Source organism: Euwallacea similis, chromosome 19 (genome assembly GCF_039881205.1).
Source record: "Euwallacea similis isolate ESF13 chromosome 19, ESF131.1, whole genome shotgun sequence".
In the NCBI taxonomy this organism is placed as follows: Eukaryota; Metazoa; Arthropoda; class Insecta; order Coleoptera; family Curculionidae; genus Euwallacea; species Euwallacea similis.
The window spans coordinates 1,296,911-1,413,630 of record NC_089627.1 but is presented as its reverse complement, the minus strand read 5'-3'; the positions used below and the strand labels follow the sequence as shown (position 1 = coordinate 1,413,630).

The window sequence follows — 116,720 nt, the reverse complement described above, 5'->3', positions numbered from 1 at the left end:
CAATCAATTGGTTCTTGACACCAGGCCAATCTGGAAGCTTGGTGTTGGGCGGTTAGTAGCAGTCGTAGATTTGGGCGGTATGAATGCAGGCCAAAAGACGAAATTCTTCTGTAAACTATTACCATCGACACCCGACGATTTAGAGCTCCCATCCAATCTACTGCAACAGATATTGTTGTTTGAAATCGATCACCAATGGCCATCCGTCTAAGAAGTCGATCTTCACGTGCGTTGCCGCTACGGGGAGGACGTCCAGCTGGACGATGTCGCTGAACCCTTTCTTCAGACCACGAAGACCATGTTCTTGCAATCGTGGTGTGGTTCCGATTCATTCTTCGGGCAATCTCACGAAAAGAAAGTCCACCCTCCTTCATGTCGATAATTCGCCCTCTATCAAAATCCGAAACGTGGAAAAAATTTCGACGCTGTCTCACTGGAGGCATTTTGAGATGTCTTGTTCACAGTTCAACAACAAAATAAACTGATATTTCCATGTAAATATTATTTTATTTATTTACAATTGAATAAAAAATCTAATAGGTCGATGACAAAAAAACCACTAGCATTCTTTCTTTTTTACTGAAAGTCTGATCATTTGATACTCTATTATGAAGCATTATTTTTCCAAAATTATAAGACTTAATTATTATTGTTACTGGGTGGTGCATTTCATGTGAAAGTGAGTGTATATTGCAGAATTCATAGTCGCGGCTAATTAAATCAGATCAACGGGAAACTCGAAAACCTTTTAGACATGTGTACCGCCTTCGCATCTATATATGACCGAGCAGACTACAGCTCTACCTTCCAAGTACTGAAGTTTAACAATTCATGTAAAATAACAAAGAACCGTGTAGCCAGGCCCGGGATTAATGTGAAGATACTTCACTGTATATAGCACAAGTACCATGTGTCACTTATGTATGATCGACTGGAGATAAACCAAACCGATGAGAGTTTAATACTCGAAACTGATCTTCGAAGAGCTCCGATCGATCATACGTAGATAGTATATTTGTCTCGAGGACTTTCGAGTATCTTGTTGATCTTGTTGATCTCCGAAAGGAGAAATCTCAACTATTATGATTACGTGTCGTTAAATTCTAGAATCATTATTTATAGATGTAACTAAGTGAAAAATATTTAATCTCTTAATTGGTCGAGAAACTTACTTATTGTTTCATTAGAAATTTAGTTCTTTTTATTTTTTCCTACCTTTGCCATGTTCTTTTATTTCATCTAAGAACATTTTCTAGCGATACAGGAAGAGCCCTACAACTTTATATTTAAAGTTTTTTTCCCATATGTAATGCACTCGCCAAAAACAAACTCAATATTGGAAAAATCCTGTACTTACCAAAAATGTTCAAAGTATATCTTCAGAAACGCTTGATATCTGGTCCAAAGCTACTGAATTTAACAAATAAAAATACCTTATAATTGTACTGCATTTTATTCTATTGCCCATTACATCCAATCGAGCCATCTAAACTTGAAATTTCCATTCAATGTTTCTATACTGGGACAGCTCCGCTGGTTCCGCAGACACCATTCTGGCTGCAACTCATCCGCTTTAACTCCCAAACTGACCAGACGCTCTCTGTGCATCAACATTCGTTCTTGAGCCTCCTCCCAGCCAGTCTTAGGGTCAGTCCACAACGTTTCTGCAAAGGCTGCAGCTCTAGGCCAGAGACGAGAATCCAAAGAACTAATTCCAGATTCTTCAGTCCAGAGGGTAGTTTCTCCTCCAAGCACTTGATTTTTCTTGTCACCTTAAGTTAAATTTGAAACTAAAAAATCGTTTTATACAAAAATGAATGCCGTTCCTACCAACAATATCTGTGGGTTTGTTATCATAGATCTGCTGCCACCCCTTGTAAGGAGAGCACCAATTATTGCCATTGGTCACCCAGCCACCAAACCCACAATCCAGATACAGGGCATCGTAATTGCTCAAAATCAGAGAATAATTTTTACTCAAAAGAGTCTGAATTGTTGGATCCGATGATGTGGTCCACACTTGCATGATGTATTTGCTGGGTGGCAAAATATCCGTGACAGTCTCCTGCGAGGTTAGATCGCTTGTCCACAGTATGATGGGCAACTCTTTGCCGGCCTTGTTGTAGAGCCTCTTGGAGGCCTCTGCCTGGAAATAAGCCCACACCTTCGTGTGGAAATCTTCACTGGTTAATCCCCAGCCCTGGGCCGTCATCCATTCCGTTAAGGTTTCAGTATGGTTCCAGCAATTCAGGTTTACTTCGTCTCCTCCCATATGGAAAACTTCGTTGCCGAACTGCTCTAGCATGTCCCCATAGAGGTCTAGAATAAAATATCATAAACCATTCTAATTATCATTAAACTCCTCATAACATCTTTCTACGTCATCAGATTTCAACATATTTGTTTTGTAAGCCGCTGGAGACATCAAAATATGTCATCAATCTTATGACGTCATTCTTTTGTATTTTTAATATATGTTTGTATTTTTTAGGTTTATAAAAAAAATTGTTTGGTTTTTCATTAATTGAAACCTGTTGAACTTCCATATTAAAAACATTGTTTTATACATACCCTCAAGAATATCGTACAGCTCAGGTTTGGAGGGGTCAAACTGCCCACAAGGCGGTTCTTGACAATAGTCTGACCATGGTTGCCAATCAAAACAGGTCACTACCCCACTATCTTGCCACCCTTCTCCGACGTGCGCTGGGGAGTCCAGCTCTGGAACCACCCTAATTCCGCGCACTCTAGCGTACTCCACTATATCCCTGATCATAACATCAGTATACACCTTCTCAGAAGTATAGGCGCCGTTTTCTGACATCTCTGGATGTGTCTTGGACACATACGGGAAGCTGGCAGTGTCTGTGATGTGCCAGTGGAAAGTATTGAGTTTAGAAGCAGCCATTGCCTTCAGCGTTCGCTTGATTGCTTTTGGAGTTATGTAGTTTCTATATAATCAAAAATTATCCTCTCTAGCAGCATACTTTAGAAAACTTCTAAAAACCAACCTGGACGTATCCAATGAAAGACCTCTCCATGAATATACTGGTCCATCCACAATGGAAATAAGATCCGGCAGCAATGTGCGATTACGGAGATCATCGAAAACTACCAACTGAGCCAGAGTCTCAAGGGCATGTCTGGCACCAAAAAATGTGTCTGCAGAGATGTTCAAAGTCAAGGTATTCTCCTCTGCATAGAAAAGAGAAGCCACCTGGTAGCTCTCAGAAGTCCCAAAGGTGAACCTTTCCACCTCTTGATTGGCTATATTGAACTGAACATTAATGCTCGTCTTATTGCCTGATTTGCGCAAAAAAGCTGTTCTGCAAGGGAGAAAGCTCTTGACCTCTTTGACGAAGATTTCAAAGGCTGATTTCACTAGGCTTGTTATAGGGGTGTCTTGAATGGTGGTGAAATTGAATGTAGAGACATCAAGGGGAATCAAACTACCAATAGTAATATTTCCTGTAGGTTTGGGCCATACTCCCGCTGAATCCAAGCAAAGAATATTGCATTCGGCAAAGCTTAATGGGGATGTGGTGTTGGAGGTTGTCCGAGTTTTGGCACAGAAACCTTTTACACACTCATAGTGCCACTTGGAGCTAGAAAGTGACGGACAAAAACTCAAAAATCATTGGCATTAGATTTTATTTTAAAAAGTGCGCTTACCTACTACAAGAGGCAAACTCGAGGTTACTAATGACCAAAAAACCAAATGCGACTATCGCACATATATTCCGCATTATTTATTACAAAATTCTGATTGTTTTACTAGCGACAGACTTGAGGGTACTGATTTCGATTTAAGTTACTATAATAGTCGTTATCTACTTAAACCACTCAATCTTATCGTTATGTTCAGTATAATGTTTTACGCTAATCTCAAACTACATCAACCACACGATCAGACAGTCGAACTAAACTAGTTCAACAATTATTGGTGAACAATAATATTATCGATTATCGTCGATATTAATTGACAATAATTCTCACTTAAAAACAACAAATAATGCTGCATTATTAAAAACATTTATCTAATAGAATTATACTAATCTTATGTATCAAAAAACATTTCACATACGATTAAATCTACTTGAGTTTATGAGATTTCTCTAGGTTTTTTTTTGTAAATTTTCGATGAGGTTTCTGGAGAGTCGAGCACTTGGCGTGAGCTTGAATAATTCATCAACATTAAAAGCTTGAAACTTAAGATAAGTAATCAATTTATCAGTGCACAAACAACATTTAATAATCTCTTATTATTGAAATAACATTTTATTTGCTAACCAAATTACTTATTGGACAGTTTGACCTTAACAGTTAACACTTAAATTGCTTAACCAACTAAAGGTCAATTAGAATGTCGCTTGATATATGAGTCTTAGAAATTACTTTTTAAATGCCTGTGAAAATCAAGATCCTTACACGAAAAATTCATTAGAACATTTGTTAACCAATTATTTTAGTGAAATATTAATCCAGATTAACGCATTTATGACCAACTAAAGGTCTTAACATTACCTCCATTATGATGCTGCTACCTAATATGACAATGCCTTAAATGAAATTTTCTAGTATAATAAAATTCATTCTACAAACCAATCAATCAATTCGCCTAATCGACCTGGGAATAAGCACTATGGTCGACGAATTGATTAAAATTCAATTTTGTTTTATGGACTTCAAACCTCACGAACTACTGCTGCATATGAATTTCATGCATCAAAGTTTTATTATTTTTCATTCCTTTATTAAAGCGTTATGTATAGGCTTCCTAAATAGTATAGAAATTGACTACTTCAGTCCGAGTTAGAGTTAATAATCAACATTCCGGTAATTTTATCCAGAAGACAATTTCCACCGAAATGAAAAAAATCATGGTTTGTATGAAAACTGGCTTGCTGGGAAAGTTACCAGAAGTTTGATATATTGGTTCTTGAAAAAGTAGAAGCTCACGTACTATAATAACTGACGAGTTTGCCCCTTCGGGATCCTGAAAAGATCGTTACTTATTACTCAATTTCATTTTTGCATAACCAAAATCTTGTATAAAACTTGAACTTTCCTCAATAAACCTTAACTGAAATCGAATACTAAACTTTTGATGATTAAGTAAATGTTAAACATAGGTCAATGAATATAGTATACAGCTGGCAATATAGAGTGTGTCTGTGTTAAGGACTTACCACCCTAGTAAAATCTTTATTTTTTGGCCGATTTTGATTTTTTTTTGTTAATTAGGTATTCAAAATGCGCTTTTGTCTAATGGGTTTGATGACTCCTTCACCCATACTCATGGCTAACTGCGTGTATTTTTTTGGGTTTAAATTTCAAAAAGTACTATTAGGGCTTTTTAGGATAAAGATGAAGGAAGATTCTCAATTAGAATGACCTAAAACCTACCTGTACCTATTTTCATTTTTCTGCTATACAAAAAAATCAATAAAACATGTTTTTTATGTCAACAAGTTTTAAAATTGGCAAAAAATGTATTTTAAAAATAAAACTAATTGGCAGTTTTTCAAGAAAAAATGCATATACATCATATACATACAGAACTAGTATTAAAGAATTGTGAACTATTTAAATACTAAACACTGACCCTTTCACAATAAATTAATGTTCATTTCAATTTAACATAGAATAATAAATTATTAACTGGGACAAAACAGTTTTTTGGATTAATATTAGTATTTTCAATTAACCCCCCAAATTCTCTTATACATTGTTCAATACGTCGACGATTATTTCTCGATATGTCATTTGGTTGATGTCGAGTTATGCTCTGACAAGCTTCTCTAAGGCGTGCACAAAGCTCTTCGGGGATCCGGGGTCTTGTGGCATAAACTTTTTTTTATTATTCCCCAAAGGAAAAAGTATATGGGCGTAATATCCGGAGATCGCGGCGAGCAACGAATAAGAGGACTATTTCGTCCGATCCAGCGTTTGGGAAAATTATCATTTAACCAATTTCTCACATTAACCGCATTATGAATGGGCTCACCATCAAGTTGGAAGTGTAAATTGTAGCGATAAACAAGAGGAAGCTCATCAAGTGCGGCACTAATCTCATTTTGTAAAAATCTCAGAAAACAAGCAGCATTCAAACTTTTCGTTGAAAAAATATGGCCCAATAATCTTTTGATTGACCGCGGAAAACGTTTACTCTTGAGGAGTGTTGTCCTTTATATTCGATTATCCAATTCAGGTTATGATCACTCCATATTTTGTTACTTTGTGCCGACACTATGCCGCTTGTCATAAACGTAGCTTCATCGGTTTATAAGATGTTTTTTAAAAAGTTAGGATCTTCTTAATACATACCCGGCAGCCATAAACAGAACTCCATTCTTAGATTTTGATCTCTAGCTCCAAGTGTATGAAGGAATTTTGATTTACCACTTTTTTTTAACATTTCCAGATGTGGGTTTTAGAAGTGTTTAAATTGCTGCTAGCACGCCTCAAACTCGAATGCGGATTAGCATTAAAGTAATCTAAAATTACTTGGTTTACTCGAAGCTCACGATTACGTTGCTGGCACGGTAGTTTTACAGTTGTCCCACAATGATCAAAACATGCGTTAATATTTGCAACCGTTACATGGCTAATATTGCGCTCTGGGTGTCGTTGATTGAATTCTTTTACTACTTCACGAAGAGTACGCGTCCTATCACCAACTAATCTTGTTATTTCAATTTTTCCTTGCAGCGAATACGACATTTTTTCAATTTTTTGTTTCTGTCAAATTGATGTCACGTACTGCAAATCAACAATTAGTACCTGACAGCTGACAGTCATAACAAAATATTTTTTATTTCCACAGCACACTTAATTTATGAATACGGCATTATTACTAATTGTGGATTACAAGGAAAAGGAAAGTAAACTAATGAATTCGAATTATCTGTTTAATATTTAAAACATTTTTGTCATAATTGAAAGAACAAGATTGCAACAAAACCTGTATCCTGGAACAAAAAAATCTTTCAAATCAGTTTTATTGTCAATAAATTTTTTGCCAATTTGAAAACTTGTTTACATAAAAAACATGTTTCATTGATCTCATGATGAAACATGATTCTCGAACATCCTGTAAAGCAGAAAAATGAAAATCGGTACGGGTGAGTTTCAGGTCATTTTAATTGAGAATCTACCTTCATCTTTATCCTAAAAAAAGCCCTAATATTACTTGTGAAAATTTAATCCTATAAAAACGCACGCAACTGGCTATGGGTCCATGATTTAGAGTGATCGTACGCACTAGACAAATGCGCATTTTTGATATCTAATTAACAAAAAAAAACGTCAAAGTCGGCCAAAAAATACAGATTTTACAAGGGTGATAAATCCTTAACACAGGCACACTGTAGATGCAATTTGGAACTAGTAGAATCTCACACGAAAACTGACGAAATTGTTGCTACAGGACTATAAAAACTATAGTATTTGCTGCTTTAGTGAGCTGGTGCTCATCAGAAACTTGTAGAAACATCTGCCGCTTAAAACTTTTCCTAAAAACCCTGAATGGACAATTTAACTTGACATTAACCATGGATTAGATCAGACACTTGTATAAAATTCTGAGGTTCTGAGCTTAAAACATCCTCCATAAAAATCAAAACGTTTATAGTGCGGATTAACATAAATGTGGGAAATGTTGGTGGAAAATCCGCAAAAGGAACAGAGCGTTCAAGTGGAAATGTAAAGACGTTGAGTAACCAACGTTCATGACACCTTCGTACTACAATAAATTCATTTGTAATGCCTTTGCACTTGTAAAATCTTCGCTGTAAACCTTCCCTTTTTAAGCTAAATCAGAAATGAGTTTAGCAAGACTGATAATCCCAGAAGAAGGGCCAGAAATGTGAGTGATGTTGTGGGTTTCCAACTTCTCATAGGGCTAAAACGTATATATCCCTCTCGTAAGACCGAAATAATGTGATTCTGGCTTGAATTACCAAAGTTGATGTATGCATTTTGCGAGCAATACCGTAATCCAGGATTGTACAAAATGGCCACCAAAGCAATTATGGACTGGACAATCACGTTCGGACCACCGTAAGTTCGCAGTCTCAGGGACACTGCTTTGTTCAAAAACAACCCTTCCAACTCTACGTAAGGTTTATTTGAAAAACTGATGATTTAGGTGCTAAACAATATCGATAAAAACGAGCAATAACAAGACAGAGCAAGCAAACTTTACAAGACCAATCGTACTACCTAAGCCTCCCAGAGGGGGAGTCTATTCCCTGAACAACAAATATAATTAATACATAAACCACGTTGAGTTGGACTTCATAAGACGCAGACCTTAATAAAGACCTTCTTCTATCCCGCAAAAACTAATATTTTCTGATAATATGATTTTTTTCTTTAATAAATCCGGATTCAAAAGGTTAAGCGTCCTTCCGTGAAATATAAAATTTGTTGAAAAATTATGGTTGATTTCGTAGTTTCCTTCATATAGAACACCGTGCAAGTCGTTTTGCAATGGAATTCTTAGTACCTACAGATAACGACTCAAGAATTTTAATTAAAGAAATGGAGAGAGATTGAGAGCGATATTAATATAGAATAACGCCCCTTAATGGATCATTCCGTTCCGGGATCGTGGCCATAGCAAAGTGATTATTAGCCGGATCAGAGACAAATTGAAGACCGGTCTAGGTTAGTGTCGGTTTTAATGCCGCTCGAGCCTAATCCCCAACAAATTGTATCTAATATTTAGTATAATCGGCTTAGATGCCACTGCTGCCGTTACCGGGGCTAAGCCCCAAATTGGGTTTTATTTGCTATTCGACCCCCGTCCGCTAAACCTGCAGGCTAAATGTACGATTTCCTGCTGCTGGATGCCGGTCTGCTGTGTATACGCCATGGAGATGAATTTTCCGAATTTATGTTATTTGCACTACTTACCGAACAAAACAAACAACGTAAAGAAATGAGATCAGCGGCATCTAAAATTCCCTGCCACCGGACAATTCTCACGTAATAAAAGACAGAGGCGAAGGCTCCGGGCTCTCCTTCTAGACATAAACAAAGCTCCGGGGGAAGTTTTTCATAAAATATGAACCCGGATACTCCACTCCTATAAAATCCATATGTATATTGAATGTCTGCAGAATGCAAACTTTCGAATTCCTCAGAAAGGATGTCTTTGAGAGATGGCACACATTCAAACACGAAGGTATATGTGGAAATTGGAAATTGAAACTACATGTGCTGAGGATCTGCCTCTGGGCGAAATTAATCTTTTGGCAAGAATACATTCAAACAAGCAACAATAATGTTGTTACATGGCCAGGAATTGGGATTAACGAAAATGAGCACAAAGAAAACCAGGAAAATTGCTCAAAACAAAACATCTTTGTCGCATGGAAAGGGACGTCAAAGCGGAGGAATGATATTATGGCAGTTCTTTTCATTTTCCAAAAGTGTTTTCGTTTGAATATCCGGGCACAGCTTTAAATAATTTTCCAGGGTTTTAGAGGGTCTTTAAACAACGCTCGTTTTCCCAAAGTATTACGGCAAATTCAGAAATCAAACCCACAATAGGGGAAATTTGAAATCCTGCATTTTAATCAGGAACCTTCGTTTTGGGTTTGCCTCGGCGATTTAATCAACTGCGACTGGCCACATCGACAATACTTTAAACTTCCATTTCCATAGCAAATGAAATATGTGTCTTAATGCTGCACCCACATATATTTGACTTGAAAATATATGAGATTTGTTCAAGGCTCTAGCCACTCGGGCCACTCTGGAGAAATACACTGAATTGTCATACAGGCTTTAAGCTCTAAATGTAATTCCCTAAAACTCTAACCCAGTGGCGGAACGCATTCAAACATTCTCCTACAATACCTTGGAGGGTTGGCAGCAAAGCTTCTAAGGATTGATATCACTTGCGAGCTTTTCGAACATACGAAATTCGGTGCTATAAGCGCTTGACAAAATCGGAAAATGCCAGCTTCAGTGAACATCCTTTATACGCCCGCCCCTGGGCTGCACTTGAACATATTTCATGCCAAGCTGGAACACGTCTGTGCCCTAATTGAACCAATTTCGCACCAGCTGACCTAAGCAAATTGATTTTTGAGACGGTGACTAAAAAAGCTCTGCTGAAACTGTAGGTAGGTGTGAGTTTCGGATATATTTTTCTATTTACTTCAGAAATTACGTTACCCCCCGGAACAGGGTGCATGTAGGTAGGTAGTTATTAAAATTTCATACACGTGTCCCATTAAATTTTCCCTCGATAGTAACTTTAAATCCGGGGCAAATGGCGCAAAAAGCTCGCCGGTAGGATTCTTATCAAACCAATAATTTCTATTCGTAAAGCAGTGGAGCTTTACACACGTTCACTCCATTTATCACGTGCTCCAATGTCCCCGCGGCCCCATATTTCACGGCTAAGTATCGTAATACTCTAACAAATATATGTCCTTATAAATTACTATTACAATTTTGCTATTGGCAGTTGGCTATAGTTTGCTTAGAGAACTCTGTAAAGTTTTTTCTATTTAAGAACCTTCTCTAGTGATTATATAATATTGTATGGTAATGGAAGGAATAGAGGTTCTTTCCTGTGATAGAGCTTCTCTCCTCTATAAGCCAAAGAACCTGCTAGATCGTTAATTCCTTCGCAAATTTTATTCGGAGCAATTCAATTATCAACCATCAATCATGAAGCTTTAACTCTTTGTGCGCTTTCTTCTCATGAGTTCTGGAAAAGAGGTGGTCAGTAATTGAAATCAAAACCCACATTCCATCTTACATGTAAGACGGAAATTACTTTCTAGAACCGAACAAAACACTTTTGCATTTTTTCTAAATTCTTTTTCCATTTCTTTCCATTTTCTTCAAACTGTTTTTCGAAAAATCGAAAACCAAATTCAGGGTATTGTGCTTTTATCAAGCCACATGTTTACGAAATTGTGTTTTCTGAAAGTAGCAATATCCTAAATTATGATGCTTTTTAAGATATAAAGCATCTGAAATCGATCCAGGTTTTATCCCTCTTCTTTCCAAAGCCTTTTACTGTTTCATCAAGTTTCAAAGCATTGAAGGCTGGATAAATTCCCTCCTTGATGTCTAGAAGATGGACATAACTACGCTTTTTAAGATGAAAGTCAGATTCTGGATCGATCAAAGCCCTTAGGGTCCCTCATTCCACAAACAGTATTCATTTCTTGAGAACTAAATAAAAGAATACTGCTCATAAGGGATATATGCTATTAATGTCTATAAAGTCTATATAGTGTCCTGAGTTTCTAGAACTTTAACCACTCCAGCAGCAGTCTTCCCTAAGCCATTTTGGGTGAATCGAAATGGATTAAGCTTAAAACTTTTTGGCCTTGTTCCCTAGAGTTTTGAATATACACAGGTTGTCCTAGGTTTTATGATCAGGTCTACAAAACCATTCTTCATAAAGGCATTTTTTTTCGGAATATCCTGTCCATTCCGAAAAAAGGCAACAATGCTTTTATACATCGTTTATTCAAGACAGCGCAAGCGATACAAAGAGGCAGAAATACTTGATGGTTCATGCGCTTTGGAGACAATACAAATCTCGGAGAATTCTATCAAAGTCAAGTATTACATGACCCCTGTGATATGGAATAGTTATTTACCTAACAACTACTCCTATTGCTTCGCAAATGCAGGCGGTAAAGCATAAAATATGTTTCCGCTGTGATGGCATGATGCGACTATAAATTCATGTTTTAATTACGGGCGCCAAAGCGGACACCTGTGTCCTCTGACACGCTCTTATAGGTGGACTGGGCACTCTGACTTACCATTTCTGTCATCTCTGTTTCTGCATTATGGATGATGAACTACCCTTTATATAGATCTCTCTGTCCAAAATTAAGTAAAGCCTCTGAACCAAACTAGCTACGGGAAAGGGAGTTTATGCATTAATAAAAACTCAGATGGAAGTCGAAAAAGTGAAATATGTTCAAAACACGTGTGAAAAAGGACAATGCCATGAAAGACCGACAACACAGTAATAACTGGGATACGAATTACGAAATATTTGCTTCAAAAGAATTACGATAATATATGTACCCGTTTTATGAAACACTTCAAAATACAATACCTACGAAATATTGAATAGATATCGACATATTGCACGCAATTAGAGGTACAAAACATTAAAAAAGTGAATCCACCTCCACAATGACTTGTTGGGTCGTTCTATGACTAAAAAAACTCATTAAAACTCATGTTATCTGAACAATAATCTGTATAAAACTTTCTTGATGCAAAGGTGAATAACATTCTCCTAGTAATATGCATTTTATGATTGATCTAATTGGGATATGAGCTATCTCACAGTGTACATAAATCAAAATACTACACGTAAAGATGTGAATCGAAACTCAAATTGGATTAAATTCAAACCCCTTTAGATAACCAATCAATCGATTTTTGTCTGGTCAATATATTAGAAGTTCCCTTAACTGAAAAATTTGCTATTCCATCTATTTTGATGAACGATTTATCTTTTTATCAACCTCACTAAACGCACAAACGCGAGCAAATCTTTTTAATTGTGCCTTAGATAACAGAAAAAACAACATAACAAATAAAGATGATGTTCTTTTATATCATCATATGTTATATTTCACAACAAGAAACAATCAATTAAATTAACCGCTGCTGGCATCTATCGAAACCATTTAGAAAAATACTTAAGCCACAGGTTTGGGAAGAGGTGGTACCGTCATCGCTTCGTCGGCATCACGCCAGTAATATTGCGCATGAATCCAGGGTCTCAATTCCCATTGGAACTGCTCAATGCCCGTTAAGTTGACTCCCAAATCCTCCAAAGTCGGTAGCTCCGCATTAACTTCATCAGTAACATGATCATTTTCTAACTTTTCCCAATGTAAATGCCCAAGAGGCCAACTGTAGGAGAGCTTCTCAGTTAAAGTGACCTTCAACTGGAAGAAGGGATCCCATCTCATGTCATACCGACTATATCCCCAATCTCCATTGTCTCGTTGAGTCACTTGATAGATATAGTCGACCAAATCAGAAAGCAAGTACCGTTTTGGGCCTACTGCTTGATAGATTTGCCCAGCAGTATCTGGGTCTTTGATGGCAGCAACTACTCCTGCAGCCACATCACTCACATGTACTATTTGTTTAATGGTCTTCTCGCCTTTATACCACAATGGCATGCTATGAACTGTACGCCTCCAATTGTGGAGATAATAACGTAGGAATCTGTCTTCTTGACCATATATATCTGCTGGTCTGAAGATTGTTGCTTCAGGGAATTCTTCTCTAACAGCAATTTCACCTATGAAAATAATAAGTATTTATGTAATCAGTTAGGAAATGCAGTTTTATGTAAGGAGTGGGATTTTATAATATAATATGACAGGAAATACATAAAATAACCTTTTACAAAAGGCATACTCTTATTGCCTTCTACTAAATATTGTGTATATGTGTATTTATTTAAACATATAATTTGAGTTTTGGAATAGACTCAGTTGTCTCCACCTCCTTCCACAGAACTTACCTAAAGCTTTGCTCTTTAGAAATCTTGATCCATTCTTAAGAATAACTCCCTTTGGATCTTCTGAAGCATTTAGGGCAGAAAAATGAATAAATCTTTTCACTCCTGCTTCTTTTGCCAGTCTGGCCAATCTCCTAGCCCCATGCTCATGAACATCAGTGTAAGAATAATTCCTAGTCTCCCACTCTCGTCCCACAAGATTTATCACCACATTTGAATACTTCAGGGCCTTTCTTATGGAATCTTCGTCGTTTAAGTTATACTGGTGAAAGTACACTTGACCCAAGTCGCCTACAACTTTCAAACGCATAGGCTCATAACTGTCCCCTCGGTATGGCAGAATAAGTTGAGTTCCAATCTTGCCCAGTCTGTTACAAACATAGCGACCTACAAAACCGGTGCACCCGAACACTGTGGCTACGATGCCGTTGAAACTAGAGCGACCCCCTGTGCCCCTTTTATACAGAGACAAATTAGTGTAATCGACGTCTTCAGTGGAATGGTTTCGTACAGGGTTGCACGACACCGCCACTAGACCAACTCGAGGTTTCACTGTCCTGAGACTAATTAGGATCGCGGTACTCATTCTCAGTATTGTTTATGTCGGTTAAATTACTAAATTATTGATAAAAGTGAGTAAATTTGTTGTGTAACTCATATTAAAGGGCCATTCTCGGCCCTCTGACACATGAAAGTTGAGCGACAAGCAAGGAACATACTGCGCGACTACATCACAAGCCATGCAGCTGAGAAAGGCAACAGCGCGTTCCACTATATCCGACATTATTGTAAGATTTATACCAGGTCAGTCTTTCGGAGCTGACACAATCTATACAGGGTTATTCACCCAACCCGTTCATTAGAAGTTTACTAGGATCTAAAAGTGATACGAATTTGAAAATTTGGAGTTAAGTTAAGTTCGACATATACTATTTTTTAAAAATATTTTCAACTTGCTGTCACTTCCGGTTTAATCGGAAATAGCTGTAACTTGCTTATTTCAAATGGAACCCTCAGTATATTATTTTATTTTTAGATTCTACATAATATTTTAGGTACATTTTCTGTATAATGTTCTATACTTAGTTCTTACCGTTTTTGAGATATTTGACCTTGAATTAAAAACATGCCTCTGTAATGATCAATTTTAAAATTGCATATTTCTGTAGTTATTAAAGACATAATATCCATATTTTTCAGAATGTCAATACATAGTCTTAGGTTCACTCTTTCACTATTTACATGGCTTAGTATTATACAGGGTGTCCAAAATTCAGCTCCTGACATTTACATTTTTGAAGTTGCAAAAGTCGTTTTTTTTTTTAATGGGACACCCTATAACTTTAAGCAGTATCAAGTAAAAAATGTAATTCTCTATCGAACTGTATTAGGGTTACCTATACCTATTTCAAACCATTTTCGAGATAATTAAGTTTATGTGAAACTAATAGTACATATTCATTCTGGTAAATTTTTATTCTTCGCGTAGTTAGCCATGGAAAAGAAATAATGACAGATATTACTTGCGTTGTACGTTTTTGTTTTTCGGTAGCTGTTAGTAGCATTTTAAAAAAATAGTATATGTCGAACTTAACTGAACTCCAAATTTTCAAATTTGTATCACTTTTAGATCCTAGTAAACTTCTAATGATCGGGTTGGGTGAATAACCCTGTATATGGAAAATTACAAGTTTAATGTATTTTTGAAGTTTGCACTTTTGTTTTATGGAGAAAACCCGACATTTTAAAAATATTTTCAACCTAATACGGCTTCCGCTTACACCGAAAACTGACCCTTACTTCATTTTTTTAAATGGAACATGGCAATTTTTCCAATAGAAATGAATTTGTTATCGAAAATAAACATAAGTGTCATAATACGACAAAGTACCGATTCTCGACTGTTTTTGATTTTTACGACTTTTTCGACACTTGTAGAGGTGTCCTAAAACCTAATCATCTACAAAACTATTTGACATAAATTGATTAAATAAATTTTAATTTGCTGAAAAATTAACACATTTTTATTAACAATTAAAAGATTAAGAAAAACATTTCAATAACTCTTTGAAAAAGAACATTAAAATTAAAAATTTCTGAATTCAAAAAAGTCATTTTTTTCAAATAGCACCTTATAATTATTTTTGCACCTTTAGATTGGTAAAAAAAAATGAACGAATACGATATATATTATAAGTATCAAAAATTAATACTTTTTGGGTAAATCGAAGAAAACTATAAACTATGTACTTTATTTTGCGAAGGTAATAGATACATCATCACACCTGTCCATGAACTCCTTGCGATACAATCTTCCTTGGTTGTTAATGGTGTAGCATAAATAATATTTTTAATTCGACCCCAAAGATAAAAATTACAAGTGCGATGATGTATCTATTACCTACGCAGAATAAAGTAGTTTATAGTTTTTTTCGATTTATTCAAAAAATATTAATTTTTGATACTTATAATGTATATCGCATTTATTCATTTTTTTATTACCAATCTAATGGTGCATAAATAATTATACGGTGATACTTGAAAAATATAACTTTTTTTAATTTTAAAATTTTAAATTTCAGTGTTCTTTTTCAAAGACTTTTTGAAGTATTTTTATTAATCTTTTAATTGTTGATAAAAATGTATTAATTTTCCAGCAAATTAAAATTTATTTCATCAATTTATGTCAAATAGTTTTGTAGCTAATTGGGTTTTAGGAAACCTCTATAAGTATCGAAAACGTAAAAATCAAAATAAATCGAAAACAGTCAAGAATCGGTACTTTGTTGTATGATGACGCTTATGTTTTTTTTTGGACAACAAATCCATTTTCATTGGAAAAATTACCATGCTCCATTTAAAAAAATGAAGGGTCAGTTTTCGGTTTAAACGGAAGTCGTATCAGGTTGAAAATATTTTTTAAATGTCGGGTTTTCTCCATAAAACAAAAGAACAAACTTCAAAAATACATTATACTTGTAATTTTCCACATACGGATGGTGTTAGCCTCCAAAGGTGGACCCTGTATAAATTCACAAAAAATAAGGAGTCATATATTTGTAATATCAGTTTTTTTACTTAGTTTTAAAGTAATATATTATAACGCGATATGGATACACTAAATGAATATATTGCAACCATGTAAACCTTAATGATCTGTTTAGTTTAAATGTCTTAAAATATTGAAAACTTGCTCTTCAAATGACAACCCACGACACAGCCCCTTTATAACATATAATATTTATGATATCGCTATTAACAAGGCAAGAATTCAAAGACCTCGCCAAAGTTACCACGATTTAAAAAACGCACACAAGTTGATGTACAGTAAGTCACGAAAGATTTAGACCAAAACATAAATTAATATAATATTGCCATTTACTTCACGTATGGTAAATTAAATTATTCTATCGAGAATAAAATCTATATAAATAAATAAACACCAAAAAATTATAACAAATGCCATCTTGTTTGTAAGACATTTAAGTTATTATTTATTTTGACCGACAAAAGTATTTGAACCCTAAAAAGAAAAAAATTATATGAACTGTGAATAATATTTTGATCGAAATATACGAACATCTGTAACTTAACGTTTAAAGTTAAAAGATGAATATCGTTTAGCACCATAGATTGTTGTTTATAAAATTGGCAAAGAAAAGAAATGAAACAACAGTTCGTGAAAGAAAATTAATACTAAAGTGGACAACGAAGGAAAAAATATGCAAAAATGTTGGTTTGTTAAACAGAAGTAAAACAACTGTCTCGTACATATTAAAAACAAATAAGACACAGGGAAATATCATCAATAAACATCGATAAGGAAGACCGAAAAATTTACAAAACGTGAAGAGACGGTTGTTTTAAGTGAAAATATAAAAAATCCTTTTATTTCTGTATCAAACTTAGTGGGATACGTCTTAACTCAATTTAGAAAAGAAGTACATCCTGAATTGTGTAATGTTTTGTTAAGAAGTAAGACATACATGGACGAGTTCCTAGAAAGAAGCCTTATATCAGCTAAAAAAAAACAAAAAAAGTGTCTAAATTTTGCAAAACAGTACATACCTAAAGATAATACAATTTGGAATCAAATACTTTTCTCTAGTGGAAGTAAGTACGATGTTTTTGGTAGTGATGGACATTAAAAAGCGTGGAGGAAAAAGAATACCGAACTGGATCCAAGAAACTTACGTGCAACTGTTAAATATGAGAGTGGCTCAGTGATGGTATGAGATTGCGTGACAGCAAGCGGGGTTCGAAATATTTTCTTCGTAGACGAAAAAATGGATAAAATGGAATATTTACAAATAAAAAAAAATACAAAACTTAAAGAAAATGTAAGAAAATTAGATTTCCAGAAAATTATTCGTTTCAATAGGACAATGATCCAGAGCATACAGCCCATGTAGCAAAAACTTTATTGATTTGCAATAATCCTCACTTATTACCAACTCCACCACAAAACCTAGACATGAAACCTGTCAAACATTTGTGGGACAAAGTTGAAAAAAGACTAAGAACTTGCCCCATCACTTTTAAGTAGAGTTTAACCAAATATATTTTGGAGTCCTAGAATTCTATTGATGCCTAAATAATGCAAAATTTAGTTCAGTCGATACCACGTCGTCTACAAGCAGTAATTGATGTAAAAGGGAGCCCCACCAAATATTAAAAATCTATTTACTTTTACTTTGTTTTAATACTTTTTTGCGTTAAATTTCATCTGCACAGAAACATTATAATTTAAATTGGTCGCATCTAATTATTTGAAAAATTATTTTAGTCTCATTTAATGGAAATGAATGTCCTTTTATGTAATATAGCTCGTTTGTTTTTTTACGATGTATAGGAACAATAAAGTATTTTATTTCAAAAACTAAATAACGTTCGAATATTTTTTTGACACAGTGTACAGATTTTTAAAGTGAAATATTATATTTAAATCTTTTTTCGGGTTTTCCTGTTTAAAGCTATATTAAAACTTTGTGATACGCCAATGATGCATGGTATATTCAACACGAGCACAATAAGCAGGTCCAGATCCACATGAATTGACTTATAAAGTAGCCCATTCGATTAAAAAACAATGGACTTGTCCTGCCTATCTCTATTTTGAGCCACCGTGTACAATTAAAGTTGCCATTAAAAATTAGCTTGGCGGCAGCCACAACATTTTTATAGGAACCTTCCTCAGTATTTTTCTGTTTGTTTACGACCTAAAGGAGAGGGAGGTACCTCTCCGATGACTAACCCTATATTATTTGCTGTTGATTTATTAAATGGATCTCATTAGACAAACAGAAGCGAGTCGTTACGTTAAATCGTTAAACATAAAACCCTACTTAAAACCGTTATACATTTACCTCCAATAGCAACAAATCCCGCTCTTTCCTTCGGACACTTCTGCAGCGAATAGAATTTATAACTCACCCAAGGACGGCCACACCTGATGGAGATAGAGGTGTCTATTACCTTCTTTCTTCCTTGCAGCCCTACTCCCGCCTATATCAGCGACTGGCTCGTTTCTTTTAATCTCCTCATTTGAAATTAATTTTTCTAACCGCAAACAAGTGACCTTTTGCTTCGTGAAACTTTTACTTGTATTATTGCACAAAAATGTGCTCGGGTGAGGTAAAATTCAACTGGGAATTCGAAAACAAATCACCGTGCAAGGACCGGAGCCTACAAGGAACTGGTTTGAACAACCGATTACAGGAATTGCTTGACGAGAATGAGGGATACAAAATCGAATCACAAAATGGCCAACGAATCTTCGTGTTTAATCCAGCGCCATCTTGTAAGCTTTCAGATGTTTCACCACCTCCTAGAGGCTGCGAGATTTTTATCGGGAATATTCCGAGACATTTATACGAAGACCAATTGGTTCCTCTTTTCCAGTCGGTAGGCAAGTTGTACAAGTTCAGGTTGATGTTGGATTTCAACCAGAGGAACCGAGGTAAGTGAACGGATTTGCTTGCTTAATACTAAGTTATCGACTTTGTAGTACTCTACTAAATAACTGACTGACATGCGCACATTTTAACAAACATTTCCACTTATCAAATTTGTTACCACTTATTAATTCCTTGTCACAGGAACCTCAATAATAATCTCTATCGACGTATTCATGTCTTTATTATATTTTTAATTTACTTCTAGATAGAATTTTAAAAAAAAATCGTGTTTCAGGGTACGGTTTCGCCACCTATTTCAACACCTTCCACGCAAATCAAGCCATTGCCAAGTTCAACAGATACGAAATCCAGAAGTCCGTCAGACTGGCCATCTGCAAGAGCGTGGACAATCGCAGACTATTCGTTGGCAACGTCCCGAGGACCAAATCATACAACGACATTCTAACGCTTTTTCGAAGCTGCGTTAAGGGGGTGACTAATGTCATTTTGTATTCAACATGGCAGGTGAGCATGGGGCTTATTGAAATTGTATAAGTACATGGGAGATGTTGTCCGTAAATCCCCAAGGAACAAGTCTGACTGTCTGACCATGCCCGAAAAGGCAAAATTTAAGATCGGCTTTTATGTTAACAAAAAACTGATATTTTAAGGTCTCCTAAAAGATACAGCATCTACAGGGTGACCCTGTTGTATATGAATCAAATTTACTTCTCAGCTTCGTCATTTTAATAAAATTATAGTTTTTCTTTAAACAAATTTGTCGAATATTTGGTGCTTCATCTAACAATTTTTTTTTAATCAGCACTTATAATCTGGACACCCTGTATGTTTTAATCTCACGACATTCCTCAAATTTTTAAATTCTCGCTAAATCTTGAAATTTTCCATTGTTGCAGGATCGTAAAATAAATCGCGGATTTGCCTTTGTGGAGTTCGAGAACCACATGTTGGCGTCAACCGCGCGAAAACGTTTCCACCCCCGAAACCTGATTGCTTGGAACCACATCATGTACGTTGATTGGGCCGACCCTATTCCCGACGTCGACCCTATAGAAATGGCTCAGGTTGCCCTTCAGCATTTCCCTCCACATATTCAAATTTTACCCTCACGCTAATTCCAGGTGACTGTCCTCTACGTCAAAAATCTTCCCCACGATTATACCCAAGAGGACATCCATCACATCTTCAAGTCCGTGGTGGGGCCAAACCTAATAACACGTACTCATAAGATTGTGACTTATGCTTTCGTGCATTGCATAAATCGAGCATCTGCCGAATATGTTATGGAAAAGTTAACCGGTAAATAACTAGCTTTTTTCAAGATTGGGTCAGTTTCATAATGGCCCTAATTGCTTATGCAGGATTGATGCTGGAAGGAGCGAAAATTCAACTGGAATGGTCCAGACCACGCCAATACAGCTCCCGATACCGTGCGATGCTTCCACCTCAAAATTTGTGCTTGTAAGTAACAATCAATACTCAGTTATTATTATACCGAGTGTAGATCTAAGAAAAACCGAATCTCGACTACCGTTGATCAGATACTGTGAACATCACAATTCACATTGCGCATGGAGTTGCTAAGATTAAGTCATATTTCATTAACCACCGTTTTAAATTTACTACTGTTTTTAAGTTATTATTTGTTGATTTTATTATGAACCACCAATGTGTTAACAAAGCACATTAAAGAACTGAGATGGGAGAAACTAGGAAGGGATGAAATGGCTTTGATTGGTCAGAAATTGTCCAGGAGTGAGAAGTCTCAATCTACCTCTTCCTGTCATACCTGTTAGTCAATGCATCACAAAGGAAAGTAGATGGGGCCAGATAATTGAGGGAAAGGGTGCCCTCTATCAAGATAAAGAGGAATTATCCTCATAGACATCCCAAATACACATTGATTAAGCAAAATGGCGAACTAAAGGAATAGAATGATTTGAAATTTGCTTTTAAGCAAATGACGATGAGTTTCTGTTCTACATCTAATTGGTTTCAAATTTGAAGTGAAAATTTTATTGTTTACTTATAACCCAATTCCTCATATCAATATTACAAATTGACGACCAAAACTATAGCTCATTAATCGTCTGCAGTATAAACATTTTAAGAAAATCCATAAAATGTCAGTAAACAGGTTTTTTTTACTTGTTTTTCAAGGTAATTGCAAAGTTTCTACAGTAGAACCCCGTAAAGATCCTGAATTTGTCATCATAAAATATACTGCTTTTTATCAGAAGAAAACCTTTAATTAGCACTAAAAAAAATTTTTATATTGATACACATTTCGAAATAAATGAAAAAAACTCTTTTGAATAGTTGAAACATAATCTGTAGATACGCCCCTGGTCTGAAAGATCGAGAAAAACATGGGGTCCGTTTGATTATGACTCGTTATGGCTTCCGTTACGACCATATCTATATTTAGAAGGCAAACTGATGAGATGTGAAGCAAGCAGGTTATTTTAAATGGTTTCGAATGAATTGTAAATTTGTACTTGAAATGGATTTGACTCCGCCCACGAACATAAAAAAGTTTCCAATAAAAGTTTACTATTTCTGAATAAAATGTACTATTTCACGATTAAATGGTGAATTCGAGTATTAAAAAAATGCTCACTGAGTTTTTCAGTATTTCAGCCGTATATAATTTGCGTCAGTTTAAATGTTAGTACAAGTTATAATAAAACAAGGATAATTAAGAATTTACTAAATTTGTGTAAAACGTACTAATTCGAACATTCACGGTGAATTCTAAAATCCAAAAAGAGCGTTGCAATATGTGCTATCTGCTCAGCTCTGTACAGCGCCTCAATTAATTCCATTTCTCATCAGTTTTCATCAAATTTATGCACATATAGAGTATTCGATTAGCAAGAATTCCTAATAGGTCAGCAAAAGAGGCCCTCAGCTTGAAAGATTTCCAGGACCGTAATTAACTTACTTTCTCAAATAAACACACAAAAGACTTTCCAACACGTCGACGATATCTATGCGTTTACGGTTCAGCAAATTAGTGATACTCCTAAAGGAACTACTAATCTATTTCTGATTAGTTTAGGTCTTAACTAAAAGTATCAAAACGACTTTTCAGATCCGTCCCAGTTCGTGCTAGAAGACTCGTAAAACAAGCTGCTGACTCTATGCGCAGGCTTAGTTTGGAACAATCAGACGGGGTAAGTCTAATATTAACACCCCCATTGTAAAATGCGAATAATTGCTTTTATTTTTGGTAGTCTACATAGTATTCTGATGCGTTGCGGAACCTTTTTCCGATTTCTACGAGTCTAAAAACTACTCGAATTATTTTCTTAATTTTTAATAGTTTATTTAATATTATTTTACTTGTATTTTAGCATAATTTTATTCTTGCACCTATAGTTATCATTATTATAGTATGTGGGGCTAATGCAATAATTAATGAATTATGAATAATAGTTGTTCATCAAAGTCGTGACTACCGAAAAGAAAACTTTTTATACTTTTTAATAATGTTGATCGCTAAGTTTTTTTTAAATTTTGCTTATATGGTGTACGTAGTTGCGCCTATGATTGCTTGCGTACTTGCAGCATTTTTTCTAGCTATTGTATTGGAGTTTTTATGTACTCCTATATCGAATTTTTGACCGCCACATCCCACTTAAATCAATATTTTTCAATACAACTTCGCGCCCCTAATAAGATATTTTTACGAGTTATTGATACAATTTTAAAAATTTTACGCAATCGCATAAGGGGAAAATAAAGATAAAAATAATGACTTGTGTAATGCTTTTATTAGTTAAAGTTGAGATTAATCAGTCTTAAATATCAGTCTTTAAATAAAAAACAAAGACGAAACGAAAAACAAACAGTAATAATATACTTAACATTAAAATAAAAAGTAATAATAGCCGTAATACGAGTAATTGCCCGGTACCTATTTTTTTACCATTGTTATGACCCCTGATCATACTATATGATAAGAATGTCGATTTTTAATAATATATTGAAACAACAAATTAACCCATGCAAATCGAGCTTATAACTGAACTTTTAGGAGTATTATCGGGAAACTATTCGAAATATAAGAAATGAGAGGCTTAGATGACGCCTCACTAAGTAGATAAAAAATTATCTACCTGGTACGATTATATAAACATATAATAACAAATATTTTTTGAAACGATAGTGTAAGAATTTTGCTACAAAATTCCAATGATGGTAAAGCCTATTCAACTTATCTGTGTATTACATATGGTAGAATACAATGAACACTTTTTATGAATGATAAACAGTCCTGGAATTATTTAAGCAGTAAAATATAAAATATATGGCGAATTATACGAAGAAAACAAACGTGTTTACATAAATATAAAAATAAACTAATTGGACCTATAAAATAAAGGTATTGTTTCCCTCGTCGTGTAGAACAAACATCTATTAAATTTTTACAAAACAAGATTAATAATATAAGATTTCATGAAACATGTAGGTAAAAAATATTCAATGTCCATAACCGTTTTTGACGTTGTTTAGTCGTGATCGTTTTGAGTAGCTTACTCGTCCAGCAAACGGTTTACCATTCTGGTAACCATGCTCTAAATGAGAAAAATAAGTATCACTTTCCATACTTATGATTATTGTATTAAAATATCCACAAATGTTTGCTTTGTGATGGTCAAAATTGGTCATAATTACGTAACAAATGTATTATAATACACATATATACAATAAATATTACCATTGTCTTACCTCAACGTCATGCTTCAACTCATTTGGGGGTGCCGGTGGTGTATAAGCTCCCTCATAGTACGCCTGTCGCGAAGGGGTAAGAGTCCCTGGAGTCGTGGTAAAAGATCCTGGAGGTAAGAGATAGGGCCCAGGTCCAGAATTTCCCGTAATCATATCACATCTAGGATTCATGTTGAACATGGGGGATACGTTTTGCCTGCTGTTTAAAATCGCCCTTTCTGTGACCTCCAATTGTAGCTGTTGTCGAAGAATTAGGTTTTGTGCAGTTAAATACTCCAACCGGTTTTTCGCCATTTGTTGTCGAGTCTGGGAAAAATTGTAATGGCTCCTCGGGCTTGCCAATGGCGTCAATGGTGAAAGGGTGATTGGTGAGGCCGAGTTCAAGTCCGAATTCATTGGAGAATCGGAGGAAGATCTACCTTCTGAATGGAACGAATAAGGGCTGGTGTTGCTTAGAGGGGTCCAATGTCTGGTGACCAGTTGTGATTTAGGCATGCTGGCAGCACGGCGATAGGCCCTAAACAAGATTCATCGTCGATATACGTACAAAGTGATACACGATGCAATGAACGCAAAACAGGTACGAGTCAAGGACTTCTAAATAACAAAAAGTAACTTACAAGGTTTTGTCTCGGAAAGTCTTATCCGTGAATTTATTGGGAGGTTTGGCAAATTGGATTTCCACCAAGGTGTTCGCGTACACTTCTGAAAAAATTGATTGTGTGATTTAATTTAGGATTATTTAGCAAAAAAAACCATATTTTTTTCTATTGCTCAATAACTGGGTTGTTTATAGTTTTGAGGAAAACGAGAATTACATACAGGTCGAAACATATACAAGATGTTTGCCTAACACAAAGGATTCAGAGTAGATATTTGATACATAATCAATGTTGAAAACAAATAAATTTTAATTGAAAAGGAAAACGGTAAAGCTAATATAAAAAAAAACCGAGCAAAATCTTTTACAGCATTTGGAGACAATTTTATGAGTCTGAAAGCTTGAAGAAGAAAAATTCCTGTAAAAATTCTGTAATTTGTAATCTTTCAAAAATTAAAACATCTCAGACGATTTAAATACGCCCTGAAAAAAATGCAAAAACTCCTGAACCTCAAAATATCACAAATAAAATTAAAATAGTACGAAAATTCTTACTCTGCAATTTTTTTAATAATGCTTCTGCCTGCACACGAGTATTCAAATGGATGTAGGCGTAATCCTTGAATTTGTAGATCTTATCCACGCACGCTCTATTCTCCACCAATTGATGAATTTGATTTGCAAATACGTCTGAGTGCAGGGCCACGTCTAGATTTCTGAGGAAGAGGATCTTTACCTGTAAATGAATAATATAATTTTTAACATTTATGTCATATTGTTCACTTTTTCTCAAAAAATGATGTTACAGTAACACCGGTCGGTCGTGGCCACAGCAAAAATAACGCCTGGTAATTTTTTAACCGCTTTTAATTAAATAATGAGGAGCAATATTATTCTAGTTGCATGTAAAAGAGTAAATTAGGTAAAGAGCGTAAACTTCTTTCAGCCCTGTACGCGTAAATAACTATATAACCCTAGAAAATATTAAAAAAAAAAAAACAAGAGGCAGACATGACAAAAATTCATAAAATCAAATGTTTCTAGCGGTACACCCTGTCTGTATGTTTCTGTATGTATGAGACTGTATGTCTCCAAAAACATATCGGCAAGCACATAATAAAAAAATAAACCAAAGAAATACCTCATCAGTAAATACCTCAGTCAATGCAGACGCATCCACTTCTATAATGGGCACTGACCAGTCAACCAACATGGACAATCCAAATAAAAACAACTTATTATGAAACTTCGCCCGAAAATAAGACGCTTCTTCGTGGGTACGAAATTCCAAAAACACAAAACCTCTGTTGTGGAGCGGATTGGAGTAACTTCGATACGTAATCACATCTACAATATTGTGAAGCCCATAACAACTTTTCAACTCCTGCCAGATTTCATCTTTAGTCTTCTTGACGGGTATCCCACCGACGAAAATCCGACAATTGTCCACCGAAATTTGCAATTGCAGGTACCCGTTCATAAATTTCTTGTGCTGAAGTTCATTTATAGCTTTCTTAGCCAATTCTTTGCTCATATACGTCACGAACCCAAAACCACGGTTTATGTTTTCGTTTCTTCGCACCATCAGTTTTACCTGGAAAATCTCTCCGACCTGCTCGAAAAACTTGGACAAATCATAGATCGAGGCATATTTGGGGATGTCCGTCACGAAAATTTCGGACTCCTTTTCTGGGAGGAAACCCCACCTCTTCATTGAGTTGGACAAAATTTTTTTGTAAGGTACCGTTTCGGTATAAAATTTATTAGACATTTTTTTTCAATTAGTGGTTTACACACAAAGCAGGATTCAATAAAACAATTCAATACACCGACTCACTAAAACAAGAACCAAACCACTAAGACAAAAGTCCAAAGAACACTGAACACCGAATTGCCCAATTTCAACTCCAACCGCAATAGTCATGGTCTGGAGAAATGGAGGGAATAAGGTTTATCGCGGGATAAAGTGAGGTGTGGATAAAAATTAATTCAAAAAGAGCTACCGCAAAATCCAGATTCTGATTGGTCGTCTGCCAAAAAGCCGAAAGGCGGCCTTCTTTAGGCGGTCATATCCAAACAGACGTCTGCACTTTTTTAAACACATTAAAATCCCTTTTATGATGCCGCCAAACTGCGGCCGCTTTGTGTGATCAAAGTTGAATTATAGCGAAAGATTTTTTTTGTGGCATGCTAGCTAGGCAAAAACAATAATAATAAGAAAGGATAGGAAACAACAAATAGAACAAAATGGGAAAGTTGATATGTTGATATATTAAAGAGAAGATTCCAGAATTTTAATTCTTTTCGCTGTGCATTTATTTGATTGTAATATAAGGCAATGGCGTAACAGACGTAATTTTGAGCTAATTTAAATCACCAGAACCAAAATCGAAAGAAGAATAAAGAAGAGAAATAATTTTGAAAAATCGTGGGGTTCTAAAATATTGTTGTTAACCAATGACGTCATATGCAGTACCGGCTTTATGGTGAGCGAGGTTGGGCGACAGAATAAGAAGGCCGGTAGGCTTTTCTCATTGGTGGATTTTCTTGAGGGTAGAGGGAAGTTAATTCAAAATTTCGACCAGGGTGCCAGACTTGTTAAGGCTGGCCCTGGTTCTATGACATATTGGGTCTGCTGGGCTGAACGCTTAAGACCGACAGGAATTATTTTCTTTACACTGAGGCACCCTTATCCCTAGATCTGCCACTGGGTCTCAGGATAATAATGCAAACAACACTTAATAACACCAGAAATTTAAAAAAAAAACTAGTAAATCAAACTCAATTTGAACTAAATACTGCCTTTTATGTGGAAAAATACCTTGAACTTACATTTTCCATCTGCGAATTTTCCGTCTCAAGTACTGGAAGTGCCCAATCCACAACGAGTTTCTTCCCAAACATAAACAACTTATCCCAGTATTTTGCTCGGAAGTAAGACGCCTCTTCATGGGTTTTAAACTCCAAAAAGCAGAATCCTCTGCTTTGATCGGGGTCAGTATAATTTTTAAAGATCAGAACGTCAGCTATATTAGTGACGTTGTAACGATTGATAAAGGTGTGCCATATTTCGTCCTTCGTCTTTTCAGTTGGAATTCCGGAGATGAAAATGCGGCAGTTATCTATGGACATTTGAAAGGACAAAAAGGTTCTCTGGAAGGGCTTGGTTTTCAAAACTTCCATGGCCCGTCGGGCCTGGACTTTATTCATGTACGTCACATATCCGAATCCCCTGTTCAATCGTCCGTCGGGTTTGGTCATCAACTTTACTTCGAATATGGATCCTTGTTCCTCACAAAACGTGGCCAATTCTTGAATAGTTGCCTCTGGTGGGATCCCGGAGACGTACAATTGGGACATTTTCTCTGGAATGAAGCCGCGCTCCTTCAACGGCGAAAACAGTTTTTTCCGGTATACCGAATTTTCGAATACGTAAAATTGGTTCATTGACATTATTTTTTGAAGAAAATGCGGTACAAACTAACGAAACTAAAGACAAAACTAAGAAAAAATACTAATGAGTGTTGAGATAAAAGAACCGAGAAGCGAAACCACAAACGAAGCCAACTTGCTGATGGTCACTTAAGAACTAAATATTGTATCTAAAAACCCGATTGTTCTGAAGAGCCCATAATATTGCGTCGTAAAAAAATCATTTTTATTGGTTTAAAAAATAAAGGAACCCACAAGAATTTCGTGTTCAGTTCAGGGCCGTTTTATCTATTAAGCAAGTACCGAAAACGACAATGTTTGCGGGCAGCCGACAATTCTAATAAATATCACATGATAATAACACAATTAAAAGCAAAAATAAAATTAAAATAAATTTACCTGTATTTATATTAAGAAATAATTAGATTAATAGTTTCCGTTTTAGTGAAAGCAGTAATTTTATTTTTGTCCCTAGCGGAATTTTTTTGATTTTTTATAATTTGGCATATACCGAATATACCATATAATCATAATACACATACAATAATGTGTATTAAGATATTGAGATAGAAATATGTTTTAAAGAGCAACCTAGATAAACGCGGCCCTGCGTCTGTTTATTAATGTTTATCTAGAACTGAGAAATGATTGCAGGTGTGCGACGCGTCGGAGCGTCGTTTCGGTTGGCACCACAAAAGGTTTCATTTAAGTTCCTATATAAGTTTTTACTCGTATATACATGAGCCTGATTCAAGTTTTAAATGTTATGGAAGAAAGCACTATTTTCTATTCACCCTCTTAGATACCATCAAATTCAATTCCCTCGTAGAAGTTAAATTAATTATAGATTTTTGTAAATGTTATTGGGATTGTTTACCCAATATACAGTGTGGAAGTTTTGGATGGAACAATCCATATAATTAAGATGCCGAATATATGCGGCCAAAATCCTCAAACACTTGATTTTTATTTTTTCTTGCGGTTTTTTTAATGGTAATTTCCTATATACAAGGTAGTCCAAAAATTAGGTACGACCAACAACTTTTTTTTTCAACAACAATTTTTTCAAATGGAAACACCTATTTTTTATTTCATTTTTGAATTTTACGCAAAATTCTAAATGTGTTTCATGTACCATGTCTTATACCTAAACGTAACAGGTCTCAAGAAAGTTACGATTGAACATATGAAAAACTAAAACTTTTAATTTCTTTTAAAATTTCTTTGGTCCTGAAAAGGACCGATTTAATACAAAATAAAACATCATGCAACAATTATATTAAATGTTCAAATTGGATCCCATCTACTTTTTAACAGTAAGCAAGACGATGAACTCCTGTTTGACATTATGAAGCATTGCTGAGGTAATTGTTCTTATTTCATTACGGGTTCTTTCTTTTAAAGCTTCGATAGTTGCTGGTTGATTTAAAGTGTACCTTACACTTATTGTAACCCCATAGAAAGTGATCTAAAGGCGTGAGGTCAGGTGATCGCGCTGACCATTCAATTATCTCTCGTCTCTCAATCCAGTGTTCAGGAAAAATGTCATGTAAATAAGCCCTAACGTCAACATGGTAATGAGGTGATGCTATTTTGTATTAAAATCGGTCCTTTTCAGGACTAAAGAAATTTTAAAAGAAATGAAAAGTTTTAGTTTTTAATATATTCAATCATAAATTTCTTAAAATCTGTTGCGTTTAGGTATAGGACATGGTATATGAAACACTTAAAATTTTGCGTAGAATTCAAAAATGAAATAAAAAATAGGTGTTTCCGTTTGAAAAAACAAAGTTGGTGGTCGTACGTGATTTTTGGACTATCTTGTATATATGTATACATGAATTTACCATCAAAAAAACCAAAAGGAAAAATAAAAAACGACGTGTTCGAGAATTTTGGCCGCATATGTTCGGTATCTTATTTATATGAACTGTTTCACAATGAATGTATTATACATACATTCAATATCGATTGAGAACACATTACATAGTATATGAGGCAGTGTAATTATAGGACAAGTGGAATCTGGCATTTAACTTTGCTGTTTAATAATCTAAAAATATTTTTAAAAATTGTATAGTAGACAAGAAATATTAATACGAATGGGTATAGCGTGTACAGGATGTTTAAGATTTTTTAGAATTCTATAAATCAAGAATAGATCTAACAATTTTTGATTTTTCGCTTCAAATAGCTCCTCAAGCGTTTTGGCTACGTTAAATTAATTAAAAAATGTATAATGCAAGCTAATTGATAATTGGTGCCAGCTGTGTCCTACCGAAAAGCAAAAAATCGACCTAAATTTTTTTATCACTGGTGAGAATTCTAATACTTTTAAGCATTCTAATACTCTAAATCCTTCTACACCAAAAAGGTATTCTGCGAAAATCTCTAACCGTTCCCAAGATAATTTCATTCAAGTTTTTGAAGGGAAATAACAAATATGATTTCTATTCATGCACAAAATAATTTTTGCTTAATTCGTCGTAGCGCTGAAAGGTACCTGAGATTTTATCTCAATATTATGCAGCCAGGTCATCAAACCATCAAACGACTTAACGACAAAACACTTATCGATATTTTGTAAAGTATTCGAGATACATCATTTCGGTCCTCAATTTTTAGGATTTTTTGGTATTGAATAGGACGGTTCGAAAAATGTGCTTTTCCATGGCTCCGCGACCTCAGTTGATGTATCCACGGTGAATATAAGACCTATGAGTTCATTGGGCCGCTAGACAGCACATCGAAAACTTCGAAATTTTTGCGAAAAATGTCAAAGGGGGGCAAGTACCCATTTTTTACCACCTTTCAAACTTTAAACCGTGATAACATGGGCAGACATGAGTCAATCGCTTTAAAAGTAGTTCAAATGAATCGTCTCAAGCTCTTTAATATGTCGCTAACCAGTTGTCGATATCTTCTAAAATTTTCAAGATACAACATAATTTTTGTCTTTAATTTTTGCGATTTTTTGATGCCGAGAATGACGGTTCGAAAAAAATGTTTTTTCAAGGCTTCATCACAACGTTTCAAAAACTAACTACATATTTCTGATTTAAATATTTTTATGATTTTTTGAACTTTGGCACTCAGAGAGTGATAGAAATATTTTTTCTTTAATTTATTTATTATTTAATTCTTTTCTTCACCATAACAGTTAAGGGTTAAAACCTTCGGTAAATCGTTTTACCCTTATTTAACAGGTATCTGCATGAAATAACAATCAATTTTAACCAGAGGCCAAATTATTAACCCGTGTTCTTGCGGTTAACTTAACTACAAGTTAACATCCATGGAAACTCTAAAACAAATACAGAGCCTTACAGCCACAGCCTTACGTTGAAATAAAGCTTGTATTTCCACATAGTATACGTATGTTAGTTTAATGTTAAAGTTAACAACACATTAAAATTTGGCCCCAAATTTCGAACGTTTTTGGTTTAACTAATAATAATATCTCTCCATATATCTCCCATATTTATTTCGCATTTATTTAGTATTCATAATTCCCTTCTTTCTGCATGATTCACACAACGCCGTCGAACATTGGCCATTGGTCAATTCGTCCTCCTATTGCACAGGCACCGCCTGATTGAAGAAACGTGGAGAGGGAAATTGAAGTGAATCGAATTTAGAAGGGGTAGGGAAGCCATGGTCATGAGTTTGAACGCTGAATCATGGCCAGACGCGCCATGTTGCCTATGGTTCCGACAATTACTCAGCTGGACGAAATATTTATGACGAGTACTTATTTCAAGTTCAGCTAAATGATGGATATTTGAACCGTTTTAAGGCAATTTGTGCAAATTCCATAGATATATTATAGACCTTATTGTATAGGATGAAATACAGTTGGTAAATATGCGGATTTTTTGATCTTGTGTGTTATTTTGTTTTTGCTTACAAGCAAGTGAAATTATGAAAAAAACTTTATTAGTTAATTTTTTGGAAGTGCCTCCTTAGTGAAATAAAAAAAAAAGAAGAGAAGTACGGACCTTGAAAATACTTTTCTTGAGTTCATTAGGTTCCGAATTCTTAATATTAAATCATGACAACTCGTAGACATTAATAATGAGAAAAGGTACATATTCATCAACAAAAAAACAAGGTTTTAGTCTCGGCATTGGCGTGCCTAGTAGCACATATTTTTTAATTTAAAAACAATATGTTACAGCACTGTTTTTCCTTCAAATCAAATTATCATTTTCAATTTCCTCCTAGAAAAAATCTCCAAAATAAATATCTATAGTTTCCGGGAATTCAATGATTGATAAGCAGCGGGTTTTCAACAAAAAGGATAAAGGACTCAAAAAGAGCCCCTTAAAAAAGAATAACGCTTTCGCACTCCCTTGCTTGCTGAGAGTTTTGCTCACTGTATTGTATATTTTCTCCAGTTTTGAAAAGACACAGCTATGATTTGTTCAGACTTTACTGCAATATATACTCTAAAACAAAAGATAAAAACGCAATTTTCCACTTTTATATTATCTATAACACAGGTTTAAACAATATACTACATAAACAAAGTCAACGGTACAAATGATCCGCATGTATATTGCTCGCAATTTCGGACTCCCATTTGTCACCATTGTTTAGCAACTTTTCTTTATTGTACAACAACTCTTCATGTGTCTCCGTTGAAAATTCGAAATTCGGCCCTTCTACGATAGCGTCAACCGGGCAGGCCTCCTGACAAAACCCGCAATAAATACATTTGGTCATGTCTATGTCATAACGAGTAGTTCTTCGAGAACCGTCTGCCCTTTCTTCAGCTTCAATTGTAATTGCCTGAAAATACGACAACTCTTCTCAATGGTATATTAGGTAAAATTTAAACCATAATGTTATACCTGGGCAGGACATATGGCCTCACATAATTTGCAGGCTATGCATCTTTCCTCCCCTGAAGGGTATCGGCGTAGGGCATGCTCCCCTCGAAACCTCGGACTTAAAGGTCCCTTTTCAAATGGATAGTTTATGGTGGCAGGTTCTTTGAATATATGAGCCAAAGTTATTCCCAAGCCTCGGAAGATTTCAGTTAAAAATATTGTGTGAGCGGCTCTATCTGCAATAGGAGGAAAGCTGGGTTTAAATTTGAATGAATTTGAAATGAACTGACCTTACCAGTAATATCCTTCCAGGACATTGAAGGCTCTTTGTCATTGACATATACATAACCATCTCTACTGCCACTCCCTAACGATCTTTGAGACAATAAGTTGATAGATGGCCTGACACATCGGACACCTGTAAATTTTCAAAATAGAGAGTATGGAAAAATTTCTTTCAAGTCAATTTTCTGTGTCTATCTTTGCACATAAACAAGTTGTTCATATGAGCATGTCATAAAATTGAAGGTCATTTTGAAAAAAATAATGGAAAAATGTTGTAATCGAAATTTATCATTAATTGTTGGAACTGCTGGAACTGTCCATCATAAAATAATTAATTTGTTTTTATCATATCTTTATAATCTGTATTAAAAATTGTATTTTTCTAAAAACCACCGAAGTACCTAGTTTTGGTTACACATTGTTTGTTTTTAATTAATTAATTTAGAAAAAAATTGATTTAAATTTAGACACCTTGTAGTATGGAAGTAAGAAATTTGCGAATATTTTGTTTATTGAATCTGATGCCACAAGCCTATTTATGGATTAAGAGATTTGAACATTGTTGCCTTAAACAATAGACATGGGCTCTAGGAGAACAACATAGATCTATCGTTAACTACATTCGAAAATTATAATTTCCGGACTTTTGGTTCCACCAAGTTTAACAAAAATTTAGTTACTATGAAAAGGAAATTATTATAATGGTTATGACTTTGGCTGCTTATTTTCTATGATTTCAAAACCTCAATTATTGTTTTATCAAATATTATTAATTAAAGTATTTGTCATTTTCTAGTAAGAGATTTTTGCCAGAATTTTTTTTGTTTCTTTTCAAGTTTATATGTATATATTTGCCAAATTAACTTTTCATATTTTGAATAGGTAGAAAAATTAGAATTCAAATATACATATATATTCTTTGTTGTTACGGATGGACCGTTCTTTATGGTACGACCTATGAACTGTATGTTTATAGTAGGCAAGCTTTAGTTTTTTGTATGTTTTTGTATCAATATTGTTTAAGGTGGTGATTCAGAAGTGTGTAAGTAAGATGGTCATCATACGCATAAAATAAAAATCGGAACAATCGGGTGATTTTTTGTTTCAAAAACCCATGAAATACGACACTAGTTTTACTGATGTTCAGTGAATGAAAACGGGTGCCGGGTAACCGTCATTTTATGAGTATTGCCGAAAATGTTTCCTTTTTTTATGGTTAAAATGGAAGTTCAGGTGCTCATAATAGTGGTTGAATAGAAGATGGGGGTAAAATGGGCTTGTGGTTTGATATAAATTGAGAGGTTCTTCTTGGTGTTTCTTTTGTGGCTTACAAGTCAATTTTGGCAGATCTATAAAAATTTAACGAGATTAATAATATCCTTAGTTGAGCCAACAGCCGACTTACCGACATCAACAATATTATAAAAAATTGACCAAAGAAGATTTTTGACATACGGATATTCTATCACGTCTTGAAGTTATCACTAATAAAACAAGCTCTTAGCTAATACAGCCATGACTAATTATCGATATTGTAAACCTGAACTACTTCCCTAGTTCTTAATTCTGGACAGTTAAAAGTTGGGATCTTTCGAGGTTATGCATTAGTAATGAAACTAGAGAGTTAAAGGATTAGTTAAACAGTCATTTAATGATATATTATTGACTTCTTAAAGATTGGCAATTAAGAATTGAGAAATTGGATAAATCCCTCCCGAACAGTTTAGCTTATATTTGCTTTTAGATCGTTCGAAATCCACCTTCTGAGACTTGGTCTCAGCACTTTTTATTTAATGTTTGGTAAATTGTATGAAAATTTTAAAGTGACATGCTGTATTAAATATAGGATAGTGTTTTTGCGTGGTTTTCAGATATACAATACACTAGAGGTAAGAGAAAACCAAAAAAATCAATAAGAATATGAAAAATTAGAGGTAAAAGGGGCTAAAAAGTAGGGTTATGGTATAGATGCAATTTCTATGTCAGCAACTGCAAAAGAGTAGAAATAAATTTCTACATACCTGTTTTTGATAAAGAATAGATCTTAGTTAGAGAACTAGTCATTATTGCTTATATTTTCTAATATTTTTAAGTAAAAAGCAACGATTATATCATCAGCCCAGCAACTCGCTGACGCTGATAATCATCTGATTTTTTGACAATCGGCAGCTCTTTCGTACTGAAAAAAAAATGAAACTGAAAACTCTGAGAGCCCTATGTATATACCTATATCTTTCTTTATTCATGGTCTTTAGTTGAAGAGAGATAAAGCACTCCCCAGATTCTATTTTGTCTATTGAATGTTGTGGACATTTGATTTGACACCACATTAATACTTTTTTCATCATTCTGATAAATTAGAAAATGGCGTTTTGGTTTTGAAATCGTTCTCGATTTGATTTATTTTTTAAGTAAAAATACGGCATTTCTCAATTTATTTTAGTCTGAATGTTACACAATAAGTATTAGGTGTTTTCCTATAGTTAATTCCGAGTAATGTGCAATTGAAAATCGGCGGTTGTACCTGATTTTTTTGCTTCCAAGAAACGCCGGGAACGTTTTTCCTAACCTTTTTATTGCCGAGAGCTTTTGGCGAAAAATGTCTCGGCACGTGCAAAATGCAGACTCCTCCGTTGTGGAGCGCAGACTTCGGCCTATTTATGGTAAATGTTAATCAAAACCTTCCTACTCCATAAATTAACTGAGTGTTTTTTCCCTAGAATGGTTGGATGCAGGAAACAACAAAAAAGCTGTGCAGGAATGTGATAAAGTCTTAAAAAAATCTCCTAATATCCTTTGTGCCAAAGCTCTCAAAGCCCTAGCATTTCTGAGAATGTCTCGAAAGGGTGATTGTGTCTCATTGCTTGACCATCTTCTCACCAAAAAGCCTGTAGATGAATCTACTTTACAAGTAATGAGTCTGTGCTACCGAGAAATGCATCAAAGTATGATTTTTAACTGACAAGTGTCTTCTTTGTAAGTAGCAGTTTTAGTGGAAAAAATCTGCACTTTGTATGATATGGCTGTGAAACTTGATCCAACTAATGAAGATCTTCAAACTCAACTATTTATGAGTTATGTGAAAGTCAATGACTATAAGGCCCAACAGCAGACTGCCATGGCTCTTTACAAGCAAAAACCTAAGAATCCTTATTATTGTTGGAATGTGATGAGTATAATTTTGCAAGCAACAAGGGGAGAGGGTGAGTTTTGTTTTAATTTGTTGGTTTTTACATTGAGCTAGGGCAAAACAATGCCGGGTATGAAAAAAATATCAAGGGACACTTAATCTATTTTTAAATGCTCTTCATCTGGTGATTATTTTCATTTTTCAAAGAGTATTTATTTTTTAAATCACAAATAGGTATCAATTCAACCTTTTTGTGAAAATATTCAAAGTTTCCCTAATTTTAGAGTAAGTTCAGGATGTCTATGGCAATTTTATCATTGATGCCTCCAATTAGTTTTTCAGTTTAACAATCTGTATATGTGAACCTGTATTGTGTAACCTGTTAGATACTACTTTATTCATAGGCTTTAAGTGTTAAACAAGGAATATTTTTCATTGTTAATTTTTCATTCTTGAAGGAAAAACTGATCTGGCCAAACGAAAGTTATTATTAAGCTTAGCAGAGAGGATGATGAAAAAACTTCATGACGATAATAAAATTGACGCAGAGCAAGAAGTATAATTTCATACTGAAAATTTGCTTCCAAAATTTATACACATTAGATCACATTTTTAGGTTCAGTTGTATATTTTGATTTTGAATTTGGAAGAAAAATATGAAGACGTCCTGGAGTTGCTGAACAGCCCTCTTGGGGGGAATTTGCAGGCATTGAACCTATCCCAAGTCAAACTAGAGTTTGTTACTAAATTAAAAGACTGGAGACGAGTCAATAGTCTGTGTAAATTAATTTTACAAGAAAGGTCTGTTATTTTAAAAGTCACATGGACGTAACTGGTAACTGGAAATATTTTTCTCAGTTTCGATCGATGGGAAATTTGGGTTCAATATATTAACTCCGTCTTTGAATTAATTGACTCAAATGAGGACATTAATCCAACAGAAGGCTCCTTTAGTAACGTGGACAATACTGCGGAAAAATGTCATGAGTTTATTTGCAGTATGATTGAAGGTGGAGCAGACAATCGTAAGGCTTGTTACTCTCTTTAGATGATTATCTACACTTTCACTTCTTTACAGAATTTTTACTTCGTGGTCCATATTTAGCTAGATTCGAATTGTGTGCCAAACTTCAAGAAAAAAATATTGAAACCCATGAGATCTTGGGAGATTCTCTAGAGCTGTTCATGGAGTATTTTAGAAAATTCGGACATAAGTCGTGTTGTGTCTCGGATTTAAAGGTTTATCTTAAGTTATTAAATAATGAACAAAAAACTGTCTTTGGGTCAAGGCTTGTGAAGGAAGTGGGTGTCGGAGGCGAAAATATACCTCAAACGGTATATCTGAATCCAATCCTATACCTTTTTAAATTTCTTTTATGTCGTTTTTATTTAGATGGATAAAATGTTGAGCCACATAGGGTCCATTCAATTGGCCAGGTTATGCGGCGCCCATCGAAACTTACCACAAGAGCATCTCCAGACATTAGTGACGGCCTTAATTTTACACTACCGCCATGGTTATCAAGCACATGGTAAAGGATTAACTTCAACAGATTTCGGCCCCTCAGACAACTACTCCATTTTGGCGTGTCATTTAATCTATGATTTGTCAATTTTGGAAGGTGGAGCAAATTTCATTGTAGCAGGATTGGCTGTGTTAGAAACATTACTTACAAAATCTCCCAATAATTTCCATGCAAAGTTGTTGGCACTGAAGTTTTATCATTTGCTTGGTAAGTGATACAGTATTTGATTTGAGGACTTCAACAAATCAATTTAGTTAGTGCTTTTAAAAATATCTCTATGAGTCAATTTTCTTAATAAAATCCTCACAAATATTTGATTTGGTTTATAGATTTTACGATTATCACTTTATTTTTCTGTGTTAAACATCTACCTTTAGTTTGTATTGAGCGATGCTAGTTACAGTGCTCCTATATGTACTAAGTGATGAAATTTTGCCTTTATATAAGGAAAATTTAAATACTTGTCGGTGAAATACCTTGTACAACTATAACATGCTTTTTTTCCTTCTAGGCAATGGTTTAGCAGCGAATAATGTATTCTATTCACTGGACATTAAACATTTACAATTGGATTCGTTGGGGTTTATTCATTGTGCACATTTGGCCACTTCGGGGCTATTTTCTGTATGCGCCCTTCATTACGATACCACATTAAAATTTTTTACGTCCAGTTTTAAGGAAGTAAGTCCTACAATATCAAATGCAAGTCTAGTTTATAATAGATAATTTAATTTTAGTAATAATCTTAGCTGTTTTAGTTTCAAAAAGCCTTTGAGGGACTACTTCCACATAAGTTTTTACCTATCATTTATTATTTTTTGTTTTAGAGCACTGATCATTTTACTCTCTCCTATAAATATGGCTCGTTCATAAAGCTGGACGAGTTTATGGATTTTCGGGAGAGAATGGAATCGAGTTTGCACTACATGACCGTTGTTTTCGATAGGATGGTGTTAAGCTTAATGGATTGCTCTAGTGTAGATACTTTGTACAATATGGAGATATCATTTAAAGCTAAGTTTGTCGATTTTTGTTCTTTAAGGTAGGTTCTTTTTATGGTTATTCACGCTTTTTGACTTAAAACAAGTAAAGCTTTAAGTGTGGATATATAACGAAAACTACAAACTTTTCTAGAAGATAAATTTAGTAAAATTGTAACATTTCTGCAGAAAAAGATATGGGTGAAGTTTGATCAATTAGGTAGGGATCATCTTGAGAATGTGTAAATCGGTTGAAACCTATTTTAGGGATAATCGAGATTTAGACATATATCTGAATTGGGACCCTGAATTTGCTAGTCAAAAACCATCGCAATGTAAAATTGCTCAAGAATCGTTCAAACAAGACATTAATTTCTTGAAGTTGCGTTCTCACATGTTATGGGCAATAGGCGCAGCGATATACGTAAGCAAAGTTGCATTTTTCGTAAATAAATATAGTACATGTTTGTCGAATAGGTAGCTAAAACCGGCGTGAATGAAAAAGAGGCGAACTTAGTCGCACTGCTGCAACTTGTAGAAGAATGGAAGGAAATGGAAGACGAAGTAAAAAGCGAGAATCCGCAACCCACGCAACAGGTAAGTATTTCTTAGTTAAATGGTTCCGTTAAGGGAGTTTATTTGATATTTAGAATCTACTATCGTATCCACCCATATCAAGACTGCACGGCCAATTAGCAACTCCGTATCGGACGTGTTTGACCTCCATCCTTGAGTTTTTCGTCGAGTTGTGTAAGAATAATCTCGAAGAAGCAGAAACCAAATTCAATGTCGCCGAGAAAGAAATCGGATCGTTAGTCAATAAGTTAGAAACCAAATTGCTCATAGGTGTGGAATTGCCTTATTTCCAGCCAAAGAAGAAAGAATTCGAATTGTTCGTGAACACTTTGGAGGTAAGGATGGTCAGTTTGGGCATTTCATGTTTAAATTATTCATATTTGTCACAGAAATGTGATAAACTTAATTGTAGCAGGTGGTGCAATGACAACAGTTGCTGCATGCACATCAAAATCTGTTTTGTTGCTTTGAATTTGAGACACAGTATACAGCTGCCATTAGTGTACCATTCTATACAAATATACCTTAAAAAACAATACATTTGCAGGTGGTATGTCTCGCTTGTGTGATCTGTATGGTGAGTAACGAAGCGGTCAAACCCCCTCAATCAAAAAAAGGCAAAAAGAAACTACAGCCAGCCGACATGAAAACAAAAGAACTTCACATTCGTTTGGTCGAGTGTTTAAAACTTGAAGTGAACAAATTGAGTGAACTGTTAGTGAAATGGTCGAGTACTGATACGAAAAATGATCCGATCGAGACGCTTCGGTCGCTCAATTTGGGAGACGAGAGCTTTAGTTTACAAGATAGTTGTTTGGAAAGCTATAATTTAGCATACAAAGAGATACAGGGTGTTATCAACAATAAAGCGAAAATCCTGAATGGATTGTAGGGGTGGGTGTGTGCCATAGTTTAAAAGAATTGTTCTTGTTTCGAAGCAGTAGTAGGAACAATTTTGGAAAATAGGTTCCATTTGATTGCATTGGTTCGAAAAGTAATTTCATGTTTTAGGAAAATGATAAATAATAATTTCAATAGTTTCCTTTTGCTATGTGGGAAACATTTCTTTGTCTTGATTCCTTAAAGTCTAATTTTATGCTTCTTAATCCAGATTGAACCCGTATGGATTCTACCACTCTAAATAGATTGCTCTAATTATCGGTCTCTTTTGATCATTAAGATGTAGTAATTTCGAGTCTACATCAGACTTTAATATTACCATTTTATATCACTATATTACGAGGTGTGGTGTTTGAAATAATAAATTTTCTGCTACTTTTTAATAAGAGCGGCAATGTCGCAATGATGAAGATATTTTTGATCTTGGACCGATAGTTTAGAGCCGTTTTGAAAACGATCCTATGTCTAGTTTTCCATAAATATCCACCGTAGCACGCCTATGATGACGAGACTGCTGAAAAGTACTTTTCAGGTTCAAGGTTGTTTTATGGTGTCGCCTAAACATTTCCATGGTTGCTATTTTCGCGCAAACAACTAAAAGCATGTTAAAAAATGTGTGCTTAAATTATAGTTCTATCAATTCACGTTCACAATTTGCATTTTAATTTCAAATTGTTTCTCGAATACTTGGTCCCTCCAATGTTTTCGGAACAGTGCTTTTCTTTATAGTGAATTATTTACGAGTAGCTCAACTACACACTTTGTGTAAAATTGGATTTCTAGTAAACGTATTAAAAGATGTGCACCAAAAGACGAAAAATTATTGCTTTTTGTCGATCTTTTTTTAATGCCTGTGCTACGGAATAGGATACATACAGTTTTTTACTTGGTATGTGGCACATGCAAGAAAGTAGAATTTGGTGAAAAAAGAAATGTAATAATTGCTATTTTATTGTGATTTAGCCGAGGAGTTTAAATTCTGAGAGAATCATGTCTGTAAATACGATTTTATAGGAATAAATAAACAATTTTCTCATTTTATAATTTTTGTGGTTTTAGTGTATGTATTTATTTCCAATTCATGTTTTTATGTAGGTTTTATGTAGGTTGCTTAGACAGGGTGTCTCACGTAGGAATGATCTTCATTGGGGCTTTAGAAATAGCAAGCCACGCTAAGGTAATTAAATGGGAACAAATTGTTCATTTTTATTTTTTTTCCAAACTTTAACTACATTTGCATAATGTTCTTACTTTTCCCAAAAACTTTTAAAGGGAATTAAGGAAAAAAACACATCAATACTAAAAACACATTATTTCCACAAAACAATATACTTACAAACTGAAAACCTTTAATAAATAACAACATAAGTCAGAAAATTATATCTAGAAAAAATTCCAAGAACGTTGATTTTCTCGTTAATTACCGTCAGCGTTACGTTGATTACACGTTTTGGATAACTGATAAAATGAACGTTGCCATTAAAGAAATGCCAGGACCAAATGCAAAGTTACATCCTCAAGCTCTTACAACTGCCTGAGGGTGGTTCAGCCAAGCTTCAGAAATATTTTTAATAAATCAAATACACGTGTTGAAAACACGAAACCCTTATTCTCTACTATCCTTATAATTAACACAGTCTTGCAATTTGATCATAACGTGGTATAATAAATTCCATATAATATGCAATTATTACTTCGACTATGTAAGTACGAAATTCAGTATGTATGGGGTTACATTACATTACATAGTCAAATTGTTGGTTTATTTTATGACTATTCATGCTCAATTTCTTCTCAATTGCAACCAATGGGTTTATAGATTTTCATTTTATTACATTGTACCCACTTCGTGTAAACGCTGAATATTCGAAATTTAATTTCTCACAAAAAATAAATCTATTCAATTATTATATTGTCAAAAAAAATGCGATAATATTTAGCGGAAAAACTAGCAAAGTTGTTCGTATACACATTGAGGATAGGCATGTTTTCACGAGTATACACATTACAACGCATTCATGGCGTTCTCTTTTATATGAACTGGAATGACTGGATTATCAGCTTGAATTTCAGCCGAGAATTGTTGTCATAAACGCCACTATCTTTGTGTCAAACGATCATACTGTTGACTAGATTATTATCGGTTGAAAAATAAACATCAATTCAATGTAAAGGCCTTCAAAAACTTCGTACAAATGTTGTAAACCGTTTATGCAAAATAGGGCATATTTATAACGCGCAACAGCTGTCGCTTCATCGTAATTATAAAAGGTCTAAGTTTATAGTTCAGTTATATCACAGCAATAATATGAAAGGCTGAAGAACTTTATACATTATGAGCTGAACTTGAGTCTGCTCTTAGTGCATGTGCTTTTGATCGATTCAACTATATAAGGCAAATCAGACCTCGAAATGCTTGTAGATGGCTGTCACGTACGACATCACTTGCTGCCAATCAGGACGCTCAAGTTGGATCATGTCGTTGATGTTCTGGAGGAGAAATGATCTCGTTAACTCAAAGTTTTAAAATACTGTAATTATCTTACCAAAGTTGTTGGTATGCCCACGCTTTCAGCTGCCGAAAACGCCAAGGAAAAATTCCTTCTTTTCTCTTGAGGGGTGAGCGAATCGTAAGGAATGCGGTCCGGAAGGTAAGTGTGGAGAAGAGCGCACAATGCCAGACCGTCATTCCAGCTGCTGCTGAAATTGGTGATGTCGATATTACGATATCCAACCGTCTTGTTTTGGCACCATTTTAGTAGCGCGTTCCTCTTGGAACCACCGTTTTTTACCAGGCTGTTTAAAGGGTCTTTACGTTCACCTGAAAGTCAAGAAAGCATGCTGGTAAAGAAATATTTCTTTGCTAACATACTATTGCATCTATGCTTTACTAAACAACTTCATAAATGAAACACTTACTCAAATCAGAGTAACTATTCCGCCGAGGGAAATCTATCCCCTTCTGTAAAATGGCATCTCTGTAAGAGTCTTCGGACTTCGTCTTCCCTAAGTCAGATTTTGAAAGGGCATCTACAACGTTGAAGCCTGACTTAATTTCTAACACTAAACGAAACGATTCTCATCAAAACTTACCGTTCAGTCCATTTTTAGTCCAATTGGTAATTTTGTTGGGCTGTTGCTCCTTGAGAGGTGTCTTAATCGGCCCAACACCAGTAGAAATTTCGGACCAATCTGAGGGCGTTCTTAGGGGGCTCCCGGGGGATGGCGTCGGCAATATGGAGGGACTTGAAGGATTTCTGATATCCGAAGCTAAGGAGTTGAGCGACGAGGCTGAGCTGCTTCGACTCAAAGAACCTAAAGCTGAGGGAAAAAAGTAAAAATGAATTTATGAATTACACATGTTCTTTTCAGACTACACTTACAGCTCTTTGATACGGGTTTGCCTTGACTCTCTATGGTTTCAATTAGAGACTTGACGGACTGACGGCTGTTCTGTCTGGTCAAAACTGCGTTCTTTCGTCGCAAATTTAAGTCGTCTGTAGGGAAACTGCTGGGACGTATGGGTAATGGTTCCTGAGATACTGGAAAAAAAAACATCATGTAATCGTGTGATACTGAGAATTTGAGTAAAGCTATGCGTTCTTAATGGGGCGGTGCACCATTAAAACGTTGTCCGTGTATTTTAATCCAAGTTTTTTTTTATGTAACGATAGGGCTAATAGTCCGCAAAGAAAGTAAGCCATCTGCTGCTAGAAGCGTCGAGAATTTAGTTAACTTTTAAATCAGGGAAAACACGGAGGAATCTCGTAAGAACTTGTTGAAAGCGTGGAAATAAATATACGGCGTATTAAGGGGATATTCCAGTCTAAAAATGGGTAAGTTTTTACTTCATTTATTCCATATGTTGAATTTTACTCCTCATATTTCAAAACGAAATTTTACTTTTCGATATTAATTTCTTTAATATTTAGAGTATTCCAGGTGGAGAAAGTTTAAATTATTTTTAAATTATGATGCAGAGTAGGCGTAGTCGGTGTAGTTGGCGACTTTACATAAGGACTCTGCGGGATATTTGTCTATTATTCATTATGTGCCTCCCTATATAGATACTTTAGCCGGATGTAACATGATTTTTAGACTATATCAATTGTCCCCCTTTGTCGAGCTTAAGCTACCGTGAAATAAAACACCCCAAATGAAAATTCTTAACAATAAATATAATTTTATTTAAAAAGACAAATTTAATATTGTATGCAGCCTGCATGTAGTTATAAAGTCTAAAAAATATCATCGCGAATAATACTTTATAAAATGTCTTTAATCCTTTGCAACTTTAATACTTCACTCACTCTTTGCTTCGCTCTTCATATCCTCAAAATTGCTACAATCCCTCATTGGATCTTTAGGAGAAGCTTTACCGACTATACTCTTAGGTCTCCCATCTTTATTGGCCCCCGCTAGAGCTTCGAAGATTTGTTTCGCCTGCGTGAAACTTGTGCTCGTCTGGCTTTTGCTGCTGGCTTTTGAGAAACTTGAAGATTTTCTGGCCAACACTTCCACCGATGAAGGTAAAGCTGTCGATGATTCCTCTTTCTCTTGAATATTGTCTGCGCTTTTGGAACTGCCAATATTGGCTGCTTTCCCCAGTACGTGGAACGTTTTTTCTCGCTCCAGAGTGTCATAGGAGTTGCTGGTTTGGCCTATAGTGAGCATTGCGGTGGTTTTGTTATCCAGTGGGACGAAGTCCACAACCTTGGGCATGGATGGTGTGTTTTCAGGATCGATAGTGGTGGAGTTTTTGACCTGGGTTCTCTGTAAGGGAGGCTGCTGACCAGCCAGCCTTTGAAAATCCTTGCTTTCCTTGCTTTGGAATAACTCCAGGTATGAGTCGCAAGAGCTATGCGAATCCACATAAAAAAGATTCAAATTGGAGTTATCAGGAATATTTTGTTCTCTAGGAATTTCTTCGATATCATCCTCCACAGCACTACCACAGGTGATGTCTGTTTCTGCTATTACGCTTGAATTTTCTCCACAAGATTGCGCCACTTCCGTCTCATCCTTCCGTGTCTCCAGGGTTAGTAAAATGTTGGTTTGAGCCTTGCTCTTCTCTACCGAAATCACTTCCTGGGACTGAGCATTGTTTTCAGCCTCCAATTCACCAAGATCGACTTTGGCCGTCGCATCACCGAGCCTTTGGGGCTGTGAATGGCCTACAGCACTGAAATTTTGAATTGGATCGGTCATAGTGCTTGACTGTGTGCCGTCATTTTTATTGACAGGTCTGACGTATCGAGGCGCCGGTAAAGGCTTTTTCGTACTTTCTGAGCGTTCCTCAAAGTTCTGATCATGACTAGAGTAAACTGGCTCGTAACTTGTGGGGGAATCCAACAGTCCTCTTTTCAGGCTATTAGACCAATGGGAAGGCGTAGTTGTAGGGGAACGTTTATTAAGGTTTATGCTAATCTTTGTGTCTTGTTCGCTAGTGGAAGGAGATTCGTTTCTTAAAGGTACGAAAATGATTTCTTTATTGCCACATGCTGGAGAAGAGATTGAGTTTACACCTGAAGGGGCTTTTACAGGAATCTTAGAAATAGGTACGAAAATGGTTTCATTGAAAATCAAATCAGAAAGGCGCTTGGTCTGGTCTTGGCAAGTTTGTTTTTTGGAATCTTTTTCTCTCAAGGGGGCCTGGAGATATGTTTGAGACACCGGTGTCTGGAGAGGTAGATTTTGAGGGCTGTTAGGGCACAAACTCGGAGATGAGGGCTTACGTATAGGTATCATTGACCCACAAGTTTTGGGGCTTTTCATATCTTGCACAGAAACTCTTGCAATCAAACGCAAGTCGTATTCATTGATTTCAGATAAAGGTCTCGGCTTTTTTACCTTTGGAACCTTAAGACAATCCTGCACATCATTATCCAAGCTCTTATCAGAACTCGAAGAGACTGTGTCAACTGCCGCATATTTTTGCTTCATCTCCTCAATAAACTGTAAATCTTCCATAGAAAGAAACTCTTCTTCTTTTGGCGCAACTGTACATTCAATTGGAGCATCTGCGAGAGTAGCCGTTTGTTCTTCAATTGCTACTGTAGACTGCGCCATTTGCCAATTTCCAGGAGGATCAATAATAATTGTTAAATTCTCTTGCTTATCGTATTTCTTCAATGCGCTATTGTCGACCGATTTGACCAAAAAGGAGGCTCTAGTATGCAGATATCTGTCCATGATGTCCTGCATATCCTGGTCAATTTGGGACATGGAGGCTGATTTGTCCTCATAGAGTATTCGAGATTCATCATCTGGCTGGACATCTGCAATCAGGGCGCTATCATCCACAGTTTCTTCAAAGAATTTGACAGGTTTAAAGAAGTCATCGATGAAGGATTGTTCGTATTCTAAATAGCTTTTGCTGTCGCTCTCAGAATTTGATTTTTGCGTTGTTTCACTTGTTTCTTCGGTGGGGAACTTGGTTTTAAATTCTTTAACAACGCTTCTATAATTGTGTCTAACTTTTTTCGTTCCGATTACCCCGTAGCGGTTTTCTTTAAGCGTATTGCTACTAAAGCTCAATTCACTATCACTGTCGGTTTGAATACCTTCATCATATTCCACAATCACATAATCTTCACTTGTTACAATAGAACTTTGGGGTAGCTCAGGTGAATATTCTGCGTCTACGAAGGTTGCATCTGAAATTTCGTTTGGTGTAATCGAAGGTTCGTGGGCTTCTAGAGAATATTCAGCATTGATTTGTTTGTCACCAACATCTGACAATACCGCGTCGACAACTTCTTCGATTATAATCGAGGCTTCTTGAACGTCTACAATAGCTCGCGATTTTGGACTTAGTGATTTTTCGTCTGCAACAACCGAAGCGTCAGACATATATTCTGTTTTTTCTAGAACCGGGCTTGTCGCATTGACCTTAGAATGTATTCTTTCAGGATCCACCAAAACTGTATTTCTAACTTCATGAACTGTAACAGAAGCCTCATAAACTGGGACGTCCTCCTCTATACTTAGCAACCTTGATGATTTTTGATCTGCAGGAATATTAGCAAAATCTTCTGAATCAATTATAGCCGATTTTGTGGTTTTGACCTCAGTTTGTGCTCTTTCCGACTCGACCAAAGTTGCAGTTCCAACTTTCTCTACTGTAACAGAAGCCTCATGGACTTCTGGAACATGGTCCGTTACAGCCATCGGCCTTAGTGATTTTTGATCTGCAGAAATATTAGAAAAACCTTCCGAATTGGTTAAAACCGGTTTTGCAGTTTCGTTCTCAGACTGTGCTCTTTCCGACTCGGCCAAAGTTGCATATCCAATGTTCTCTATTGTAACAGAAGCCTCATGGACTTCTGGAACATAGTCCGTTACAGCCATCGGCCTTAGTGATTTTTGATCTGCAGAAATATTAGAAAAATCTTCCGAATTGGTTAAAACTGATTTTGCAGTTTCGCCCTCAGACTGTGCCCTTTCCGACTCGATCAAAGTTGCACTTCCAATTTTCTCTATTGTAACAGAAGCCTCATGGACTTCTGGAATATTATCCACTACAGCTATCGGCCTTAGTGATTTTTGATCTGCAGAAATATTAGAAAAACCTTCCGAATTGGTTAAAACAGTATTAACAGCTTCTATTTTAGCACCTGTACTTTCAGGGGCTGCAAAAGTTAAGTTTGCAACTTCTTTTACTTTAATCAAATCTTTTTGGGTTTCTCGAGGATATTCAACCGTTACAGACTGTGTTTTGGTGAGGATTTCTTCAGATTTTGGTAACTTTGTGTCCCCTTCAACAGGCGTCTCAGATAAATTCTTCACACTGGTGTTAATTGTGTCTTCATTGGTGGCATCATTGGCTTCAGCAAATTCTAATGGTGGAGATATAATGTCTAATCCTTCCAGGGTGTTTTTAGATTGTACTTCTGCTTCCTTGTTTACAGTAGCACTGACATATTTAGGTTCCTCTTTATTTGGCTCCCCATCAGCTTGAGACTGTTTCTCAAGTTCCTTACGTTGTCTCCTTATGCTCTCCCTCAATTCATCGTGTTCCAGCCTCTTTAATGCCAGCTGCAATTCCCTTTTATATCGCTCCCGAGCCTGTATTATCTTAGGATGATGAATCTCCTCGTCTTCTTCTTCTTCCTGTTTTGAGAGCTCATTGATGATTTTCTCGATAAGTTGTTTCGACTCGCGTTTCTCTTTGACCTTGGCCTTGTTTATAGTTTCATTATATAGTAAGTCTTCCTTGCTGTCACCAGAAGTTCTAAGTTTCACGTCTGTAACCTCGAACGTCTTAACGATTTTCCCGGTGTCTAAATTGAATTCGGCACTAGTAAATGAGCTCTCCGATTCTTCCTTATCGGCATTCATTTCGAACATGTTTAACAAAGTATTTTCCGGAATAAATGAAAAAGATATATCCTCGTGAGATTTGCTGGTGGCCTTTAAGGAGCTTCTTTTAGAGTTGTGCACCAAGCGTATGGGGCTTCCCAAAGCACTGCTGATGTCGGTGCTATGCTGTTTCCACTCCATTTGGTCCAAATTCTTCTCTTCAGCGATTCTTATCTTAGGGTTTAAAAGTATTTCCTTCAGCTTCCAATTTTTCTCCACAGATTCCTTGGTAGGGTAGCTGATTTCCTGCCCTCTTATCGTAATTTTTTTCTTCGTTGACATATCTTTCACGGCGGACTCTTTTTCGCGTTCATCCAAAGACTGCTTGAGGTTAAGCATGAATCTTTGCTCTTCAATCAACTTGCTTTTCGTGTCCTTTGGAATTTCCTGCATTATTTCGTCCAAGTTCTCGTATTTTACGTAAATGTTTGGCGTAGGTAGTTCTGAAAAACGGGGATTTGAAGCTGAATCTGTAGGTAAAATATCACTGGACATTCTATTATAGGAAACAGTCCTATATGGTCCCTGGGCGCACGAGTCGATTTCAATTGATCTATACTTCAGGGAACCCAATTCTGACTCGGCCCGTTGTTCTTCGAATACGTTTATATTTTCCAGACTCTTGCTTTTGGGAATATTGGTCACGGTTTGAGAGCCAGCCATCGAGCAAACTTCCTCGAGAGCACTTTGCCTGACGTCCCCCTCCACTGAAGGAAGATTTGGGTCCTTAAAGATGCGTTCTAGTTTAGGGTTTTGCACCACCGACTGCAACAGTGGTTTGCTGATGGCTAGCTTTTCCTTCGGCTTATGAGCAATCGGCTTTTCTTTGAGCATCTCATCTTCAAATAGAATTTTCAATTTCCTAACAGCTCGTTCCTCCTGGGTTAACAATTCATCAGGAAGAGTTTCGTCAATGTTGCCATACCACATGTCCAAGGATTTAAGGAGAGTTTCTTCTTCTATGGACATGAATTTCTGGTGAGGAGCGGATTTTAATCGGGCAGTGGGTTTTTTGTCCCGCTTCTTGATAAATTTTGCTAGAAATTCTGATTTTTGATCCGATTTACCGCTGTCAGACAATGAGTCCAGGGTATTCGTCGATTTTTTTTCCTCGAGAGAGTCAGTTTTGAGTTGATCTAAGTTCTCGCGACTCTTATTTCTCTTTAACATTGAGAAAGAATTCTTCTCTTTGGGTGTAGATCCGACTAGCTGCTCCAAATTTTCTTTGCTTTTGTTCCACCTCAAAAAACTTCTACTTCCCTTTTCAATTTCATCACCGCTGCCTGCTAAACTCTCTTTACTCTTGCTTCTTTTATGTCCTTTATTGTAGCGCTCCAAATCTTCGTTGCTGTTATTTTTCTCGATGAGCGTCATGGGCTCACTTTCAACCTTTTCCCAACCCTCGTCCTCCTTACCACCCATTCCAGCCAAATCATCTTTGCTTTTGCTTTTTTTCAGACCAAATTTGAACCTTTCCCCACTCTCCTGCCTTTTGTGCTGCCGTTTGCTGGAACTTTCTGAGGCAGTCTCGGCTAAATTCTCTTTGCTTTTGGCTTTTCTTTCTTTATTCAATGAGGGGAAGAGTTTATCCATGCTGCTGGTGGGCGAGGACGCACGATTCAGCCAGGACAATCTCGCAGGTATACTTGGGTCCAAGTTCTTGGCAAGGGACACTATTTGATGTGTTAGAATGATGTCAGTCTGTGTGGGTGTCGATGTGTGTTCGGTTCCACCTAAGAGCAGAAGTTGCTTAAGTTTCATATGGTGGGGATGTTAATTGGCACGTGGACAAACACAAAGCTAAGCGATTACACTGCTACATTGAGTTGGATCAGACAATCCACGTACTGAATCCTATAACTCACGATAAATTAGGCGCAATATTGTTATAATGTTTGAACATTTATACCGAAATTCGACAAAAAAAGTGAGGAAGATTGGCAAATAAATCACGAAAATGCACTAAATTGATATAGCACAGTTATCTCACACAAGAAGGGTAAAGGGAAATATTCTCAGAGCTTTGAGTGTGTCAATCTGTTCTTCTTCGGCCATACCAAGACTCCAAGAAATGTTTTGTGTGGATAGCAATACAAGGGAGTTGAGTCATCTCCACATCCTCCCCATGTCTCCCCATCCCAGTGTTAATTGATAGGCGAAATTCAGCATTAGGCAATAACACTTCCTCTCAAATACATTCCTGGTTTGGATGAAAACCAAACTCATTGTTATGATTTGGTGCTGTATGATACCTTAGGATGGATAATTACGGGACTTTACTTATATTTAACCCAATAAAATAAATAATCAAATAAAGCTCAGTTTTTCCTCAAATACGATTACTTGCACCTACTAAATCTAATACCAATCAAATCAACATAATATTGTCCTAGACACATATTTTATAGTGAATGAGAACTGCGCACCGATAAACTATCAACAAGACAAACACTTAACGATTTAACCACCACCGTTTGATGTCACTTAAAAGTATGACTAACAAATTAAATTCTTCACTATGAGCATTTGTTTATCAAGATATCGTAAATTTCGAGATAACGCCGGAACAATTTCATAAAGGAACACCATGAAAAACGCCACAGAAGGCTAAAAATAATCGCAATTAAGTAGACAACAATGACTTACCTTTAAGCTTCTCCAACTGACCCTCTAACAGTCTCACTCTCTCCCTGTAAGTCTTGTTCTCCAAAATGATTTTCTGCAATTCTTGCTGCGCCTCTGTTTTGAAATCGTTGGCCACTCGTACTGAAGTCAGGAGATCGTTTTGGAACTTTTCCCACTCATCGTTCTGTAAGCAGATAGATACAGTTTTAAGACCCTCCGTCGAAATAGTTTGACTAATACTGGTATGGGAACACTCCTTGAAAATTCACATAAACATTGGTCTCATCTACTATGAGTAACGGTGTTCTAAATAAGGACAATAAATTAGAACAGATAAAGAAAAAATGTCGTGGATCAAGCAATGATAAAGGCTTATCTCTAGATAACAGAATTAATGCGCATCAGGTAAACAGAGTATATTATACCTCCTCGGAGCGCAGCTTCTTCAATTCCTGTATTTCGCTTTCCAGGGTCAGGTTTTTCCGTTCGGTCTCGCTCAGGTTCCTTTGGGTCTCACTAAGGACTGCCGAGAGTTGACGCTTGTCTTCTATATGGCATTGAGTTTGCACCTGAAACAAATTCTTTAACTCTTAGGCAATTAATGGACGAGCTTCGGGACATACTTGAAGCTCATTCACGGCCTCTTGAAATTGCTGCAGTTGGTCCCCTAAAGAGGTCTTTTCCGAAGCCAATTTCTCGCATTTGTATTCCAAATCGGATTGAGTCGATTTGGCATTGTTTCTGGTCACTTTGCACTCTTCCTGAGGATTAAAAGAAAATTTTAATGGTCCTTGAAATGCAATTTCTGTGGAGATTACTTTCATATACAGGGTGTAACATATCATGGAAATATTTCAGGGGGCGATAGTACTTTGCAAAATAACAAAAATGTGGTAATAGTCCCATGGTCAAAAACGCCCGTTTTCGATAAATGAGGTGGGAAAATTTCCGATCTTTTCTTGTATTTTGCGTTTTTCTCACGTATGCCTCGAATTAAATTTTCGAAATTTCACATACTTTATATTCTTTAAGATCCCTTCTTGACCATGGGTCTATTAGCACTTTTTTATGGGTGTGCAAAGTAGTATCGCTTTCTGAAATACCACCTCCACGTTGATATATTACACCTTATATTGCATTAAGAGTCTCTCGAACCTTGCGGCATTTTAGCATGAGAATTGGTATTAATTGGTCTGCGTAGCTGATAATCGGAAATTTGCAGTAATTCCGCTCGCATTGCCCCCCCCCCCCCCCCCACCCCTTCAACGAAAACCTTTTCAATGCTACCGGATAATCCGCTTTATCCCATGAAAATACTGCGAATTTCTATCTTCGAAGGATTACACCATGTATGCAAAAATTTATGACTTCAAACCATTGGTAAAAATTGATGTCTCGAGTCATCCAATAAATTTCTATTTCATGTTTGTGAAATGTAAAGCATAATTATAAAAGGGTGATAAGGCATACTCCTAATTCCTCCAAATCTGCCTTACCTGCAAAACTAAGACTTGCTCTTTCAGCTTTTCAATCTCATTTTTACTCCTCGCCAACTGCTCTTTTAAATAGCTGACTTCGGATTCGAGTTGATCTTTCTCCTTTCTCGCGTTGTCTAAAAGCTCATCCAATTCGCTTTTGTCGCTAAGGGTTCGGTCTTGTTCCAACTCGTTGATCTAAGCAATCGTCAATGATTACACGCAATTAAGGGATCTCAGTTGGGAAATCGTCACACAATCCTTACCTTAGTTCTGGCATTTTCCAACAAATCCGACAACCTATCGATTTCGATCTGCTTCCCGGAGCACTGGTCCTTGGCCTGTGCCAACTCCTGGTCTAGCTGCTTGTGCTCTGCATGTTTAGCGTCTAACGTGCACTCCAACGTCTTCACTCTCTCCGACAACTGAGAAATCGCATCAGTCTTCTCGATATTGTTGGAACGGGAATCATGAAGCTCCCCCTGCACCTGCTCCAATTTGATCAGCAGCTGCTCCCTTTCCTCTTGGGCGGATCTCAGCAAGTCCACCAGTTTCTCTTCGCGCTCCGCTGCGCTTTCTAACTGTCCCGGTTCATCCGAGCGCTCTCTAAATGGAAACACCAAAATCTCCAGACTCAGAGAAAACAGTTACACTTGCGCACCTGTAAAGTAGCTGTTTCAGACTATCAACCTCCTGCCTGGAATCGTTCAGTCTCTCAGTTTGTCTGCACAAACTGTCAAACATCAGCGTCTTCTCCTCATTCAATCTTTCGTTTTCCTGCTGAAGCTCGGTTAACTGGCGTTGCAGATCTGTCAGCTCTTGAAGTGTAGCCTGAAGTTCCTCGTTTGTACTGAAATATCACGAATGATTAAACTTCCGTGAAGCCCGAAAGAGAATTTAACTGACCTGTAATGGGTCTCCTGCATTTGGTTAATTTTGTCTTGCAAACAGGCCACTGACACCTCGCTAACATTCCCGCTAGATTGCTTGTCCCAGTCAGGGGTGGTGCACGTGGTGGCATCCCCGCCGTTGTCGTCTAAAACCTGCACGAACCGAACCATCAAAATTGTGACTTTAAATCGAGATTAAGACGTACGTTGGTGGCTATGGACGCTGGGGCGCTGCTGTGATGTCTGCTTTCGAACAAGAGCTGCTGCTTCTCGTTATCACTTAACGGAGAATGAGCAACGTCTCTCAACCTGTTTCGCAAGGCAGTATTCTCTTCTGCCAGTTTCTCCATTTCCAAATTGCTGTCCTCTTGAAAAGTCTGAAAGGACAAACATCCAGAAATCTCTCAGGGCTTATTATCCGCACATAAAACAAAATTTGATACATAAGGAATTCTAGACATAGCTGCGTTTCAACATACTTTCAATTTGATAATTTCATTTTGTAAAACATTCAGCTGCCCCCGTTGCTCGCCCAGCTGCAACGCTAATGAACTCTTCTCATCGGCCATATCTTTCAGTTGCTTACGAAGCTGATGTAGCTCGTTCTCCTGTAGAGAGTCCGCGGAATAAGACAGTGGTGGCCCAGATGAGGGAGGTAGAGCTGGTTCTAATTTGTTGTTGTTTTTGGTAACTAAGAAAGGGGAAACATCGGCATTCATGTTTAGTTTGCAAAGGCTTGAGCCTGCCTCAAATTGGAATATTGTATTTGAAAATTTGTTGATTCGTTGATTTTTTTGAAGGCCGCCCCTGGTTTTTGGGTATTTAATTCAAATTGAATTTTCGATAGTTTAAGTATTGAGAAACAATTAAGTGAGGCATTCAGTGGCGTACGAATGCGTAATTTTTTTTGCTAAATTTTTAAAACCTCGAAACAATGAAAATTAATTAGGTTCATTGTTCCATCTCCTTTTGGAGAGACAAGCTTAGGTGCAACAAAGTTGAATTGTGAGCCTCTTAAGCGAGTGTCTTAAGCGCCTAGTAACGATAGAATGGCAAACTTCATTTTCCAGCGGCATGCCAACAAATCAAAATGTTCTTCAAACATAAAAGACACAGAAATATAACAAACATATTACCTTTCTTGGCATCCTGCGCCTGCTTGTCGATCTTTTCCTTCGACGAAGTTTTCTTTGGCTTGGCTCCCTTGACCGTTTGACTTGCAGGAAGATTCGGATCCAGAGAATCTAAATTCGTAATGGAAGACGTCCGGGAAATATTATCCTGGTGGTTTTGTCCCTCCTTGTGCCCTCTACGGAATATCGCTTTGATAGACTTCATTTCGGCTCGGTAAAAAAATATCAGAGGCCCTTATTGACAAGTCCCGATGGGGGTTCGTGAAGCACCAGTATATGTCCGTTGCACTATCGGCTCTAGAGGCTCAAGCAGCCACTAAGAAGCATTCCACCGTTAGCACTCGACTCGAATATTAATAATTGTTTACTGAAACAGCTTTTAGCAATGGCTCGGCATGTGGCAAAACTCCTCCAATTAGCAATCACAATAAAATATTGTTCTGTAACAACCAGTCGTGGATTATTAAATTTGCCGGCTACCAAAGAAGGAAACGCGACCTTTCCAGTAATATGAAAAATGACGGATATAACCGGTGTTTTTGCCAGTCAGTCCGCATTCATCAATCAGCGATTTTATTTTCGACCCAAAAAGGAAATCGAAAAATCAACAAGCCGGATCTATTTATGGAACGCTTTTGTTGTTTATAATTTTGTTGGAGGAAATAAAAATGTGGCGCCTGAGAAATGATATTTCGATGGCATTGACTGCAACGTTTCGTAAACAGCTCAAATTATGCGGTTGCAGATGGAAATTACCGATTTCAATCTGAATGTGGCAGCCTGATGCAAACTTAATGATTCCAGCATATACAGGGTAGTCGCGCAAGACGTCCACTAGCAGTGTCTCTTTCTGAAATGGGGAAACTCGCGAGAAAAAGTGACGCAGAACGTAAAACGTGTCCAAGATACGGACGTTTACCATGAGGATCTCGTAAACGGTAAAAGATGCAAACTTCAATCAAAATTTGAAATTTTCATGGATTTAAGGACTCTCCACCAAAGTTCATGGACATTTCATATCACAATCAGCAGCGAAGTCCACCCCTGTGGAAATTCTGGAAATCCCTCAAGCATTGATTTGAACCACTTTTTATGACGACGCACGATTTCACCAGTTACGCCTCCTGTTTTAGAACCAATTAGGGCAAGCTACCGACGGAAATGTGGTATGCAAATTAGGTAAATATCCTGAAAATGTATGCAAATGTCCAGAAATGCGAGAAAGTATAGCAAACATTCTAAAATGTTAAGGAATGGACGAATATTCAGTGCCGATAGCATAGCGAAACGCGATCTATCCAAGTCTAGGAAGAAACCATTAAAAACCCGTAACTTGTTCATGGAAAACACTAATGCACTCAATGTCATTAAAAAACTTCGAGTTAACTATTGTTCAAATTATTTACCGCATACACGTATGTACTTCACGACCAACGTTTACCGTACCATGCTGATAAATGGTAGAAAATATAAATAAACGCAGAGAGAATTGGTTATTGATTGGTTGGACTCGTCAATAACTCTATTTAAAGTGATGGAAAAATTTTTGATTTTTTTGATTTAGCACATTTTCTTATTTTATTTTTACATCATCAGATGGCCAAACAAAGTCTTGACGTGTCGCTAACATTTTAATGCCTATATACAGGCTGATCTACAAGTTAGGAGTTTATGTCTCTATCAGGGTCTGGAAATTCGATTTTCTCAAATGAAACACCCCATATACTATTATATCTTGAGATAGTCCTAATCTAGATGAATATTTTGTCTATAAATAGTTCTATATCAATCTTTATCGGTTTTCGAGATATTAAATCCTAAAAGAGAAAAGACTAAAATGAACTTGAAAATGAGTTTTCCCCCATTCAAAGCTGGAACCTCGACTTTTTCAAATAAAACACCCTGTATATTATTATGTTTTTAGATTGTGCTAGTCTCGGGTACTATTGCACCTATGGATCGTTATACATCCATCTCCATCGGTTTCCGAAATATTCAATTCTCAAAGAGAAGACTGAAATGAGGTCCAAAAATAATTTTCTCCCGTTGAGAGGCTGGAAGCCCAACTTAAAAAAACACTCTGTATATTATTATTTTGCAGACTGTCCTACTGTAGGGAAATATCTTATTTATGAACAACCCTATACCAACCTTTGTCGGTTCTCGAGATATTCACAAATGCATGAAGATAATTAAAACGAGCGTGTATATAAACCTGCGAGTATAAGAAATCAATGAGTTTTTTGAATCAATCGAATGTGGCTTATGCGTCAAGTTCTAAATCAACCAATTTATTACTGCCTACATAAGGTTCAATGCAATAGATTGATCAAACCTAATGCCCTACCTCATTTGAATGTAAATGAAAACTTCGAGTTGATTGAACTAACCCAATAAGGAACGACGTATTGTTTTCATCAGCGCTTAAATATGTTTACTTTGATGGCAGACTTGATTTTAATCTGTAAAAGTGCTTATTAAAAAACCTCTCATAACGGTCAATCTGATCCAATCTCTTTTTCGCCGTGGACAAAACTAATCACACACGAGTTTCAATTTAAATGGTTCAACGAAATTTTCTTGATGTCGAAGTAGGCAACCCACAGTCGGCTTCCATTTTCGTCAATTACCTAATTGCATTAAGTGGGCTTCTTATTTAATTAGATATAGTTTGCAAGAGATTTGTGTCACCAATTAATTTCAAAAGTTGCTTCTAACTCATAAGGACATCTAAAGCCACTCTTTGGGAAAAGCGGTCCAATTAAATACGTGTAATAACAAGTGCTATTAACTAGCGGGTTGTCCGATTTTTCAGTGACAACTTCCAACTTTGCTTCCATTTATTAGATATTTTGACGGTTCCTGCCTGTTCAGCTTTAATTCATGTGATTACCGAACTTTGGAATTTCAAGTTAAACCCGTTTCAGCTTCACACAACACAATAGATACAGAATAGGTACGTGTAGAAAACCTGTGACAGCTTAAACAGAGATGACTTAAGGGTGAATCACTCTAAAAATTTAATGATTTTTTTAACTCTAAAATTATGTGCTTTATGACTGTTTCAAAAATTGCTGACCAAGAGTTCTATGGAAAAATTGAAAACATGAACTACATGTCATTTTATCACATCGAGGGACATTTGTTTTCTTAACAAAAACCCTTGCTGAGCTACTGAAACATTTGCCATCACAATTCTCCCGTGAAATGTGGTTAATGCACGATAGTGTGCTTCCGCATTTCAATATAGATCTTCGACAATTTTTAAACCATTAGTTTCCAATTGATGCGACTTTCAACACTGGCCATCGCGATCAACAGATTTAAATACATGTAACTTTTTTCTCTCAAAAATTTTTTCATAGGAAAATCAGACATATTTTGTAGTTGTCTGCCCGCACCTGTTCTGTGTCCGTTGCACTGCAAATCACCCTGTACATGCATATAAACATTGGAAGCGTCCAGACTTCTTGACCTTAATGGTTTATGAATAATGAATTATCTAAAACCCAGATATAAAGACCTGATTTCCGTTTTTCAAAATAAGTTCTTTCATTCATATATTCCGTTTTGTTAATTTATGTTATTATTGTCTCTATAGTAAACGGCGAGTGCAAGGTTCATTATTATACAATGAATATTTAGTATTGCAATTATTGATAAAATTTAATTTATGAAAACAAATTATTTTAGTACCAAATAGTTGCTAATTTGTAATGAATGAAGGGTTTTATTGTTTTAAAATAGTTCAATTAGTCAAGTATTACAAAATGAATAGAAAATACTGCTCAGATAAAAGTGGGATTTGCTTATTGGTAATAATGACTGCGATGAAGTGATAAATTACTAAAAGTAACCTTTGAGCGATGAGTACTTACAGTAAGTAATGAAAAATTATTACTTTTAAATTTCCTGTGTAGAAATTAAGTTAAAATGCGTGCGAACGCGCAAATATTTCTATGCCTAAATATCATGTACATACAGAAGAGAGTCATTCTGTAGCTTATGACTAAAAGTTCATATAAACATAGGCCTGTAAACGATTTGTTATCGATCTACTAGGTGTTGAAATTTCAAAAATTTTGCAGTTTTCATATTTCTGACTTTAACTTTTAACAGATAATTCCAAATAAACTTTAAAAATCCTTATAACTATATTCCAAATTGTAGCTAAATATCTCGAAAACTGCAGGGGCTATAAAAAAACTGAAAAATTTCTGAAATTTAACCACTTTGTAAATAGATAACAAAGTGTTTACTGAGCTATGTTTATATGAACTTTTAGTCATGAAACAAGCCCCCCCTCCATATGTACATGATATTTAGGTACACCTTGTATATATTTTTTTAATAAGTATAATACAGTGTGTCCAAGATAGAGTTGGGATATATGAATCTTGGAAATGATAAAACATACACTACAACGTCGAAGAAACTCTGTTATGGCATCTTGTAGAGCACGAAAAGCATTTTTGCGTGTGTTCTGCTTACTGCGCAACGTTTCTGATATCCCCTTACCTTCTATACCTTGGACATACTGTATAAATGACATCTTCCATCCTCATGAGTCTTCCATACCTTAAATAATTACGTTTAGATTTGCGCTTTTAGAAACAGTTATACTAGAGGTTATAATCAATGATGATTGCAGTAATTTAATTTGAGAAGCCAATCTGATTTTAATGTAACAGAAATCTCAGTAAATTTATTACTAATGACATTGATGGAGGAACTGTGCTGGTTTCTAGTAACCACCTAACTTCATTTAAGCCTAATGGAGAATCCCTGATTACTGCTTCCATACTGAATTAGCAGGAATGTTATAAGATCTGCAATTGTTTCATTGAAAAGTTTTATCAGAAAATTTAGAAATAGAATTAAGATTATCACAAATAAGCATGATTTATAAGGTATTAAGAATGTTATCAAAGTTGAAAATAACACTAGAACATGTCCTATTGACATTAAATATTGCTTCATCTTGATTAGAGTATGATTTTAGGAGAGCGGCTGATTTAAGGCGATTTCATTTGTTGGTTGTCTGCATTTATCCATTTGTCCACGCTTTTCCACATTCGTACACGTTTCTTGATATTTTTTTTATATTGTGATGCCTCCATAGAGGTGTCAGGATTACATGGCCGCCCGAGGGCAAAATAAAGTTTGAATTGATTGTATACAGACTTAGGTTTCTTAAGTTTTCACACTGTCACAAAGATGATGATGGCTACTCAGCTGTTTTGAGATAAAATAAAATGAGAGAATAGATTGGCTGAGAATAAGAGCAGAACGGGATACCCACATTTTCTTAATATTTCTCGAGATTTATTTCAAATTAAAGAGGAGAGCAGCTCAATTTCCCAGAAGCATATTCGTTTTTCGTAAGACTTCATCAGTACTGAACTTACGGGGGGGTACTAGTGTGGGCTGCCCAGGGTGCCAGGCTTACTAAAGCCGGCCCTATCTAGGATTGTGCCCAAGTTACTTTAGCATAATTTGGTGCTTTCCTGCCAATTGGCAGATTCAAACTTGCTAAAAATTGTCAGATACCAGATTTTTAGAAAAAAAAAGCATTAATTACATCAAACCCGCTCGCTTCAGTGACTTTCAAACTGAACAGTTTAAGCACTTGCAACAACTAAAAGCGCAATTTCTCTTGCAGAGACCGCGCTGTTCCATTTTCGTTTCAACAACCGAAGCAATTAAGTAGTATACTAAGCTAGAAAAACTCAAACCACCTTAATGGTTATATCAGCCATCTGCAGACCTTGCTGCATTCTCGACATTTGCAGATCGCAGATAAGCTCGTTTCGGTCTTCAAAATGAAATTCGACATGCCAGTACTTCCTTACAACGTCAAAATGCATTTAACAGGGGTAATACAATGGAAATTATTGGTAATTTTTGGAAGCTTTGCATGAACTGTTTTTTTTCTCAGTTTAAGTTGCACGAGAGAGGGAATGTGAAGCTTTGCCGCCCTGCAAAGCGGAAATGATGCGTTTTTGACCATAGACCTATTAGACTTTTTTAATTATTTTGCACAATATTATCGCCCCCTGAAATATCTCCATGATGATGTGTTACACCCATATACTGAGAGTACTGTGGGAACTTAGTTGGGCAAATTTGACCCCAGTACACCTTGCGCGGCACTATTTTCGGTATTAGTGATACAACAGGAAAGTTTCTTTGAAGAATTCAGGTTTTTATGTTCTATCTTTGCCTTTATCTTATCGTTATTATTAATGGATTTCTGCACTTTTCAATTTGCCCCTGTAGACGAAAAAAGCTTATGCAATAAAAAATCGAAGGAATTTTCCATCATGTGTTAAGGGTAAAGAAGGGAATTTCATTAATCACATCCTCGAAGAATACTGCACAAGATGGAAATACTTCTGATTATCGCAACACCGTTAGGATGACCAGGAAAATTGTCGCGAAAATTGCACTTGTGCAAATCGAGAAACCAGTATCGTATTATTGAAATATAAAATTTGATAGATGAATTCCTCAGAGAACGTTTATAACCGTTTTAAAGAATGTTATAGTTCGAGCACTTCGACTGGCCATTTCCTTGGAAGAGATAATATTTAATACATGAGCTGCGTGACACATCGGGGATGCATTTTTTCATAAGTTAAATGCGATAATTAAGTAAACACACCTGTGATTGCAGTCAAGGAAAGGAAAATGTGGTGTTATTTGAAAATTCGCTTCACTTACTAATAAATATCGCAATCCTTGCTATAAGGCTTTAGGCGATACACTCCCATAGTAATTGCCAATAAATAAATGAAGGAAAAAGTTACCTATCGGGGTTTCTATCTATGTTAATATTGCGTTTATCTGCGATAGGAACGTGCATTTACATAGAGGTTGATAAGATAGCAATCAGCAATCATATAATGCTTATGAGGAAATGTAAACATGTAGCAGCTGTTTGGAGAAAAAATGCGTATGAAAGGAGATCTCATGATTTAGATCAAACGTCGCATGGGCGCTACGGTACTCCTCAAGACGACGACACTGGTGCTCGACAATACGCAATTTGCTTTCATGCATATAAATACTTTCCCTTTAAATAAAAGAATTTTTGGAATGTGAATCTCTCACGGACAACAAAATAAAAGACCTGCATGTCTCGGTAGCTGCCAGACAGATCTCATTTTACTTATGAGATTATTGTTAAAGTAAAAAAAAACAACAAAAGGAGCTCACGCACGTAGTTCGATCTCGCTCGCTTTCTACAGTACGTGAACAGACCTTTAGGTATTAAAAGATGAATTTTATTACACGTTACAAGTGTAATTGTTGCGAACGGATAAAGTAGGCCTTATTGGAAATCTGGGTCGGGCCTGAACGGTTTTATTATTAGTTTCCATTAATTGCCGTGCGCCGCTCATTAAAAGGCGATATTCCTCGACTTCTAAGTATTAGCGGGCAGTTTAAAAGTGTTATATGATTTCTTTTTTCAACTGGAATCGTGTCTCCTACTGAGTGCAAACACAGCGAATTAATAAGAAAAGTGCTTGCATCAAAAGTAATTCTATAACCATCATTAAAATGCAAGTCAGTTATCCGGAACCATGCGATATTTTGCAGCCTGTGAAAAGGAATTCTACGAAATCAGTTAACTAAGACTGCATGTACTTGGGTATACGGGGTGTAACGTAGCGCCATGGCGAAATTTCGAGGGGCGATAGTACTCTGCGAAATAATAAAAAAATGCTAATAGGCCCATGGTCAAAAATGCACCATTTTCGATATACAGGAGGGCAAAGTTTCACATTTTTTCTCATATTTTGTAAAATTATAAAAACCATTGAAGATGTCTTCCTCTTACTAAGATGCAGGGCTCCACTCTTTGCCTCATAGACCAGCGGACTGTCTCAAATATTCCAGGAATATTGCGTGAATCCACCATTCTATTTCGCAATTCCTCTTCTGCTTCAATTGGGGTTTAACACACCAATGATTTCGGATGTCCTCCGAAAAAAATTCCAGACTATTCAGGTAGGGGCATTTAAGAGGCCATGACTGAGAAACCTATCGATCTTCTGTAGATCACGAGGTAAAAACTGTCTGTACAGGGAAAGCACAGGAAGTATCCACTAACAAAACTAAACTACCAGTATCTGCCCTATATCAAAAGATCAATTTAATTAAACTACCACTGGGGGTTCCTTGTCCCCCGACTTCAGATATCTTCCATTCCGCGCAAATGAATAATAAAAGAATTGTCAATATGCACAATGAACCGTCAGAATAGCCCACAAGACCGTCAGCTAATTTGATATTCTTTATCAATGATAGTTAGATGGTGTCTCACAAAACTAGTAGAGAATTTTCTGAAAACCATCGAGAAGAACTCGCATCGTCTGAGCTACAAAAGAGAATCCCTCTCGAACCGCTGCTGCGAGAGCCTAAATTGAAAAATGTCGCGCTCATTGCAGAGACAGATGAATTTTTACAGAGGAAATTTCACAAAGAATTCAACCCAAAGGACGTCTACGGACCCTTATGAATTCGACCAACTGAATTGGATCGTCGCTCAGTTAACGTTTGAAGATGTATTTTGAATAACGTAGTCCACTTTTCTACGATAAGAACAATAACAACAGCAGCGAAGGGCGCTCTAAAAAGTATTTCTTAGACAAAATTTAGAAATTCCATCAAGCAACAAGAATAGGAGTCGAAAGGAGGATGCGGTTTTTCCTGATTACAATCTCTCAGAATGCGAGCTCTTCTTTTTCAAAACCCTTGTAAAATTACCTGCAAGTTACCCATATCATCACTTCTACCATTTCACCATTGATGCTTTTTAATACCACCCTCATAGTCATATAATACCAGCGTCCTTTCTTTTGTGGGACGTTTCGGTACTTCGCAATCATCAAGCTTTCACCCCTCATTTCACTCTCTCTCCCCATTTGCATTCTAGAACTTCTGAGTGAATATTTGCCCTCTTTCTAATGACATTACGAAGTGTGAGGGGTATAATGCAACCTTGTCAAAATTGGATATTTTTGCTGGGAAAAATGACAATGTCATGATCAATACTTGATGCCCATTCGCGATCTGACAAAAATAATGCCAGAAAGTGTCATTTTTATTGTTGGATGATTTTGACAACGTCTTGAAGTTTTCCATTGATTGACTAAATATGTGACTGAATAGAACTTCTGTTAAGTTGACACTAAAAAATCTTGAGATACTGAAAGCACTTTTCTTTTCATTTAGGTGAAAGCTTGCTCTTGAAGATGGCGTTCTTCATTTTTCTCTTGACTTAACTTGTATGAGAAAAGATAAATGCATGAACAAGTCCTAAGTTGCATACTTATCAAATTTTCTTTTTTCTACAGGGTGTTAGGGCACAGGCAGATGGCCTCAGCCCTTTGTCTATGCCGCGTTAGGTCCTATTTATATAGTTAGAGCCTAGGTACTTTTATATGTCAGTATGATATAGAAAATATCTCTATAAAAATTAGGTACCAGAACCACATGACGAGCTCATTGCCTGGCAAATGCTATTACCTTTCTAACACCACAAGACAATGTTTTGGTGTTGGTTTCGGAAATTGCTGAAACTGCTCTTCTTTAATTGAAAAATAAACTGCCACAACTGTCTCACTTCTTGGCGATAATCGGACGCGACGCGACGATGCACACTAACCTTAAAAAGCCTCCAGCCGCCATAATAAACCTGAGGAGGCCGAACACGGTAAAGTGGATGAAATTTATGCCAAAAAAAGAAAATACTTTACGACAGTCATTACGAAGAGATTCAAGTTTGTCGTCGGCGACCAGATCTGGACAAAAGCGAGGTGGTTCCACTTGTACCGTACGAAATTGCCCGTTGTTTATTGTTATTCCCTTCGAAACGTCACGTATTATTTTATCAAAACCAGTTCGGTGAACGACGGACGAAGTAAACTGACTGAAATAGTATAAAAGTTTGTGCTGGGGCTGCGGACTGTGGGTTCTCTCTCACTCGGCTCGAGCGACCGCGCGACACACAGAACACGACATGCAACCACCTTGCGGAGCCCCATTGCGGAGATGCCAGATGTTCCGTGTAAAAAACACATACGGTGCATTATATGAAAGCAGATCAGACCTACCTTAACGACAATTATTGCGATCCACCATTAATTTCTCAGACTGGCAAGGAGTCTTCTATTACTATTGCTAGAGCAGAAACCAAAGTACCACCGATTCATGGAGAAGGTCAATATCACAGTACCATCACTCATATCGACGAAAACTATTATGTGAAGAATACCCAATAAACCTCTGTTTGCTTGACCTTAGGATTTCCATTGATCACTATAAGGCCTCTAACAACTTTGAGCCAATGGGAATTTGGATCTCATCCAAAATTGCGAGTAACGTGAAGTTCTTCTTTTCAAAAAAATAATGAACGATTGCACACGGGAAAACTATTAAATGAACAGTTCCACAAGAATGGCTGCTTCAATATGGGTACCAAATAGGCTGGGTCATTCATAGACATGGAGTGGACAAAATTATCTTGAAACATCATAGGATCACGGTAAACCTGCGCCACGTTCATGTTTGAAGCCTTCGTCCTTACTTCGCGATTTTGTTGATCATGTTTACTCAGCGACGACTAAATTCTCAGTCCAAGATAGGAGCGTGCACAATATTGATCTCGTAAACGGTAATCGCACAGTAATAAAAGCAGACTTGGTTAAAAGGGAGAAGTTGCTCACTCATGATGCAAATAACCCTGCAAAAGTATTTTTGGTTTGATCTCTTAGCTGCAGAAGTACTGGTCGATACTTGATACAAAAATAGCTATTTTGAATGTGCAACTTTCGCGCATTTAACTGAGTGTGTACTAAACAGCTTTATCTTATTACAAAAAAAATACCTTAAGTTATAGAGTAAAATTTTTGTACCTAAAAATTAGAAATTTCAAGCGTAACGGCAACGCCGCCTCTTTCAGCGCATATCTCGTCCAATCCCCGATTGGCCGAAAAAACCTCTCGAATCTCGAAGTTAACTGGCATCCAATATGATACAAAACGAGCGCAATCCTACAGAGTACAGAGTGACGGTGCGACTTGCTGCGCACATATGTATATACAGAGTGCTCGCTAAAAAACTGCACCCCACGTTCATGCTATTCGTGTTTCCACTGCACCTCAGTGAGCACCCCCATCGAAACTTGCTATTATATGCAGCTGCTACTCACCTTCTCAGGAAAACGTGGTTGGGAATGGCAACGGTAACAGGCCTCTTTGGTTTGGTTTGGTTTTGGCCGAGTGTTCTGGATGGGGCTCGTAGCAAACTGGACGTTTTCGTCTACATTTATAGGTGGCAAATGTTAAGTGTCAAATTGATGAGAATGGTTTAGATTCAAGAGACAGAAGGACGATTTCTCGTTCACACTCGAACAGCTCGAAGACGTACACACAAAGGGGACTGTTTTAATGTTTATCTAAACAGCCGCAATAATTAATAGGCTCCAACACGGTTTCCATCTTTTATCAGTAATTGTTATTGTTAACTCAACGATAGTGATTTCGGCCTTAATTAAACTTTAATGGATTAAACTGATTAAGGCCGAAAACACACATTCGCTTTAAGTCTCACACACACCAATAAACTAGGCACTAACCTTATCCTTTGAAATATTCGTTCTCCCGACCCTAAAAATGTCTTTATTGTTCCCTACATTCTCCTTGCCTCTGCCGCTTCTCGGATCATCCCTCTCATGGGTGAAATTAGCGTTGTTGTCAACCCTCCGCGATATCTGATTAGCGGGGCTATTTCTGTTCAAATCACTGTAGAAAGTGGAGGGACTTTTAGGGGTCGAAGTGACTGCGCCTGCTTTGAAGCGCCTCAACGAGCCGAAAAGCGGAGCTGAAGAGACCTGAGAGGGTTGGCCATTGGGGTGTTGAGAGGGTGGTGGTTGGGATGGAGGTCGCAACCGACCACTAAAAAAAATCTAAACGTTAGAATTTAAAATATTTTCCTCTTTAGCATGGAGAATTGTCAATTTATTCACTAACGTTAGTTTTTTTTTGTAATCTTTATAGGCTTGCACAGATTCATTAACTTCATTAGCCTTACAGTATTCTCCGACCTACTATTGTTCGACGCCCACATGGATCGCGATGTTGCAGACTCTTAATGAAACGGCTGATAAGTGCGAATTTACATATCACGCCCAAAATGGTAAAGCGAATAGGTCCTCCTACATAGAAGGCGACGTAAAAGCCGAAAGACTAATAAATTTACTGCTAGAGGTGATAAATGAATGTTAGTTATCCGTTATTGTTGTTGCGGATTTGTCAATAATTTGTTTGTTTAGAGATGCGATCCGATGTTGGAGAACCGACATAAAAAAAATACCGCTATTTGGAAGAAAACGTAGAGTACTACATTACCAAAGCACTAGGTAACCACCCTCTAAACTCTAATTATTTCTGAAATATTATAACGTTAACATGCCATTTAATGACTGGGTATGATATGGGGACTTATCCATTTATGGGATATTCTGGTGAAGGCAAAGACGAAGCATCAGGCTACTTTGATATTCTTTAATCCATCGATGTTTAAAGTTTCATTTAAATGAGGTAAGAAATATAGTACATTTACTTGGTATACCGCTTTTATGTATAAGATATGCATCCAAGTAGCTATACTACTGAAAAGTGCATTCACCAAATCATCAGGAAACGCGCAAAAGTTCGTGTAATCGTTTCTTGTTTGCATACATCGACTTAATAGTGCTACATGAAAAGACACGTAATTCACCTGTTGGTATTGGGCAGTGGTCTTCTGCTGCGATCAGGCTTTGTGGTTTTTTCCTTCTGCAACAAGTACATTATTTGTTTACATTCATAGTTGGTTCAGTTTGTTTTGCTGTACCACCACCCTAAACTTAAATACTAGGTTTAATGATACATAATTGTTTATCTGTTAATCCAAACCTAGCATTAACATTGTTTAGCGAAATAATAGTAGTTTAATACAAGGGCCCGCACCTTATTTTTCAATAACAATTCGTCAAAGAAGCCCATAGCTAGTATTTACCAACAACTTAACTATAGGCCTCTCGCGATACTCTTCAAACACTCCACTTCAACGATTAATATGTGTTCAAGACGACGCGATTCATGCGTGAAAACAAAGCAGCTGCTTATAGGAGTTAGAGTCACAAGTTAGACTCAAATATTTATTAGTACGTTAATCAGCTTTATCTTATCAAAGATGTATACATTAATAGGAGTCAAGAAACTATTGCAATGTTTATAGACAGGTTTAGCCTGTTATCAATTAATTATGCGGGTAATGTTCTCATTCCGAAGGTATTCGGGGAAAGCACCATCTTACACTTAAATGCCACTAATTTATTCATATTAATGATAATGGAGAAAACGTTAAATTTGTAAAAAAGGGCTGAAATGGAGCTTAAAGGTTCATTAGAGAAATAGTACTAACTCATTTAAATCAAATTGCAATAAACTTACAACGCTTTTTGACCATAACATTATTTTAATATTCATTTTCACGGAACAATCTTCATTAGCTCGTTAGGTAAATAGTGAGCCATATATGTGTCATTATTAACCTGTTTTGGAAATAAGGCAAGAAACATACTTAGCACTCATTTATCACACCCAAAAATGGTGTCTATTAAAGCTAATACTGGAAATGCTAAATTAAGTCTTTAGAACGGAAAAAATAGAATTCTTGGCAGAATGGTGAAGGAACACTTTTCAAGAATGAGAACATTAAGCAACATCATCATTGTTTTAATAAATTAATCTTAATTAACATTAATTTATTGCAGAAATACCAAGCTCACATGGCATATCAAAATTTAAAAAGGTCCCAGAGTTGCTTCTGAACTGTTTTATAACTGGCACAAACGGCCTATTCAACACCAAAGGAATATTGTACTGTGGAATTGCAAGTAATCGATGCGCTAACGATAATGTCGTTAAAAAGATCGTTAATGCAGTAAATAATAAATAATAACAACTAGATGCCAATCAGTTCCAGATTTTTTTATGGTTTTTCTGAGCCTCGCAAAAGTAACAATCGCCCTTACAATGTCCCAAGTTCCACATAAAAATCTGTGATATTGAAGAATCTGTGAAATTGTACAATTCCTACCAATTCACAAATTCCTATTTGCTCAACGCATCACAAAGGCGCAAATTCTATTAGTGAAAAGTAGATGCCATTTGGCATACGTGCAAGCGCTAAATGCCATCGACAACGCAATTTAGTCTCGATTGTCCTGTTTAACGTCTTTAATTAGCAGACTCATACATTAAGATTCTTCATAGGATAAATCCATTTAATTTCCCATTAGGCATCAGCGTATCTGCCAAACGGCCAGAGTGGTACGTAACGTTCGAATAGGATTGTTGAAAAAAATACTGCCATATGAATATTAGAGTGATGGTCCCGTTAGCCGATTCTCCTTATATAGTTGGGAAAAATTGAATTTTCCGCTATTAGTCGTGGAACGGGAATAGTTCCTCAATAATTAAATTTCACCGAGATAGTTATCGAGGCGCGGAGCGCCCATATTCACAACAATTACAAAGCTAATGGCAGCTATATTAGATGCACCAGCAGAGCGTTTCTTAGCTATGAGAACTGTTACTACTCGTAGTAAATATGATCAATTAAGCAGGCAAATGAGCAATGAAAACGTTTTTTCCATTATTAGTCATTAAAGCAACTATGTGAGTGCGGCATACATTGCAACAGCACGCCTTAAAGTCCGTAATTCGAAAGAGGTACTTAGTGCTGGAATTTTATCGGACTTCGAATTAACTTCGGAACATGCAAATCCCGTTAATTTCTAACACGTTTGGCATTGATAACCTTAGCCCATTGAACACCGTTGGGTTTAATGGGCACTTCAGTGGTAACAAAAACCTCCCAATTTAGTTCTTATGCATAACCGGAATGATCCAAAAAGGATCACCGACTTAATATTCAAAGCAGATGAACTGGTGGCGAATCCTTCCATGCCGATGCATAAATCTGCCACATAACTTGCTCCGAATTTTATTTCTCTTTGAATGTGATACGGAACTAATAGTCGGCGTTACAGCTATTACAGCTATTCAGCCTATTTGCATGCTAAATAGCCATTTGATACTAGCAATCCAAGATATAGATACTTACAAGCCTCAGCCTACAATAGTAGAACTCGCGCGCCTCTACGCCTAATCTAATTTACTAAAGTGGCTTTTTAAACCTAATAAGGATTCGTGTTAAACGGGTAAAGCCGTAACGAAAAAAATCCAATTTGCATCACTAATCTAGTGGCATTAGAGGATTTTCTTAGAAATTGAACATTTCTATATAGCTAAGCTAAAGAAAGTCAAGTTCGACTTTAAAAAATGACCCTCCTCCAAGATCCATAATTCATAACGTGATTTTTCTACAGATAAAATCCACCGATTTGGTTACCAAATGCGTCATTGCCACCCGAAAGAACCAAGATAAATGACATGCACCAGTCACTTAAAAGTCAAGAGCACAACTATTACAAAATCTAGAACGCTAAAAGAATCACTGCACACAATTCGCTAATTAAGAGCGATTAAAAATAGATAATGGCTATTATTATTGCTATTGTTCTATTTAGTTGAATATCAAAGTCTTGGTATGTCTTGTTTAATTGACTAGAACATTAAACTAGGAAGGACTAGACACGTTTTGCACTTTTCCGTGCACTGTATGCAAAGCCATTGCAAACCTCTGAAAGAGTTTTTAAGCGATCGCTCGTATGGCGATGTAAATGCAGCACTTTTTTCTAAAAAACTCCGATGAGTTTAGGAGCGTTTTCCTTCCGCATGTGGTTCTGATTACTGTTGGGTATGTCACATTTTATTAGGTACAACATTTGAAACAGGTAATTAACTACTATCGGCAATGAAGTTTTTGGTTCGGGTTCCCGCTTTGATAGGAAACTTTCTCCTCTTCGAATCTCTTCTCAGAAGAGTCGAATTTTAGCCCCTCTGGGGCAAAGATGCCCCTAGCTTACTACTATCGCCAAGCAGGTACACACCCAAAAATAGTACAATTTTTCTTATCTTGTGGGTATGTTCCATGCGTGTTTCCATTTGGATTTCCAGATAAGTGATAATTTATGGTAAAAATCGGCCTAATCATCTAATAGAATTAAAGAAATCACATAATTTTTCTATGATTCACTATGCATATCAAGAAATCTAAATGAAATGACGCATGACGCATATAACTTCTTGCAGAAAAATCATGTGCAATCCTGCATAGTTTGGCAAATAACTGAAAACCGATGGAAGATAGAGATATGCTATGAGAGCCGGAAAATTTTCCAAAGCAAACAGTGAATTTAAACTCCGCAAAAGAGACGATCAGTGGCGTCCAACAAAAAAGATCGGAGTGGTAAAAGGAAGCTTTACCTTCTGAAAAATTCCACTCTGAGCATTTTAACAACAGTTTGTGGTAAAGAATTGGATAGGCTTTGAAGAGTAGTGTAAGTACCAAATGAGAGTTAAAGAATTTAAAATTTTGACGCCCTGTATTTCGGAAACGAAGCGTCTTTTGAAGATACACTGCTCAATATAATCTAGGTAACAAGGACGGACAATTGTTGACAGATCCTCATATTGAAGAATGGGCCAAAGTGTTATTCATAGATGAGTCTCGGTTTGGATTTCAACCTGATACCCTAAGGCAACGCGTTTGGCGTGACACAGGACAGTTAGTGTGAAAGAGGCATTTTCAGGAAGTCCATAATTATGAAGGAGGTTCCATGATGGTATGGGGCGGTATCATATTACATCATCGAACCGAGCTGGTTTGTTTGCCACAAACGCCGAATTAAGTCCGGTACCAAGACCATGTGCTCGAACCTGTTGTCCTTCCTTTTGCATATGCTTATGGCCCAGAACTCCTCTAAGTACAAAACAATGCTCGTCCACATATTAGCCAGGCTAATACGCGTTTGTTCAGGAACAACAATGTAACTCTTACGAATTGGCCACCATAATCACCCGTCTTGAATTCCATAGAGCACGTATGGGACATGCTGCGAAGGCAACTCAATCCGCTCGTGGCGCGTGTTCATGGCAATTTGACTCTTCAGAATATCTTCAGGGAGCAGTGGCAACTTTTACCACAAGACGTTATAGATAGAGTGATTTTGAGTATGCCAAGACGTTGCCAAGACGTTATTAATGCTCGTGGCGATGACACGAGGTATAGAAGAAATTTTATGTGAATTTCTTGTAAATTAATGTCATTATATAAAGATTACAGCCAAAAATACGCTTGTTCCTTAGATTCTTTTGGGTAGTGTAGTTTTTACATCAAATCGGCACTATTTTTGGGTGTGAGGAGGTGGTGCGTTTGGAGGCGAGGGTGTGGAAATGAGCGCATGAAAGTGGCGGATTTTTAAGGATTTTGTGAACCTGAAGAAACTCATAAAAAATCCCAACTAGGTTCCAAAGCGTTCGAATCGTAGTTAAATCTTGCTCTTCAATCAACTGACTCCACCACCGACAACAAGACAAAAACGGCCCCATTACGGAATGGAATTTATGCAAATCACGTAAAAAACAGTGTCGGTGGTATTGTGTTAAATGTGGTTTCCATCTGGTGGGTATTTCAGTTGATATCATTTACAAAAAGGTTGTTTACTAATTTTTTTCTAAAGCGGTAGCGTGAGCCATTATACGAAATGAAAATGAGATCCGGAGGAAGATAATGAATTGCAATTTAACAATACATAACGCCGGTGAGAGCGTAACCGTCAAAAGGATCAATATTAATATCCACATTCTGCCCACTTTGCAATCGAGACTGTGAAGTCACTAGTTTGGTAAACATGGGGATTAATTGAATCGCTTAAAAAATGCGCTCTACTTTGAGTGTTACAGAAACCCATAAAAGAAACCCTAAACCTGCGGTTACACCGATTCGAAACAATCCACCTGAGTTCCTGCATGACTATGCTTGTCTAATGAAACAGATTTTTCACGGTGTGATATTTCAGACCTCTGGCATAATGCGCAAAACACTGATGCAGGTATTGTTTTACCTTTGACGTAATTCTGAAAAGAAAAGCTCCAGGTAAGAGAATTTCTTTTTAGCGCCGAACGTGCTAACGAGGAGTTTCATGCCTACTACTGGTCACTCAACCGGTGGTCAATTTTTCCCTCCCATTCTTTCTCGGGAGTTAACGGAACCGATTGATGTATTAGCGGAGATCGATTGGATCGATGATGCAACGGAACCGCGTGCAGGAATGGCACGGTCACGTGAACCTCGTGCCGCAGTGCTCTTCCTGTTTCCAATAATGAAGACGATGATGATGAAAATGTTGCGAAGGTATATTAATTAACTCTTCTGGTCAAAACGGAAAATAGGTACAAAAGGTCCTGCGATGCGCGTTGCAATCGCGGTCATTAGCAACGATAACCACTTCATTATATCACAATGATTATGACCTAAAAATCCAATGAAGCAGTCGGCGAAATGGCGCAATCTATTCCGTTTTGCACATCAATGGTTCCGGTCATTATTTCGCCCGAGATACGCTCTGACCGCGAAGGAACAAGTGAACGTTTTTTCGTGGTGATGACTGAGAATGCGGAGGCAAAAACGCTTAAATAGAGAAGTCTGATCAAACAAAAGTCACCCGAAATTAGTGAACAATTTTGAGCGTTTCAGTTATTCCTCTTGGAGGTAATCAATTGCATCAGCAGGATTTTTTCTCACTGATCTTTGCACTGATCACAGAGCAATCAAAATTCCTGTCACCAAACACTCCCAATTTTGATACAAATTTCCTTCGATTTTCTTGGGTTTAGATACCTGACTAAAAAAAGAAACTAAAAATGAAAAAAAAATTTTTGGGCATAACGCCGCACACCCAGTAGGGGTGGAACTGGACACTATTCTCAGTTAATTTTAACTGAGAATTAACTAAACGAGAATAGTGTGCAGTTCCCTAATGGCGTGTGAAGTGTTATGCTCAAAAATTAAAAAAAAAATACTGAGCAATCCGCTTCAAATGCGTAGAACAATTTTTTCTTTAAAAAAAAATGCAACACTTATAATACCTGATTAAACTTGAATAAAATCCACCCCAAAGAAAAAGCTCCGAACAAAGAACTCCACCACACACACCGCGACTAGCGCGAGCCCTTAAAGGGCGCCCTTTGGCCTGTGCGACAACAGGGCTCCCAAATTGCGCCTCGGCTGAAATCGATACCCCAGGACGAAATCTCCAAAGTTGGAAGTCGGAAACCGGAGTTTTAATCGCTGGAAAAGAATTGTTCGGCTCTAAAGGCCTATTTTTGTCGCGTGTTGGGGCATTCGAATCGCGTACCCGGCATAACCCGTACGTGTTTTAGACGCGGACTGCATCGATGTTTTTCAATGGACTATCCGCGGGTACCTATGCAGTGTTGCCTATTGTCCTCTAATGAACAAACTTACTTCCAAAAGAGGCCTTTTCGATGCCCGCAATTTGGACCATTTTGGAGCAGTCAGGAAGCAGTTGTCCACCGAAATGTTTATGCCTTCCATCTTCCTAGAAAGACTTTTGAATTGAATTTTATGTTTATGAATATAGAGATAAAGAGAACTATTTGGCATCCTTGTAGCGCCTAAAATACTTTCAAATATTATGCCCTTTCGGCACGTGGCGCAGGCGCTAGCTCTATTTTGGGGAGCAGACAGAGATTTATGGACCCGGGATAAGAAATCGGAGGCGTAGCGGCCCTTAGCTTAGAAATGAATGATTCAACTTTTAAAAAGAAAATTAATTATTTTCAATTCGGAGCTCAATTTAACGGCCAACAGATCAAGAGGTTCCTCGAAGACGAGATACTTAATTTAAAATTTAGCACCAAGTTAATCCTAACATTAGTCAATATTCAACTTTTACTTCAGTTAAGGTTCTATCATTTCTCTCAGCAATTACCCTCCTCGTAGTCTTCTAGACAGTACCGGCCTTATGAGGAGGCGAAATAGGGCGCCGGCATAGGGCGGCGGACTCTCCCGGCCAGCGATATTTCTTAAGGACAAATTCAGACTTTTGGCATTAAAATATCAAGATGTTCGGTTTCAGGCCTCATTGAGAAAGCTATGTAAACATAGATGTAAAGCACCCCGGCTTACGCATACGTATTATTATATCATATATGTATTAACCTCTTACATTATTTCTTGTACTATTTTCTCATGGAAACCTAAGGACAATATTAGAACTTAATTAGAATGTATGTCTACGTAGAAACACAATTCCTTTGTCTGATATAAGCAACCCATCAAATTGTAATTAGCTGAGACTCAAAGTCTCAGTACTGTTTAAGGTTCAAACTACCCTTATTAATGTACTTTAGCAAAGTCCACGTAGATATCATGTATATAAATAGGGCAGTCAAGCAGTTAAGATATAGTCCAGCAGAAACCTTTAGACTCATCTTCACAAAACACTTACATAAAAAGGGTCTTTACGCCTCGCTCCCGCTCTTGTATTATCGAGAAGTTAATAAAGTGTTATATTTTTGACTCGCGTATAGTTATTCCAACCCGGCACATTACATAGAAACTAGCCTATATATAAGGATATTGAATTCTAAATATGACCGGTGATAACAGAAAATGGGTTAACCCCGTGACTCTTGCAATTTTACATAAAAATTTGAAAAAGGACTACTTATTTAAAGCAACATTAAGATTTTTGTTTGAATGTCCTGTGACTTCCGGCAACTCTGAGTGAAGAAAGAAACCGTTAGATGGTCCTTTGTGCAGGACGGAGCGAAAGGAGCGGAAGATCAAGGTGAGATGGGTTTGTGGTTTAAACCAAAATGGGAAGGTTCTGATTGTTCCAATTGATCCAAAAACTAACAACATTCAAGGGGTTATTTAAAGAGTTTTATTTGAGAAAGGATATTAATGATGAACAAATTTGTAAAAGAAAAATAGGAAACTTCATCAAATATGAAACAATACCCCAAAAGTTATAAAAATGGTGAAAATATATAAAAAACTGAAAAAATGTAACATACTGAAGAATGTATAATATTGCAATGGAATGTACTAACCATAAGGTTTACAGTTTACCCTTGAGTACTAAGTAATTGCCCATCACTCGAATTACCAACTGATATTTAACAGAACTTCAAAAAGATATTGAATAGTCAAGTTAGTTACATAACACTCATTAACACCTTGGATAACACTCAATCATTGGAATTTTAAAACATCTTTCTACTATGACCGACTTATGACTTTTTACCACTAAGACATGAGATCTGACAGTAAGTGTAAAGCAGTTGTAAAATTGAATTTGAGTCTCGTTAATAGTTTGCTTTACGAAATTAATTAAATTAAGACATTTAAATTATTTTTAGCTGCTATGGAACTATAAATTGATAACTGATGACCACTAATAGTAAGTAATCCTTGCAACAAGCCCTCAACAGTAGCCCCTTAGTAATGCCAGATAAAACAATGTTTTCACTATGAAGCTCCTAACACTAAATTGATGTAGTATTTGTTAATAACTTGAATGTTTTCTTCAGTTTTTTATACCACCCATTCATATGACAACAGGTTAGTATATGGGGTCCAGCAGTGACTCCTTTAATTACCCAACAAAACAAAGCCAAACGGAATTAAGTGTTTTAAAAACTAATAGAAAAAAGTTAATACTTAACACTTACATTCATTTTGATGCTTCATAACAGTCTTCAGTTGGGGCGACACACAGAACCAACACCTTGCAAAATGTTTTGCCACAGCACACAAGTGTTCGAGTGCATTTTTCATTCTTCATTATAACCAATTGAAATTGAGAATACATTAATAAATAAATAATAAATACTCCTTTTTGACTCCTACGGATTTTTGCGATAAAAATGATCGAGTTTCGCTATTATGCATGTACCTACACTAGTCTGATTGTGAGAGTATGAGCGAAATGTTGACCTGTTTTCAATGGACCGCTGGTTAATTTCGATGGAAGGCTGCAGCTTCGGGTTTATGTAAGAGAAAAATATTGAGTTTCTGGTTGAAAACCGCGTAAAAACTTTATTTTTTCACTTTAACTTCGATCTGAAATTTGCGAATTTCTGCGTAACTTGTTGACAAATGTCAGTGTTGATATTGCGTAAACAATCATAGCTTCACAGCTAAGACATACGCTCAGTGCTTTCACTTTGTTTCCATTGCGGTGCATAATATTTCTTCCACTAAATACGTAGGTGAAGTTCAAGTTCGTAGTTGACATGTGGTTTTTTCAAAATTTCTTATTTAACGAATTTTAATTACAAATTTTGGATACGACAGTAACGTTATTATACATTGGAATTTTGATGATAAAGTAGTAATAAAATTAGAGCACAAATAAATTAAGCAATAATTTAAGGAGTACTGTAAAAATATAATTTTGGAAGAAGAGGAGAAACGTTAAAAACGAAGATTGATGTATGTGACCAGTTATACAATTTCCTTCCTAACCTAACATGGGTGTAGGTTTTTATTTAAATGAATTTTTTTGGGTTTTCGCAACATAGTTTTGCCTTTCAGTTTGTGTTTTTGTGTGCCTACTGTGAAGTTCAACTTAAACTTTCAGCAATTTCCCTTTATAAGACTTAAGAACTTATTAAAAAACATTACCAACCACAGCAGTACCAATCACACTATTTAGACAATTTCTCTGCACCCCTGCAGCCTCGTCGAGAACTCATAATTCAAATTAAACAGGCACCGTTTCTGATAGTACTAAGAAATTTAAATAATGGCCCTTCAACTGAGGAAATATGTACCTTCAATAACACAAATAAGATATTTCTCTAATACTGTAAAAAGTCCAAATGAGGATATCAGCCCAGAATTTGTTAACAGAAACCCGAGAAATCTGGAAAAAATGAGAATAGGGTATAAGCCTGATGGTTACCATGTAGAGAAACCTGGAAAATATAATTATTGGCACAAGTATGTAGCCTTGCTGAATTAGTACTGCTCTTAATAATAGTCATATTTCAGACTGCAACTCACTATTACTAGCAAATATGTAACAGCAACAATAAACCATTTTGAGAATGGGGAAGTGTTGCGTGCAAGCACGTCAGAATGGGGTATTAAGAACTATTTGTATAGGACTAAAGATACTGCAGCATTTATAAACTTAGGTCGAGTAAGTTATCTAAAGGAAGAATTGCCTCGAAACTTGCATAAGGCTATTCCATATTTCCACTTTATAATTTTTTATGGAACTTTGTTTTGGCCCATTCCAAAAAGTTTAATCACACATTTGAGGGAAGGATAAGAATAAAAGGTTGATGTTTGCCTTTCAGGTCCTTGGTCATCGATGCCTACAGACAGGACTCACTGAAGTAAGCAGTGATATTGAGCCACCAAAGGAAGACGGGAAAGTCGCCCAATTTCTAAAGGCTTTGGAAGAGAGTGGGGTACAGCTGAAAGAGCCTCCACAATATAAACATCCTTATCCCTGGGATTGGAAGCGGCCAGAGAAGCTTTGGGAAGTGATTGAGTAGCTATTGAATCTATTATAATAAAGATGTTTAATGAATTAATAAGTTTATTACCTAATATTGTTTTTGTAGTGTTTATTTATAAATTACAGAACTATGCTACAGTTACATAATAAACTACATTACTGGGAGTAATTGTTCTTAATGTCTTTCCACGATTTCTGGAAAAGTATAAAAGTAAAAAATTCGACTTGGTAATGAATTATGTAATACATACCCCTTTATTAATATTGTCGAAAATGCCATCGCAGGTTAGGTCGAAGCCCCTTTCAAAAATGAAGGCTGCCCCGACGAGAGTCAGAGCAAAGGTGGAAGATCTTTTGAAGATCGAGTTATAAATGGTGCTTCCGAGAGACATATTGCAGTTTCTACTTATTTTTTATTAAATTTAAATCAGTAATACTGAGAACTACGGATAGCAGTGAAAGTGAGGTTATGCTGTTTCTTCTGTCAATGAATATCTTATTTTGACGGACTTTCGCTGCGTCAGCGATATTCAGTCGAATGATTTTCTTTTGCATAATTACTAAAATTGATAGTGCGCAACACGTGCTAATTTGGCAGAATTTTCCATAAGATCTGTATGATTTAAAGTTGATGTTCGGATCATAATAATCTACTTTACTACCTTGGTGTATATTGCACTAATATTGTTGGATATTAAAATTATGCTTTTCTCTCTTAAAAGGGACCAAAAGAAATTAAAACAACTAGAACTTAATTCAATCACTTTAATGTGCTTAATTTACACAAAACTTACCAAATCTATGGTAAATCAACAGTCAATGTGCTAAAAGGCACTCAATAATTGTTAATAACAAAATTTACACTTATGGAATACAAAACGTGAAAAACATCTGATACCTCGTTAACAGTACAATAATTGATATAAGTGCTATATGGATTTTGGTAACTAGATATCTACTAAAAATAGATAATAATAACTTTTATTCTCAAAGAAAAACCTTCTTGATTGCGTTAATTTCCTATTAGTCTATTTAATATTACTGACCAACCGAATATGAACAAATTCAAAGAATAAATTCTCCCCAAAATTGCGTTGCCAACAATAAAACAAACCTTAACCAAGCCAATATAAAACTATGTGTTAGTAAGGACTAGCCTATATCACCCTGTAAAGCAAAGTTTTTCTATGAAAATAAAGCCTGCAACGAACGGCATACGAAGGACGTAAAAGGCAAATTTCAATATATTTTGTATTTTTAAATATATTCATCTCAGTGCAATCTTGAAGCTGTCGATATGGGTAGTGGTAACGGTAATTTAAACAATAAAATCCTCGATTCCAGATACGAGACGCCACGTTGTAAGAGGGAAAGTTGCAAATATGAAGCGTCGAACATTTTGAATCACTTCACCAAATAAACTGAGGAGAAAATATAAACGTTTTTCTAATATTTCATTTTTTTTGACTCATAATTTTTTTTTTAATTTAGAAACGATATATTCTTGAACTGCGTAAATCTTTCCCAGTTTAACCGACCTTGTTTCTTTTATGGCCACAGAGATCCTTATAGTTGTGATTCAGAAAAGGACATTGTATACCTTTTGTATATACTGGGTGTCCGTTGTATTACATCACCAATATATATATATATTACGATATCGCACCTCGTCCGTTGCCGGCTTCAAGCGTTATATAAATATACTCTATAAACCCACAATAATATTATACTAAAATATTTACAAAACAACTAAGATTATTTAGGTACAAAACACTTCTTTGAATCAGCTTTGGAATGCACTTGAATCTTCCCTTATATGTGTATAAAAATCTAAGTCACGTTGTAAATTTCAAGGCATTTCTTTGAGGAGATTTCTTTGAAGGCAATGGGAATGTTCGAGAAAAAGTCTGATATGTCGCGAATCAAATGATAACGAAGTGGGTGCAATGGTGTTCTCACATCGCAATAATGGGTGTTTTGAAAATATTTAGCATTTAGTTTAGGTTTAGCACAACGTGTTACAATAATACTGCAATTTGTTATTATTTGTCACATCCAATATGAATATTTTAAATAAGCAAAAATTCAATATCTTTCACGTAGGTACGTATGGATTGCAACACTCAAAAATATTTATGTATTTTATATTAAAGAATGCACAGAAATTCGTTTTATATTTAATGTTATAATATATGGCTCCGAAGGATGCCTTTTCATAACATGAGTAGACTTCATGGATAGCAATATAAACACTTTTCAGATTTAATGTAAGTATATTTATTAGTAATTGTAATTAATGATATTTTTCTTTATTTTCAGCCAAAATTTAATAAACTTGTTAAAGAGACAGTTGTAGAGAGGTCAAATTAATTAAAATAAAACGATGGTTAAGTTTAGATAAGATAAATTAAGTTGAAGCAAAATTAATAAGATCAAGAAGTCTCAAAATTATTGGCAGAGATTTGAATCGAATAAACTCAAAAAATTAAAACATAAATAGATAAATGATAAATATCGAAACGGTGTGAGAGAACTTATCCCTTATTTTGAGCGTACCAATATTTACCTACCTCTGTAACAACCAGTAGTTTAAAAACGTGTTCAAATCGTTGAAACTACTTTTTCTGGATTAAAAAGTTTTTGAATTTCAATTGAAAATAAACCAATCACAATCACTTTTTGGCGCACCCTGTATCTGACCTAATTAATTTTCGTATAATATGTCGTGACCTGAATAGCCTCCATTTCTTCTGTAATAATGTACTTATAATATACATTTTTAATGAACTACATCCAAAATATATTATTTCCACAACATCTATTTGATGTATAGATGTAACTTGAATCTATAAATATTTTCATTATAATAATATAAAATTTAATTGTACTATTTTCTTTCGGTTCCCCAAGAATACTCTTTGGGAACACATTCAATATAGATTTTTCTACTCGATTAGGAACATAACTTACATGATTATGTGTGGATATATTCTTCCACCCTGTATATAATTGGGACTGATCAGTTTCTTTAGAATGTTACCGCTCAAATTATATATAACATAATGGGTCGACTAGTACTTCTCACATAAAATCAGCTTCAACGTCGTAATTATAGTGAAAAATTACAAGTTCGCTAATTGACAAAAATTCAAGCAACTGAGGACTAGCTTTGCTGCGTCAGCATTTGATGGCGATGCCTTTCGTTCCGAGGGATGGCGAACTTGAGTACAGTCAATATGACAGATTTGAAACCAATTGATGTGGTTAAGATGACCTAATAGGTCAGTTATAAACCAAAAACGTTTTCATTGCAATGCTGACAGTCATAATTAAATTTACTAAGAAACGAATCACTTCTTAATTCACTCCACTTGATGGGAGCATCGGCCGCAGTGGTCATGTTCTCAGTTTTTTAACTATGATTCGCATATTGTAGTCTCAAACTGCGGATTTGGTAGAGGAGGGGCTGCGCGATTGTTCGGCGCACAGATTTGGCTCCCGCGTATTTAGCTGACTTTGGTGGACCGATGGTCCCTGACGTATAGGGCGTTCCATTTACAAGAAAGTGGGTGAAAGTGGATTATCATTGTTCTAAAAAAACGTAAAAATGCAAAGCAAAATGTCTCGAACTTTTCTAGAGACAATTTTCCTGCCAATTCAATGCAATGAAATCTTCTCCGTCACAAGTCAGTAAATGGAGAATTCGAAGTCAAAGTTAGGGTCCCAAAGGTTTAAGAACAGCACAGCTGTATCACGATGTTCCCATTGAACAGGGTGGCAAAGTGATAATGTACGTTGCTGTGTTCTTCTTAAAGCCTTCCGATTCTATTTCTAACCCACTCTGCAATTGAAAATGCGGACGCAATATTAAACTGGCCCTACGTCTTGTCTTGCCTGTATGAACTACCAGATGAACAATCAGAGGCACAATTGTGACGTCCCAATGTATCAATTGCACCGAAGCTCAAGAACTCGTGCCTCCGACATTACCGGCACTATTCGACTATTTAAACCAAGCAATAACAAATAAATAACTCGAACCATCGCGGCGAATGAACAAGAAAAATAAACTATAGACAAAAATCAAATCGACTAAAAACTATGTAAACCGTAATAAAACTATTTGGTCCCTAAATCACATGACCTGCCTCACCGTAACGTTGTACTTTCGCTGAACCGTCTCCAAATTGTCCAAGTCCAGCTTGACCAGTTCGACGACCGGCTGCTGAGCAACTCCGGAAAACTTGTTTCTTTTAAATATGATCTTCGGCTGGCCATCGTCGCCTAAGCGATTGATCACTGAATATCCACAATTCGTCTTAAAACTAGAATAATCGCTTTGGTGTGTAGTCACCGAGCCCGAGTCTCTCTCCTCACTCGTTTTTCTTTTTGCGTTCACTTTGCGCAGGTGCCTGCGCAGGTCGCTCTGCTCTTTCTGCCCTCTCCGCACTTCGTAGGTGGGGGAGCTAATCGGGCTCTTGCTCGGCGATCGGATATTTTTTTTACTCATGGTCTTCTTATAGTAAATTATCCGCTTAATTTCGTCCATCTCGCTCTCGGACAGTTTCTCGCTATTCAGAAACCGCTTCATTAAGCTGCCGTTGCCGGGAGATCTGCTCTTGAATTTCGGGATTTGAATATTGAGCGAGTTCAACTGGGAGTCCACGTGTTCCTTGTATTCTTGCAGCTTTTTATCTCTAACATCTACGGGCACTAACTCGTTAACATCTATCACGGGTTTTTGAGTCTTAATAAGGCCACTAAAGTCCTCTATAAGGCATTGCTCTTGCGCTTGATGAGGCGTGGGCGCGGGTGAATTTGAATCCTCCCAATCGGAGCTGTTTAAAACGAAGGACGTTTTCACGTCACTGATAGTCTTTGGTACAATTTCACTCATCGGCTGTTCCCGAGAATCTGACTTGGGGCGTTTACTTTCATCGCTATCCGTGCTGGTAGCCTTCCTCTTTCTGCTGACGTAGTCGGCCAAAGTGATTTTCTTCTTGTTGGCAGGCCCACCATTTTCTTCTATTAACTCGGAGACGCTGGGTACCATCACATGGTTGGCAAATACTTTGGATTGTCGACGAGGATCTTTGGGATGCATTCCATGAAGTGGAGGAACAATTTTTGGATCTATTGGTGTTGGAAGTGTCGAGCCATATGACGTGGATGAAGGAATGTCGTCGCTAAAACTCACTCGCTTTTGAGGAGCTTTTGTCGGGGTGTCGTATTTGGGCTCAGGGTTTTCAGGTTTCTTGTCTTCTTTGATAAGTTTGGGCTTTTTGAAACTGCTGCTACTGCAACCAATGCAGCAGCTGCCTTCTTGGTTTTCGGATTTCTTAACCGTGTCTGCCGTAGTTGGTTCTTTTTTGCAGCAGTTTTCCTCTTTCTTGGCCTCCATTTCTTGCTGCTTTCTCAATTTTTTTAGTTTTCTCGCTCGCAAGAGTTCTTTGAAATCCACATACTCTTCATCTGCCTCAAGGGCTTTGTCCTCCTCCTGACTTTTATTAACCTTTTCAGGTTTAGACTCCACTTTTTCAGGCTTCCTGTCTATCAATCGCGATTTTTGAGCCAACTCTTTTCTCCGGTTTCTTCTCTCGGCCAGAACTTTCAGCATCTCTTTCTGTTCGCTCTTTATCTGCCCCTTCTCATTCAGCCTTTTGGACCTCTTTAGATTGACCTTCTTGTTCTTTGGACACTCCTCTTTCTTCGAAGAAGACACAGTGTCGTGTTGCACTTGTAAATCGAGCGCGTAGAGCTTCTTGGCTGCTTTTGTAGCGATAGGGGACGTAGATGTGAGATCCGAGGAGTCATTATAAATGTCATACTTTCGGTAACTGTTTATGTAAACATTGTTTGCAGTAGCAGAGCCCTCTTCAATGTTTGTAGAGGTTGGGGACAGTATTTGGACTTCCAATTTTGCCACCTTGGCCTTGATATTTTCCTCTAAAATTGTAGTTTCTGAGCAGGCTTCGTCATGGACTTTTTTCTGAGCTATATCAATGTCCGAGGTAGTTACAGGCTCTAAAGGTATCTCTGAGCTGTTTGAGAAGAGATGGTCTTCTTCAATAACTCCAATGTCTTCCAAAGGATTAGTGACTATAACTTCATGAACAGGGGGCTCCTCGATAAAAACTTCATCTTCCAAGGGATAATCGGTATGAAAGATTTCCTGTTCTTCGTCTTCAAAGGCTGATGCTTCGATTGCTTGAGACAGTTCACCTTCCATGTGAATTTCTTGAATAGCTTCCATGGGGTCTGGTAATTCTGATATGATAACATTAACTGCATCTTCTTCAGCAATTATTTGATATGGTGTATCTTCAGAGTCAAGGAAGTTGTCTTCAATATCTACGTCGGAGGTTATTATGGAGGTTTCTGTTAAAAGTTCTTCATGAACTTCCGTGATATTATCGGTTTCTTCTGAGTGGGAATTTTCAATGTCATCAATTGGCACTATTTCATTTGCTGATTGGGCAATAGACTCCTCGAAAACGCTCCCTGTAATATCTTCAGAAAAGTTCCCACTTATAACCGTTTCTTCCTCCCCATGGTTGTTTGCATTCAAAACTTTATCGTCATCAGCTGCTTCTTTAAGATCTTCAGCTTTTAATTCCTTTACAGCAATTTTACATTCAATTTCATCTGCATTATCGTCTTCAGTTGGAGACACATTTAGATCTTCCTTTATATCTTGTGTCTCTCGTCCATGAATATTTGAAATCCCAGAACATTCTTCTAGATTATTGCTTTCAGAATGAGCATTAGATTCATGTCTTTCAGTCATTGAATTTGTGATCATTTCAGGTTCCCCAACAAACTCAACTGAAGCATCTGTTTCAGGCGCAATATAATTTTTATTGCTTTCCCTGATTATTTCAGACTCAAAATGAGTCAGACATGCTGAATCCATTGACGTTGGCTCAGTAGATACTTTGTTTGTAACATCGGAGGTCACTTCAGCATCTGATAGATGAGACGATGCAGATATTATCGGTGTTATATTTTCAATTGATTCTAGACTTATTACTGTGGAAACCTTCGTAATTTCCTCAACTTCCATGAGTGGCGAATTTTCGGATTTTATAGCTTCTACAGATTCTCTTAATTCTAAAGTTAGTTTCCTTTTCACTGGAGCCTCCTCTACAGATTTGTTTTCAAATTTGGTTAATACTCCTTCACTATTTGCTTGTTTTTCAACTGATGCTATTTCTGAAGAGCCATCTTTAAGCCTACTTTGATCTCCTTCGCCATTTTCAGGCTCCATTTGGAATGATCCTGAAAGCAATGAAGTTTCATTTTCCTTGCTCTTATAGCCTTCTTCAATGATGAGTTGATTAGTAGAATAACTTTCGTCAATTACACTGGATTCTCCTTCAATATCTTCATTAATGTTCTCAAAAGCTTCTTGTTTCGCTGACTTGCTAAATTCATATAATCCATTCTCGGCTTCTTCAGCATTTTCTTCATCTTCACAGATTTCTGAGCCGTCTGGTGAGCTTATCTGGTCATCTTCTTGGAGACATTCCACAGCAATCGTATGATCATATTTAGCGACATTTCCATCTGCAGCAGCTTCTGCGGCTGCGAAACCGCTTTCCTTAACACCTTCCATAGAAACAACTTTTTTAGTAGCATTTTCACAAAAATCATTGAAACTTTCAGCTTCTTCTTTGAATTGTCCCGCTCTATCTTCATTGATACTTCCATTCACATCTTCTCCCTGACAGGAAACCTCGTAATTGTGGTTGCAATCCACCACAGTGTTGGCGTCGGACCCTAAAGTCTTTACATTGATCACCTTCTTGCCGTCTACTATTCTGACAGTGATCTCCATAAGTTCTCCAGCTACTTGAAGAAGCGCTGAAGGCCCTGACACCTTGAGGATGGTCTGAAGAGTATCTGGCTCATCTTTTGTGAATTTTGTGTTTGAAGTGAGCTGCTCCAAAGACGAAAACGAAGCTTCGTTCTCCAAAAATTGTGTCACTACCTCACTGCTGCATATATTCAGGTCTTTTTTGGAACTGCTGCCAATGATGTCGTCCACAGAAAAAATTCTCCTTCGCCGCTCTGCCGGAGGATTTTCGCCGCTTTCAATGCTAAACTCTGAATTTTCCTCACTTATCACTGGGTCACACTTATTCTCCTCTAACGAACTGACATCGGGGAACTGCAGGGAAGTGGCTGGAGGGGTTACAATGACACCGCTTCCCCTCTCTGACGGCTCTACAAACTCTTCGTCAACTACAGCGGTGTCTTCCGCGAAAAAGTCTATTAAAGGCATGCTTTTGGATCCTGGAGATTTGTACTGACTATCGTCAGAGTTTTGGCTGAGATCTTCGTTCAAATTAGCTTTACCTAAGTCTTCGGCCTTACTTTGCCCCAGAGGATTGTAACTCATATTGTGATCGAGTTGTTCCAAATTGATGGGTGAGCAATTTTTATCCACTAACTCCTTAGTAATATTCATGCTATCCAATGCTGAATTATTCAGTTGGTGGTTTGAGCCGTGGGAAGTCTTCTGTAAAGGATTGTCCAATACTGTGTTTTGGTGAATGACTACTTTGGTTCCTTCTTTGAGCTTGTTGGGCATCATACAGTCTGGTTTGGACGTCTCCATGATCTGGAGATTCACCACTCGGTCTTGTGTGGAGCTTGCCTCTGCAGGTACATCTTTGTTGGTCTCAATTATGCGCACCATTGTACCATTCAGGTACTGGTAGTTATCCGAAGACTAAAATTTCTTGATGATTAAGGCCATTCCAAGGGAAAAGGAAAAAGCTTACCAATTGGAAACTACCGTTTTCGGAAGTAACGATGGAAATCCCGTTGTTTTCAAAATATTGCACATCGTTTGGGTTGATCATGTAGAGGGTGCCAGGTGCGTCTTCGCGCAACTTATCCCTTATACCGCCACTCTCCAATGAATTGTTCATTTCCGTTGCCTGATCATCGTCATCCCAGTTCTCGATGAATTTCTTCAGGCTCTCTGAGGGCGACACGGTGTTCTCTGCCAGGTCTTGTAAGTCTTGACCTTTAAATTAAATGTTATTTCGACCTAATAAAACTTCTCGTACTTTTGACTGTATTCACTCAATTTTAAATAATTTCAATTTTTATTCATTTACCTGACAACTGATGATGTCCCTGCATAAACTGCGCGGGTCTGGGTCTGCAGGCTTGCGCCGGATAGCAGTCCTGCGGCATACGCCTGTGCTGATAATGCTGCGCATATTCCGGACCACGGTGTTGCGGATACTGCGCATAATTGGGCGCTGAAGGCATTTTTTGATGTAAAGGATGGTAGGCGTTTACTGGAGGCATATGCATGCTCTCTGGGTAGCCTCTTCTAGTGGGCGAGGCACTTCTCTCCATGTGAGGATACCGGGGACCAACGGGGGCCATTTGCGATGGCCTTGTGTAATTGCACCCCGCCGGAGGGTAATTTGGATAGGGGTGAGTGGGGGTTATGGGGCAATTGGGGTTGGCGGAATAGGGATTAGGCTGGTGAATTGCACCTGTTGAAATTTGATCATAGTAGTGGCGGTACTGATTCGGAAGTAGATAAATTATTATGTCTACGTGAAGGAAATTAGTTGATCGATTTGTTTGAATTAATTTTTTAAATAAAGGCTCAATGCCAATTTCCAACTTTCAATCGACCATATAAAGTATAATTTTTTTCTGATTTCGAGTCTTACCGGGGTAATATCGGGAATTTTGCTGGCTATACATGGCCCTTTGATCCATTACAGGATATGGAGCCTGGGTATCTTGCAAATGGTGATCGTTCATTATGGACCTGGCTATGGACGGCCGCAGCTGACTGAGTTTATTCAAAAAAGCGTTGTCCGTGGGCGTCGGATTGTACTTCCTTATGTTCTGATTTATCATCTGATTGAACTTGGGAGGCATCGAGTGATGTGGCATCTGCTGGAAGTGATGCTGATCCTTTGGGTAGTACTGAGATTCCGGTTTAAACAAGTTCGGGAAGCCATTCTATGGGTAGAAACAGTAAATAACATCAAAGTAACAAGGAATCGGCGAATAACCACCTGCGAAGGGTCTTTATGCAAATACTGGCCATTGTCGGGAGAATATTGCTGGTTGCTTAAATGTTGCTGCTGGATATTGCACATCTCCAAGTAGTCCTTAGTTTTAGGTTTTTGTATCACAGATGTTGATATATGGTTTGGTTGGGGCGCTTCTAAGTCTGAGTATTTCATTTGTGGGCTGCAACATAAAAAATTGCAAATTTCGATTTAAAAAATGGAAAAAGTTTTACTAACCTGTATCCCGAAAACTGAGAGGTTGGATAATGATAAGCGTCGTTCGCTGGTGGATAATGGTTATGTGGGGCCACTCTGGCCACATGGCTCTCAGACATTGGTTTCTGTGGTTGCGACTGGGGCTCGCCATTACCTTTATCTATATCCTTTTTGCGAAACTGCCTAAGCGAGCTGGTAGTCGACCCACCGGTTGGCTGAAAGGTAAATATCAAAATATATGTAGAACAAAATGGCCCAGATTTAAAAAATGCTTGAAAGAGTACGACTTCGAGTTACTTAGAAGGCTATACCTATACTTTATTAAACAAACGCCCTTGTAGGTGGGAATCTGGGTCGAAACTGACCAGATTCATTGGCTAGGAAATGGTTTCTTATTACATACTACATGTAAAACATGTTAAACGGACTTTAAAATAAACCCAATATTAAGGTAATTTATAATTTTTTAAAAATCATACACCGTGGGCTAGACCAAGTTCTCTACGTAACCTAATGTAACCATGTTTAAGTGTCACCCTGGCCAAGCAAGACCCCCATACCTACTTGAAGAGTCAACATGAAATCGTCCTATATTCATGTATCACATAAAGATATTACAATTACTTAAGAGTGTGTATAGTGTAAGATTAAAAAATGAGATAAACAGAATCGGGAAAAAAGGTCTGGGTGGTAAAGGGAGCTTAGTAAAAATATCGCCCTATACATTGTTACAAAAACTTTGCACTAGAAGGGTGACTTATGGTCTGATTTAATAGTTGCATTTGATGAAATTGACGGTCTTTTTCTTCATGCACGCTGAAAGCAAACATATTTTACATATACGATCAACGAAAAATACGTACAACCTTTTTAAATTTATTTAAGTAGTTCACCCCTAACAAAGTGCATATTAAAACCTTACAACCCAAAACTATTTTACCTCTCTATCAAACAAATCCAACGAAATGCATGAAGTCAAATCCTTAGCAGGCAAAGTCAGTAGCAAATCCATCTCTTCTATAAATTCACACTATCAACCCCAAACAAGCTCAAAAACCCGCATCAAATCCCATTATTTAACTCGTCACTATGATCTCGCGATAAGGTTCTCTGATAATTCATTCGCACCACATCGTGACGTAAACAAATCAATGATGGTACCTACCGATGGTTCGGATGCCACGAACTGCGACGGCGGGTGGACACTGGCAGCTCCTTGGCCGAACTGTCCGACATTCTGCATTTAGGCACTGGAAAAAGATAAACAAATTATTAGTGTTTATCATGCCATGCAATAGGTACCCATGGTAACTGGTTTTCGGGAATCGATCCATTGAGATGCGGCACCATGATGCGGCCTTGAATTTTTATTTATTTATTTATTTATTTCAAGGTAGACTGCAATGTGCTATACTGCCTTGTTATGTTTTTTCTTAAAAACTATAAAATATTTAAGTAGTATAGTGGCGATTTAACGAACCGGCCGGGCAAGGTCGGATTTTCTGAAGTATCGCGTATAATGAGCTTAGATACATTATTACGTTCAAAATTTGTGCAAAAAACGAATCATTTCAAATCGGCAAAAAGCCTGTTTGAGTCCTTGAAATTCGAACCTATTAGCCGCTTTAGTAGGAATCGACACCACATTACTACGTATTAACTGAATAGAAGATTTATTTTCAGCGAGAAATAGTTGGGAGTTTTTAGCTTTATGCAGAACTATAATAAGTACAATGAATATGAGGTAAATAATAAAATTACATAATGGAAGTTGCATTTTACTGGTTGCCATTGATTACTACATATAGATAGGAAATGAAATTTATATACAGGGTGTCCCAGATAAGGATGAACAGCATGGGGATCTTGGAAACGGTAATAGATACAAAATGGTTTAAATTGGGAAAAAGTTGGGCAATTTAAAGCAAATTAATAATCTGTTTTTATATCGACGAAATTCCGAATGGTTACGAAGATATATATATATATACAGGATGTAACGTATCATCATGGAGATATTTCAGGCCGTGATAGTACTCTGCAAAATAATTAAAAAATTCTAATAAACCCATGGTCAAAAAGCACCATTTTCGATATACAGGTTGGCAAAGTTTTATATTTTTTCTCATAGTTTACGTTTTTCTCACGTATGCCTCGAGTTAAATTTTTGTAATTTCATACACCTCTTTCCTTTAAGACCCTCTACAACACAATGTCAAAATCATCTATGGTCATAAACAGTGTGTTATGTTTTTTGGGTCATGTACTATTTTATGTCTTATATTATTTTTTGGAACACCCTACATGAATTGTGGCACCACTATCGCTGCAAATTAAGAAGTAAAGAAAAAAAATCATCGGGCTCAGTTATCAACCATCTGAAGCAATTCGTAACATTTAATTTAAAAAATTATAAAAACTAAAAACGCAAACTATGAAAAAAACGTGAAACTTTGCCATCCTGTATATCGAAAATGGTGCGTTTTTGACCAAGGGGCTGTTAGCATTTTTTCTATTATTTTACAAAATACTATCGCTCCCTGAAATATCTCGATGAGGATATGTTACACCCTATATAGCCACAACATGAAACAGATAATCGAGCAAAAATTCACAATTGGTTTTGTCAAAATTGTGGTTAATCTGGCGAGTCAAAGTCCACGAATGGAATGGTTAAACAACTTTCTGGCTATAGTGACTGAAAATCACTTCCTGCAGGTGCCTAAATGCACCTGCTTACGACTATTATTACGTATGACTAACGGAAAAAAATTTCCTCGCCTAGGACAATTCGAATTTCCCTCACAGTATAATAAAACTATTCAGCAATCCGAGAAATAACCTGTCACGTTTCAGATATTTAACTGCTTCATCCCAAATGATTCAAAAACGGTTTTTCTTATTCCTCAACTACGAATAACAATCTAAACGGCGGCATTGTATGTGACAGAGTAATCACAGTTATTATAAACAATTACACGAGTCAGCCATATCGTGCGTAATTGCTACGTTTCGGTTCTAATTTTTTCCTTGGATTAGTAAGTTCGTGTTTTGGGAAGAAAACGGGGTTTTCTGCAATTGAGAAAAGCGTTTTTTCCGTTCCTTTTTCTTTATTAGTGGGAAGATCTAAATGGGATCAAATTGGAGCATCTAGGTGGTGAGAGGTGAGGACTCAACTTGATAAATCTAAAAGTGAAGACTTTTTTAATTTCAAATATATATATCATATATATACATTTGATTCCTAAAATTCAAATAAAACGACAAAACTATAGTTTATTATGCCTCTACCTGGAACATGCGAAGCTTGCTACCTCATAGACTTGATCAAAATTGCCTAATCTTCATCAAATCAATGGGCGTAATCAAAAAATTTGCAATGGTCGCTGCAATATCGGCACTTGGAATCTGACAAGCCGCTGTTAAATTTATCTTGCAAAAATTAAAGCAAAACCTGCTTTACCGCTTTAAGTCAGCGCTACAGCGAAATCCAGCCGCTGAGATGTTACAGCGCTGTCGCTCTTTGAATCCGCCGTATGTGTTCAAATATTTACGCTTACAGTAAAATCTGAGAAAACACTAATTTAACGATAAAAATCCTGACTTGTCTGGCATATCTCGTATTTTTTTTGAACGGAAAGAGTCTGAAATACATAAACATACGAATATAAATCTGTTGCTGGGGCATCCTGATATCATCCCTGTATTTGAGTTCTTACATCTCTCTCAACAGCCCAAAAATTCTTTTAGCTCGTGAAATTTGCCCCCAAGGTAAAAACCGCAACTGAACTAACTGTGAGAAGAATGGGAACTGGTAACCTTTGAAACATCGAAGCCAACAAGTTTACTAATATTTCTGATAAAAATATACTTTTAGACAATTTATGCGATAAAAAAAACTTATATAATGTGGCCATGTTAAAACTGGTTCTAGACAAACTCCCAGGTAATTAATATATTCGCTGCTGAAGAGATTTTGCGCTTACCGAAGACCATATTCTTAGTTTTTTTCAATTGAGAGACCAACAGTTTAATACAAATCAAACTACATATTTAGCACACGCAAGGGCAGGCACTTCACCTCCCTCTCATAGCTATGAAACGTATATCATCGGTAAATAATACCGTGTCAAACTTCCACCTCAATATCATTAATGAAGGTCAACACCTGGAGGGGTTCGAGCGTAGAACCTTTCGGAATTCAAAATCGAATATAACTGATCGTGGAAAAGTTACCATTAATCGTGGTATACTTCTGTCTAATTTCCACATCCGAACTCAAAAATGTACGAATATCTTCAAAAAAATTAAACGATTTGAGTTTAGAAATTAAATTAAAATGAGACATACGATTAAAAGATTTTTGAAAATGTTATAAGATATCATTAAGGTAATGTCCCTCTTCGAATCCCCCTATAATTTTACAGCATACAGAAGATAAAACATCACTTGTATTCAAATCCATATAAAATTCTAATCGCTTATTAGAAAATAAGTTATGTATGTTCTTCGAAAAAGGTGTTTCTCTGCTTTTACAGCGCACATTCGTATACCTTTGACGATATGGAAAATATATACATACAGGGTGTCCCGTAAACCTTCGACAATACTTATATATTATATATACATATATGTATATTATACAATATGTTTTTTAAAAATCCGAAACTAATACGGAAATTTTGCTTTTCTATATGGAGTGATGTAACAGTGATAATACGAAATATCAAGTTATGTCAGTTTTTGTCGATTTTGAAAAAAGTGTAAATATCTCGACATCTATGATATTTTCATTAATGCTATTTTTTCATTTTCTGACTTCTCAAGGATGGGCCTTTCATCAGGCGAAGTATTGTCGAAGGTTTACGGGACACCCTGTATATGGGTGTATAATTTTTCCTCTCATTCCTATCACCACCTTTATAGATTGGAACTGCTCTTGTATTGTTTCAAACAATCCGGAAATATGCCGTCCTCAACACATTTGTCAATGGTATGATCAAAATGTTCTTTCCACATTTAATTAGGTCGACCAGCATAGTATAATCATCAATGGCGGATATACTTTTTAAACTATTAATGATATCGCGAATGTGTATCTAGCATACCTTTCTAAAACCTCTAGGAATGTTTCGAAATGAATATTAGTCGGAGGATGTTTATTTACTATTTTATCAACAATTTCAACAAAAAAGCTACTTAGACCGTTAGAGTTTAATGAACTACTGCTTGATATTTTTTGGGATAATTGTCGTTTACAATATCCCAGCGAACTTTACGGTTTTTTCCATTTTGTTTTTGCTTTGGCAAGTTTATCTCGATAGTACCTTCTAATTTTATTTACATATACACATATGTAGAGGGTTATATATTATCACGGAGCTACGTATTTCATGCGGCGATAGTGCTTTGCAAAAATAATTAAAAAACTGCTAATAAACCCATGGTTAAAAAAGCACAATTTTCGATTCAAAGAGTGGCAAAATTTCACATTTTTTATAATTTTGTTTTGACTTAGATTTTTTTTTATTTTAAGAAATTTGATTAAATGCTACGAATTGCTTGAGATAGTTGATAACTGAGCTCCATGATTATTTTTGTTTTTACTTTTTTACATTCTTAGTTTGAATCGACGAAAATAGTGAAAGATGCAAAAAATCAAACAGCTAAAAAATTGAGCAAGGAATTTAAATTTGGTATCAGTATTAACTTAGGGTGTTTCCAAAAAAAGATACGAAGCATAAAACAGTACATAACCCAAAAAAACATAACACTGTATATGGCTACAGATGATTTTAACATTTTGTTCTAGAGGATCTTAAAGAAAGTAGGTGTGCGAAATTTGAAAAATTTAACTCAAGGCATACGTTAGAAAAACGCAAAATATGAGAATAAATGTGAAATTTTGTCCCCCTGTATATCGACAATGGTGCGTTTTTGACCATGGGTCTACTGGCATGTTTTCTTATTATTTTGCAAAATACTATCGCCCCCTGAAATATTCCTACGACGATATTACGGACACCCTGTATACAGTGTATCCTATATTAGTTCTACGTGTATGGGAACCTTGGTAACCGTAAGAGATCCAGAGGTTGTTAAAAGTGGAAAGGTTTAGAGAATTTAATAAGACACTCATACCCAATAAAAACTAAATAAATTGCTTTAGATTTTATAATTTCCAAGAAAACCTTGAGTTTTTGCATTTTCCGAAAGCTCCATTATATGGTTACTCTACTTTAAATTAAACAGAAACACAACTGTAGCAATCATATGCACAACAGTTAGTTCAGTGTGCAAACAGTGTTCATACAGTCCATATAGAACAATCCATAATTCTTCCAGTTTTTTCCCTAAAGGGATCAACTGCATGAAAGACAGTTTAGATACATAACCATATACCAGGGCCCGAATATGGACACTGGCGGGGTCCAAGTCCGAAAGGGTATCTCCGGCTATCTAGCTTCGAAAAAGGGTTCCTGTCATATATGGCTATACATATATCTAAATTATATTTCATGTAGTTGATTCTCCCTTAAAGGAACTGGAGGGTTTGCGGATTGTTTATGGATCATCAGCTATTTACAATAATTTAACTTATAAATGAGTCTAATAATTTAAAATAACTAATACTCATGTCCATTTTGATCAAATTGTCGCTGAAAGATCTATTGAAGAAACTAATCGATTTAATGTTAGCTTTGTTCATAACGTTCGTTTTTTTAATCAGACCGTCGGACTTACGAAGGGCTAACTTAGTCAAGTAACGTTGCCACATGTAGGAAAGACCAAATGTGTAGGAGTTTATTGATTTATTTATATCTTTTGTTATTCGCTCAATATTCACCTCAATTAAATATTTCCTTGAAGTTCATTAAGTAGATAAGTATATTCACTAAATCCTTAAGATGGCAAGGGCCTTGGTTTTTATACTGGATCAAATGTTGACAGACGAGGAGTGATTGAGGGCTAGCGAGGTTGCCAGATGGGATGATAAATAATAAAATGTAACGATTTAATTAAGTAAAATTGTGGACATTCCTAGTCTAACCAACAAAGTTGGTACCTTAGGTAAGTAAACTTTCTAGGTCTACAAATGTCAATAAACATTAAGGCATAATTTCCAACAACTGTTACTGTCGCATAAACATTCTCTCTTTCAAAAACAAACAGTTGTGTAATTGACCCTCGTTATTAACATAACAAGAGTATCGAAATTTGTTAAACATGCCGACGAATGTTTAAAACTATTACTATTTGTCCTTATTCTTGGGTGCGCAACCTTTGTTGTCCAAACGTACAACAATAAGCACACCAACGTGAAATATCTGTAATTTTGCCAATGGCAGCGCAAAAAATAATAGGTACATAGCATTTTCGATAAGGCGTTGTCTGGGGGGCGTTATTTATATAATCAACTAATAAAGGACTGCCTAGTTTAGGGTTCTAAGAGGAGATAAGAAAATGTTCTATTCATTAATCAGCAACTACTGAAAATTCCCCGATGCATGTTGCATGATTCAAGCGACGACAAACCCTGAAACTTTATAGTCCCCATTAAGAATAGAAATATTCACTTTCGGGATTAGCAAGATTCTAGAAGCCTGTTTGTAACTTTGACAGCCCTGTATACACTACAAAAATTCAATATTCGTGGCTCTAGTTTTGGGTGTTCATTTGCAATCCAAACACGTTTCCTCATATCTTGGCTGTTACACAAAACTATCAGGTCAGTGTGCCTGAAATTCTGAATGGCGTCTCGTCGATAATGTTAATAATCGGTAGCTTCGCAGCAACAATTACGGACACCGCAACGGTTTTTTTCGTGGCAAAACCATTTTGTAGATGGTATTTTGGACGTAAACGAACTTAAAAAAAAAATGTTTTTTATTAAGTCATAAAATATACGATTACGATTATCGCTAATATTAAATGCATTCGATAAAGTACACGTAATAAATAATGTTTAATTAAATTAGCTTTACAACACGTCGTCAGCGCGCTTTGCGAATCTTTTCATGGGTCGTAAACAAGCTTAAATAAAAACAAAAAACGCCATCAATGGGTTCAGAATTAAAATTCATTTCCAACTAAATTAACATGTATTTAACGTAAAAAAGTCCACATACATATTCAGTGTTGTGCACTACATTGTTGGGCAATGCCCTTTTAAAATCCAAGGATGTGTTATTTCCCGAACAAGCCCTATTTTTGATGCACCCACCCATAAAGTCCTTCATCAATTATTAAGGCCATCACCTCGTTTCAGTGGTATTTTTTAGTTCAGCGAATCGATAAATTGTTATTAAAAATGAGCTAGCTCCGTTGGTCGGAATTGTCGTATTGTGTCCCAAAGATAAACAGGCCAAACGGAATGTTACGTTGGTTTTCGATGATTAAATGGCGATTAATGTCGATAAGAACCAAGACAAATAGTCTACAAGCGATTCATTAGGAGCTGAAGCTCGTTGGAAATTGATGAATTAATGAAATTGGTTGTCTTTAACAAGTTTAAAACAAATAATGATGAATCCTGAAACTCCTACCGACGATTAGATAAAATAAAACAATCATTGTGCAAATACCCATTGCAAACGTCTTGAGAGTGATAATTATTATTGATGATAATGTTGCTTCATTTGAGGTATTTACGTATGCACTTTGAGGGGAAACGGACCTTAACGCAATTATATCGATAGAAATTATTTACGAGGCAAAAAAGAAAATTGCGATATTCATAATTCAATGGTACAGAAGGGTTGCAGTTGTCTCTGCTCTATATGATATTCCAACTTATTAAAAATCTTGAGTGGTCATTCCATGTTTTCCCTGTATAAATAATGGTGTGTAATAATATGTGCGTGGTTGGAAAATCAGCAAATTCTAAACTTTATCAGGAATGCGCTAAATTCTTTAGTGTTTGAATGAATGGGTGAGCTAAAACTTGGCAAATTCCTAAGAAAATTTCCTGAATTCTAACCACATTAGTCCATCAAATGCGGCGACCGCCGCTGTCCGTTATCTAAACAGGGAAAAAACGTCTGTAATTTATGGCGACCCAAAATTTTTAATAAGTTAGAACAACATATACTTGTACATGGCCCTGTCCTAAGGTATAATAAATCAGCTGGAAATATCGAAATTCCCATACACACGCTATGTCATCAAAACATATCCTCTTCCGGTCGCAGTTTATTTGAAAATAATTGCTACAATAACCTCTAAACCTGAATAAATTTTTCATAAATGTGGAAATGTTCATTGCTCAATATGTTCATAGCTGCCTAGCTATAAAGGGTATTTTATTAATCGGTATCGTCACATATTTCAAAATGTGTCCCATACTCTGTCGCCAGCGAAGAAGAATAGTGTGTGTGAATATGTTTAAAAGAAGACCTTTTGATGAAAATGCCGTTAAGTCCCAACGACTACGTACTAATAAAAATTGCCGTGAAATGGTCCATTCCTGATTTGTTCAAATGGGACAATTTTAAGTGTTGTTATAATAAAACTAGAAAGCCATGAGAAAAAATTTATTTCTCCAAGATTCTACATCAAATTTGCTATTAAAAAGTATTAATAAATAAAGCGAGAATTTGTGAATATGCGAATTTTCGTAATTCAGGAAGCTATAATTTGCATGTTGAATTTTACTTATTCTTTAATATTTATTACATTTCACCAGTAACATCGATATTTCGTCATAATTTCGATGGTTATATAACTCATTCGATTTTTTTAATTTATCCATTATACAACAGAAACACTGTCTAGTCGCACTAACAAAATGATATGGTAGAGAGTCAAGAGTATTTATTATTTAACATTAACGTGCAAGACAGAGATTCATATAGTAGCAGCCACTAAACTTCCACTATTTTGCCTAGTGCAAGTCATCGCGGAACTGTGATTTTATGAAACGTAGCAAAATGGCGGCCCACCATTTAGGTGGTGATACTATCTGAAAGAAACGATTATTTGTCGTAATTGCCATTTTGGCAATATAGTTTCCGAATTCAGGATACCCACATTGCTTCCTCGAAAAACAGTAAATGCTAGCCTAGATGCTTAAGAAGAACGAAACCCAAAAGTCTCCATCCATTATTTACAACTCCAGAATTTGCAAAGAACTGTTACTTTAGACCTCAAGCCATTTTCAACGATTTACTGATGAAAATCTGTGAAGGCATATCGCAAAATGTTATAATAAACTAAATAAGTCAAATATTGGATTCAAAGAACTGAACAAAAGACCTCGATGGCCCCAATCTGGTGAGGAAGATATCATCTGGGAATAGGGAATGAGTGAGTTATCCCAGGTAAAGTACTTAATCGCTCAACAACAGGAATGCTATTATATGAAACAACTCACGTTCCTAAAATCTCAAAGACTAAACTACTATTATATTGCACTCTGAACCCAAGACATGCAGCCACTCAGCTAGAAAGAGATAAGTAGGTGCATTTAAGAGATCTGCTATACAACCATTTATAAGGGATAAGGCTTTGGGAACTGAATAAGGAAAATTTCAAAGTGCAACTGAATCAGCATGAACCTCTCCTAAGATGTTTGAGCCACATATTCATCATTATGAACCTTTACCTGATATGTATGTAGATATAGCTTCGATACAAATCAAGCTTCATAAAATAATCGGGCGGTCGGGGGCAACTGAACTACTGAAATTTCAAAACCCATAATGGGAATTTAAAGTTAAATATCTTCTAAAATACGAAAAATATCCGAATGCATGAAACACACACAGGTAGGTGCATCCTTGGACTATCGTACGAGGCTATTTAAGTCTCATACGTTGCGCAAGAAAACTGCTACATTGCTCCCAAAAAATGGTCTGGCCATACTTTAATACGGTAATTTACAGACTGATATGATACCTCGCGACGCGTTCGATTGATTTTCGATATCGCACCTGGTTCTACAGAAATCGACTTTTTTTCAAAAGTTTCCCTCGTATCCTCCAAATATGCAAATTTATAAACGCGCTTTCCGGATTAAAATATCTTTCATGTTTCCCTAGGCTTCAAATATCAGCTAGAAATTCTCATTATGTGTTTGAAAATTCCAACAACTTATTTCCAGCATGAGTGTTCAAAAACTGAAACTGGTGATACTACCTGAAAGCTACTGTATGAATTTGACATTGTTCGCATTATGGCAAGAATTCTGCTAGAAATTCAATGGACAGAGAAAACCATTTGATTCACCAGACTTTGGAACAGAAAAATTTCGAAATGTGCAAGCCCTATTATTGACTCTTTAAGCTCTGGAAACCCAAAAAATACGGCTGAATTCGACTGGACGCGTCTGATTGGCGTCGCTATCCAGTCAAAGTTGTAGCCACGTGAATGGATATTGAAAGAATCTAAATGTGGCTGCTTCAACGACAACCCAGAACTGCTTTATATTCTTTGGTTTGCAATTCTATTGTCATCTTCTTGGAGAGCGGTTTTAGGAATAATTTTGTTTCCATCATACGTCCAAGATAACACATCTGAACAATTGCACCAACCTTTACTTTACTCTCAAATCTGATCCTAAAAACACAATAAGCAAGACCACTTTTCAGGAATGTCTACAGAAAACAACTCACCCACCACCAGCACCATCCGTCAGGTAAAATTCTGCAAAAATCATCAAAAACCGTCTAAGTACGGCAAACAAGCAAATATTCTGTTCTAATCTTGGACTCAGTAAGATTATAAGCCCCTCATTACCCTGATAACATGAACAAACAAACTAGAAGGTTAAAAACACAATAGGCAAAGATCAAAATACAATATGATAATTTTTAAGTAAACATTAATTATTGCTCTGGTTATCAGTTAATTTTACTGGCACACATGGATAGTTACTTTTGTTGTAATAACTGTAGTAGTACCGGGCGTAATTTGGTAAATGTTTGGCGCACACGTAACCGTTCCATGGTACTAGAAAAACGTAGCAACGGGAGTTGTGGGATACAGTAATGTCAATAAGGTACCGTTTAGGTTGACACCTCTTAGGAAGGGTGTTAAACAGTGGTCTGTAGCAACACATATGTACCGCCAAAAACATTAATTTAATTTTTTTTGCAGTTTGAAGAGCTGACGACCGAGTGTGACATTCACAGGAAAAAACGAATTTATGTCACCCAACTCTGTATCATATTTGTATAAAATATCATACCTATCTGATTTCACCAAGATAAGCGGCACTGCGGTTATTAGAAACTACCGCTTGATTGGTTGGAAGTGAGATAAAAATTACCATGGTATCTGCTTTACATATCAAGTCGATACACTTTGGAATATTTACTGTCACTTGAAACTTAATAGCAGAACAAAGTTATTTTTGATATCTCCTATAATTATCCCATGTCTTGAAAGCGAATATTACTACATGACAAAAATATGATTGTTTATACGCTCAAAAATCGTGCACAATTACCGACCTACCTGCTAAGCCATCAGCAAAGCTCATGAATAAATGACGTTTGTGTATCTTTAATACGTTTAACAAAAACACCGATTAATTAGTGGACAATTATAGCCAGTCGAGCTTAACAACTCATTATAATTTAAACGTATGGACAGGCTGGGCGCAACTCGGCTTTCCCAAGGCATTCCCGTAACTTTTTAGGCAAAATTTGGGTTTCTAAAGCAGGGGCCGTGAATCGTGGCCACATAAACTTTCACTCGCTGCAGTTGCAATTTTAACTAATCGTTAAATATACAAAGAGTTCAATGTTAATGGCTTAGACAAGAATAGCAAGTTCACCTCATTGTTACATTTTTATGGTAATTCAGCAGAGTACTGAAAATATATCACCTGAAATTACTTAATTTTGCAACAATTGCCGTGAACAATATTTATAATTGAGTAAACTTCGCTATCACCACCGAAATGTACGAGGGATTAAATTACTTAAATATAATGGCTATCATTTTCCCTCTGTTCTCGTTTTCCATGATAATCAGGGCCACAGTAAATATCATCACCTTAGATAATTTAGAAATTTCTTTATACAATTGTTCAATTACGATTAACAAATAATCTTGTTTGGCTTACACTTTTGAAAGTCATGGCCTCTGAAAGTTGGCATAGTTGCGCTATTTTGCGTTAAGAAACGTTCAAATATGGAAAATCTCACTTTTCTTTCTTAGTTGTTGAAGAAATGAATCACCGCTGTGAGGGTCAGATCAAGGACTTGCAATGAGTCTTAGGCTAAATGCCTCTTTATCTTTAGCGCTTAGATAAAATCCATTTTCGCAGCTGCGCAAATTAATAATTTTTAAGATAATTTTGGTTGACGAATGCATCCTTATCATAAGGTCCAAAATCAACCAATACCGAGGAACAGAGGTAGGTATGCCAATTTGGGGTTCCCATTTTCTCTATATCTTAAATCTTCTGTCCCTGGACGATCACAAATTTCCAACATTTTTTAATGGCATGTTGTAAGATTTTCGATCTTTACAATTTCAGTTACATCGTTCCGCAAGAAACAGAACCACTGAACTTGTGAGAAAACAAATTTAGAAACCCTGAAAGTTACGAGTATTTTCACTGGTTGGAATTGCATATTGGGTGACCAAGATCGAAGATACATCTATAGAATATCGCTGATACCAATAATTATTTCAACCCAAATTTGAAATTTAAAACTCTGTTGAATGTCGCCATTTATATACAGGGTGAGTTTTTTAAGTGTGTCACGTAAATATCTCTGAAGTTATGAGTTTTAGAAAAAAAAGTTTCAAATAAAAAAGGGATTATATGAAAGGGGGAACCTTTTGGCATCATCACTGTTTCGATTCAAGGTCATCTTCAGGCTCTAATCAAGGTCAACTTTGTTTTTTCAAATGGAAACCCCACATTTTTTTGCCAGATTCTGATTTGTTGTTCAAAACAAACATGTTTTTACTTGAAACATTTTTTTATTCATTTGATAGTTTTAGCACAAATTGACATTGTTAAAGAATTTTGTTCTAACGAAAATGCTTGTATCGATACATCCAAGAGAAGAAATTTTAAAAAAACATAATTTTTAAAAGAAATTGTCTACGCTGAAGTGCCAACAACTGCTGAAAACATGAAAGAAAGAATAAGAGTAGCTTGCCGTAACATTCCACCAGAACCATATTGGAATATCCAACAGTCATTCAAAATGAGGATCGCTAAATGCATTGAAGTAGGACATCATTTTGAACACTTATTTGATTGAATTGTTTAAAAATTATGTTTTTTTAAATTTCTTCTCTTGAATGTATCGATACAAGCATTTTCGTTAGAACAAAATTCTTTAAAAATGTTTCAAGTAAAAACATGTTTGTTTTAAACAACAAATCAGAATCTGTCAAAAAAATGTGGGGTTTCCATTTGAAAAAACAAAGTTGACCTTGATTAGAGCCTGAAGATGACCTTGAATCGAAACAGTGATGATGCCAAAAGTTCCCCCCTTTCATATAATCCCTTTTTTATTTGAAACTTTTTTTTCTAAAATTCATAACTTCAGAGATATTTACGTGACACACTTAAAAAACTCACCTGTATCACTGTAAAAACTCACTGTATATCTGATTTACTATTCCGATTTAAAAATTGCCTTTCCAATGACCTACCGCATTACCTTTTTTATTCACTTTTGCATATTAAGCTTATATCGACGCTTATACCTTGTACCAGTCTAGGCACTCTCTGCCACACTTTCCCCTTTTTTTACCTTTTCAATTTGATGGACACTTTTCTGCAATTTTTCCATGTTTAGCCATGATCTCCAGAAGATCCAAAAATTTTAAAGAACTCTCAAAGGTTCTAAATATACAGGTGACCTATCTGGGTAATTTTTTTTTTGACAAGAATTCAATCAAGTTCAATTCAATGTGGAAAGTTGGCAGGGTAAATCATAGCAAGTGTCCATTGCGAAGCTGCTGTGGATGTCATGAATTCATCCCCAAGACTGGGGAACTCCGGGTGTTTCCATAATAAGACTTCCACATTTCTGGTTCCCGATTTTTTTCCATCTTTTTCAGACTACAGCCACCAATATGTGCGTATGTCTTCAGATATGCACTGGATGTTACGTGTATATATATTTACTATATGCGCACACATGACGCATGAAGGCAATAAGTAGGCACACGTGCTGCAGGATTCTACTTAAACTACATTTGCAGGCACCTGCTAGGACTAACTTTTCCACATACAAAGATAAAAATTATCGTCCATTTAAGTAATTTACCAGTTAGAAAGTTTTAAGGTGGTATTAAATTTTTATTCAAAATATTCAATTTTTAAACTAATAAAACATCAGTGAGAAATATAATTTCCTGGACTATTCTTTAAATTTTCCTGACTTGAAAAAGACAAAGTTCTAATCAACCGAAAAATCAACAAAAAAAATCTGTTTAATTTCATCACTTAACAATATACGTGGAAACTGTGTTTTAAAAAATACTGAATGATAGTTTTTCGAAATAAGCGTGGGAATCCCAGTTATTTGAAGAGTTAGGAGATGTGCTAAATTAGAGCAAAGCTGAGTAATGAGAGCTCAATAAAATGCTGTTTTGAAGTTCCTAAAATATCCGGAAAAAATCTAATATTTCTAAACATGATTCCTTTTTTTCTGAGAACTATTTGTCTCTCTACGACATGGAATTGTCCGATTTGAGATCCGATGTTTCGTTATTCAAATTATTTCTTTTGATATAGTCCGAGATTTTTTAAATGGAATTCTGAAATCCCTTCTTATTCTGAATTTAATACCATATGTTAGGAATAGGACATTATGCATGAAAATGGTGAGGAACATTATTATGACCCAAATGTCAAGCTTGACCCTAATCTCTATATCTAATGGAACGAGATGAAAACATACTAATTTAAGGTATCAATTTCTAGCCAAAATTGCCTCATGTGATTGTCATATTGTTAACAAAACTATTGTCCAAGAAGTCAGAGTCACTGTTCAGACCTTGACAGAATCCATCTTATTTTATTGTTATAAACTCTGATAGATAACGCAAGTTTGCTCTGACAGGTCCTTAATGAAACTCAACAAGCCTGACACTTCAAGGGTATCGAACATGCCCCTGGAGTTAATAAGGTCTTCCACCGAACCTAGTTATATCCAAAAGATCTTTTTACTGCTATGAATTTACCATTAATTGTATATCTTTTGACATGTCTGATGAAAGATATGGAAAACGTCAGGTGTCAAATTTCCAAGACTGACGAGACCCATTTAATATGTGAATAATTAATTTATAATAGGACAAGATAGGTGAGTAAATCTTGATGGTACAAGATAAGACTTGCTTCGGTTTATATATGCCTGAGGTCCAAAGACGCTTAAATCTCACAGAATAACTTTTTATTTGAATTTACAACAACTGAATAGTTCTTAAATACAGTTGACAAACAAAACAAATGGGAAAACCAATGCCAGGTATGTTTGGATTTACTAATAAAGTGTCAATGTGCCATGCTCGCTTCCAAGGATACCAACAACATAACTATTTATTGACAAAACTTGTCGGCAATTTGGCATAATTTAAGAATTTAACTTCGTCAAGGATGATCCAGGACTAGCAACTATTTAAGTAGAGTAGGTAATCAGAGCCCTTAATGATAGAGGTCTGCAAATGAAATTTAAGTCCCTCCATCGTAACATCACCGTGACATGCAAACGTTTCAATGCAAAAGAAATGAAAATATCATGAATCCGTAATGTATTTATCCTCGGCCAACTAAGCATTGAAGACACAGGTAGGTGAATCGATAATTTGAAAATTTCCGCGAAAAATTGGCCTTTAGAGCCGATGACCTTCCGTGAGGATGAAGCATGTTGGTACAAAGATGCAAAAATGTAATTTTGGCAAATTTTCATGAGAAATACATTGAGAAAAGTGGAAAAACTCACCTACTGACTTGTAACGCACATCACAGACACCGCCATGTTGAAATTAATGTCAAATATTCTAACCAAACTCGTGTTTACAAACTGCGACAAGCGTCAGAGAACCTCAGGCCTATATCGCGTTCCTCGACCGGAATCAAGGTCAAGCTAAACTCGCTGTTGCAAACTAAGATGAGAGAATTCGAAAACGAAATCATATTTATTTTATATATTTTTAGAATTATATATTTGAAATTAAATATCTGTCAGGAGAAGAAGGATATTTCATGACGGTTTGAATTTGTTTAATTATAGCTTGTCGTCCGGTTCAAGGACATGTTTAGGATTCCTGCCGTGAAAATCTTTGTAACATCAACGCATCTGCTACAGTTTCTGCTAAATCTATTGAATTGGAGTTGTTTCCATCTCTCTTTTGAATTGGTTAGTTACCATTAAACAGCGGTATCGATTCCAAGATGGTACCTAGGTCTATGTTTAAATAATCAAACTCACTCACTGTTTAAGAATACTGATGTAGGCAAACAGTTGTCTATAATGTCTTATATGTATGTAGATCGTGTTCACATTCATATTTGTTTAACGGCTGGTATAATGATATAGTAGGCTTCAATGGGAAACTTGCGCACACCTTACCACTCATTATTCAATATGAAGCCCTAGAGCTTACCGCGCAATAACTAATTTCATTTAACATTCAGTCGTCATAATTTCAAATTCATGGTAAACATTTTTGGGGAAAGAATGGAAAATATTGATATTATAAGGTAATTAGAGTAATCAACTATCTCATTGTGGATTACGGAATTATATTAGTAATGATTATGCCGACAATCCAATTTGGAGAGTATATTTTCTTAGGAGAGAGAGAGAGAGAGAGAGAAAGAAAGAACTTAAAAAATAATTAAATTCTATATTATAACAGATTTTTGTGAATTGAACGTTAATATAGTTTTTTCTAAGATTCAGACACGAATTAAACAAAATGCAGTACTGCAACAGTTTTTTCATATTCATTTAAGTAATTATTAATTTTAATTAAAAATAATTAAAATTCAAAATAAGTAGTCAGCGCACTTTTCTTACGTTCAATGAGCATCTTGGGGATGTCAAATAAATAACTCGAAATGGTTGGTTGGAATAGTAAACTAAATTTTTCCCATCAAACTGTCAACGTTATTTGACATTTGACACCTGGACGAAAATAAACCAAACAGGAAGTCACACATTCAAAAATATTTTAAATTTCCTTTGCAGTATTTCCCATTTTTAAGTTAGAAAATTAAAACGACATGTGAAACAATGGGCAGATATTGAAAGTAAATGTTCTGGTTCTTGTGCCTAGCTGGAGGTATGCACTTATCAGCAATCATTTCGCTTTAAAATCTGGGTTAAGGGGCTTGTCTTGAATTGCAAATCAATAATTTTATTTATATTTAGGACAAGTCCTAGAATTATCATTTTAATGGTATTGTCCACTCTAATTAATGAACTTCAACAACATCCCACCTCAATTGAGATTTTTGCTGGACACTCATTTCAAAACTTCATATATAGATTTCTTTTAGATTAAGGTGAATCAAAATAAAGGCACGTTTAACAAAGAATTATGGTACGAGTTATCTCAGTTCACCACTTTGCAACCCAAAATGTTCAAACAGTTGAACAACCTACAGCTTGCACTGTGGCCCCACCTGACCGGCTGTTACTTGCCCTGACCAGCAACTGTATTGAAGTACGAGACTTGAGGAATGACTCAGAAGTGCAATTTAGTTTTCCAACAGTTGATGAGGCCATTCAGATTGTACACTGTCTTAATGGTAAGTGGTACAGTGATATTTAAAGTAATTAGATAGGTGCAAACTATTGGCTATACCATATTTAATATCTCAAGAAAGAAATCATTACTAGCTACTAGATAAAGTTGTTCAGTTTGATTGATTAGAAAATAGATAGAACTGGTACCAGAAATTAGTATGAAGCTTTAGCGTATATCCATCATTAAAACCGAGCCCAATGCTAGATTTATATGAAAAAAAAATGTTAATTAAGATGTATGATATGTGTCAAATTAATAATCATTACTTAAATTAATCTAAAATTTCTGCTCTCAGCTCTATTATGCCCTGTGAAACAGTTATTTACTTTTCAAGTCCTGTAGGACACTTGGTACAATAGAATTTTTTTATAGAGAGGACGTCAGATGCCTATCTTGGAGAAACTATTAAAGAAAACTAACAATACTTAAAGAATTTATTTTCTAAATTGTCATTTTTAGACTGTAGCTTAATTTACTAAGGATTTATGTCCTGCGTCAATGTTTCTTGAAAATATGGCGAACGCGAAATTTGTTTACACTCTTTATTCAGACGCACTTGAACGCAATTTGATACATATTGACAACCGCTTGTTTCAAATGCGTTTCCTTTATATTTTATAAAAAGTTTTAATAGCTTTAAGAATGGACGAAATAAATAAAGAATATAAAATATTTTAGGGGATTATGTGGCATCTCTCGAAACGAAATACAACCGCCAAAATCGAGAAACGAATTTCGTCAGAGTTTATATTAACTGGGATAGTGTTGCCACCTTGCAGCAATCTAAAATGACTTCAAGTAATGTAAGTTTGGGGTCGTCGGAATGTGGCATGGTAATGACAATACTATGTGTATTAAGGAAGTTTTATTAAGAGAATTTGTGTTGGATTTGAGGTGCAACCTATGAGAGCTCGAATTGCTGGACGGGTCACCCCTACTACCAACCAATCGGAGTTAGGATCTCTGGAAATGATTGAAATTCCTGTTAGGAGGAATCCAAATGCTATTGCTTGTTGTCAGGTGGGATTGATGATCTTAGAAGGGGCTGTTTAGTAAATTGATAGTTATAGCTCTCAGGGAATTTAGCAATACTCTCAGACCACATAATAAACTTCCACAAATTTTATGTGCGTACGCACGACATCTCCAAGCTAAAATTCATAGATTTTGAGGAAATGCCCATTATAGTGGAGCTGGCTTTTGCCCCTTTCGATATTCAAATATGTGAAAATTACATTGCTGTCTTGGGAAGGGATTCTATGCACATGTTTCGAATACTGACAGGCACGGAGAGCAATCCTGCCTTGAAACGGGGTTCTACGGTGCAGGATTTTAGTTTCTTGTGTATGTATTGTTTATAATTGCTGCAATCAGATGATTTTGAAAGGTTTTTTATTAGACTCGAAAGATGAGCCAATTGACTTTAAACAACTTAAACAACAGGAGAAATTTAAAAGGCAGAAATTGACGGTTAATTTACCGAGTATTGTGAAAGAGAACAGTCTTATACACAAACACAGTCCCTTTACTTTTACTGACAAAGATCTACAAGCTGTTATAAAATCAAGCTCAACTATTGAAGTAAGTTTTTGGATTTTTAATTGAACTGCATTAGCACATTAATTTATCTTAAGAACAAAACTCAAAACTACCAGCTGCAAGACCTAATACAGCTCAAACTTGTTCCGATTTTAATCGAAAACAACCAGAAGCAAGTATCTGAAGAATTCAAAAGCATGGTTTTAAAACCTCAGTATATAGAAGAGAACTTAAATAGCACCCCTGAAGAGTCCGCCAGCACTGAATTGAGGAGTTCCTATCGCTCATATTTAAACAGCGTTGCCTGTATGGTTGCCACACAGCAAGAGGGGTATTTGCATTTGTTTTCAGACGCAGGTGAATTAGTGTTAAAGTTAAGGGTAAAAGGTTACTACTAATGTTATTTTTTCAGAAAGTATCTTCGATAAAGACAACTGTATAGCGGTTTACCCTTTTACTGCTCCAGTTTTTAGAATAATCATGGAAGATTATTTCCTTCATGCCCTCACAGAGACCGGATTGGAGTCGTATACTTTGAGAATCGGACATCAGCTGTGCAAGAGCTTAGATCATATGGATAGTAATCGGACTGTAAGTGAATTTTGATGAAGGAGTTTTTAGATAATTAGGTTCTTCGGTAGGCAATTCCTTCGATTGAAGATTCAATTTGTCTGGTGGGTTTACGGCCGTTTCTGGGAGTGGAAAAATTGCTCCTTGCGGATAGTTTTCTTCTTTTACTCGCTAATTCTGACAGCTCTCCTGCACATTCTGTGAGCTCCAGCGGAAGGTAATTACGATTCACACAAGAATAGATAGTTTGAAATATTTACATTTTAGAATTTCTTTGGGAAACTTGTCAATCTTTCAGCTCTACAGCAAATTTTCTGACCCTCTACAGCCTTGAACTACCTTCACCCAAAGTGGTCTTCAATGACATATCCATAGTGGCAAATGTTCATCGCTTTTCTTCAGCACAGACTTATTGTCACTTGGTGAGCGAAGCTCACATGATCTTGAGGATGGCTTTGATGCTCAAAAAATGGTCTATCGCAGATGATTCCAATGTGAAGTTGGTGTTAGAAAAGAGAGGTGTTAATGAGGATTTAGTGGAGACTTACAGGCTCTCCTGCGCGCTTCTAGGGGATCATTATATAATGTATGGAATTTATGCTTTGTTTCATTTAGAGTTTACACAGAGATCATTTTTAGGAATGCTACAGAAGACAATTATGTATTAGCAATTCCTTATTACAAGATGGCAGTTATCAGCCCTTCAGAAGTATTGAGTAGGGTAAAGAAGCTGCAAGAGCAAAGCAATACTCGTGTAATTAATATGTTATTGTACAGAAAGAAAAGTTATCTTATGGCTGTGCGTTTTAGTTTTCCAAAGGGTTTATGCACTACTTGAAGCATACGTTACTGGATATTAAAACTAGCTGCGATGCGGATAGGTATTTTGGCACGGGAAGCAAAAACAGCTTTTCAGAAGCTATGCTGAATTTACTGGAGAGTCAGGGATTCAGCGATTTGCCCAATTTAATTTTGAAGAGTCGGATTTTACGGGAATATTCCACCGATAAGCTGATCAACATTCTTTTAGAAAAGTGCTCTGAGTAGGTATCGTTACAACAAAAGGTTTGGTTTTCAGTTCCATTTTATTTAATTAGAATTTACTTGAAATTTCCAGTAATTCCTAATTTTTAGTGCTACAAACATCTCAGAAAAAAACCTGGCTCTCACTATACTTTACGTCCAGAAATGTAACAACCAAAAAGCCGAAGATCACCTTCGAACTATAACTAAAGAAAATCTTGTCGATCTTTTACTAGAGAATTGGGAGTTGCTCCTTGACACCACACATTTGCTTCACCCGAATGCTTTGAAGCCTCAAAAAGGCACTCTGAGCTTTTCGGATCTCACAGTTCTCCTAATTTCAATTTGTCCCGAAGTTTTACCTGAAATATTAGTAAATCTCATTATGGACAAAAAGGTTGTGGGGTTAAACAGAATGATTAAGGTCAGATAATCATTAAAAATTTTCGAGAAGCATTGTTAAAATGCGTTTTAGGTGTTTTTGGAGTATCTTCCTTCGAGCATTGGAAAAGACAGTAACTTGGCCAGCACAGTACTTCAAAACACTCTAGAACTATTCTTCATCCGTTATTTCTCTAAACCGGAAAACATGGACTTAGCAAAAGTCATCTACGAAAAGGGAGCCACAGAAGCCATGAAACTCCTCGTCCGCTCCTATTTGTCTCAATTGCAGCTGTTACAGCTGAAAAGGGAAGCCGAAATGGGGAAAATGCAAAAAGAGCAGGATAATAGGTAACTTCCTTGGTTTCTTAATAAATCAAAATCTTACCCTCCAAATGATCAGTTATTTACAACGATCGGAGTCTCTTGGCGACAGCCAAGACTTAGACGAAATCGAAAAGGACCGGGATCAAGAAAAGCTCCAGTACAATCGCATTTACAAGACGTACTTTAATGAGAACTCCAAGAAGTATAAAGGGGAATTTTTATTTTCGAATCTTCGACATGAATACCTGGACAAGATGCCTCCGTTTCAAGTGAATATAACTGCGAAGCTGTACGAGGCATGTGTGGAGAACTATGCGCCCAAACCAGAAATTGGAGAGAATCCTGAGGCTGATGAAGTGTTGAGGAGATTGCAGGCTTTGTTGTGTAGTAAGCTGGTGCCGAAGCAGGTGATCGCAGAGGTGAGTATTGGTCATTTCAATATTCACCCATGTTTCGACACAAACCCGTCGAAGCGTGGATTAATCATACATTAATCTCAATTTTAGGTAAACAGTTTTCTTGCCATAAACGAGAATTTGAGAGGATCCGACAGCCTGAAAACGTTGACTATAGGGACCAACGACGCTATCCTATTGCTGATTGATGTGTGCCCTCAGTGTTTGTTGCAATTTGCCAAGGTTATTACATTCATTTACATTTCATCTTCGATAATAATCTAATTGCTCATTTAATTAAAAACTAAAACTTTAACCGGTTTCAGGACCGACTTGTGAAAGCTGAGGAATGGAAATTTCTGGTAGCTACGGTTCAGCGGAGGATTTTAAAACTCTCTCAGAAGGAAGACTTGAAAAGAATATCTTTCTTTCCCAAAAAAATACTTCGAGGTAGGCTTCAGATGAAAATAGACATTAATTTCGAGTTCTATCAAATGTTCATGGTTCTTACGGACGAGTGAAGCAGTAACCGAATTAAGAACGTTCGATAGGCATCATTTCAAGTATATGATACCAAACAGAGCTATAGACTAGAAGTAATTAGTACATAGTTGCTTTCGAATCGAAGTGCATTCACAGTCCTTTTTACTTTAAATCATAGTAGAATTTTCATAATTTGGCTGTATGATATTTGAAAAGTGAAATGCGTAATTAAATTGAGCTGCCAATCTTTTATCTTAAAGCTGCTTTTTTGAGTAAACCAATGTTTTTTTTCTCAACCTTTGTAGACATTCTTACCCACGCAGCCGCTTCCTTCACCTTAGACCAGCTCAGATTGATATTCCCACAGCGTTTCAGTCAATCAAAATCCACCGACTTTGACAGTTGGCAAGACGATTCTTACACTTCAAGTGATGCTAAGAAAAGTCAAACCGACGCAGTCATCTTGCGGGAAGAGATCGAAATAAATAGCGACGACATTTCTGAGATCCTGAACGAAATTCAGAATTACGAACCCTACATTAGTATGTGTAAGAGTAATCAGCAGGCCAATGAGATCAATAAGATGTTGACTAACAAGGCGCAGCAGTTATTGAATACGTTGAGTTTGTAAAAACGAGTTTACAGTGAGCATTTGGTAAGGTTGGAGGTGATATGGAGGGAGGCTGTTACGGATTAATGGTTGCTGTGAGCTGTAGTAATTCCCCGATATAATGTAGCACCCATAGGAATTTGGTTGCACTATAAACCTTTTTTGGTTAGAATTATGCTTGTGAATAAATTGACCTTCAATAACTGTATGTTTACGCTCTTCATATCGTTCGGCTACACAGCCATTTTTTGTTTTGCTTTTACTCAGTATTCCTTTGAAGGGGTTTTATAGTGCGTAAATTCCAGTTGTGAAAACGGATTTATTAATTAATCAAGTCACGTTCTTCCTACACTAAAAAGCTATTTCAAATATGAATTTTTCTAAAGTTTTACGCAGGATGCTACATGATCCATACTGAAATTGAAGGCCTGCAATTAGCCCTCAAAGGCCTATTAGAGCCACCAGGACTTTTATTGTAACAAATCGATTTTCTGCGTTTATGAATCGGCTGCCGATAAGCAACATTAATGTTTATTTTAATGAGGGCCCTTTATATCATTTTTGCCTTAATAAACTGACAAAATTTATTGCAATTCGAGTGATATTAGAAAATGACCACGAATAATGTCGAAATAATTTAGATTTGGCATTAGTGTAGGTAGGACCTTAGTAAAGTCACCTAAGAAAAATTAATTATATTAAGAGTTTTAAACAATTTATATTTTAATTTATAGTAATACATTCCCAAAATAGATGTAATCAAAATTATTCGTAGGATTTTCGACCCTTTTGGGTTCTTTATGCATCAAAGCCCTTCGTTCTTTTGTAGTTTCCTTTCAATAGGGTTTTGCTTACTACATGTTTCCTCAAGATAGTTACAGTCAGATGCGAAGGTGTTTATTACAAATATGTCATTAAATGACATTTTTTTATGTCTTCATAAGTGTATCTCATCATTTCTTGCTTAAACGTGGAATAGTTAATTTATAGTATTCTTAAAATTTTATCTCTTCAATTAATTTTTGTAATCTTTCTAGTCTTTTGCAATTAAATATAATGTTTAAACCATTAATAATCTCGTCCCATTATTTAGCCAGTTGTGGAATGGAGGATCTCTACTGGGCTTATTTCAGAAGTCATCAAAAATACGAGGGCTATTTTTTTCAAGCTCCGGTGAACTAGCAAAAACAAATCTGATTAGCAAAACATGTTGTAAACATGTACATAAAAGGTACTTATGTACTCAAATTACTTTTCGACATAGTCGCCAAGGACAAGTTTTTCACTCATTTCCTTATTTTTGTTATTATCGCAGTTTACCGTTTGATGAATGAAGGCACGTCTCGCGCCAATACTTCAGTACTAAAGGGAGGCAAATAATACGGACCTTTTTACTATTTACAACGTTTTATTCCCGTTCTGAAAAATACAAATCATGTTTACAAAGTCAAATACGTACAAAAATATACAAGTGTTTTATCAACTAGTTAACACGTTTCAATATGAAAACTACAATCTCACATGTTTAAATTATAAATACATACAACAGTGAAAACACATACAAAACAATACATTACTATACAAGAAAAAATAACACATTTCTTTATTTACAGACAATGTACATTACACGCTTCGTGAAGTCTAAAAAGAAAATTTCAAAATCTTGTATCTATGAATATAAATTATCTACGTAGGTTTTCAACACGTACAAGAAAAAATTCTCAATATCCGCAATGCCACAATCCGATATTCCTATGTTAAATGCTAGAAATAAGCTGCAAAATAACAGCAGAGAAAAATTTCATTTTTAATTTTATCCATTGTCGTACAGCACCATCGTACGTATTAGCGGATGAGGGATGCATGCAAAGGAAACTTTAAAATTTCATTCTCATGCATCCATCATCCAATGATACGATTATTCAACGAATATCTGATTGGTCACGAGTCGTTTGATCGTTCGTCACAAGCCGTTTAACCGTTGGTTAAACGCTAAGCTGAACGTTTGACCAATGCTGTATCATTTCGAGCTGCATTATTTGACGTTTACTTTAACAAATTACTTAAAGTATTCATAGGATAATAATGATAGATTCCGATCGTTGGATGACGGATGCATGAAACCGAGGCTTTATGTTGCGGACAAGTATAAACAGTGATAGACATGACTATTGTATACACAGTAATCTGGCGGAGAGTAATTACTTATAGGGTGACTGTTAACTTATTCGTATAAACTGGAGAAAATATTGCCTGTAAGAAATATTAAAAAAACCTTTTTAGGATAAGGAATACAACAAGAATGCTAACAAGGAGTCGTCCTTATTTCGAATTTCAATCTTGGGAAACTTAATACGTCTATTTAATCCAAACACATACACATGTTCTAAAGGACCTAAAAAGGAATATCACGGACAACCTAAACCTAAAAAATGGCCAATAGGTCAAAAAAGGAGTGGCCTTGGAACCAGACTTTTCTTTGATGAATAGAGTGTCCCTCTGGGCATGACGTCGAAATTAGCGAGTGTTAAACTTGTATATACCGAAGCTATATTTACAAGCTAATTGGCGTCATTTCCTAGAGAACTTTTCACTCTCTAGAATGTCCAATTGGCCCTCTCCTGCTTTCGGGTAAGTTACGCGGCAGTGAGCCCTCTTGGTCGTCGGCGGCGTTAAGTACTGAATAGTAATAATCATAGGGTTATTATCTCTGCGATAAGTTAAAAAGAAACTATATTTGGCCAGCTTTTTTTCATTGACTCCATCACACATTAATCTTAAATAGTTGCAAACGCGAATCATTGAAGTGCCACCGTGTACCAATATGTATCAATATACTATGCACCCAAGAACAAACCTGAAGCCGAACCTGACGGCTATATTTATACTATATGGTGGGTTTTTTGAAGCGCAACATAATTTATGTGTAAATATTTTAGTTCCGTGTTAGACTCAATTCACTAGAAAATCCTAGAAAAATAATTTATCTTCCTCAAGTTTGTATTTTTTTCATACATCTCGTATTTAAGGAATTATTATCGTATTAAAAAAACGCACTCTGTAGGCCTACGTATGGATGGATAGAGGCAGTTAAATACCGTGAACAAGGCCTGTGCACGCTATTTGCATGCCTTCTGTGTTACGTTCTGCACATTCCGCCTTGTGCCATCTATATGGCAATCCAGTTTCTTAGAACCCGCGCTTATGGAATGCTCTTTTATCAGTCGTCGTGTTAGTCCGGACTCCTTTCGGACGGCAATTTTAGTCACTTCTTTGAAAAGTAAAAAGTGAACCAACTAACCACATATTACTTCACTAATTTTAAAATTTAATCTAGTCAGAAATTAGTAGAAATAGATTAGAAATGGTTAAGTTTAGAATAACCGTACTGCTTCTTCTTAGAGCTAGAATTTCCTAAGTCCCTGGTGGGTCAAAAAAACACCCACATGACATGAGTCCATAATTTCTTTGCAATACATTCAGAGCAAAGCCTAAATTTTAAAACATTTTGCATTAAAATTGGTTTTAGCTGCAACACATGTTCCTCGACTTCTCAAGAGCTTATACATCGCTGTAAAACTCCTGCAAATTGGGAACAAATGCATAGACTAATGAGAATTACATGAAAGAACATGTAGAATTTTTTTTGGCTATAAGTTGATTAGTATATTGGAAATATGCTAATCAACTTTACATGTTGGAAATGAAGGAATTTTAAAAATTGAACATAATATCGCGTGCTTACATACAATATATCTATCGTACATATGTACATGGGAACTATCGGTAAAAAACAAATTCTTAAACCTATATAGTGTGCCATGAAAATCGGTTCCACATGTATGTGAGTTACCATAAATGATACAGAGTTGGTGAAATTGGCAAAGGGGATAGACAACTTTGTGTGAAACCCCGTAATTGGTCATTGTC

The 116,720-nt window shown here is 36.3% G+C and overlaps 12 protein-coding genes across 19 annotated transcripts; 4 read left to right on the top strand and 8 right to left on the bottom strand.

Moving 5' to 3' along the window:
• Positions 1–1,448: 1,448 nt before the first annotated feature.
• Positions 1,449–3,900, bottom strand: LOC136415167 (chitooligosaccharidolytic beta-N-acetylglucosaminidase-like). The gene is made up of 5 exons (XM_066399613.1): positions 3,673–3,900; positions 3,012–3,605; positions 2,572–2,951; positions 1,831–2,319; positions 1,449–1,772 (listed from the first exon to the last, which is right to left on the bottom strand). The coding sequence occupies exons 1-5, from the start codon at positions 3,744–3,746 to the stop codon at positions 1,468–1,470; spliced, it is 1,842 nt and encodes a 613-aa protein (XP_066255710.1). The 5' UTR covers positions 3,747–3,900; the 3' UTR covers positions 1,449–1,467.
• A 1,749-nt stretch (positions 3,901–5,649) lies between these two features.
• Positions 5,650–78,935, bottom strand: ox (ubiquinol-cytochrome C reductase complex subunit oxen). 2 transcript variants are annotated; one of them, XM_066399744.1, is made up of 3 exons: positions 78,711–78,935; positions 78,584–78,654; positions 5,650–5,661 (listed from the first exon to the last, which is right to left on the bottom strand). In XM_066399744.1, the coding sequence occupies exons 1-2, from the start codon at positions 78,849–78,851 to the stop codon at positions 78,616–78,618; spliced, it is 180 nt and encodes a 59-aa protein (XP_066255841.1). In that variant the 5' UTR covers positions 78,852–78,935; the 3' UTR covers positions 5,650–5,661; positions 78,584–78,615. The 2 variants fall into 2 exon arrangements, with proteins under 2 accessions (XP_066255841.1, XP_066255839.1); XM_066399742.1 differs by lacking the exon at positions 5,650–5,661 and having other exon boundaries at positions 78,556–78,654; positions 78,711–78,933.
• Positions 12,612–14,222, bottom strand: ND-39 (NADH:ubiquinone oxidoreductase subunit 39). The gene is made up of 2 exons (XM_066399538.1): positions 13,541–14,222; positions 12,612–13,315 (listed from the first exon to the last, which is right to left on the bottom strand). The coding sequence occupies exons 1-2, from the start codon at positions 14,121–14,123 to the stop codon at positions 12,702–12,704; spliced, it is 1,197 nt and encodes a 398-aa protein (XP_066255635.1). The 5' UTR covers positions 14,124–14,222; the 3' UTR covers positions 12,612–12,701.
• LOC136415235 (APOBEC1 complementation factor-like) lies at positions 18,773–23,010 on the top strand. Its single transcript, XM_066399725.1, has 7 exons — positions 18,773–19,496; positions 19,730–19,959; positions 20,352–20,519; positions 20,577–20,754; positions 20,817–20,916; positions 22,550–22,631; positions 22,692–23,010. Exons 1-7 carry the CDS (start codon positions 19,157–19,159, stop codon positions 22,698–22,700), a joined length of 1,107 nt encoding a protein of 368 aa, XP_066255822.1. The 5' UTR covers positions 18,773–19,156; the 3' UTR covers positions 22,701–23,010.
• On the bottom strand, positions 23,994–28,237 carry LOC136415276 (APOBEC1 complementation factor-like). Its single transcript, XM_066399795.1, has 5 exons — positions 27,623–28,237; positions 25,346–25,526; positions 24,810–24,894; positions 24,190–24,706; positions 23,994–24,035 (listed from the first exon to the last, which is right to left on the bottom strand). The coding sequence occupies exons 1-5, from the start codon at positions 28,235–28,237 to the stop codon at positions 23,994–23,996; spliced, it is 1,440 nt and encodes a 479-aa protein (XP_066255892.1).
• ND-23 (NADH dehydrogenase (ubiquinone) 23 kDa subunit) lies at positions 32,684–35,507 on the bottom strand. Its single transcript, XM_066399383.1, has 4 exons — positions 35,361–35,507; positions 33,350–33,472; positions 33,076–33,290; positions 32,684–33,013 (listed from the first exon to the last, which is right to left on the bottom strand). The coding sequence occupies exons 1-4, from the start codon at positions 35,401–35,403 to the stop codon at positions 32,753–32,755; spliced, it is 642 nt and encodes a 213-aa protein (XP_066255480.1). The 5' UTR covers positions 35,404–35,507; the 3' UTR covers positions 32,684–32,752.
• psidin (phagocyte signaling impaired) lies at positions 35,689–41,495 on the top strand. The gene is made up of 14 exons (XM_066399382.1): positions 35,689–36,002; positions 36,060–36,284; positions 36,333–36,542; positions 36,928–37,025; positions 37,086–37,270; positions 37,328–37,494; positions 37,548–37,804; positions 37,863–38,202; positions 38,507–38,676; positions 38,823–39,037; positions 39,243–39,399; positions 39,453–39,572; positions 39,626–39,886; positions 40,099–41,495. Exons 1-14 carry the CDS (start codon positions 35,939–35,941, stop codon positions 40,441–40,443), a joined length of 2,814 nt encoding a protein of 937 aa, XP_066255479.1. The 5' UTR covers positions 35,689–35,938; the 3' UTR covers positions 40,444–41,495.
• Positions 42,852–44,334, bottom strand: LOC136415275 (cytospin-A-like). Its single transcript, XM_066399794.1, has 6 exons — positions 44,328–44,334; positions 43,835–43,993; positions 43,545–43,772; positions 43,371–43,481; positions 42,998–43,272; positions 42,852–42,941 (listed from the first exon to the last, which is right to left on the bottom strand). The coding sequence occupies exons 1-6, from the start codon at positions 44,332–44,334 to the stop codon at positions 42,852–42,854; spliced, it is 870 nt and encodes a 289-aa protein (XP_066255891.1).
• On the bottom strand, positions 44,609–77,097 carry LOC136415224 (golgin subfamily A member 4-like). Of its 6 annotated transcripts, XM_066399706.1 has the most exons (16): positions 76,889–77,097; positions 76,661–76,834; positions 67,725–67,780; positions 66,580–66,898; positions 66,154–66,263; positions 54,939–55,111; positions 54,282–54,493; positions 54,009–54,179; positions 53,819–53,955; positions 53,574–53,762; positions 53,179–53,518; positions 52,934–53,110; positions 52,061–52,198; positions 51,863–52,006; positions 51,459–51,621; positions 44,609–50,545 (listed from the first exon to the last, which is right to left on the bottom strand). In XM_066399706.1, exons 2-16 carry the CDS (start codon positions 76,664–76,666, stop codon positions 44,754–44,756), a joined length of 8,127 nt encoding a protein of 2,708 aa, XP_066255803.1. In that variant the 5' UTR covers positions 76,667–76,834; positions 76,889–77,097; the 3' UTR covers positions 44,609–44,753. The 6 variants fall into 6 exon arrangements, with proteins under 6 accessions (XP_066255803.1, XP_066255802.1, XP_066255801.1 ...); XM_066399705.1 differs by having other exon boundaries at positions 76,661–77,097; XM_066399704.1 differs by lacking the exons at positions 76,661–76,834; positions 76,889–77,097 and adding an exon at positions 67,955–68,070.
• Positions 77,488–78,569, top strand: mRpL18 (mitochondrial ribosomal protein L18). The gene is made up of 3 exons (XM_066399738.1): positions 77,488–77,933; positions 77,985–78,135; positions 78,296–78,569. Exons 1-3 carry the CDS (start codon positions 77,737–77,739, stop codon positions 78,494–78,496), a joined length of 549 nt encoding a protein of 182 aa, XP_066255835.1. The 5' UTR covers positions 77,488–77,736; the 3' UTR covers positions 78,497–78,569.
• Positions 78,936–79,210: 275 nt separating the features above from the next.
• Positions 79,211–105,754, bottom strand: LOC136415226 (fap1 adhesin-like). Of its 2 annotated transcripts, XM_066399710.1 has the most exons (8): positions 105,650–105,754; positions 89,893–89,977; positions 88,749–88,942; positions 88,515–88,692; positions 88,161–88,458; positions 87,588–87,977; positions 87,246–87,493; positions 79,211–87,193 (listed from the first exon to the last, which is right to left on the bottom strand). In XM_066399710.1, the coding sequence occupies exons 2-8, from the start codon at positions 89,968–89,970 to the stop codon at positions 82,595–82,597; spliced, it is 5,985 nt and encodes a 1,994-aa protein (XP_066255807.1). In that variant the 5' UTR covers positions 89,971–89,977; positions 105,650–105,754; the 3' UTR covers positions 79,211–82,594. The 2 variants fall into 2 exon arrangements, with proteins under 2 accessions (XP_066255807.1, XP_066255808.1); XM_066399711.1 differs by lacking the exons at positions 89,893–89,977; positions 105,650–105,754 and adding an exon at positions 89,668–89,856.
• Positions 105,755–107,211: 1,457 nt separating this feature from the next.
• Positions 107,212–113,853, top strand: LOC136415096 (uncharacterized). Its single transcript, XM_066399505.1, has 17 exons — positions 107,212–107,463; positions 108,141–108,295; positions 108,357–108,482; positions 108,533–108,806; positions 108,862–109,043; positions 109,097–109,358; positions 109,414–109,592; positions 109,643–109,788; positions 109,870–110,157; positions 110,211–110,325; positions 110,382–110,614; positions 110,706–111,018; positions 111,070–111,326; positions 111,379–111,721; positions 111,809–111,940; positions 112,024–112,147; positions 112,486–113,853. The coding sequence occupies exons 1-17, from the start codon at positions 107,253–107,255 to the stop codon at positions 112,809–112,811; spliced, it is 3,666 nt and encodes a 1,221-aa protein (XP_066255602.1). The 5' UTR covers positions 107,212–107,252; the 3' UTR covers positions 112,812–113,853.
• Positions 113,854–116,720: the final 2,867 nt, after the last annotated feature.

What these genes read in the sequence shown, in the direction of transcription:
- LOC136415096 (XM_066399505.1), top strand. Translation starts at nt 107,253, where the DNA reads ATGGTACGAGTTATCTCAGTTCACCACTTTGCAACCCAAAATGTTCAA. An exon ending in TCTGTGAGCTCCAGCGGAAG is followed by an intron (nt 109,789 to 109,869) that starts GTAATTACGATT and finishes TCAATCTTTCAG; the next exon opens with CTCTACAGCAAATTTTCTGA. An exon ending in AAGAGCAAAGCAATACTCGT is followed by an intron (nt 110,326 to 110,381) that starts GTAATTAATATG and finishes TGTGCGTTTTAG; the next exon opens with TTTTCCAAAGGGTTTATGCA.
- psidin (XM_066399382.1), top strand. Translation starts at nt 35,939, where the DNA reads ATGTCTCGGCACGTGCAAAATGCAGACTCCTCCGTTGTGGAGCGCAGA. An exon ending in AAATTAATTTTACAAGAAAG is followed by an intron (nt 37,271 to 37,327) that starts GTCTGTTATTTT and finishes TATTTTTCTCAG; the next exon opens with TTTCGATCGATGGGAAATTT. An exon ending in TGTTCGTGAACACTTTGGAG is followed by an intron (nt 39,887 to 40,098) that starts GTAAGGATGGTC and finishes ATACATTTGCAG; the next exon opens with GTGGTATGTCTCGCTTGTGT.
- ND-39 (XM_066399538.1), bottom strand. Translation starts at nt 14,123, where the DNA reads ATGAGTACCGCGATCCTAATTAGTCTCAGGACAGTGAAACCTCGAGTT. An exon ending in TCTAAAGAGCAAAGCTTTAG is followed by an intron (nt 13,316 to 13,540) that starts GTAAGTTCTGTG and finishes TTATTTTCATAG; the next exon opens with GTGAAATTGCTGTTAGAGAA.
- LOC136415275 (XM_066399794.1), bottom strand. An exon ending in CAAACCCGTATCAAAGAGCT is followed by an intron (nt 43,773 to 43,834) that starts GTAAGTGTAGTC and finishes TTTTTCCCTCAG; the next exon opens with CTTTAGGTTCTTTGAGTCGA. An exon ending in GAATAGTTACTCTGATTTGA is followed by an intron (nt 43,273 to 43,370) that starts GTAAGTGTTTCA and finishes CTTGACTTTCAG; the next exon opens with GTGAACGTAAAGACCCTTTA.
- LOC136415276 (XM_066399795.1), bottom strand. Translation starts at nt 28,237, where the DNA reads ATGAACCAATTTTACGTATTCGAAAATTCGGTATACCGGAAAAAACTG. An exon ending in AAAATTCGCAGATGGAAAAT is followed by an intron (nt 25,527 to 27,622) that starts GTAAGTTCAAGG and finishes ATTCATTTACAG; the next exon opens with GTAAAGATCCTCTTCCTCAG. An exon ending in ATTATTAAAAAAATTGCAGA is followed by an intron (nt 24,895 to 25,345) that starts GTAAGAATTTTC and finishes CAATTTTTTCAG; the next exon opens with AAGTGTACGCGAACACCTTG.
- LOC136415167 (XM_066399613.1), bottom strand. Translation starts at nt 3,746, where the DNA reads ATGCGGAATATATGTGCGATAGTCGCATTTGGTTTTTTGGTCATTAGT. An exon ending in GAGTTTGCCTCTTGTAGTAG is followed by an intron (nt 3,606 to 3,672) that starts GTAAGCGCACTT and finishes GTCACTTTCTAG; the next exon opens with CTCCAAGTGGCACTATGAGT. An exon ending in CTTTCATTGGATACGTCCAG is followed by an intron (nt 2,952 to 3,011) that starts GTTGGTTTTTAG and finishes TTGATTATATAG; the next exon opens with AAACTACATAACTCCAAAAG.
- ox (XM_066399744.1), bottom strand. Translation starts at nt 78,851, where the DNA reads ATGTCTCTCGGAAGCACCATTTATAACTCGATCTTCAAAAGATCTTCC. An exon ending in TCGACAATATTAATAAAGGG is followed by an intron (nt 78,655 to 78,710) that starts GTATGTATTACA and finishes ATACTTTTCCAG; the next exon opens with AAATCGTGGAAAGACATTAA.
- mRpL18 (XM_066399738.1), top strand. Translation starts at nt 77,737, where the DNA reads ATGGCCCTTCAACTGAGGAAATATGTACCTTCAATAACACAAATAAGA. An exon ending in AAATATAATTATTGGCACAA is followed by an intron (nt 77,934 to 77,984) that starts GTATGTAGCCTT and finishes GTCATATTTCAG; the next exon opens with ACTGCAACTCACTATTACTA. An exon ending in CATTTATAAACTTAGGTCGA is followed by an intron (nt 78,136 to 78,295) that starts GTAAGTTATCTA and finishes TTTGCCTTTCAG; the next exon opens with GTCCTTGGTCATCGATGCCT.
- LOC136415224 (XM_066399704.1), bottom strand. Translation starts at nt 67,990, where the DNA reads ATGGGCTTCTTTGACGAATTGTTATTGAAAAATAAG. An exon ending in AATTGTTATTGAAAAATAAG is followed by an intron (nt 67,781 to 67,954) that starts GTGCGGGCCCTT and finishes TACTTGTTGCAG; the next exon opens with AAGGAAAAAACCACAAAGCC. An exon ending in AGAAGCTGCGCTCCGAGGAG is followed by an intron (nt 51,622 to 51,862) that starts GTATAATATACT and finishes ATCTGCTTACAG; the next exon opens with AACGATGAGTGGGAAAAGTT.
- LOC136415226 (XM_066399710.1), bottom strand. Translation starts at nt 89,970, where the DNA reads ATGCAGAATGTCGGACAGTTCGGCCAAGGAGCTGCCAGTGTCCACCCG. An exon ending in TCTCAGTTTTCGGGATACAG is followed by an intron (nt 88,693 to 88,748) that starts GTTAGTAAAACT and finishes TTTATGTTGCAG; the next exon opens with CCCACAAATGAAATACTCAG. An exon ending in AAAACGGTAGTTTCCAATTG is followed by an intron (nt 87,194 to 87,245) that starts GTAAGCTTTTTC and finishes AAGAAATTTTAG; the next exon opens with TCTTCGGATAACTACCAGTA.
- ND-23 (XM_066399383.1), bottom strand. Translation starts at nt 35,403, where the DNA reads ATGACTAGTTCTCTAACTAAGATCTATTCTTTATCAAAAACAG. An exon ending in CTATTCTTTATCAAAAACAG is followed by an intron (nt 33,473 to 35,360) that starts GTATGTAGAAAT and finishes GAAAATTTACAG; the next exon opens with GTGTCCGATGTGTCAGGCCA. An exon ending in GTCCTGGAAGGATATTACTG is followed by an intron (nt 33,291 to 33,349) that starts GTAAGGTCAGTT and finishes CTCCTATTGCAG; the next exon opens with ATAGAGCCGCTCACACAATA.
- LOC136415235 (XM_066399725.1), top strand. Translation starts at nt 19,157, where the DNA reads ATGTGCTCGGGTGAGGTAAAATTCAACTGGGAATTCGAAAACAAATCA. An exon ending in TTTTGTATTCAACATGGCAG is followed by an intron (nt 19,960 to 20,351) that starts GTGAGCATGGGG and finishes CCATTGTTGCAG; the next exon opens with GATCGTAAAATAAATCGCGG. An exon ending in CCACCTCAAAATTTGTGCTT is followed by an intron (nt 20,917 to 22,549) that starts GTAAGTAACAAT and finishes ACGACTTTTCAG; the next exon opens with ATCCGTCCCAGTTCGTGCTA.